This window comes from Xenopus laevis, chromosome 5S, assembly GCF_017654675.1.
Source record: "Xenopus laevis strain J_2021 chromosome 5S, Xenopus_laevis_v10.1, whole genome shotgun sequence".
Lineage (NCBI taxonomy): Eukaryota > Metazoa > Chordata > Amphibia > Anura > Pipidae > Xenopus > Xenopus laevis.
The window spans coordinates 13,473,839-13,618,017 of NC_054380.1; the positions used below are offsets into that span (position 1 = coordinate 13,473,839).

At 39.6% G+C, this 144,179-nt stretch overlaps 1 protein-coding gene and 1 long non-coding RNA gene across 5 annotated transcripts; one reads left to right on the forward strand and one right to left on the reverse strand.

The window, feature by feature from the left end:
* Nucleotides 1-2,086: 2,086 nt before the first annotated feature.
* Nucleotides 2,087-46,454, reverse strand: LOC121394157. Its single transcript, XR_005961521.1, has 3 exons — nt 46,129-46,454; nt 3,191-3,292; nt 2,087-3,072 (listed from the first exon to the last, which is right to left on the reverse strand). It is a non-coding gene; the product is annotated as an uncharacterized LOC121394157 (long non-coding RNA).
* Nucleotides 46,455-46,542: 88 nt separating this feature from the next.
* Nucleotides 46,543-77,813, forward strand: LOC108717702 (dual specificity protein phosphatase 10). Of its 4 annotated transcripts, XM_041564244.1 has the most exons (5): nt 46,543-46,679; nt 46,955-47,030; nt 49,243-50,089; nt 73,807-74,175; nt 76,707-77,813. In XM_041564244.1, the coding sequence occupies exons 3-5, from the start codon at nt 49,291-49,293 to the stop codon at nt 76,970-76,972; spliced, it is 1,434 nt and encodes a 477-aa protein (XP_041420178.1). In that variant the 5' UTR covers nt 46,543-46,679; nt 46,955-47,030; nt 49,243-49,290; the 3' UTR covers nt 76,973-77,813. The 4 variants fall into 4 exon arrangements, with proteins under 4 accessions (XP_041420178.1, XP_018120460.1, XP_041420180.1 ...); XM_018264971.2 differs by lacking the exon at nt 46,955-47,030 and having other exon boundaries at nt 46,548-46,679; XM_041564246.1 differs by lacking the exons at nt 46,543-46,679; nt 46,955-47,030 and adding an exon at nt 47,251-47,316.
* Nucleotides 77,814-144,179: the final 66,366 nt, after the last annotated feature.

A 144,179-nucleotide genomic window follows, 5' to 3' on the forward strand; every position in this document is an offset into this window, starting at 1 on the left:
ATTGAATATAAAAAAAAATCTGTTTGCTCTTTTGAGAAATGGATTTCAGTGCAGAATACTACTGGAGTAGCACTATTAACTGATGCGTTTTGAAAAAAAACATGTTTTCCGATGACAGGATCCCTTTAAGGAAAGGCCATCTTCCATAGACTCCATTATAATCAAATAATTCAAATTTTTAAAAATGATTTCCCTTTTTCTCTGTAATAATAAAACAGTAGCTTGTACTTCATCCAAACCAATACATACTTACTCCTTATTGGAAGCAAAACCAGCTTATTTGATTTATTTAAAGTTTACAGGTTTTTCTAGTAGATTTAAGGTATGGCAATCCAAATTACAGAAAGATCCATTGCCCAGAAAACCCCAGATCCCAAAAGCATTTTGGATAACAGGGTCAGTCTAATAGTTCTTACAATTTCCTATAATGTTCTTATATTTAAGGGTCAAACATTATTCTTGTTAACTGTCTAGTAGAAAAATCCTTACTGACTCCAAAAATGGCAAAAAGCAACAACTCTTGGATCCATGTACTTTAACATGTAATTAATGAAGTTCTGCCTTATAATCTGCTTTTGTTCCATAAATAGACATTCACCTCTTCCTTGGCCATCTGCAGAATCACGCAAACCCACATCAAATGAGTGTGAATTCCCCATCCAGTCGAATAAAATCATAATATAATCATTTTATTGTTGGTAGTGAAATCTCTTCTCTAATGTCATTGAATTCTCTTGTCATTTTATAACACCCTTGGCACAGAAAGCTCAACTGAGAGGCTTTGTATGGAGTCGTCATATGCGCTGTTTGTGTATGGTAATTATACCTCCTCTTTAATGTATTTCCTTACGTAAACAAACACAGTCTAGACAGCTAGTCCTCATACATAAATTAACTCTTCCCTCCTTCATTTCTGTTTTTTCTCCCCTACTTGTCCACCAGCACAAGAAGAATTGCATTCAGCACACCATTTCCACAAGTATATCATAAACATTTCAGCTTTTGCCACTGCAGACTGATATTGAGCTTTTTTCTTTTTTAAGTTCGTGGTGCACATTTTTCACATAGAACATACACAATCTGACCTCTCCTTAATGTTATATCTGAATATATATGTGTGTGTCTTGGGAGATTTATTAGGATGAAAGAGAGAATAGAGAGCAGCAGAAGTAATCATAAAAAAATAGAAATGACCCTTCATTCTAATGAAGGCATATTCAGCCAATATGCTTGGCTCTGATGGGATTCGAGCCGGGACCTTTTGGTTCTGGCTGCATGCCTTGACCACTGGGGCAGGTAAGCAGCTAGGAGCCTTGCTCATTACCTATCACCTGGCCTTTAAATTCTTTTCTAGGAACAAAGCAGGATCACGCACACCCAACAGATAACAGCAATATGCCTGGTGCTCACTGGCAGAGGTTCGGCAGCCCCACAACAGAGTACAGCAAAGGAATTCCAACGGCACACAGGACTGTGAGAAATCTTCAAAAATGTATTTCATTGCGGAGTGCGATGCAACGTTTCGGGGAGTAGAACCCCTTTGTCAAGCATCAGCCGAAACGTTGCATCGCACTCCGCAACGAAATAAATTTTTGAAGATTTCTCACAGTCCTGTGTGCCGTTGGAACTCCTTTGCTTTAAATTCAATTGCCAGCCGCAGCATTATTGGTGAGTTGGGGTCAGCCAATCAGGGCTGACCCTGCCTTTTATAAGCCAAGCCCTCATGACTGGCAGCACTTGAGCATTAACTACTGTTGAAGCACTGTGGCATTGCCTTCTCCCACTCCATCCTACTTTAGCCTATCCTTGTGCCTTCTCCCACTCCTTCCCATTTTAGCCTATCCTTGTGCCTTCTCCCACTCTGTCCCACTTTAGCCTGTCCTTGTGCCTTCTCCCACTCCTTGCAATGTGATGTAGCCCGGTCGCACAACCCTGGCCTTCAGCAGTTCAGCTCGTGGTGCACGGTGTTGGAGGGATCGGCACCCTCCTCAGCAGACTAACCAAGAAAACACTGGCACTCAAAGGCAAGTAACAGCAGGGTTATACCCTGTATATTGCTTGACAAAGGGGTCTGACCCCGAAACATTGCACGTTTGCAGAATAAATACGCAAGGGTATAACCCTGCTGTTACTTGCCTTTGAGTGCCAGTGTTTTCTTGGTTATTCTCCCACTCCTTCCCAATTTAGCCTATCCTTGTGCCTTCTCCCACTCCTTCCCACTTTAGCCTATCCTTTAGCCTATCCTTGTGCCTTCTCCCACTCCGTCCCACTTTAGCCTATCCTTGTGCCTTCTCCCACTCCTTCCCACTTTAGTCTATCCTTGTGCCTTCTCCCACCCTGTCCCACTTCAGCCTGTCCTTGTGCCTTCCCCACTCCTTCCCACTTTAGCCTATCCTTGTGCCTTTTCCCACTCCTTCCCACTTTAGCCTATCCTTTGGGCCTTCTCCCACTCTGTCCCACTTTAGCTTGTCTTTGTGCCTTCTCCCACTCCTTCCCACTTTAGCCTATCCTTGTGCCTTCTCCCACTCCGTCCCGCTTTAGCCTATCCTTGTGCCATATCCCACGCTGTCCTTGTGCATTTGCCCGCTTCATCACAATCCTGTTCCTGTTCTTCAGACTTTTACTTCTGAGTTCCTGTGGGTTGTTGACAGCTATTGCCTTAAGGACTCCCTCCTTTTCATAGTAATCCCTGACAACTCCCATACATAGCATGGCTCTAGGGTTTACAGTTTGTTAGAAAGAAATTCTGTTGGGAAAACTATTAGCGATGTCTTTTCCTTGAACATGGAAACCCTAACCTAGGGGGTTTGTCAGTCTCTGCCTTTAGTCAAAGCCATAGAATATAGTCACTCTTCTCTATTACAATCTAACCTCTTCTTGAATGCAATGTTTTGTAACCTCATGAGCTTTTACTGTAAGTTTTCTGAATTCTTTGATAGCTGTGTTCCTGAATATCTAGTGTAACTGGACGGTTGCAAAAATGAGTGTATTTAAGAAATGGCATGCTGAAAATTCTTTTGTGTGACTGTCATGCGAACATGGAGACTTTAGCTTTTTCACTGGCAGGTTTATCTGCATTGAAAAGAAAAATGTGTTAAAATCCTCTGTTACTGAAAAACAATTGTATATTCTCTATGAACATAATAATCAGGCAGTTTGAAAGGGAGAAAGATCAGTAGATAAATCTAACCTGTATACTCATGGTTTTATTGTTTTGCACGACAGTATGGTTCCTCCTCATCAATAGACAAACTACAGCAGTGGTTCCCAAACTGTGGACCCTTAGGGGCATCTGGAGCAAAAGGGGAGATGATATTGAAAATTACTTCATTGGTAAATGACTGATACTATGTTTGCTTGTATCTGTAACCTTATTATTAATTAAGCTGGTCAGATGGTAGCTTGAACAGAAAGAGTTTGGAAACTAAGTTTTGCTGCTTTCAAAGTAAAACTCCCAAACTTGGCTGCCCTTTTATTAGACACCAGTGGGATCACCTGACTATAGCTGGGAAGGGTGGGAGCTACAACATGGAGCTGGTCACTGCTCCTGTATAACTATAACAAACAAGGGAAAGTTGCGCTCACCACTAGCTAGTAAGTTGCAGGTAAAACTTAGTCCCTTTGTAAAATGTATAATGAAGCAATAGAATTCTTAATGAATCAGATAAAATTGAGCGTAGGACTGGCCAGATATGGGATGACTGTGACGTAGTTGTTCAGCTTAAATATATTGCAATATATGGACAAACAATCCCTGTTTTGTTTAAAGGGTAAGGCATTTTTTAGTAGCAAAAACAAACAATCCCTGTTTTGTTTAAAGGGTAAGGCATTTTTTAGTAGCAGTATGCACAAAATGTCTCTGTCTTAAATATATTGATAATGGGTTGAGTGCAGAGGACTCTTGTATTTGACTATATGTATTTTGTGGTCACAGCCTCATTGCACCCCCGCCTAATGGTTTTAAAAATTAGTGGTGAGCGCAACTTTCCCTTGTTATATATATACAGTATATACAAATACACAAGGTCCTCTGCACTCAACCCATTATCAATATATTAAAGACATTGAGACATTTTATGCCTTAAGCTACTAAAAAATGCCTTACCCTTTAAACAAAGCAGGGATTGTTTGTATACATATTTTTCTACTTCTAACTTTTGGCACCCCCAAGTGACTACTTCTAATTACCTGACACCGCGGGCCGATGCTCCTATCAGCAGAAAACTGCACTAGCCCAGGGTTCTACTAGCAAGCACAAGGGACCAATCCTCTTCCTGCTTCTTTGGTTTTTAAATTTCCAAGGGCAGATGCATCTGTAGTAGAAGAAGTAAAGACCCGAAGAAGCAGGAAGAGGATCACCCTGTGGTGTTCACTAGAAGAACCCCAGGCTGGTGCGGTTTTCTTCTGATAGGAGCGTTGGCCTGTGGTGTCAGGTAAGTAAAGGTAGTCACTTGGGGATTCCTTACTTTTGGCACCTCCAAGTAGAAAATGGTATTCCTTCTCCTTTAAACTGACCAACTACGTCATAATCATCCCTGGTCTGGCCAGTCCTACACTCAACTTGCATCTGATTCTTTAGGAATTCTACTGTTTCATTATACATTTTACACAGAAACTAAGGTTGTACCTGCAACTTACTTGCTTTCAAGGTTAAAACTCAGTTGCCCTTTTATTGGCCACCACTGGGATCATATATATTCATCAATTAAATCAGACATAAATTACTTTTGCATTTATTAATACATAGATCCATATCCCAACAAACCATTCATGATATACAAGTCTCTATTAGCAAAATAAGAGGCTGAGAGCAGCGACGACAAGCGGGTGTTTTTTGTCTTGAGTTACAGGAGGCTGATTACACACTACAGACTCATGTTATTATATAATATTATATCAGCAGTTTATTTTTACCTGTCTTGTCTTTGCTCTTCCTATAATGTTTTGTCTGCCAGCTGCACAATGGGACACCACCTATGTCAATGTTCATGGCAACTTATGTTGGCTCAATTTGCTTTAAAATTTGCAAAGATTTTTTAAAGATGCAGCCTGTTCTTAGGGGCAGATTTACCAAAGGGCGAAGTGGCTAACGCTAGCGTCAATTCGCTAGCGTTACCGCCCACAGGAACATCACCAATTTACTAACAGACACAGGCGCCAATTCACTTGGAGAGAGACAGGTGCTAGCGGTGATTCGCACTCTATCGACAGGTGACGAATGGATGTTACTTCGCAAATTCACTAAAGCGCAGATATTACTGAACTTTACCTCTTTCGCCAGCGTTGCCTTCACTAGTTCAGACCCAGCAAAGTGCATTAAAGTAGCTAGATCAATCTTCAATCCTCAATCTTCTGTCATTTACATTATATTCTGTGAGACGAAAATGCATCAAAGTCCAAAAAACGCAGGCGACTTTCCTTTTTTCAACCTAATTGCCTGCAAAAACCTGACTTAAACTTTTTTTCGGTAACCGGTTTTCCCCATACATTTGCCAACATATGGAACATTAATTTTACAGTGGGCTCTGTTGAAGGGCAATATAATAACTCTCTTGTCTTTATTAAAGTTCCCTGGACATGTGTAATTCGTAAGTACATGCATCAACATTTAACATAAAGACGTCCATACAATTTTAAATTTCCCACCCTATGTAAATTGACCTGAGCGCAAAATCCCTAGCGAAGTTTCGATAGGCAGAAATGAACGCTAACCCATCTTTACTATCAAATGCTCGCATTGGCGAAGTAATGCTAGTGAAAAGTTGCCAGCGTTCGGTGCCCACATCGAAACTCCGCATTTTAGTGAATTAGCGTAGTCTGAGCAAAGTGTTACGCTGGGTACGAAGTGGACGCTGGCGAATTTTCACTGATTAGTAAATCTGCCCCTTAGAGATTGACAAGGGTTGCAGGTGCAAGCAAATAGGCTTTTATAGAAACTGCCTGATGGAATCTCAACAGGCTGCTGTGATTGGTTTAAAGATGACATCATATTTAAATGAGCATTTATCTTCCCAGCATTCATGGCTGTTGAGTTTAAGCCCTCTGCTTTCATAGGCATTTGGTTATATGCCAAATTCTGTGACATTATGTCACGCTGACTTTGTCTGTTGATATGGCGGAATCATTCCTGACAATGAAAACATCTAGATCCGTCACTGCAGCCGTCTCCTGTCAATACAGTCCACAGTTTTCCATGAAACAGGTATATAAGTAATCACAGTAATGAGAATATTTGAACATAAGGCATAGACTGCAGCTGTGTGAGCTCGGAGCAGCCAGAGCAATCCCAGTGGGGAAAACAGATGCTTTGTGCCAGTAAATTTCTTATTTACGTGAAAGTACAGGTTTAGCGAGAATGTTAAATAGAAATAGTCCCTGTGCCTTCATGCTTGCTGAATTCAGATTATTTCCATCTAATGTACCCAGACCTGGCACACTCCAGTGATCTCTTTCAGCAGCTGAAAAGTGTTGGGGGGGGGGGCAGAATGTGATGTTTACAAATCAAGTTGTACTTGTTTCATGCAGTCTTATTTGTAAACAAACCAAAAGCAAGAAGTATTCCTGGATAAAGAGATGTATTTGGCCTGGCACTGTGCCATCTACTGCTATTAATGCTTTGTTTTGCACATAAACACAATAGGGTGAATAACCCAATGTACCTTTCAAACTCATGGTTTTTCTGGGGAAGGGGTGTGTGTGCAGCTGTGTGAAGGTGAATGGACAGGGTGCACAGAAGATTTGGAGAACAAGGAGCCTGAGGGAGGCTGGATTCACAAAACAGCATTTCATTGCAAGTAACCTATATCTGTAATTGATTGAACTGTAACCAGATGGACACATTTGCACCGCTGATCATCAATGAATTCTGCTATCACATTGGTGAAATACGATTTATGTACACTTAAAGTATAAAGATATTATAGGCCACCTTTGCATGCACGTGTTCAAGGTCCTTCTAATAAACAAGTTCCAAGTATAACTCAGACAGCCCTTTAGCCTTGCAACTTTATATGGTCGCAGAACCTCTCAGTGACTTCTAATATCCTTATCATTTACAGAAAGGGGTACATTATCCCTTATAACACATGAGTGATACTCAGAGTTCCCTGTATAACTCAACCTGCAGCCTTGTGTCTTTATATGGTCACAGAACCCCTCAGTGACTTCTAATATCCTTATCATTTACAGTAGGGGGTACATTATCCCTTATGATACATGAGTGATACTCAGAGCTCACTGTATAACTCAGCCTGCAGCCTTGTGCCTTTATATGGTCACAGAACAACCCCTCAGTGAATTCTAATATCCTTATCATTTACAGTAGGGGGTACATTATCCCTTATGATACATGAGTGATACTCAGAGTTCCCTGTATAACTCAACCTGCAGCCTTGTGTCTTTATATGGTCACAGAACCCCTCAGTGACTTCTAATATCCTTATCATTTACAGTAGGGGGTACATTATCCCTTATGATACATGAGTGATACTCAGAGTTCCCTGTATAACTCAGCCTGCAGCCTTGTGCCTTTATATGGTCACAGAACCCCTCAGTGACTTCTAATATCCTTATCATTTACAGTAGGGGGTATATTATCCCTTATAATACATGTGTGATACTCAGAGTTCCCTGTATAACTCAGCCTGCAGCCTTGTGCCTTTATATGGTCGCAGAACCTCTTAGTGACTTCTAATATCCTTATCATTTACAGTAGGGGGTACATTATCCCTTACATAAGTGATACTCAGAGTTCCCTGTATAACTCAGCCTGCAGCCTTGTGCCTTTATATGGTCACAAACCCCCTCAGTGACTTCTAATATCCTTATCATTTACAGTAGGGGGTACATTATCCCTTATAATACATGAGTGATACTCAGAGTTCCCTGTATAACTCATCCTGTAGCCTTGTGCCTTTATATGGTCACAGAACAACCCCTCAGTGACTTCTAATATATGGATAATGATTCCCTTTAGTACCTTTTACTAGTACCTTTTACTTGTACCTTGTACTTGATCCGAACCAAGATATAATTAATCCTTATTGGAAGCAAAACCAGCCTATTGGGTTTATTTAATGTTTACATGATTTTCTAGTAAACATAAGATATGAAGATCCAAAATATGGAAAGATCTGAAAAATTCCAGGTCACTGGATAACAGGTCCCATACCTGTATAAGTAATCCAATTGCGGTCAGTGTTTAAGAGACAACTAGGGGGGGGGGCGAGTCATATTTAAGTCATGATTGAGTAGGGCCATTGCTAATGTTAAAGATGTGCAGATCATAGTTGTTTGTTGCTTGGGGGCTACTGTTCCAAAAAGGGGCTAATTATTGGCATCACCATACATGAAATACACCTCTCTCCAGCATATTTAGGGTACATTAGGGTGGATCTTATGGATTATGTTGGGTGTTTTTCTTTCGTTTTCGACACAACCTTTTATTTTATAGCCCTGCAAAGGTCATGCAGTAGCTCTGTTTATACACATATCACATAAGGTTTTCTAAGGTGTTTGTACATGTGCTACCCTGGGTCTCAGTCTCACCCAAACTGAGGTAAAAGAGTGGGAGATGGAAACAGGAGAGTGTCATTTTGTGGTAACACGTCTCTCATTCTGTAAAGGTTACGTGCATGGTTTGGGGGGTTCCTGTCTAGAAGCTTAAACCTCAGAGAACAGAAATACAGAAAACTGTCAAAAGAAAACTAGCAGAAGACACCAGATCTATAAATACTCTAGTCTGTTACAGAAATGTCAAGCATTTACAGAGCGTGGTCTGCGTTATCTAGGAATATAACAGTAATAATAATATTATATGTGCTTAAAAGTATAACTTTATAACTTGAAAGGTAACTTTGTGACCTTAATAGAGAAGTCTAGTTAGTTAGTGTTACAGGCTGATGTATTGACCTGTATGCAGTGCCGTAACAAGAGTGCGCCGGGTCCCCCATCAAAAAAAATCTTCTGATCCCCATTGTCCCACCCACTTCCCAAACGGACTCCGCCCACTCCCTGCCCAGACTCCATACACTCACATGCCCAGACTAAGACCACTATCTTCCTCGTGTCTGCTCTGCTTCTCTGCTGCAGGTAGGAGAGAGGTTTTGGGTAGGCGGTTCTTGTTGGCTATAGAGGAAGCAGACCAGCTTCCTTTATGGTTATGCCACTGCCTGTATGGAAGTACAGTATGTATGTGTATTTTAATTTACACATTGCTCTACCTGTGTATAAGATTGATAAGCCCTGCAACATTAATATATTATACAAGGGGCAAATTCGCCAGCAATGGCTTCACTCACATCGCCACACTTCACCAGGCTAAAATTCACCAGGACAACGCTAATTCACTAAAATGCGAATTTGCGTCCAGGGCGCCGAATGATGGCGAAGTTTCACTGCGTTAATTCGGCAAGCAAAGCGAAGTTGCACTAGGGTTGGCTAATTTGCATACAGCGGGAAGTTAAATTTCAATGGAAGTATATGTTGCAGCAAATACATTACATTACACAAGCCCGGGGAACCTTAATAAAATAAAATAAAGTTGTTATATTGCCCTACACATGAGCCCAGTGTTTAGTTTATGTGCCATATGTTAGGAAATGTAGGAGGGAAGTCGGGTACCCTAAAATAAATTTACGATCTTTTGCAGCCTATCACCCTGAAAAATGAAAAATTGTCAGCGTTTTTTGGGACTTCGAAAAATTTTCCAATTTTTTTGAGGAACTCCTATCTACTCGATTGCATTTCGCTTGGTCTGAGGTGGCGAAGGCAAGTCTGCCGCAAGAGGTAACGTTCATTAAAATCCGAATCTTAGTGAATCAGCCTAGTTATCTCCATTCGCCAGAGTGAAAATTCGCCTGGCGTTAGAGTGCGAAGTAGCACTACAGTCTATCCCCTTCGCTAGAGAATTTACGCCTGCGCCCTTTAGTAAATCAGCGAAGTCCCGAAATGACGTCACGCTGGTGATTTTTCGCTCATGTTAGCCACTTCGCCTTTAAGTGAATTTTCCTCCTCAGAAGTTTGCCTTACCTTCAAATAGTCCATTTGGTATGTCTACCAAAACTATGATGTGCATAAATGCAAAGCATAGGTGCATCTCCCCAGTAACTGCTTTCCTTGAAAATAACTATTATAATAAGCAAAGGCCATGGTGAAGATTCACTAATGGGCGAATTTTCGCCAGCGTCAGCTTCGCAGCCCATCGCACAGGTGCGATTTCGCCAGGTGCAAATGCGCTACAAATACGGTAATTCACTAACATGCGAAGTTTCGTTCCGGCCTTGGGCTAATATAAAAACCAAAAACATGGAGTAGCCTAGTTCTCTGTTTAGATTTTGTTCTCCTTTAAGGCTCGTGGCACATTTTGTCCACTGACAACACAGAGGCAGAAAAAACATCTCTGTCAGTCTGTCAACCCTCATTATTTGATGGAAAGCTCACAATTTATACGATTATGAACAGCGACAGGCTGCTAGGGGCATTTTAACAACTGATGTTTTGCACCGGACAGCAGCCCCGTGTGCCATAGGCTTTAAGCAAAGGCCTAGGAGAACTTGAAATTGTTTATCAAATCCAAAATGAATATTTTGCGTTTATGTCGGCAGCAAGCACTATAGAAATTTCAGTTTTTATGTCCTTACCCCAACCTGGGATGGTTGGGTTGGTACAGACAGGGCAACTACTGAAGAACATAGTTTATACATTCTATGCAAAAAGATCTGTACCCTATTTGTATGCAAACATTTTGGGATCGTCAGCGAAAGATTCATAAGCATCTGAACCCTGATTTGCATATTCAAATCAGAGCAAAATGTCAAAAAATTATCACCTTTAGTTATCTAGCGCACAACAGCAAGGGGCAAATTGTATTACCTGGTGAGCCTCAAATTTGATATAACAGATGGAGAAAATGTGAGTGACTTCCTATTAATACTTTTTTATTGGTTTTCTAAAAAAAAACGCCTAAAATTTGTCAAGTTATTTATTATTTGCCAAAGAAATCCACAAAAAATAGGAATTGACTGCAGAAACCAAAAGTGAGTTTAGATTACTTGTACTTGTAGAGTTCGGATTTTTTTTTGCTGGGTACTAACAGTTTGATTTAATATGTGCTGGTAATTCTTTGAAATTGGACCTGAATGTATCTCTACAGTCAAGTGATTGATCAAAGTTTTGTTTGAAAAGCATGTTTACAGACAATGTGCTCCTCCATCAAAGGGATTTGCCTCATTGTTGGAGGAATTGTGAATCTTGGTCCAATTTGTGTCTGTGCCCTTATCAGTGTAAGACCAGAGCAACGTCAAACTGGGAAAAAACCTGGTGGGCACCACCGACCCAGACCCGCTCCACAGAGCCGGCGCCCATGACCTCAACCCGCATAAAAATGAAGCAGGTTCGCTCCATAGGGTTGGGAGAAGGGACAGAGGGAACACGGAGACTGGGAAGGGGGCCCTTGGGGGTGGGGGCCCCTTCCGCCACAGGGTCTCCCATCCCCCCTCCGGGCACCTGCCTCTGTCGCATCCCCCCATGACCCCCCACCCAGATGCGATCAGGGGGCAGCACAGGCCGCAGGTGGGTGCAGGTCTGTTTTGGGACAACGTCAAGTGGATCAAGCTACACTCTACTATTAATTAATTTACAACTGACTCTATTAAATGTATTGGATTTGTTATCTGAAACCCATTATCCAGAAAGCTCAGAATTACGGAAAGCCCATCTCCCATAGACTCCATTATAGTCAAATAATCCAAAATGATAATGTAATAATAAAACTGTACCTTGTACTTGATCCCAACTAAGATATAATTAATACTTATTGGCAAAACCAGCCTGTTGGGTTTATTTTATGTTTACATGTTTCAGTAGATTTAAGGTATGAAGCTCCAAATGACAGAATGATCCATTATCCAGGAAACCCCAGGTCCCGAGCATTCTGGATAACAGGTCCCATACCTATACAGTAATGCTGCATTTTTATTTTTGGGGAAATACAGTCAGAGACAGAGATGGTATTGATGCCCCATGACTGATAATGGTACCACAAGAGAGGATAAAGCATTTGATGATGGATTTGACTGGAAAAGGTTGAATGAAATATATACCTTAGAATATAAGCAAAAAGTCCTCATCATGAGATGCAGAGTCGCTGCATTTTCATTTGATTAACCACATTAATGGGGACCATGTTTCTCGTGGTAATTTGTATGCAGGGCGATCCTTTTCGATTGCTGGAAGATTCCCTGCCCTATTTGTTTTGGGTCTCGCTGAGAGAAAGTTGCTGCTTACCCTGATGGCTGGTTTTTCAACAATACCAGTAAATCTTGGTTGTGACATCCTCACTCCTAATTCTCCTGACAAGGACAGGAGGACCAGAGTACGGCACATTATTTTGATTTATAATAAAGAAGTCGCAACCTTGGAGGGAAATGTACCGTATTTGGTAATAGATAAAAATGAAAGTTTTCCTCTTTTGTGTTTTAAATTCCGAACACAGAGAAAACAGCAGAAGATTCAAAATAATATATTGTTTATCATACAAATAAGAGACAACTACATTATGTATTTTTTTTAACAATGTAACAATGATTAACAATTTGCAAACAATAATACTGTTGGATATATCTGTGCAATATAAATTTGCAAAACTGGTCTCTCTATCACCTTGGGTTGTGGGGGGAATCATGAACAGGATTGGTGAGAACCTAGGCATTAATATTAATGCACCGTTTAAGCTAAGTAGGCTCTCACCAATCCTGTTCATGATTCCCCCCACAACCCAAATGAGGCCCTTTCAACCTTGAAAAAGGGCCAAATGAGGCCTGAAACGTTGCGGTAATGCCCTATAAGTGTGCAATAAAGGCATTTTAAATTACAACAAGATATTGTGGTGCTGTTCACATCGAATCTTTGCGTGGCCATTATAAAGAGGCCCTATGATATAAGGGTTGACGATGCACAGGACAAACCCTATATTTATAGTAAATATAAGTTGGACAAAAAAAAGACAGTAATAACCTTTTCTTACAACAAAGGCAGCCTATAGTGGTATTTTGTGTATTTTATACAACACCCATATATTATATATATTATATTCTCTCCCTGAATCAGATAGAATTAGATAGCTATAAGAAGGGGTTGGATGGTGTTTAGCAAGTGAGGGAATACAGGGATATGGGAGATAGCTCATAGTACAAGTTGATCCAGGGACTAGTCCAATTGCCATTTTGGAATCAGGAAGGAATTTTTTCCCCTCTGAGGCAAATTTGAGAGGCCTCAGATGGGGTTTTTGCCTTCGTCTGAATCAATTAGCAGTTAGGCAGGTTATATATAGAGTTAAAAGGTTGAACTTGATGGATGTTTTTTCAACCTAACTTACTATGTTACTATGCTTTCTACAACTTCAGTTTCTATCCAGAAACCCCATGTGGCATTGCCATGGTCTGAGGGTTAACTAAGGAAGGTGTTTAAAATAAATGTGTTAAGCTGGTGGAAGATAACAAATACAAAAAAATATATCCAGACATAAACAGAACAATATAGAATAAATTACAGGAAAACAAAAAGGGAACATGATTATAAATTTCTCTAATGTCTGTATGATAAAATTCTTGTGTCCTCCACAAGTGTCAGGGTTGTCTGAGAATGTGAAAGGATACTGTCTTTGCATTTTAATCATGGTCATTAGCAGCCTGCTTAATCACCGATACGCTCATACATGGCAGGTAGAAGAGGATGAGAATATGCAATTAAGGACAGGAAACCGTAAATTGGAATAATTCAGTACAATGAAAGGACTAACCCATATCTGGGATAAAGTAGTATAGTTAGTAAACATTGCAGTAAGTAATGGTATTGTTAGTCCCTTAACCAGCCCCCTCTATCAACCCAATAACATGTTTAATATATGACTTTAATGAAAATATGTTATAAACAGCTGGTTACTATAATTGAGTAAAGATTAAGAGAAAAAATATTGATAATCATATTTCACATCTGGGCCTCAAAAATTTAAATACTCACTCAGAGGAGTAAGGGATTAAAATTGCCTTTCCAGGCAAAACAGCAAAAAAATATTCAAGAAAACTCCAGAAAACCAAACACTCCACAAACCAACTGTACATGTACATCTGTCAATTCTGGTCAGGTTAAGGTGGGTTCTTATCAGATGCCTGGGTTTGGCACAAACCTATTAACAGTTATACAGAAGAACGCATGTTATTACTGCCCAATCTAAAGATACATCAATGTACTGGCATTTGGATTTTTTTTGGTTCAAGTGCCCCTTGAAGGGCCGATATTTGCTCAACCCCAATCCCCATTAGCTCAAACTAAAGGGAGCATCAGTCACCCATAGTTCAAATAATATTTATGGGTGCAAAAAAACCATCTCCCAAATCTCATACTAACTGACCTTATAGCTGTGGCATAAAGAGTGTGTTGGGTGATTTAAGGAACAAAAATATTAGAGGGTCCCTCTATAATATTAGTGTAAAAGGAGCCTCCCAGGCAGATTGAGAAAAATTAATCTTTAATAAAAATGTCAATTCAAAGGTCCATCATGAAAATCTAATTGTTTGTTGCTGGTCCTTTGCATATCTGGACTACACTATACCCTAGGTACCAAAACAATGGGAGGAGCATCCTGGAGGAGACTTAAAGTGAAATTTGAAGGGGAATGCTCTTTGCATTATTAGATATTGTGCCAGATTCGATTCAGTAAGAAAAAGTTATATCATGGTTTATGAAAACGCATGGATGAGATTCAATTTGAGTAGAAAATTGCTGGCCCCTTGCATATCTGGACTACTCTATACCATAGCTACCAAAACTGTATGGAACCACAAAACAATGGGAGGGGCATCCTGGAGGAGAGTTAAGCTGGCCATAGACGCAAAAATCTGATTATATGAATCGAGGATTCATACGATTTTCGGACCGTGTGTGGAGAGTCCCAACATTTTTCATCTGGCGGAGATCAATCATTTGGTCGGTCGGACAGGTTAAAAGATTTCTGTCGGCTGCTGATAATATCTCTGCATGTATTACCGATCATACGATTTTCAGTGGGAGACTGTCACTAGCTTTTGTCGGACATAACTTTTGTACAATTGCTGTCAAGGGCAGAACATCAGCTGATCTGTTTTTTCTATTTTATTTGATTTGAATGGTTAGTGGCAGGTTGGGAGATGGGGAAGTCCGATCGGATCTTTGCATCTATGGCCAGCTTTATAGTGAAATTTGGACGGAAATGCTTTTTATATTATTAGATATTGAGCAAGATCCAATTCAGTGAGAGAAAGTTACTATATCGTCTACCAAATGAAAACTCATGGATGAGATTTAATTGGAGGAGATTCAGTGTGCAAAGTACAAAAAAGTCATAATTGGCCCTGGGATAGAAAGACCAATGGTAGGTCAATGAATAAAATAAACAACACACTGGCCTACCTGAGATTACTGAAGTTAAAGCCCTTCATTTTATAAAGAGTTGGGTCCTGGTATCCATACAGGGTAATAAAATTTAATTTGGCACCATGTCTAGTAACCTATAGCAACCAAGCAATGGGTATAACTTCTTGGTCTCCTGCTTGAAAAAAGCAATCATCATATTTATCCTTATATGTTACTAGACCTTGTACAGATACATTGGGGATTAATTAACTGTGCTGTAATTCCTCTCTCATGGGTTTTGTTTCTAGCCAAAAATAAGCATAACTGGCATAATATTATATAACTGCACCTCTGGGTCATTGGAACATTCATCTGGTCTCAAACTTTAAAATGTAATATCACCAGCATGATTTTTAATTACATTTGTTAAACTTACCCAAAGTTAGTTTCAAATACAATGTTAATTTCCCCTAAGAGTTGGCTCTTTGCGAAAAAATAGGGCAAACTACTGTGAAACAGTAACAAGTTACAGAGTGAGATTGAGTCTTCATGTATATGGTTTGTGCGGCTATAATCCTTATTTGTTCATTTTTTTAGTTCTAATATTGGTGTGTAGACGCCATCTCAGGTCATTTTGTCTGGTCATGTGCTTTCAGAAAGAGCCAGAACTTTAGGATGGAACTGCTTTCTGGCAGGCTGCTGTTTTTCTACTCAATGTAACTGAATGTGACGCAGTGGGACCTGGATTTTACTATTGAGTGCTGTTCTTAGATCTACCAGGCAGTTGTTACTGTATCTCGTTACCTTCCCACTGTTCTGCTGATGGGCTGATGGGGGGGGGGGGTGATATCACTCCAACTTGCAGTACAGCAGTAAAGAGTGATTGAAGTTTATCAGAGCACAAGTCACATGACTTGAGGCAGCTGGGAAACTGACAATATGTCTAGCCCCATGTCAGATTTTAAAATTAAATATAAAAAAATCTGTTTGCTCTTTTGAGAGCAAGAGAAACTGATGCATTTTGAAAACATTTTTTTCCCATGACAGTATCCCTTTCAATATAATAAGGCTGTCATTCATTTGGCCTTGCTCTTGTTCCTATGACATACACTCAACAGGTGTAATAACCAGTAATGGAACTACGAGGAGCAGGGCCCAGGTGCAGGCTATGCCGGCCCCTCACCTACCTCCAGAATCGGAGATTGCAGCGCATTCGCAAATGTGTGAACCACTGGTGGGCCCCAAGGGGGTGTTGGCCCTGGTGCACTCGCACCCTGTAAACCCCCAGTAGTTCCACCACTTGTAATAACTTCATAACAGCAGGTATTAGTGTTCTAATATGACAAGTAAAAGCTAAGGTTCAGGGGTGTTCATTGGGTACCAAAATGAATGCAGCCCGCCAAGTCCACTCTAACTTGTACTGCCCAATGTTGGCACCAATTTATGTTGCTCACTAGCAATTCAGTCTATGCTCATGAATCCAGTACCGTTATCTTTTTAGATTTCAAGTTAAACGTGTCCTTGGGATGCAGATAATATGCGTGAGATCTTTGCAACGATCTCTGGACTGCATAACCCTGGAACACCCTTGAGAGGACTAAATCAGCTGCATCAAATATAAATGGAGTCATGAGTTCTTTCTAAGAAAAAAATTAATTGTACAGAAAATGTTTCCCTATCGGTAAATATATATATATATATATATATATATATATATATATATATATATATATATATATATATATATATATATATATATATATATATATATATATATGGATTAACCTTGTCTTGTGCCATGGAACAGTTTCTTATAATATCCTTATAATGTAGGGCCATACATTGTCCATACATTATCCTTTATAGAAACTGAAAGATACTCAGCATCGATCCTGTATAACTCAGCCTGCAGCCTTGTGCCTTTATATGGTCACAGAACAACCCCTCAGTGACTTCTAATATCCTTATCATTTACAGTAGGGGGTACATTATCCCTTATAATACATGAGTGATAATTAGAGTTCCCTGTATAACTCAGCCTGCAGCCTTGTGCCTTTATATGGTCACAGAACCCCTCAGTGACTTCTAATATCCTTATCATTTACAGTAGGGGGTACATTATCCCTTATAATACATGAGTGATACTCAGAGTTCCCTGTATAACTCAGCCTGCAGCCTTGTGCCTTTATATGGTCACAGAACAACCCCTCAGTGACTTCTAATATCCTTATCATTTACAGTAGGGGGTACATTATCCCTTATAATACATGAGTGATACTTAGAGTTCCCTGTATAACTCAGCCTGCAGCCTTGTGCCTTTATATGGTCACAGAACCCCTCAGTGACTTCTAATATCCTTATCATTTACAGTAGGGGGTACATTATCCCTTATAATACATGAGTGATAGTCAGAGTTCCCTGTATAACTCAGCCTGCAGCCTTGTGCCTTTTTATGGTCACAGAACCCCTCAGTGACTTCTAATATCCTTATCATTTACAGTAGGGGGTACATTATCCCTTATAATACATGAGTGATACTCAGAGTTCCCTGTATAACTCAGCCTGCATTATTGTGTCTTTATATGTTCAAATAACGCCTCAGTGACTTCTAATATCCTTATCATTTACAGTAGGGGGTACATTATGCCATATACTACATGAGTGATACTCAGAGTTCCCTGTATAACTCAGCCTGCAGCCTTGTGCCTTTATATGGTCACAGAACCCCTCAGTGACTTCTAATATCCTTATCATTTACAGTAGGGGGTACATTATCCCTTACAATACATGAGCGATACTCAGAGTTCACTGTATAACTCAGCCTGCAGCCTTTTGCCTTTATATGGTCACATAAATCCCTAATCCTTATAATTTAACACTAGGGATAAATTAGCTCTTACATTAGAAAGAAAGTAAATTCCCATAACTAAAAACAAAAAAATAACTGACTTCCTTAACAGACTCAGTACTACAGCATTAAACCTTTAGCCATATTCAGTATGTAGAATTCTGGGTGCGATAAGCCAACATCCATTTAGCTGCAGGACTGTCAGAAAAATAAAAAAAAACAAAAGAAAGTCCGACATTATTTTGAAGCAACTTCAAGGGAGATTTTAGATGAACAGGGCACACATTTTATTGTGACTGCTCATGTCGGAATCAGTGTAGCAGTAAGAGCAATACAACCCTATGCAATAAAGAAAGCATCTGTGGGAATTAATTATTTATTGTGACTGTGCCGTCTTCTCTATTATAAGATGCAGCACATGAGAGCTGAGTTGTTTAACCAATGTAGAATGTTTGCTCATGCTGCTTACAAATTCAATTCCATTTTAAAATATTTGAAAGTTTATACTATTACATTCAACTTGAAATGTGCTACTATAAGGAAGTAATGATTAGTGATGGGCGAATTTGTCGGGCGAAAAATTTGCAAAACACGAATTTTGACGCCGGTGTCAATTCGAGGGTGTCAAAATCTATGCCGGCATCGATTTCGGCGCTGGAGACATTTGACGCAAACTAAAGTCATTGGGCCTCCGTTAATTGACTGTCGTCGGTTTCGAAATTGTCGCCGGCGTGAAAAAAAAATACTTTGATGCGCAGAATTTTTGGGGCAAATTTATTCGCCGGCAGCAAAATGCGCAAATTCACCACGAATTTCCGCCTGGTGAATAAATTCGCCCATCTCTAGTAATGAATCTATGAATGAACATATTCTGTGCTGTCAGCAGTTCGGGGCTAATCTGGGTGACAGCCTCAGGGGTCCACAACCACCCCCTAGTCTACCTACCTCATTCACAACCCCCTGCGCATATTGCACCTTATTTTCTCGTCTCAATCTGGTTGGGGGGAGGTCAGGGTGCAGCACCCAGGGTTTCAGGTGGGGTGCAGGGCCCATGAGGTCCTGTGCCCACCGTATTAATTCCTGGTGTCCCACCAGACCAGTCTGACCTTGGCTGTCAGTATCACAGACCATTCAATGTGATTTTATACATTCAGGGGCAGATTTATCAGGGGTCGGATAGTAAATTTGAATTCGAATTTTTGAGTGTCAAAATTCACACATTCAAATTTTAATTATCCTATTCGAATGTAAATTCGAATGTGAGATATATCACTCCTCGACCATGGAAACAGTCCTAATTCGAATATTTGCCACCAAAAACCTGCCAAGTTCATTTTCAAGTCAATGGCAGAGGTCCATTGAGCCATTCGGGGGCCTTCCTGACATTCTAGTTTTTTTTCAGTAGAAAAACTCAATTCATACGAATCGAATACGTATCGAATACGAATTGAATATAATTTAAATTTTCGGGTTGGAACCATTCAATCGAACAGTAGACATAAAAAAAAATTCTTTCATAACCTCCCAGTCGATTTGTGAGTATATTCGAATTAAAAAAAAAGAAGAAATGGACCTTCCCGTGACAACTCCCCACTGGTAGGAAGAGCAATCTAAATCCTTTGCATAATTGGAAACAAATGTGCAAGTACAACTTTAAATAAAGTTAGTGTTTTACAGGTGGAAGTATTCCTAGAAGCATTTCACACGATTGACAAAACGCCTACATGTTTTTACTCTTGAACCAAATGATATAAAAGGCTAATTTGCTAAATTATTTATTTTTGTGATATTGTTGACTGAATTCGAATGATCTAAAATCTACTGAACAAATTTATTTTATGAAAACCCATTCAACCTTTGAAAACTGGAAGCAATAACTGGTTTACTGTGCATGTAGCTTTAGGCAGACAAAAAACACACCACTCTTTTCAGTCTTAGTCAATGGCTCCACTGCATTGTTGCTTGTGTATTTTGTTGGCTTAACCTCAAAGCAAAGTATTCCTTTAAGAATGAACAAGCTCTTGCTTTATGCAATGTATGCAAAATAAGGTGTTACTTTTTTGGAGTGTGAAATATAAAAACATTGAGTAATTTCAGTCTGACATTTAATTCCTACAATGTTTTTCATAAGAAGAAGTAAATCTGCAAAAAACATCCAAAAACTATACTGCACTTACAATATGCATCACTCTTTTTGTAATCCCATTAAATCCAAAGCAGATACTTCACATCCTCGGCACGATGACTGAATGCTCGGAGCCTCTGTCGGAAGCGTGGAAAATGAATGTAAGCAGTGATAACCAGAAGTGCTTTTTTGGAAGCCACAGTGATGTAATGAATGAAATAAAAATATGTCCATTTGCAAGAGAAATTAAGAACTTGGCTCTAGCCAGGGTGGCCACATGCTGTGCCTCAGTATCACTAAGCATACAAAGACTAAAGGGCACCTAAATCTAAACATGTCTGATGTGCTATTTTTACATTGCAGTGTGTTCAATTCACCCAGAATATCAACTATAGACCTTAGGGACCCAAATAAATCAGCATATCGACTAACTACCTACAGTACAGCCCTTCATCAGCTTTTATTTTGAAAGCTCAAGGGTAAGGCCACACTGGGAGATGAGGGGAGAATTAGTTGCCAGACGACTAATCCTGGAGATTAGTAACCCCAAAGAAGAGGCGATTAGTCGCCGGGCGACTAAATCTCCCCGAATCCCCCAGTGTGACCTTACCCTAAAGCAGAAGAGTTGAGCAGCCAGCAAGACTGGAGCTTGACTGGGGACAAATAATCATTCATATTGCTACATATTGTTATCTAATTCATTAGGTCGGAATCCACAACCCTTGCAGCTTCTCTCTCAGATATATACAATCATAGTTAGGATCATTTTTCAACTGGATGAAGGCAGAAGATGGACCTCATAATCCAGGTTCTACAGACCCAAGAGACCAACTCCAATGTAAAGCTCAAGCTAATTCACTCCACTCCGTGATGAGTAACATGTAACTATTGGACTTTTTCTCTCATCCAAAAGTCTACATATACGAAGGATCTAGATTTCAGTAGTTTCAATAAGTCCCCCAACCACACTGGTTTTTACAGGTATGAGACCTGCTATCCAGAATGCTAGGGACCAGGGGTTTTCTGGATAAGAGGTCTTAGAACGCTATACCTAAAGTCTGCTAAAAAATAAACAATAATTAAACCCAGTAGGATTGTTTTTCCTCTAGTAAAGATTAATAATATCTCAGTTGGGGATCAAGTACAAGGTACTGTTTTATTATTACAGATAAAATGGAAATCATTTAAATAAAAATATGAATTATCTGGTTAAAATAGAAAATATGGGAGATGGCCTTCCTGTAATTCAGAGGTTTCCAGATAACAGATTTCTGGATAATGGCTCCCATACCTGTTTTATTTAAGGACTGATAACTGGACAACAGATTATCTGGATTCACAGTCAGGAATATATTACACAACACACAAAGGACTCATAGGGGCAAATTCACTAACCGGTGAAAATTCGCCAGTGACGGCTTTGCAGCGACCGTAACACTTCACCAGGCATGAAATTCGCTATGACAACGCTAATTCATTAAAATGCAAAGTTGCGTCCAGGGCGTCGAACGCTGGTGAATTTTCGGGTTAAAAGCTAAGGTGCGCTAGCGTTGCCTAATTTGCATATATATGTTGCAGCAAATACATTACAGTACATTACACAAGTACATTACACAAGTTGTTATAATGCCCTACACATGAGCCCACTGTATAGTTTATGTTCCATATGTTAGGAAATTTATGGGGGAACCCTGTTACTCAAAAAAAAATTTACGGACTTTTGCAGGTTATCACTCTGAAAAAAGGAAAAGACGTTTTTTGGGACTAAAAATTAAGGAAGTCCTATGCACTCCATTGCACTTCGCCTGATCTGAGCTGGTAAATCTGGTGAAAGAGGTAACGTTCAGTAAAATCCACATCTTATTAAATTTGCGGTGTTATGTCCATTTGCCAGAGCAAAAATTCGACATGGCCATAGAGTGCGTTTGATCAATAGTATCTGTCTCTTTCGCTAGTGAAGTTACGTCTGCGCCCATTAGTAAATCGGCAAAGTGCCTGAATGACGTCACACTGGTGAATTTTCGCCAGGGTTGGTCACTTCACCCTTTAGCAAATCTGCCCCTGAAGGATAGAGGGCTGTCAGGTTCAACGTATGCAAGATGGTTGCTGTGGGGTATAGTAAAGGTGGCCATACACGGGCAGATAAAGCTGCCGATATCGGTCGTTTGGACCAATTTGACAGCTTATCTGCCCGTGTGTGGGGGCTTCCGACGGGTCTTCCCGATTGATATCTGGCCACGATATCGATCGGGAAGGTTTGATTTTTTACCGACCGACCCGTCAGAGCCCCTTGGCGTATTGTAATTCAATCATTCGCCTGTATGGCCGAACGTTCGAATTACCCCCGATATAGCCATGCCGTTAGCGGCATATCGGGGAAAGATCCGCTTGTTCGCCAAACGAGCGGATCTTTCTATGGCCAGCTTAGCTTCTAAACAGATGTATGTAGACCCCCCCCCCCTGTAGCAAGAGTATGGAATTATCATGGAGCTACATATATATTTCTATCAGATGCAGTCAATGAGTGGGCAGTGGTACAGCATGGTCTAACTTTGTGTTAGTTCAAGTCCTTATCATGCCTTCACTTACAGACTAAAAAACAGGAGGACATACACAAAGCGCAGCCTATGCTGTTCCTCCACCTCCACTTGCCCAATTAGAGTAGTCTGTGTGACAGCTGCAGTCTCTGTCCCTGATCAGCAGTTATTTGGGGCACTTGACAATACAGCATTTATTCTCATGACACAACACTTTCTATCTATATATCTATATAGATATATAGATATATATATATATATATATATATATATATATATATATATATATATATATATATATATATATATATATATATATATATAGGTATGGGATCTGTTCTCCGGAAACCCTTTATCCAGAAAGCTCCAAATTAAGGAAAGGCCGTCTCCCATAGACTTGATTTTATCCAAATAATCCAAATTTCCTTTTTCTGATTTCCTTTTACTCTGTAGTAATAAATCAGCAGCTTCAATTTGATCCAAACTTAATATATAATTAATCTTTATTGGAAGCAAAACCAGCCTATTGGGTTTATTTAATGTTTACATGATTTCCTAGTAGACTTATGGTAGGAAGATCCAAATTACGGAAAGATCCCTTTTCCAGAAAACCCCAGGTCCCGAGCATTCTGGATAACAGGTTCCACATCTGTATATGAATGTTAGGAATTGCATTAACTTTTTTTATCATATGTGCCAGACTGGTTAAAGGAAAACTATACCCCCAAAATGAATACTTAAGCAACAGATAGATTATATCAAATTGAATGACATATTAAAGAATCTTACCAAACTGGAATATATATTTACATAAATATTGCCCTTTTACATCTCTTACCTTGAACCACCATTTCGTGACTCTATCTGTGCTGCCTCAGAGATCACCTGACCAGAAATACTACAACACTAACTGTAACAGGAAGAAGTGAGGAAGCAAAAGGCAGAACTCTGTCTGTTAATTGGCTCATGTGACCTTACATGTGGTTTGTATGTGAGTACAGTGAATCTTACGATCTCAGGGGGCGGCCCTTATTTTTTAAAATGGCAATTTTCTATTTATGATTACCCAATGGCACATACTACTAGAAAAGTATATTATTATGATAATGGTTCATTTACATGAAGCAGGGTTTTACACATGAGCTGTTTTACTCAGTTTCTTTTAATAGAGACCTACATTGTTTGGGGGGTATAGTTTTCCTTTAAGGGCTTTTCTAGATTCTAAGTAAACACCTGTGGTTCAAGAAAATGGTGGCAAAGAAAGCATTATGATTTTCCCTTCAAAATGTTGCAGTGATAAAATGAGATCTTTAAAAATTAAAAATCGACATTTTACCTACCACAACTTGTTGAGAGGTAGACCGGTGAAAGGCAAAGCTGTAAATGGTTACCTACACCCTACTATGCTTCTAGAGGTTGATCTTTAACACATACCCACCATTGATTTGTAACACAGACACGGACAAGAGAGGATGTATGGTGAGCAGCAATAAAGTTGTAATTTTAAAGGGGTCGTTCACCTTTAAATTAACTTTTAGTATGATCTATAGAGCGATATTTGCACTTGGTTTTCATTTTTTTATTATTTGTGGCTTTTGAGTTATTTATTCAGCATCTCTTCAGTGTGCAGTCTCAGCAATCTAGTTGCTCGGGTCCAATTTATCCTAGCAACCATACATTGATTTAAATAAGAGACTGGGATATGAATACCCGAAACTACCCGAATAGATAGATAGAAGTTGAGTAATAAAAAGTTGCAATAACAAAAAATTTGTAGCCTTACAGAGCATTTGTTTCTCAGATTTGAAATATGAAAAGTCAGAAGAAGAAGGCAAATATTTAAAACAATATACAAAAGAAATAATGAAGGCCAATTGAAAAGTTGCTTAGAATTAGCCATTCTATAGCATACTAAAAGGTAACTTAAAGGTGAACCACCCCTTTATGTTTAATGATCAGTTTAAGTCAAATAGAAATTGGGTTAGTGATGAGGGTGATTTTGAAAAAAAAGCAGTAGAAAAACAGCCCCATTATAAAGCATAGTAAAATATTTTGAAATTCTGGATGAATTCATTATTATTGAGTATAAAACTAGCCAGACCAGAGATCATTTTGAAGTGGGGCAACTTAAATATATATTACAATATATGGACAAACAAGCTCCATTAATTACTGGGTAAAAGCACACGTTCTCACTCTATACCAATAAGGGTGAGTATAGAAGATATTCATATATACTTATTCATGTCTTTGATATCCTTTCTCTTCAGCTATTTTGGGTGTAAGTAATCTCTATTATATGCACGCCCTTCTAGGAAAAACCAAAATGGAAATGGATTAGGCTTATTAGCAGTAAACCCTTCCACATTAGAAACCATCCATCTCCATTACACACAGATACTAACATTGTTCCTCTGTATCATTTTCGGCGAGGGAGTAAGGATAACATTTTGTGCTGTAGAGGCTGTCGAGGTTTTTTTCCCTATTATGGGTAGGGATGCACCGAATCCACTATTTTGGATCCGGCCGAACCCCCGAATCCTTTGTGAAAGATTCAGCCGAATGCCGAACCGAATCCGATCCCAAATCTGCATATGCAAATTAGGGGTGGGAAGGGGAAAAAATGTTACTTCCTTGTTTTGTGATGAAAAGTCTTGCGATTTCCCTCCCCACCCCTAATTCGCATTCGGATTCGGTTCGACCGGGCAGAAGGATTCGGCCGAATCCTGCTGAAAAAGGCCGAATCCTGGATTTGGTCATCCCTAATTATGGTTCATCGATTTTCGGTTATCCATTGACGGGTTTAACTTGATGGGCAAGTGTACCTCTAAAATGTTTGATATACAGACATACTTGGTGCATTATGTAACCAAGAGCTTAAAGCAACATATGAAAGGCTTTATGTGAATTATGTGACATTTGTTTTTCATTTAGTTTGTATTTTTCTATCATTTTCAACAATGGTATATAATGCTGTTATACAGGTTTAGGCTTCAAATGCATTCTTTAGTACATTATGTCATTGTAGCCGGCTCTATAAAAGTGAAACATTCTCTATTCCCCATAGATGACATTTAAAAATGTGAACTAAACCCTAAAAATTAATATGGCTAAAAATGCCATATTTTTTAAATTGAACGTATTGCACCAACCTAAAGTTTCAGCTTGTCAATAGCAGCAATGATCCAGGACTTCAAACTTGTCACAGGGGGTCACCATCTTGGAAAGTGTCTGTGACACTCACATGCTCAGTGGGCTCTGATTGGCTGTTGAGAAGCTAAGCTTAGGGGTCATCACTAATTATCCAGCAGAAAATGAGCTTCCCCTGTAATATAAGATGATGTTACAGGTTTGCTGATTATTCAATTCTGATGCTAATTGCACTGGTTTCTGTGCTGCCATGTAGTAATTATGTGTATTAATTACTAATCAGCCTTATATTGTGACATTTCTATTCTATGTGTACTGTATATTGTGAGTGGGTCCCTAAGCTCAGTAAGTGACAGCAGCACAGAGCATGTGCCGTGAATCAGCAGAAAAGAAGATGGGGAGCTACTGGGGCATCTTTGGAGACACAGATCTTTACTGCTAAAGGGCTGTGGTTGCCTTGAGCTGGTACAGAAGCCCAAAATATAATGTATAACATGTCTAGACTACTTTTTTAGCTAAGCTTTAATACTAAAAAATGGTACAGTGTTATATTTTTTGTTCACTGTAACCAGGAAGGGTCCAAATCCTTATACTGAAAGTCATGTGGGTTCCATCATAACCATGACACCCTAATCTATATAGCTATAATTTGCATGTAGTTAATATTGTACTATGGTACAGTATTTAGATTACTGTGTATTTAGTCCTTAAAGGGATACTGTCAGGGATACTGACAAAACACATCAGTTAATAGTGCTGGTCCAGCAGAATTCTGCACTGAAATCCATTTCTCAAAAGAGCAAACAAATTTTTTTATATTCAATTTTCAAATCTGACATGGGGCTAGACATTTTGTCAATTTCCCAGCTGCCCCCAGAGAACTATCATACAGGTCTCAATGTCTGCTACCAGGTAATTACTGAAAAAAAATATACAAGGCCTTGGGCCAAGACCTGTTACTGGGTACATTTCCAGCAAAGCCTACATGAAATGTTATGACAAGAATACTGATTGCTGGAGAAATCTCATTGACAACTTTCAGCTGTCAACCAGTAACATTGATTTCAGAAGAAACCTCATTTTTAATTTTCAGCTAGAAAACAATGTGTTCCTCCTTAAAGGAGAATGAAAGCCACGGAGGTATTTTATTGCCAATAGATTAGCTGCAATAGTGCAAGCTAGAATGCTATATTTATTCTGTATAACAGGGGTGCCTAAAAGGTAGATCGGGATCTACTAGTAGACCTTTAGCTGGTAAGCAGTAGATCTCAAGACAAACAGCTTGTCTAAATACCCCTCCTATTTCATGGTTTTTATATATTTATTATGTTAAGGTTACATAAGAAATAGTTGTTTGTTAAATATAGCAATATACATTTTTTCATAACTCAATATTTAAATGATACTTTCCATGGAACATTATGCTAACAATGCTTTTATGGATGCAGATCATAATGGGACAAACACACTAAAAGTAGACCTCACATTAGTAAAGTATGGGCGCTCCTGCTGTAGAATGTTTTACCATACCTGAGTAAAAAGCTCTAGAAGCTCTCTGTTTGTTTAGGATAGCAGTTGCAGTATTAGCTTGGTGTGACATCACTTCCTGCCTGAGTCTCTCCCTGCTCACTTATAGCTCTCGGTTTAGATTACAACAGTGAGGGGAGGGACAGAGGAAGAGAGGGGCAAACTGAGCATGCTCACACCCGGGGCAAGGAGGTTTGATACAGAAGCTCATGTGTACTGAATAGAAGGAAAGAAATGCTGCGTTTCTTTTGAGGACTCAGAGCAGATTAACTTTGAGGGTTTACTAGTATATTTAGGTGGACCTTTCTGATAAGCCTTTCCTTCTCTTTTGATCAGGAAATTGACTTAGCGGGCTTTGTCATTTAGCAAGACTGGAACACCAAGGCAAAGTTGGGATTCACTGCATTTATGTTTCTTTTCAAACATTCCATCATTAAATATCTCAGAAGCAGGCAGGCATCTCTTGGGGTTGGAAGGAAGACTGTATATGACTTCTGACTTAAAAATAAGGAAACCTTGGCAGAAGTCTCTACCTGGTGCACTTCAAAAGCTTTACATGAGTCTTTTCTGGTGGAGGAGGTCAAGACAAGATAGTGTGCCCTTTTCCCCTTATGTTACAGTCATTGTAACCTATTATGGTGGCACCACTAAGCTTCTTGTACAGTTGCGTGGTCACTTAAAGGGGTTGTTCACCTTTGAGTTAAATTTTAGTATGATGTAGAGAGCGATTTTCTGAGACAATTTGCAATTGGTTTTCATTTTTTATTATTTGTGTTTTTTGAGTTATTTAGCTTTTTATTTAGCAACTCGTCAGACTCCATTATAAATAATCTGGTAGCTAGGGTCCGAATTTCCCTAGCAACCATGCAATGATTTGAATAATAAACTGGAATGTGAATAGGAAAGGACCTTACTAGAAAGATGACAAACAAAAATTATCAATAACAATAAATTTGTAGCCTTACGGAGCATTTGTTTTTAGATGGGGTCAGCCACGCCCATTTGAAAGCTGGAAAGAGTGGGAGAAAAAGTCATATAACTATAAAAATATAAAAAAATAAATAATGAAAACCAATGGAAAAGTTCCTTAGAATTGGTCATTCTATTACATACTTAAAGTTGACTCAAAGGTGAACCACCCCTTTAAAGATGTGTAATGGAACTTCTGCATATTTGTCCTGCTTACTACTAAAATCAATCATAATGTTTTTTAAAAACATTTGTAGGGGTGAGCAATGACCTTCAGATTACAATCAATTAACACTTATGTCGCTAAGCTCTGTGCCACTACTATGGGTTCAAACTTCATTGGGTACACAATCTTTTCCTTTACATACAGTAATAAACTCCAAGTGAATTTAGCAACCTCAGCTGCTGATTTAACGAAACAGGAAAGGGAAGAGAGATCTCATCATCTCTATTTTCAGCAATGCGATGACCACACTGCAAAATAAAAAGGCACATCTGTCAGCCAGTTCAGAAATCTGTGGCAAATGTGTCTAATGAAAAAGAAACAGTTCCACAAGGCAGGAATTGCAAAAGAAATGTGTCCAATACTTATATTTAGTGTTGTGTCAACAAAAGAACCTGGGTGGAAAAGCTTACACAAAGCGAATTCATTTAAAACTGAAATTCACCAAATTATGGCTGATTCTGTTAATGCCTTTAAGAATGGCTTGGATGATTTTTTGGACAGACATAATATCAAAGGCTATTGTGATACTAAACTCTATAGTTAGTATAGGTATGGGTATATAGAATTTTAATTAAAAGTAGGGAGGGGTGTGTGGATGGATGCTGGGTTTTCATTTGGAGGGGTTGAACTTGATGGACTTTGTCTTTTTTCAACCCAATTTAACTATGTAACTATGTAACCAAATGACTCATTGACATTTTTCAAACCAAAAATAAGTTATCCCAAAACTCCGTATTATATTAAAAAATAGTCTTTATTCAAAAATCATGTTAAAAAGGTAGGTATACAGACCACATGGTATTCTGCCTTACGCATTTTGTACCCCCTGGTACTTAGTCATAGGCATGATTTTTGAATAAAGACTATTTTTTAATATAATATGGAGTTTTGGGATAACTTGTTTTTGGTTTTAATGATTATATCCTTGTGAACTGGGGACTTTATCCCAAAAATCATGGGCCCTTTTGACAGGCCCTGTATAGACTAGCATCCTACTAAATACATACTTTTCTATGAATTATTTGCAGGGTTAATATTTTGACTATTTTGTTATAAGGTCATTTTGGGACCGGCTCAACCTCAGAGACTGGCTATACTTGCACCAAATATAACTCTTATAAGAGCTCCTAAAATTTGAATTTCAAGAGATTCAATATAAACCCCCCTTGCCAAAAATGTAACTTCACAACTGAGGAACTAGCTAATGAAGGTTTTCTTTTTAATAGATCCAGTTCTAATAATACAGCTATTGATGAATGAGAAAACTGAAAAGAGATTAGACCATGTAAACGTAAAAAAAAAAAAAAAAGTCTAGGATCGGATAGTATTTATCCCTGGGTATTAAAGGATAAGTAAACCTTTAAAATAAGTGAATGTAAAATGGATGAGGCTACTATTCTAAGCATTTTTGTAATATAGATTCATTATTTATTTTGTTTTTATGCCAAGATATTAAGGGATACATGTACTAGTGATGTGCGGGCCGACCCGATACCCGCGGGTTTACCCGTGGGTCGGCGTGGTTTGGGTCGACCACGCAGTGCTCCCCGCGGGTGGAGGGCGGGTGCGGGTGCGGGTTGAGCTCTTCTCCTGCTCTCCCCTCCACCTTCAAATGCCGGCATCCGACTTCCGGGTTCCTGTTTTATATTCTTGCGTCTGCTCGCCCCATCCCTTTTGTGACGTCATTGGCGGGGCGGGTCTATAAAAGGACCCCCAGGAAGCGGGTGCGGGCGGGCGCGGGTTGGTGCAGGGCGGGTTAGGGTCGGTGCGGGTCAGGGAAACCCTGACCCGCACATCACTAACATGTACTGTTAATATGAATGAATTTTGTTCCAATGTCCCACCTGCTGGTCATTTTCCCACCAGTCTGACCACCAAGTAGTCAAGGAAATTGTCAGGAGAAAGAAAGAGGCTGCTCTGATGTTCTTCTGCTTAGGAAAAATGTGAGAAAGGTTTCTATTTTTAGTTCACCCTCGTCAATTTTACATTCACTTATTTTAAAGGTTTTCTTATACTTTAAACAAGTTTAGTTTTGTGACTGCCATACCTTTAACTTAGTTTTTCAGGATTCCTTGGTATGGTCAAAAGACTGGCAAATTGCTACTATGGTGCCATTATTCAAAATGGGAGTCTGAAAACTATAGGCCTGTTAGTTTGACATCAGTGGTAGAAAAGCTTTTGGAAGGGATAAGAGGAAAAGGGATAAGATGCTTGATTATACTGCAAATCAATGATACTATTTATACCCCCTAGAGTGAAGTTAATAGTGAAGTTCCGCCACTAGAGTGAAATTCCGCCACTCCCATTCATCTCTATGGGATTTTTATAGGCGTATTTATCAAAGGGTGAACTTTCACTTCACCCATTGATAAATACGCCTTTCAAAATCCCATAGAAATTAATTGAGAGCTGCGGAATTTCACTCTAGTGGCGGAACTTCACTCTTTGATAAATTTACCCATAGGAGTTTGTGCCAGCATGATTTTATGCAGGAACTTAGATGTTGGGGTGACAGTGGATGTGATCTACTTATAATATTGCTAATGCATTTGATACAGCACCACGCAGAAAGTTATTGGTTAAATTAAAGAATATTGGCCTGGAACATAATATTTGTACTTAGACAAAGAACTGGCTGAAGGATAGATCACAAAGAGTGAAGGTAAAGGGAACATTTTCTAATTGGACCAGTGCTGTTAATGGAGTACCACAGGGGTCTGTCCTTGGCCCATTACTTAAATTGTTTATTAACAGTAACACCAATGAATCAAATAATTAAAATATAATGCACTGTTGTCCTGCAATGGTAAAACTGGTTTGTTTGCTTTAGCAACTCTACTATAGTTTATATAAACAAGCTACTGGGTAGCTGTGGGGGCAGCCATTCAAAGCTGAAAAAGCAGAAAATGCACAGGATACACAGCTGATAACAGATATGTACTGTAGTATACAATGTGATTCTATATAACTTATCTGTTATCTACTATTTGTCTTGTGCTTGAATGGCTGCCCCCATCTTGTTTATATAAACTAAAATAGTCTTTCTGAAGCAAACATCCCAGAGTTGCCAATGCAGGCCAACACTACATTATTTATTCATTACTTAAAAACACTTTAATTTTTTGATGTTACTGTTCCTTTTAATAACCTGGAAGTGGGTATAAATGATACTAAACTGTCTAAAACTATAAGTTCCATGCTGTAGGCTGCCACTTTACAGAACAATTTGACTAAACTAGAAAACTGTGCATTTGTGTGCAATGGATTAATTTAGATTGGAACTTGATGGACTTTGGACTTTTTTCAAAACTTAACTATGTGATTATATAACTAAATTAAAATAACCGAACAATCTGTTATGTTGAGTTGCACAGAGAGAATTCACTTAAGTTAATTCACTGAACAATGAAATGGGCCTTGGTCATAAAATAAAATTTACTCCTAGTTTTTACTATGTCCTGATGTTTAAAGAAAGGTATCTCCCCCAGGCAGCATAATAATAATTGAGACATAATGTAAAGGAGAGTTAATTCAGCTGCTATGCATAAACCAGCGATCTTGTCAGCTGAAAAAATCTTAATTATTGCAGCAAAGAGCTCTCCCCTTGCTAGAGTGCTGTCAGGGGAAAGACACAGACAAAATAATCCAAGGAAGGTGTGCATGCCAAATCTGACGTATGGAATTTAAAGTTTGGAGGTCAGATGTTTAAATTGATTAAAGTAGAAAAGATATGTTATTGGAACTCACTAGAACGCTGTACATCATCAATGCACCTTAAACGTGTACACTGACATGGTTCCTTCAGTCATCAGCCTTGGGTCATTCAAGATTGAAGAAACCATTGTTACTCAACACAGCAAGCTCTTTTTCTTGTATCACACTGAATATTTTAATAAAGTACAAGAACATTAAACTCTGAGCTGTCTTTTTGATGCGAACCACAATTTTCATTATCTGAGATAAATTCCATGCAACTGTGGACATACTCGTTTTAATCATTTTAGTTTGTTCTACACCCATTCCATAACCTCCTACCATGACTAGAAGCTCAAACTTGGAATTGTATGATACAGATTATGGAAACCTTACCTCCAATGTTTTACATTCCTAGAGTGTTTAAGTTGAAACCTCTTGATACTGCAAAGTTTTATATAACAGCAGTTGTGGGGCAATATTAATGATTTTACTACCATGGCTATTGAGAACGATTTTGTGAGGTGCCATTTGCAGAGCCTTCTTAAAGGAAAACTATACCCCCAAAATGAACACTTAAGCAACAGATAGTTCATATCATATTAAGTGGCATATTAAAGAATCTTACCAAACTGGAATATATATTAAAGTAAATATTGCCCTTTTACATCTCTTGCCTTGAGCCACCATTTTGTGATGGTCTCTGTGCTGCCTCAGAGATCACCTGACCAGAAATACTGCAGCTCTAACTGTAACAGGAAGAAGTGTGGAAGCAAAAGACACAACTCTGTCTGTTAATTGGCTCATGTGACCTAGTATGGTTTGTTGGTATGTTTATGAGTACAGTGAATCCTACGATCCCAGGGGGCGGCCCTTATTTTTTAAAATGGCAATTTTCTATTTATGATTACCCAATGGCACATACTACTAGAAAAGTATATTATTATGAAAATGGTTTATTTACATGAATCAGGGTTTTACATATGAGCTGTTTTATGCAATATCTTTTTATAGAGACCTACATTGTTTGGGGGGTATAGTTTTCCTTTAAGCATAAAGACTAGAATTTATCAGGGTTAAGTCTCTTGCAATAGGGTCCAAGTGGGCAAGGGCATGAAAAATTGCACCAGAGCTTTAAGCTGGCCATAGATGCAAAGATCTGAATCTGGGATTTGTACGATTTTTGGACCGTGTGTGGAGAGTCCCGACATTTTTCGCCCGGCGGATATCGGTCGTTTGGTCGATTGAACAATTTTGGTCGATTTCTGTCGGCTGCCGATAATATCTCTGAATGTAGTGCCGATCGTACAATTTTCAGAGGGAGACTGTCACTAGCTTTTGTCGGACATAACTTTCGTTGACTGATCTATTCATCGACTGATCTATTCTTTTGTACTTTATTTGATCGGAATGGTTAGTGGCAGGTGGGAGATGGGAAAGTCCGATCGTACGATGATTCGTACAATCGGATCTTTGCGTCTATGGCCAGCTTTAGTATGGAGCTGCCAACTGCTTTTTTTTGTTGTTTACTCTTATTTTAAGATTAACAATTTTCTAACTGCAGAAGGACCCAAACTGCATGGCTTCATTGTGCTCCATAGAAGGGATCAAATTTCATGGGACAGCTGAAGATTTCTTTACAATTAATGAGAATCCCACTAGGCTTGCTTCCTTATTAATGTATATGCCATTTGGATGGGAACTACTTGTAGCAACAATCAAGTGCTGTGGCCTTAAATACCTCTCCTCAACACTTAACTATATGACTCTAGTCTTATGAACTATAACAGTAAAGCAATCTAATATACTCCTTTCCCTAAAATTAACATGAAATGTTTCAGTCTGGGGAGCTGGTGTATTTAACAAAAGAGGGTAACAGGCCAGCCTTTGATAGCTAATGCCTTTGCTGCATTTTTACAATGAGCACTATATGAATAAAGAAGAACAAATATAAATACAAACAACCTTCTCTTATAAAAGAAAAGCAATCACCTCTCATTGTGTCTAAATTACCTGTTAGACATTAGTTAACTAGTTGTTTGATATAACCATAGCAACCCCCGTTAAAGTCAAATTAATGGTTTAAGTTCTTGTACAGTTTTGCCTGCAGCAGCATATGAAAAAGGACCAAATAGTCTAACAACTGAATCATAAGTCACTATAATACACAAAAGCCATGAATATCCTGTAAATTATATCCTTATAAACGGTGAGTTCTGATGTCATCAGTTATAAACGGTGAGTTCTGATGTCATTTCTGTCACATGACTCACTAAAATTTGTGTATTATAATTAATAAAGTACCCCCAGTTGCAAAATATGAGGATATTATAAGTTGCAAAAAGAAAAAGTTCCAGTTCCTTCGGCCTCGTACTTTTATATGGTCATGAAACTCCTCGGTAACTTATAATATCCTTATATTTTACAAGAGGGGGTACTTTATTCACTATATATACCATGGACAACAAATTCTCAATCTATTTTAAATGGTAACTATAAGTTCTGAAAGAAAATAACCAAAGGGTAATTTATACAGTTATAGAATTTATTAACTAGAATGCTTGGGACCTAGAGTTTTCTGCATAAGGGGTCTTTCCATAATTTGGAGCACCGTTCCTTAAGGCTACTTATAACATTTAAACATTAAAAAATACGAATTTTGTGACCAACATGGATTTATACAGCTTAGTTTCCATCAAGTTTTAAAAAATGAAACCAGGTCAAAAACACAATCTGTTTGCTTAAATAAGACTCCATGAAAAATGTCATTCCTATGGTTTGGATCTGGATTATGGATTTCCAGATGATACATGCCATACTTGTAATCTAATAGATTACATATCAAAGGATTTTATTCCACATAAGGATAATCCAGTGAGCAAATATTATTACAAAATTATATTTCCTAAAGCAATTAATATAATAAAAACTTGTTACATACAGCCTGTTTTATGTGACATATTTTATAGAGACCTGAAATGTTCTGGGGTATATTTTCTTTTTAAATTGTTGCATGTAACATATAATTTCCAAGTGTTTGCAAACCGGTATATAATAAGTGGCTGAAGTTAAACACATATTTTAGAACTGGTTTTCCCTGTTCTTAGATGTATATTCACAAAAACAAGCATTGACTAATCGTTTTATTTCAGGTTAGTAAATTGGCAAAAACATATTCAGCGATAAATTTGTCTGTATTTTGTGCGCATATTTTTACCGCAAATTAGTAAACGGAACCCCCAAATCCCTATGATGCACACCAGAAAATATTCAACCTTGAGAAAGTGAAATCCTTAAAGGAGAACTAAACACCCCCCCAATAACAAAAGCTCCCCTTAACTGCCTGCCAATCCCCCCGACCCCACTGGCAGAAGATCGTGCCAGGGAACTCGGCTGTGCTGCTCTGCATTTTAGGGTGAGGTTTTTTTTTCAGGGGAGTCTTTTTGACTAATGCACAATGCGGGGAGAGAGGGGAGGTTGGTAGGCAGTTTAGGGGGCTTCTGATACTGAGGGGGTTCTTTAGTTCTCTTTTAAAATAAGTGGAAGCTTCCCAGGGTAATATAGTGCAAAAACAACAGAACTCCCATTAGGGAGTTACAACCCAAACAAGGTTTATAAATATAGAAACATTTGTGTTAGTTCCTTCAACAAAACATTTATACAATATGATATACCATGAATAAAAACACATATACTTTAAAAATTTAGCACAAAGGGTAAGTCATTGGCGCAATCATTAGTCAGACAGCAAGCAGGGTCATGTATATCAGCCCCAATTTCATTTCTGTCTGATCAGCAGTGCCTTCCTGCTTTACGGCTGAGATTCTAGTTATCTGTATAACAGAGCATTCAGTCCCAGTGGCTGCACAATCCTATCAGATCCCCATTGTAAGCAACAGTCCTGTCCTGCTTTATGGCTGAGATTCTAGCTATCTGTATAACAGAGCATTCAGTCCCAGTGGCTGCACAATCCTATCAGATCCTCATCGTAAGCAGCAGTCCTACCCTGCTTTATGGCTTATAGCTATTTTTATAACAGGCAGAACCTGTAAATATATATTATCTTTAATACCTTTAGTTCTCGATCTTAGCTATGGACATGACTTACATGTTCATATATGAAATCTAAACTGTGGCAATGGAAATAAAAACAGAATAAAAAGGTTTTTAGAAAATTGTTGGTAGCTGTTCCTGTATATCAACAAGCATAACAATCGTATCTTAGATAGATTCACTGCACAACATTTATAACATTTAGTATGGGCTAATGCACAAAGTGTAATGTTAAAAATAGAAAATTCATTCATAATTAACAGTTAATTTAATTTCTTAGAATAAAATCATAGCTGTGCTGGACTTGTGCCCGCTACCATGTAAAGTAATAACATAAAATACTGATTGTGTATTGCATTACAGCACTGACAGTCAGCACCATAGATCTAATGTTTTACAGAAGGTAAGTGGTTGAATGACAATATATGTGTTTAAATTGACTTTATTATTTGGTATTATTCAGTAAAATCTTATTGGCATTGGGCTTTTTGCTGTACTCGTCTACACATTCTTGTTCATTTAAGTGGGACCTGCCAAACTACTTCTCATCACAGCAAATAGAACAAATGGATTGCCATGTTTTATGATAAAAAAGGAGGAAAGGCTATGGACTGACAAAATATGCTGAGGTCAGTGCAGTACAGTAGAATTGTAGGCCCTTCTGTTGGTGTATAACTGATACCCATAAAAATTGGCACAGTAACTTCTGAGTTGCAACGGGTCAGTTCACTCCTCACCAAGCGTGCCTCTGAAGGTAGCGGTAAAGAGTGACTGCAGTTTATCAACGCACAATTTACATGACTGGGGGCACCTGAGAAACTGACAATATGTCTAGCCCCATGCCAAGTGTCACAATTAAATATGAAAAAATCTGTTTGCTCTTTGAAAATGGATTTCAGTGCAGAATTGCACTGCTGGAGCAGCCCTATTAACTGATGCGTTTAGAAAAAAACATGTTTTCCAGCGACAGTATCCCTCTGAAGGGCCCTTAAATAAGGGCCCACTTACTTTATAACAAGGTTACCAGTATAAAGGAAAACACTGTATGAGCCAATCTGCCATACAGTAGGTCCAATCATATCTATGGCAGCAAATAAGTGTTCACCCTAAGGGCAGAGACACACGTGAAGATTCAGGGAGATTAAGTCACCTCTTCTTCGGGCACCTAATCTCCCCAAAAAGCCTTCACGCCAACTAGAATCTAAATCGCCAGTGGGATGGCACTCGGAGCCCTTCGTTTTCCAGAGCCGCCTGAAGTTTCCTTGTGAGGCAACTTTGGAAAACAAAGCACTCTGAGTGCCATCCTGCAGGCGATTTAGATTCTAGCCGGTGGGAAGGCAGTTTGGGGAGATTAGTTGCCAGAAGAAGATGCATTTTGTCGCCTGGCGACTAAATCTCCCAGAATCTTCGCTTGTGTCTCTGCCCTTAATCCTGCCATAACAACCTTCTAACTGGGCTATCAGGTGTCTCTAGGAAAGCAAATTCACACTCAAATCGCACCATTATTGGCCTGGAGGCTTAGCCCCCCTCCCCCCACCAGCACCACCAATTCACCACCAGGGGGGGTGGCCCCTAATATTTAAAATCACTGCTTTAAAGGGATATCACACTAAAAAACAACAATGTTCTACAGCAATTACGTGATAACTATCATTTACACTACAGTATACAGTACATTGTAAAAAACCTATAGTATTATACATGTTCTATAATTAAACTATCTTATTAATCCACTTGAACAGAAAAATCCCCCCCCCCACAATCTTTTTGAAAGTTGAGGCATTATGGGATTACAAACACATGATGAAAAGGTTTGGTAACATAGAGTTATTTCAAGCACTGCAGCTATTTCACTGTGGCCAGACACCTCCCAGTCTGATTCACTCGTACTGGTTTCAAGCTTTAAGCGGCGACCCAGAGGTTAATTCAGTAATGGAATACACAAATGACTGACTGGGCGATGCTGTGAATGAAATTGGGTTAAGCATGAATGAAGATTTAGCTCATTCTCAGCAGGGATTGCTAAAAAATATGGCAAACACTGCATAGACCAATGATTAATTTACCTTGTTATTCACTATCATCTTGTGTCCATCATTTATAAAACCCCTACTCTCTTTTCAAAGGACCAAATGACTCCTAAGACCCCAGAGTAGGACTTATCATTAACTCATTAGTCACCGGCAACATGTACAACAGCACCAACCTCTAGATTCTGGGAAGGGATTATGGTTTCAAATTAGTGGGTATAAAGAGGTGACATGACAGCAACAACGTGACCCAAGTCTCAGCTCTCACTGACAGCTGAATATGTAGTTCAGGGGCTACAGGTTGAATATTCCATATATATATATATATATATATATATATATATATATATATATATATATATATATATATATATATATATATATATATATATAGTCCTCCATGAAGCCGGCACTCAAAGATCCGCACTCACAGGACTTTTTAGATTTTAGAAAATTTATTGCGAAAATTTATGACTGTCAGGTCATAGTTAATGTGCTCATCGTAGATCTACTCATTGTTGATATATACATTAACGAGTATATCAACAATGAGTAGATCTACGAATTTTTCCCGCCAATCTAGGTATTTAAAGCATCTGGGTTTATGTATTTATTACTTTGAAAAAGGCCTCGGAGGAGGCCGAAACGTTAGACTCTTGCAATAAATTTTCTAAAATCTTCATAAGTGAGTGCGGATCTTTTTTTGTGTGTGTGTATATATATATATATATATATATATATATATATATATATATATATATATATATATATATCTATATATCTATATATATATATATACACTACAGCAAAAAAGGAAAGGTTGTGCTGTGCCCACCAACAAATTTAAACCATTAGGCAGGGTGACAACAAAACTCATACAGGCAAAGACAAGATGGCTGCACTCACCCATAATCAATATGCTAAAAACATTGACATTTATGCATTACACTATCAAAAAAAGCTCTACCTTTCAAAGAAAACAGGGATTGTTTGCCATATATTGCAATATATTTAATATGGACGGTAAGAATGTCTCAGCTAGTATTTCTAACCTACTTCTAGTTAAGATTTTATTCTCCTTTAATATATTTTTCTTTCATGTGCCCAGTTGGCTTTGATGAATGACTTCTCTGTATTCAAGTATCTTTTGTATCAGTTTGCGGATGTTCAATGTATGGCTTTATAAATATGTGACACTAATAATAATAAAGAAGAAGAGTTGAGGACTTCTTAAAGGAAACATTTAGCATGGCAAAAAATCCTCAAGTCCTATAGGCATAAATTAATAATATATAGTGCTGGTTTTTACCTTCGGACAAAAATTTGAATAATCTTTAAAAATTGCCCCTTTATTGGAGGCCCCTATAGATCTGCTATGGTCCCTGACTGCGTTCCTAATGAGGGTTGGGAGTGTCCTAATGGTCCCAGCCAGAAGGTCAGTAGGAAGAGGATAGCCAATCACAGCCCTGCAGTCACACAGGCAAAAGAAAGGCTTCAGTTTCCTATCAGGTTAGCCTAGCTTCTGATTGGTTCTTATTCAACAGTGCAATGTGCTGAATGCCGCTTGTTCCCCTGCATAACTTGGATAAGATGGGCAGGACTAGTATGTTTTTTGCACAAATTTTCAATAAATCAGCCGGAAACACTACTTTTTTAAGCATACTCCTATATTTAAAAAAGTATGATGCACTGGCACATACTTGTTTTTACACAATATGTTTCCTTTATTCGCATAAGGAAAATTATGACACTGCTTGCATTGTCTTTACCGCGCCTACACACGATCACCTATGAAGAATGACTTGTGGAGTTTGTCGGTCGGATGTCACCTATGGAGGGTAGAAGGTATTTTGACCACCACTACAAGCAGCAGTTTCCCTTCAAAAGCTGTAACAGAAAAATCTTTACCATGCCATAAAACCAATTTTATGCTTGTATATTGACGTTAGTCCAAATGTTTCCAAGCTATGGGGCTGACCTCATCCTTCCGTGAAGGCCAATTGAGGTGATATTAAAGCCTTGAGCACATCTATCAAATGCAGTCAGAACATGGGCTTGCAGGGGTACTCTATAAAGTCGTATGCAATCTCTGTGTGATTGGATGCACTTTCCCTCGCCCCATGTATGGCATCATAGTTGCAATAGAATAGGAGCCCTTATATAATATTTTAGATGTTAGAAGTCCTTCAGACTGCATTCACACGCCAATATGAGATATGCATGAGGCCTTGGTGAATGCTTGCTTGTTGCCATAGGTATTCCTGGAAGCTATGGATGCACCGAATCCACTATTTTGGATTCGGCTGAACCCCCGAATCCTTCGCGAAAGATTCGGCCAAATACCGAATCTGAATTTGCATATGCAAATTCGGGGTTGGAAGGGGAAAACATCTTTACTTCCCTGTTCCATTCCAACCCTAATTTGCATATTAGGGCAGAAGGATTCGGCCGAATCCGAATCCTGCTGAAAAAGGCTGAATCCTGGCCGAATCACGAACCGAATCCTGGATTCGGTGCATCTCTACTGGAAGCCCAGCCTAAACACTAATTAGTGCAAAATTTGGGCTAAAGACCCGTTTTCAGTCTAGAGGTGGCCATAGATGTGCAGATTACCTGCAATATCGGACGAACGATCGGTCAGTGCCCTTTCCTGACCTGCCAGTAACCATTCAGATAAAATAGAGCAGCTAAGAAAACAAAACCAGCCGATGTCCTGGCCGTCACAGCAATTGTGCGAAAGTATGGTCCACAAATTCTACTGAGAAGCTCACAGCAATATCATCAGATCGGCAATACATGCAGAGATATTATCGTCAGCTGATACCGACAGAAATCTTTTAATCTGGCCGATCGTCCAAACGACTGATCTCCATGGGACAAAAAATGACGGGACTATCCGCACGCAGTCCGAAGATCGCACAAAACGAGGATTTGTACAATCGCATCTTTGCGTCTATGGCCAGCTTTAGATGTTCCCAGGTCTACAGCAGGGTAACTGACATCACAATGCAGTCGTATATCTATAATTCTGTTCTCTCTTCTGTTTTGCTCTTTGTTCAGCTCTCTTTCCGTTCTTCATGGGTTTAGCCTCAAGGTAAAAATGGACAGCTTGTTATGAGCCCTAGGTGACAGTTTCTCCTTCTTCTCCTATCAGGTTATATTTAGATGCGCTGAAGGCGGCTGGAGATGATACCCTTGTAATCCTATGTATGTATGTATATTTTTATTTGTAAAGCGCTCCTTGAGGGCAAAGCACTGTACAACAAAACAATAAATTAGTAGTAACAAACAAGGGGTCAGAATAAAAAGGAACAATAAGTGCATTATTAGAATACAATTCACATAAATATAAAATATAATTACAATGCAGATTAAGTGCTCAGTGTCAAGGAAACAAAAGGCTAGAGGACCCTACCCCGTAGGGCTTACAGTCTAAATGGGAGGGTAACATACAGACACAATTCAGAGGGGTATTAAGGTGCTGTGGGTTACAGTTTGTTACACTGTTATATAAGTGCCAGTTCAGGTGTTATCCAGGTGCTCCCAGAGGTAGTCTTTGAGTTTTGTTTTAAAAACATTGAAGGAGGATTCTCTCCTGAGAGATTCAGGTATGGCATTCCAAATATAAGGAGTCGCAAGAGAGAAGGGTTTGATATGGGAAACAGCAGTAGAATTGGGGGGTACAACCAGTGGCGTAACTAGATGTTGCTGGGCCCCACAGCAAATTAATTTTAGGGCTCCCAACATATCCAGTGTTTGTTCTGTTTTACCAATATATGTTCAAATTGCTCATCAATGAGAGCCTCATGGCGCCCCCTGTACCTCCTGGGCCCCCCTGCAGCCGCAGGGTCTGCTTCCTCTGTAGTTACGCCCCTGGGTACAACCAAGCGGTTGGGAGGTTTCGGGCAGGAACATATAGAGAGACAAGAGATGAGATGTAGTTAGGTGCAGAGGAATGAAGGGCTTTGAAGGTTATAAGGAGGAGTTCATAAGTTATTCTTTGTTTTATAGGAAGCCATGATAAGGACTTCAGCAGCGGAGGGGCCTGTACCCTTTTGGATGAGAGGAGGATAATTCTGGCAGCAGTGTTTAATACAGACTGTAGAGGGGAGAGATGGGAGTTAGGCAGGCCAGTTAGTAGAAGGTTACAGTAATCTAGTCTGGATAGGATGAGAGCATGCATGAGCGTCTTGGATGTATCAGGTGAAAGGAAGGGACGGATTTTGGCAATATTGCGTAAGAAAAAGTGACAGGTTTTGACAGTGGTGTTAATATGATCAGAGAAGGAGAGAGAGGAGTCAAAGATTACCCCCAGACAGCGAGCTGAGTTGACAGGATTAATGAGCCATCAATAGAGATAGTAAATAGGGGAGTAGGACCAGGTTTAGGTGGAAAGATGATAAGTTCAGTTTTTGTTAGGTTGAGCTTGAGGTGGCGCTGGTTCATCCAATTTGAGATAGCCAGGAGGCAGTTAGAGATCTGAGCCTCTGTTTCAGCTGTTAATGAAGGGGTGGATAAATATATTTGGGTATCATCAGCATACAGATGATAATTAAAGCCAAATGAATGGATGAAATCTCCCAAAGACAGAGTGTACAGGGAGAACAACAGCGGACCAAGTACGGAGCCTTGCGGCACCCCCACATTAAGTAAACACAGTTCTTGTGTGTAAATACCATTGGGAGCTTCACCTGCAAGTGTCCACCTGGCTTTATTCAGCACCCGTCCTCTTGTATTGATAACAATGAATGCAATGCTCAACCCAACCTGTGTGGTTCACGTGGAATCTGACAGAATAACCCAGGTAGCTTTACTTATGTACCAATACTGACTATTATCTCTGCTGCATTTATGTAACACGGAACAATGCTTCGGTGCAGGTGTTTTTGGCTATTAGAAAAAAAAAAAAAAGTATTTTTATATTTTATCCATTTTTCCACTTTCTTTTGTGCTTTTGTCAAATGCAGCGGGGGATCAAAGTTACATTCATACATAAAATAGAAAAAAACTTAATACATAAAAATTTACCAAAATAAAAAAAAAACGTCTGGATATGTTGGGGGCCCTAAAAAAAAAACCTCTGGATATGTTGGGGGCCCTAAAATGAATTTGCTGTGGGGCCCAGTAACATCCAGTTACAACACTGAAGATATAATTTTTGTTTCAGGCTGAGGTACCTCACAAATGTTTGTTTTGTTAAAAGAAAATCGTCGTGTATTACTATTGATGAATGAAACACCTAAACAGCCAAGTTCCTATTTTTTGTGAATAGACACTTCAGTCAATGCCGAACCAACATCTTCCTTCAGTTATTAGAACACTCCCCCCCCAGTAAGTTTCAATAAGATGAAGCTGTGACTAGGGATGTAGCGAACAGTTCGCCTGCGAACTTGTTCGCGCGAACTTCGACCGTTCGCGTCCGCCTAATGTTCGCGAACGTTTGGGAACGTTCGCAATTTGAGTTCGCGACCATTCGACCGCTAAAATCGAACGATTTCCATTCGTTCGAACGATTTCCATTCGTTCGAACGATTAAAATCCCTCGACTGTTCGATTCGAATGAAAATCCTTCGATCGAACGATGAAAATCCTTCAAACGTTCGAATCGAACGAAAAATCCTTCGAACGTTCGAATCGAACGATTTTGCGGGTGTTCGAAGCTCGCGAACGGTTCGCGAACCGTTCGCATTTTTTGCCGGTGTTCGCGAACGGCGTTCGCGAACACCAAAACGGCGGTTCGCTACATCCCTAGCTGTGACGTGGGTTGTGGTATCAGACGTGTGTCAGTCAGTCAGTACAACAACGACACACGAGGAGTACAAGCCCTTTGCACACACTGCCAGCGGGTCCTCACCACATCCCCTCACAACCAGGGCCGGACTGGGAGCAAAAAGCAGCTCGGGCAAAAAAAATCAAAGCAGCCCACTTGTAAACACTCAATGGTCTTGTACTCATCCACTTATATATTAGGGTAAAACTGCAAAAAAGTATGTGCATAAAGAGCTGCCTTTCTCATTTAAAGTGATACTGACATTAAAAATTTTCATTTCAAAATATTGATCTACAATAAAAATTACATATAGGTCAAGTTGATCGTTTTTTGCTGATAGTTCTTCTTTTGTAATTAATTATTACTTGAAGTTCCTAAACCTGACTGTTTTGCCAATCTGACTGTCCCATCTCCCAGCCTGTCAGTTAGACTCTCTAATGCTAACAGACTCCTGCTGCACAAATATAGCAGCCCCCTCATAGAGGAACACGGGGCAAGAAAAGTAATACTAATTTGGCATAGTAGTACTTTTATGCCAAATTATAAATACCATTCAAAAATAATGTTATGATTGATATTAAACAAGGTTATGTAATGTAAAATAAGTTAAAGATTCTGCAGCCTTGTGCCTTTATATGGTCACAGAACCCCTCAGTGACTTCTAATATCCTTATCATTTACAGTAGGGGGTACATTATCCCTTATAATACATGAGTGATACTCAGAGTTCCCTGTATAACTCAGCCTGCAGCCTTGTGTCTTTATATGGTCACAGAACAACCCCTCAGTGACTTCTAATATCCTTATCATTTACAGTAGGGGGTACATTATCCCTTATAATACATGAGTGATACTCAGAGTTCCCTGTATAACTCAGCCTTGTGCCTTTATATGGTCACAGAACAACCCCTCAGTGACTTCGAATATCCTTATCATTTACAGTAGGGGGTACATTATCCCTTATAATACATGAGTGATACTCAGAGTTCCCTGTATAATTCAGCCTGCAGCCTTGTGCCTTTATATGGTCACAGAACAACCCCTCAGTGACTTCTAATATCCTTATCATTTACAGTAGGGGGTACATTATCCCTTATAATACATGAGTGATACTCAGAGTTCCCTGTATAACTCAGCCTGCAGCCTTGTGCCTTTATATGGTCACAGAACCCCTCAGTGACTTCTAATATCCTTATCATTTACAGTAGGGGGTACATTATCCCTTATAATACATGAGTGATACTCAGAGTTCCCTGTATAACTCAGCCTGCAGCCTTGTGCCTTTATATGGTCACAGAACCCCTCAGTGACTTCTAATATCCTTATCATTTACAGTAGGGGGTACATTATCCCTTATAATACATGAGTGATACTCAGAGTTCCCGGTATAACTCGGCCTGCAGCCTTGTGCCTTTATATGGTCACAGAACAACCCCTCACTGACTCCTAATATCCTTATCATTTATTAAAGTAGGGGGTACATTATCCCTTATAATACATGAGTGTACTGGCCTTCATATATTTTTATGCATTTTCCCTATTATTTACATTGACATGAAACAGACTGAAAAGTAAATGGAGGAGGTTAGATGATCTCCTCATCAGCTAAATACTTTGCATGGTCAGTAAAAACAGTCTGACAGGCTTCAGTGCAGCCAGCTCCAACACTGGCTGCACTGGGGGGGTTTAGGGCCCACCAGGGCTGCCACATTAGGCCCCCAAGGGCCCCCTCTGTAATCCCCCCCCCTCCATTGCAGGGCCCCCTCTGTAATCCTCCCCCACCCCTGCTGCTCGCACATACTGTACTTACTTCGCACAATCTTCTTCATGCGATCGTGCAGGGGAGGGGAGGTGAGGAGCGTCTGTTCTGTGCAGTGGGTCTGAGCCGGCACGGCCCACCCATGCTCCTGCACATCCTCTAGATGTCGCTACCAACACCGCTTTCCAGCCGTTACTATGGCTCCCTGTTCATTTCCTCGGCAGCTGGGAATATTGATGTTGCTGCTGAAAGGCAAGCAGAAGGGGCGTGTCGCATGGCTCCGGAAACAGCCGGAGACGCTGCAGCACAGTTTCTTATTAGGATTAGGAGTGAGAGAGCGGGCGGCCACCCACCGCCGAACCCGACCTATCAGGAGGAAGCGAGGAGCCCAACTCGACCACGCCCACCCGTGCTTGAGGTGCGCCGTCAGTCATCGCTTCCCAGCCCCGCCCCTTCGAATCTGTCCCCATACACTGCGCGAAATAGAAAGTAATATTGTTGCAGCTGGAGATGAATGAAGCCAAGTGAATGGGACATTCCATTAGGAATCAATAGCTGCAGGGAGAGCGCTAAATGCTGGAGGTGGAATTCATCTCAGCAAAGTAAGTGGGGATGCCTGGGGGGGGATTGTAAAAGAAAGGGCCAGCACTTGAGCATTACAGTTTACTAAACATCCCCCCAAAGAGTCATGGTATGTCCCTGAGACTTTATTACTACTGTGTAGTGGGTCGGTGCACTTGGTTTATTGTGGATCTCAGCAAAGTCAGTGGGGGGGTGCTAGGGGGATACTGGGATGTGAGGGGGTTGCAAGCACCTGATGATTTCCTTCCACCCCTCCTCAGAAGTCATGGTATTTCCCTGTTACTTTATTGCTTAGGTGCAGAGGGTTTACTATGGGAGTGAGAGGCTGGCCAGGCTGCTGCTGCTGCTAGGTGATTGCTGCATTGCATGAGGTGGGTACCTTCCATCCTCTTACTTTTTAGCTTATTTTGCATTCAAGGAATGGGGTATGGTATGGGGATGGACAGTGCTGGGGATGGACACTGCTGGGAGTGCCATTTATGGTGCACACTTGTCCCACTTATTTTTCTCCCTCCTAATTTAGTGGCAGCCCCCTTCCCAATGCACCATTACCAGTGCAAATATCTGCAGAATATCTACTATATTAGGAGTAACTCACACCCACAAAGTATTCCAGCAGCACATGTACTCCAATCTACTGCTTAATACAAAATATAGGTAAGTTTAAAAGGCAAAATGATCTCTTTTAATTTGATGTGCAGCCCATAGATTTCCCATAACCCCCCCCCCCCCAAATGGGACCCTGACCCACAGGTTCTGATAAAGCCGTCCCTGCCTTTATATTTTTGCCCATCCAACAGCTGCCTGGACATATCCCCCGTAATGGAGCTGCTGCTGTTGCTGCAGGGTTGCGGATACTATTAGACTCTCTTATGACAGGGATCAATATGAAATAGGCATTTGTAGCTGTTAGCCAGACACTGCACAGACATTTATTCCTTGGATGCCGGAGCATTTCGTACTGGGGAGAAACGTCTATTTAACTTGCTGCGTGTACGAGCGAATGCCTGTCTGTTCCACTCTACCTGCCGAGCAGATAATCGCATTCAGCACATGGTTGGATGCATTTCAGAAAACCTGTGTAAGCTTTGATTTCCAGAATGCATAACTTATTGACCTCCAGTTCGAACTACATTTCCCAGCATCCTAAGCCAGCCTGCAGAGCATATCTATATTATAATCAGTGTTACATTTTCAGTTGTACATACAGATGTTCATTGTGAGCACTGCTGCACTGTTTGTATGATTTCTCTCTTAGTTTGCTGCAGCACTGCAGAAATGTTGTTGGTGTGATGATAATAATAATATACAGTAGTAGCCTGCATAATCATCTGATTGCATTCCTTCCATGTCTACTGCCAGGACATCTCTAGTGTCATTTGTCCAGCCTGCAGCCCTTTGGCTGTTGTATCACTACAAGTGCCAGCATTGGCTATTGGGGGTAATGGGATGTGTAGTTTAACCAATAACTATTTATATAAACCAGAGGATACGGTGCCCAATCGGCATGGCATATCACTTCTCAATATTGGGGCTTTAGTTTACCTGGAGCTGTGTATATGTGGGTTTCTATTATTTGTTAAGTGTGCAAGATGTGTGCTCAGCATTAGCAGATATTTCCTGGATTTTGTTTGGCATTTTGGATGACAGGCGTTTAATACAGGCAATACCTTTCCCTCCACTGGGCTAAAGCAGGGCTGAAGGATTCCGTGTGCTGCTGTAAAACACCCTAGCATGGGTTGATGGGCTAATATGGACTATATTTTACTGAAACAAATGAAGGCTAATGTTTTATAAGCTGGCATAGCTATGCCACATGTCCTCTCTCGATATTTTTAGCTTCTGTCGATCCCAGCCACAAAAAAAGCCATCCCATTAGTTATCTCGCTCTCTCTTTTGTATTTAGAAAGGGAGCGGAATGCGTGTTAGGCAGACAATGCTACATGAGTGAGACAATGCTGAGAGTGGAATCACATGTATGATCATGTTTTATTGCATGTTTGTGACGGGTTCACACATAACCATTGTGCTAAACTGGGTGCCAGAAAGCTTTTAAGGAATATATATATATATATATATATATATATATATATATATATATATATATATATATATATATGCATAAATAGTTTATATTTAGTTTTGCTAAGATTTGTAAGATGTTTGTTGAGTCGGTGAATAAACTATATGCTGCCTTCTAGCCAGTGTTGAACTAACAGGACCTATAACTCCTTTACACCATATTTGGCATGACCCCATCCCTCTCTCATTGGCTGCCTGTAGTTAAACAGAATGCAAAGTGCTCCATTGGTTCTAAACTATTCTTTTGTTGGCTTTATCACCTCCCTTTGACTTTGAGCAGACACTTTGTGTATTCAAACCTGTGATAGTCCACATAAAGTTACATCAGTATGGATTCTACCACAGTGAAAAGTTGGACGTGACTTGATTATACTCGATAGCAGAGAAATCACCGCTTAAGGCATTTAAATGGGTGTCAACAATTGTCATAATTTTGATACAATTATGTGGGTTGTTCATGTCATCATCCTCGTTCATTTTGTATATTCCTTTCTTTCCTAGACGGCGATTCTGAGTTCTACTTGACTTGGCAGCTCCGCCAGCTTCCTAATGCCTCCTTCCCCTTTAGACGACAGGGTTATAGTGGCACTCTCCAGGCCAGTTCGACCTCAGGTTCTTAACCTTTGTATAGACTCTTCCTATTTTGAAAGCGCTTCCATCATCAACGACAGCCATAAGTCTCTTCTCAGCACGAGTGTAGTGTGTCTCAACGCTGCTAACCTGACGTATATGCCCTCGTCCACCAGCTCGGCACGCTCTCTTGGTTGTGGATGTAGCAGTGCCAGCTGTTGTACTGTAGCTTCATATGAAAAAGATAGCCAAAGCCAGGCAGTGAGCAGTACGACCATCACAAGTGGCGTCTCTGGACCATCAGCTTCTAGCTCTGCCAACCAAATGGTCAACAATAATGAGAACAGTGGTACTTTAAGTTCAACTGGAAGCCCCGTGTCTGGTGCAACCAAGCAGTTTGCCAACATAAAAATTATTTACCCCAATGATCTGGCCAAGAAGATCACCAAATGTACAAAGACGCACCTTCCAAATCAAGGGCCTGTTATCATTGACTGCAGGCCTTTCATGGAATACAATAAAAGCCACATACAAGGAGCCGTGCATATTAATTGTTCAGATAAAATCAGCCGGAGGCGGCTTCAGCAGGGAAAGATAACGGTACTGGATTTGATATCCTGCAGGGAAGGCAAGGACTCTTTCAAGAGGATCTTCTCTAAAGAAATTATAGTTTATGATGATAACACCAATGAACCAAGCAGGGTAATGCCAACCCAGCCGCTCCACACAGTGCTGGAGTCTCTGAAAAGAGAAGGCAAGGAACCCCTTGTTTTAAAAGGTAATTTTGCTATCTTGTATGAAGGGTGTTCAAATAAAGTAGGCACCCATGGTCCAGCAAATGCTGGGTGGTTAGCAGAATAGTAGTTGAAGGATCCTTGCGATAGCAGGAATAGTAAGATAATGTAGCTACAATAAGTCAAGATGGGGACAGTGGAGCAAGATGGCTTTGTTAGGGAGGTAGGACAAGATGGAAATATTATGGAGAGGTGGAAAGAGTAGGACTATATTGCATCACTAGGCCATGACTGAAGCATTAGGGCTAGCTGAAAAGTGACAGTGGCACCAATAGGGCAAAAATTGAAACAATAGGGCAAAATGGAAACAGAAGCAAAAGATGGAGAACAGTAGGGTAAGATGGTGTCAGTAGGACTAGCATTAAAAAGTAGGTTATGATGGCATCAGCAGGGCAAAATGGAAACAGTAGAAAAAGACAGAGAACAGTTGGGCAAGATGGTGTCAGCAGGGCTAGCATGAAACAGTAGGTTAAGATGGCATCAGCAGGACAACATGGTGACAGTTGCACAAATTTTCAATAAATCAGCCTGAAACACTACATTTTTAAGGACAATCCTTCTATATTTAAAAAAGTATGATACACTGGCACATACTGTACACAATGTTTCCTTTATTCGCATAAGGAAAATTATGACACTCCTTGTATTGTCTGTACCGTGCCTACACACGATCACCTGTGAAGAATGACTTGTGGCGTGGTCTTCTGCTGTAGTTATTGAAATAAAACTCCAACCATTAATTGTACTTCTAGAACAGCTGGAGGGACATAGGTTGGACAGGCCTTATTAATACAAGCAGCAGATGACCTGCCACTAATAGATTTAAAGAGCACATATGTACAGTACATAGGTGGGCATGTATAATGCAGTGTGTGCATGTTTCATTAATAGACAATAACATAACAGCACAAACAGGACAATCTTTTGGAAAAATTTTAAACCTTGAGGTTTGAAATTTTTAAAGTTGGACAATCAACGTGGTACAAATAATAATGATTGAGATTGTCCTAATAAACATGTACTGATACTACTGTGGCAATGGTTCATACAATCTATCTTACATGTGGCTGTACACTGTTAAGCATGGACTAACAATTGCATTACATTGGGTTTGGGGCCTGTGTAGCGTGGATGGGAGAAAACTGTATCTATGGCCAATGCAGGCCCCTAGATCTCTCAAGCCCTCACGGTTCATCAGGCAGGGAGGCTGTAATTATTGCCCCATACATACTGGGTGTCCCAGCTAGCAGGCAATACCAGCACATGTGGCAACTAGGGTTGCCAACTGGCCGGTATTTTACCGGCCTGGCCGGTAAAAATTATGGTTTAGCCCAATGTTATTAATAGGGAAAAAAGTTAAATATATAGGAAGGCTGGTATTTTTTTCCAGAAAAGGTGGCAACCCTAGTGGCAACCTTAAAGGGGACCAATCACCCCAAAAAATGTTCAAATTCCTATTTTATCACATTAGTCAAGCAAAATGAACTTAAATTACACTATATAAATTAGTTGAATCTTGTTTCCTTCAGTCTGGGAATTTAAAATAGCAAGCAGGCTATTTTGTGAACACTGTTATTAAAGGGATCCTGTCATAAGAAAACATGTTTTCAGTTAATAGTGCTACTCCAGCAGACTTCTGCACTGAAATCCATTTCTCAAAAGAGCAAACAGAGTTTTTTATATTCAATTTTGAAATCTGACATGGGGCTAGACATTTTGTCAATTTCCCAGCTGCCCCATATCATGTGACTTATGCCTGCAATTTAGGAGAGAAATGCTTTCTGGCAGGCTGCTGTTTTTCCTTCTCAATGTAACTGAATGTGTCTCAGTGGGACATGGGTTTTTACTATTGAGTGTTGTTCTTAGATCTACCAGGCAGCTGTTATCTTGTGTTAGGGAGCTGTTATCTGGTTACCTTCCCATTGTTCTTTTGTTTGGCTGCTGGGGGGGAGGGAGGGGGGTGATATCACTCCAACTTCAGTACAGCAGTAAAGAGTGATTGAAGTTTATCAGAGCACAAGTCACATGACTTGGGGCAGCTGGGAAATTGACAATATGTCTAGCCCCATGTCAGATTTCAAAATTGAATATAAAAAAACTCTTTTTTGCTCTTTTTCCCCATGACAGTATCTATTTAAGGCGCCTTGCATTATCTCAGAATCTTGTTTGTGCACCAGAATGGGAGACCTGATATCCATCCCCATGCCCTGGCTACACAATTAAACGATGAAGAGAACAGGGGGAATGTGGGGAGAGCAGTGATATCTAGGAAGTGCTAAATGGAAAGTGAAAGTAATTATCTGCCCCGCCTCTAGGCCTAAGACATAAAGGAGGGGCAGACAATATTTGATTGACAGCTGAGATTTTTAAATGCGCTTACAACAGCTATGAATGCTTTAATAAAAAATAGAAATTCACTTATATCTGGGAATTAAGGTATTATGTACTTTGGACAAGCTGCCTGTTTCATAAGTTGTCACTGACAGTTTGAAGTATTGTAATGTTTTTGCATCAAAAATAGAATTGCAAAAAAAAATAGAAATTGGATTTCATGTTTAATTTGAAAACGACTTATTATTCAGATTTTTGTGTCTGGGTGACGAGTCCACTTTAAAGCCTTCTTTAACCCGCTTTGTCATAAAGTAAAGCAGTAGCAAGTGCAGTCCTGCCCAAAATGGAATTTCGAGTTAATTTCCTATCCTGACATCACAGATGGGGAATACTGGGCACTTAATGCTGGCTGTCCCTTCATTGGTTCATTGGCAAAGTGAATTATAACAAATCTCCCTTTCCGCTCACTGTTGGGATATCTTTAAAACATTGAGTGTTTGGGTTGCTTGGCCTGGCGCTGGCTTGGAAAGTACCCAGCTTCTTCTCTTGCAGTGCCCAGAAGGATGATCCTGTTACTTATTTTAAGTCTACTGACCTCATATTGAGTGGCGCTGGCTGCTCTGTGGGGGGGGGGGGCTACCTAATATAATAACCCCATATGATCTTATTCAGGGAATAAGAAATCAGCATTTTCTGGCAAAGGTTTCCCTTAATGAATCTGTGTTCAACAACACGTGACTGATTTCTCTTTGGTATGGTCTTATCACCTTTATTGACATAATTGTGCTTGGCTATGGATACCCTTTAGGAAAATATACCTTTTACAGAGGGTTTATTGTGTTCCCATAACTTTTCATTTATATTTTACATGTTTGCAGGAGCTGCCATATGCCATATATTTATTTGTATATTATAACCTATTGTGTGCATGGAACATATCTTCTTGTATAATTGCTTTTATTCTCAGAATGCCAGTTAGGCTAATATTTGAGGGGGGGCAGTGGATATTTACTGCCCTGGCTAACCCTGTAGCAGGGTGACTGTTACCCCAATGTTTCTATATATCTGTAACCTTGTTATGAGCTAAGGGGGCCCAGCCTGAAGGCCGGTTAGGGTGAGTTTTGGGGTGAGAGCTTATTTGTGCCCTGGCTACCCATGGAATTATAGCAGGGTGACTGTTACCCCTTTGTTTCTATTTATCTGTAACCCTGTTATAAGCTAAGGGGACCCAGTCTGAAGGCCAGTTAGGGTGAGTTTTGGGGTGAGTCCTAATTTGTGCCCTGGGTACCCCTGGAACTATAGCAGGCCCAATGTTTCTATATATCTGTAACCTTGTTATGAGCTAAGGGGCCCATCCTGAAGGCCAATTAGGGGGAGATTTGGGACGAGAGCTTATTTGTGCCCTGGGTATCCCTGGAATTATAGCAGGGTGACTGTTACTCCATTGTTTCTTTATATCTGTAACCCTGTTATAAGCTAAGTGGACCCAGTCTGAAGGCCAGTTAGGGTGAGTTTTGGGGTGAGTGTTTATTTGTGTCCTGTGTACCCCTGGAACTATAGCAGGGTGGCTGTTACCCCAATGTTTCTATATATCTGTAATCCTGTTATGAGCTAAGGGGCCCAGCCTGACGGCCAGTTAGGGTGAGTTTTGGGGTGAGTACTTATTTGTGCCCTGGGTACCCCTGGAACTATAGCAGGGTGACTGTTACCCCAATGTTCCTATATATATATATGTAACCTTGTTATGAGCTAAGGGGGAACAGCCTGAAGGCCAGTTAGGGGGAGATTTGGGGTGAGTACTTATTTGTGCCCTGGGTACCCCTGGAACTATAGCAGGGTGACTGTTACGCGAATGTTTCTATATATCTGTAACCTTGTTATGAGCTAAGGGGGCCCAGTCTGAAGGCCAGTTAGGGTGAGTTTTGAGGTGAGTCATTATTTGTGGCCTGGGTACCCCTGGAACTATAACAGAGTTTATTAAAAAGTGGTTTTTAACTGAAACTGCACAGTTGTTTTTTTGTCATAAAATCCCTGTTTGCACTGGCAGATTGAGGACTGATTGAAGGATTCATTATAAAACAAGATGTCTCATAGCTGTAGACGGTCCCTTTTTTATTAGGTCACAGCATGAATGCTAAAATATTGTTTTTCCCACGCGCATTATTTTGGGTGTGTGCAGTTCACACCTTTTACCCTTGCCTTGTTCACACCCATTTCTCATGGGTAGATCTGCTTGTTTGCACATCATGCTGTTATATCATCTTTCCAACTGCTGTTTTTGTTTGATGAATTGAAAAGCAAAAATGCATTAATTCAAATTCAGTAGAGATTATAAAGTATTTAGTACAATCCACTTATTTTTCATTGCAATTAATACCTGTACATTACACCAAACAGTTTAATCATCGCCTCACAATAAGGACACCTAAATAATTTAATGGCCATGATCAGAGGCAGCAGACACCTTTTCCAAATTCACTTGGAGTGCACATAGCCCATAATCCTTCCAAATGTTATACTAAATCCAAAATACAAATAAAAAGTTTTAAGCCTTTATGTTGACATTGATGTTGGGGTGTATGTTCTTGTTTACTATGGACTAGGGGTATTGGCATTTTCGTGCTTTTGTTTAGTGAGTACTAAGTAGGAAAAAGACCAATTTTTTCTTGTTATGCAAGATTTGGGGTGTTATGTTTTTTGTGACATGATTAACTAGAGTAAGTCCTTTATTTAGTAAGTAATGTTTTGGGAAATATGTTATTATGTCGTAGTCTTGTTAAGGCAAGATAAGGTATAAGATATCTATTGTTCTTTGTTGTGGCTATGGGCACACAGGCTGTTGGCTCTGGGCCAACTGCAAACAAGTGAGTCTATGCCCAGTTTGACCAGACACACCTAAGGGCAAAAAACTGGATCGTACTTTGGGCCTATAGGGGCCTTTTAGAAGAGGACAAAATCAACAAGGCAGGGCTGATGAGATTATTTTACCTTTGCCTGATAGATACCTGCCAATATTCAAGTACATATCTTTTGGAAGGCCCTTTAAAAAGTCGCTAATACATGGGCTGAGCTTAGCTGGAGTGTATGATATCTTCTGTCCTTTATATAGTAGGGAACAGGTTGGAAGATATCTTCTGTCCTGTGTGTAGTGAAGACTGATAGATAGATATCTTGTATGCCTTGGGATGAAATGTCTCCCCTTCTTAGTTCAGTAAGGATCATGGAGAAAAATGTTCTCCTCCCCCCATGTTTAGACTTGAGACAAGGTCCTGTCTTACGAGAATTTTTAGGTGATTGTTCATTGATAATCTACCAGAATAGTCGATCTTGAAAAGTTTGTTTGTGTAATTGTTTTTCGTTTTTTGTGCTGTTTATAGAATGCCAATTGATAATTGTAGTCCGAAAAAATCACCAGCAGCACACTGTTAAATTTGCAAAGTTACAGAGCCATGGACTGTAACCCCCTTGTAACCCATAACAATGTTTACTTTCAAAAAGTTGACCATTACATGGGACAAGGAGGAGGTTTATTATGGATTAGGCTATGGACAAGAATTCTAAACTCTTTTTGATTTTGATATTGGATATTTGGATGGTTGAGCAGTCCTTCTTTAGTGAGCACCCTCTTAAAATTGTTAGATGCACACCTTGACAAATTAATGTAAAAATGTAAAATTGCTGTTCTGAGCACATTTGACATTTTCAATAATTATTATTATTTCATGAAATTATAAGATTCACACTTCTAATATCATGGATTTTTATAAGGATCGCCCCCTCCAACAAAATGACTGAAACCTAAGTTACTGATCCAGGAGGTGTCTCCTGCTGCTTTGCCACTCTCAGTTCTGTTACTCATGATAGAATTGGAGGAGACACCTCCTGCATCAGTAAATTAAGCCTCCGGTGCTGAACAGAACAGCAGGGCATTTTCCTGATAAAACATTCATGATGTTAGCAGTATAAAACTATTCATATAACGACGAAAAAAATTGGAAATTGTAGAAGTGCTTACAAGAGCAGTTCTAAACTAAGTTCGAGTATCATTAAGTTCGAGTGAAGGAATAGAAGAAAAAAAACTTCGAATTTCTTTTTGGCTACTTCGACCATCGAATTGGCTACTTCGACCTTCGACTTCGAATCGAAGGATTCAAACTAAAAATCGTTCGACTATTCGACCATTCGATAGTCGAAGTACTGTCTCTTTAAGAAAAAACCGCGACCCCCTAGTTCGCCACCTAAAAGCTACCGAGCTCAATGTTAGCCTATGGGGAAGGTCCCCATTGGCTTGCCTAACTTTTTTTGGTCGAAGGATAATCCTTCGATCGTTGGATTAAAATCCTTTCGAATCGTTCGATTCGAAGGATTTAATCGTTCGATCATTCAATCGCAGTATTTGCGCAAAATCCTTCGACTTCGATATTCAGGATTTTCGAAGGATTTTCATTCCCCAGTCGAATATCGAGGGTTAATTAACCCTCGATATTTGACCCTTGATGAATTTGCCCCCCAAGTGATGTAATGTCAGCTCTTTTTGACCTTTTGCTGGATTGCAGGTCTCTCTGTTAAAGGGACAGCATCTTCCTTGTCATTTAGTCCACAAAATAGAATTCTGTGTCTGATGCCATAATTTGAAAAAGAAGTCTTCGCATCTGCAGTGATGGCATTCCTCATTTTTGCCTCTGAACGTCACTTGCCCATTTATCTCTATCCAAATGGCTCATCAGATATTCCCCTTATCTGTGCTGCAGCGTAAGATAATAGAGGTCTTATATCTGTATCAAATCTGCCCCTTTTCTGCATTGATTTAAATAACAGACACACATGCTGTAGAGTTGTCCTTGAAATGTCCTTGATTTTATTTCCTTTTTGGAAGGGGTGGCTCTTTATGACCCAGACATTATTTTCATAGAGCACTCAAATATACATAATCAAAGGCCAAGACGTGGGCTGACAGATCACAAATTCATTGGCCTCTTTCTCACTTTCATTTTTTGTTCCTTGGGGATTAAAATACACATTTCGTTGATATATGACATGCTGTAATTTTCAGGTCTGTGCCGCTCTCGTTAAGCCAATCCAAGCTTGTCACTTCCGTGTCATAGAGGACATTGCCATGCCAAATAGTATCACTGTTGGCTCTTAGATTGAGCTGGAACTCGTTGAAGGCCACTGTGGGTGTCATCAGCTGTAGGATCTAAAAGCTTCTGAAAAGTTTCCCAAGCTGTCAGCAGACTGAGCTATAAACATAGAGATGGCACGGTCTGGGAGTTTAAATAATAAATACCAGCGGCTTTGTATCAATCTGAAAAATGAAAAGAAATTAACCATGTTTATTCTCAAACACTATGGGGCAGATTTATCAAGGGTCGAAGTGAATTCGAGGGAATTTTCGAGGTAAAAAAATTCTAAATTTGAAGTAATTTTTTGGATACTACGACTTCGACTTTGAATTCGATTCGAAGTAAAATCGTTCGAATATTTGACCATTCGATAATCGAAGTACTGTCTCTTTAAAAAAACTTAGATTTCAATACTTCGCCAAATGAAACCTGCCGAAGTGCTATGTTAGCCTATGGGGACCTAATCTAGAGCATTTTTCTAGGTTTTTGGAAGTCGAAGTAAAAGCAATCGATGAAATCCTTCAAATCATTCGATGAAATACTGAAATACTTCGACCCCAGGATACCCAAATTCGATGAAAAAAAATTCATATACTAAGGGTCGCATATCGAGGGTTAATTAACCCTCGATATTCGACCATCGAAGTAAAATCGTTCGACTTCGAATATCAAAGTCGAAGGATTTATCGTAAATACTTTGATTGAACGATTGAATGAAAAATCGAGCAATTCAAAGGATTTTAATCCATCTATCGAAGGATTTTCCTTCGATTAGAAAAAGCTTAGCAAACTTATGAGGAAGGTCCCCATAGGCTAACATTGAAGCTCGGTAGGTTTAAAGTGGCGAAGTAGGTAGTTAAAGTTTTTTTTAAAGAGACAGTACTTCGGGCTAAAAGGAGCCAAAAATACCCAATACACGCAACATAAGGCCTTCTGAAAACAGAAGGTATTTACTTGCCTTGTGCCATATACTTAGAACAATGTGGTACTTATTTTACTATCTGTAAAGTTATAAACCTTAGAAAAATATATAGTATACTTTCCCTTTAAGAAACAAGTCTTTTGATTAGTATACTTGAATGTTTTCATTTACTTTTAATATGATGTAGACAGTAGGGTTCTAAGACACAAGTGGTTTTAATTGGAAATATTAAATTTGCTCAAGTGTAGAAGTTCTCCTGTCTGGTTGCTAGGGCTTAAAGGGGGGCTCGCCACCCCAAAAAATTATTCAAAATCCTACTTTATTACATCAGTCAAGCAAAATTAACTTTAATTACACTACATAATTTATTTGAATCTTGTTTCCTTCAGTCTGGGAATTCATAATTATAACAAGCAGGCAGGAGCCATTTTGTGGACACTGTTATTAAGACAAGTCTTGTATCATCTCAGAATCTTGTTTGTGCACCAGAATGGGGGACCTGATGTCCATCCCCATGCCCTGGCTACACAATTAAACAGTGAAGACAACGGGGGAATGTGGGGAGAGCAGTGACATCTGGGAAGTGCTGAATGGAAAGTGAAAGTAATTGTCTGCGCTGCCTATGCCTAAGGCATAGAGGAGGGGCAGACAATATTTGATTGATAGCTGAGATTTTCAAATGAGTTTACAACAGCTATGAATGCTTTAAGGAAAATAGAATTTGGATTTCATGTTTAATTTGATAAGGACTTTTATTATACAGATTTTTGTGTTTGGGTGACAGGTCCACTTTAATTCCCCCTAGCAACCAGGCAGCTACTTGGAAGTCAGAATTAGCGATGGGCGAATTTGCGCCGTTTCCCGACAAATTTGCGAAACGGCAAAAATTCGCAAAACGTTGCCGGCGTCCGTTTTTTTCACGGGCGGTTTGCAAATTTATTCGCTGGCGGCGAATTGCGCAAATTCGCCGCAAATTCGCGCCTGGAGAATAAATTCGCCCATCACTAGTCAGAATAGAAGAGCAATACTGAGTGATTCAAATAAAAAATTACAATCATTTTTTTTTTATCTGATTCTTTGTTGCTGGGGTCACTGACCCCCTTGCAACAAGATAACAGTTTTAGCTGGGAGTAGGCAGAACTAATATAGATCCATCTACAACACAATAAAGGCAGACATCCCCTTAATTATTCACACCTGGGGCAGCACATATGTCAGGCATATATTTAGGTTTTTCTCCAATTGCATTCAATGTTTAAATTGATACAGTTGTTAGAACCAGTAGGGCAGATAATATAAAGAGCAGATACTGCCTTCATTAGAAATGACTTTAAACATCACTATTGCCTTTTTTTAATGTATATTGGAAAGTTGCTTAGAATAATATTTTCTTTCATTATGGCAAGTCTTATAAACAAAACAAAAAAGCCGCCGGTCTCCTCTATCATGTCGTGCTTGAACAGAATGGTAGTGCCAGCCGCTGTATTTTTGGACGTGTATTTTTTGCACAGTGTAATTCAGTCCTAATTTATTGCTGAGACAACTGATCCCTTGTTTTTATGTTTGTAAACACTGGTTGCTAACGTGCCAGTCCAAGATTAAACATCCCTAACCCGTGGGGTAGCGCACAAGCCTTCTTTGGTGGTGCTCGGCAGGCCAGCAGCTCCCTTGCTGTCTCAGTAAGTGCATAATCATGCTGGGGATAAATTGATCTGAGAATCTCGGGAGTATTGAGATTAAATTACTAGCGCAATTTATAGATCCACTTGCCGGCAATCCCGACACAGCACTAAAACATTATGAAACATTTCTTTTTCGGAGCTATTAACATAAATATACGGTATGTTTTACTGTTATGAGAGTAAATCCCGTCACGTAAACTAATAAGCCTTCTGGGTTTATGGTCAAGCATTCCTTTGGACTATACCAGAGGGGTATTTTGATATTAGTAACGGTGCTCTTCTAGTAGTGTCTGTACTATATACCCAAATGTTTCTGGGCACCTGCCTGTCCAACATCTCATTCCCAAAGCAAGGGAATTCAGTTGAAGTTGTTCCTCCCTTTGCTGTTCCCACTAGATGTTGGAACATTGTTGCTTCCATTCAGCCATAAGAGCATTAGTGAGGTTGGGCACTGATGTTGGGGATCAGGTCTAACTCAAGGCTAAATTTCATGCCACAGGGGTTCAGTTGGGTTGAAGTCAGGGCTCTGTGCAGTTATGATCTCAGAAAACCTTTTCTGTAGGAACCTGGCTTTGTACACAGAGGCATTATTATGCTTAACCAGGAAAGGGCCTGGTTCCGAGTAGGAAGCACAAGTCAAGAGTGTCATTATATAATGTCGCTTAAAGTGATACTGACAATAAAAAAATATTATTCAAAATATTAATGTGCATCAAAAGTCACATATAGCTCATATTCATAGTTTTTACAGATAGGGCTGCTTTTGTAAGAAATTGTTACTTGAAGTTCCTAAGCCTGACTGTTTTGCCAACCGGACTGTCCCTTCTAAACCTGTCAGATAGAGTTTCTAATGCTAACAGACCACCGAAGCTCAAATATGGCAGCCCCCTCCTAGACAAACAGGGGGGATCAGATGGGTAACGTAAAAGCATCTGCAAATACTTTTATGGCAAAATTATAGATAGCATGCAAAGACAATTTTATGATAGATGTAAAAAAAAGTTTAATTTCTGGTGTCAGTTTCTCTTTATAGGTAGTGATCCCCAATCAGTGGCTAGAAAGCAATAATGTTGCTCACCAACCCCTTATATGTTGCTCAAAGTGGCCTCAAAGCAGATGCTTATTTTTGAATTCCGGCCTTGGATGCAATTTTTTTGGTCAAACTCTACTGTTGGATTAATTTATTCAGGCAGGTAGTTCTCAGGCCGGCATCCAGCACCTGAAAATGAACTGTTCTTGGTTTTATAGTTTTATAGAGAACCATGAATGGCGTTTCTTTATCTTCCAGTGTTAGAAGTCCAAAGTATTCTACCGTGCCATGTGTCCCATTGCCCTATTTCAGCTTGAATGGCTGCACAACAGGCAGCTCATAGCAAGGCACAGCCCTACAGTCTGGGAATCATAGCATTAAAGTTATGGATGATGATGATAATACAGAAAGTTGTATTAAATGGCCTCTGCATATCGTACAGCCCATGAAGCTCACAAGCCTCTAAACTACAGCTCTCAAATCTTAGGACAACATAAATCTACAGCACCATATGAATGAGTGCCCACAATAGTGGAGCAGTTGGTTCAGGATGACCTACCCATGACCCACTCAGCTACAATTACCAACTGTCTCTGACAAATTTCAGACTGTTATAAACTGGAAAACCTAGGCTTTATAGCCCATACCCCTACAGTTGTGCAGGATAGTAGTTACTGTATTTAGATTTTCTCTGCTCGCTGCACAGTTACTCCCATTGCATGTTGGTTCATTCAGTGCCGTATGCAGAGTCAATGACGGCTGCTCAGTATGGTGCCGTTTATTCATTAGTTGGGCACTGTCCCAGCAGAATACAGCAGTGGGGCTGTGCACTGAATGAGAATTATTTCTTGTAGTATTTATTATGCATGCAGTCATCACCGGAGTATAAAAGAATAAGTGTTGTTGCAGAATTTCCAGGGAAAATTGTCAACAGTCAGCAGATTCTCTGCTTACACTCAGGTCTAGTAACCCATAGCAACAAACTCCAAATACCAGGTCAGTCAATGGCTGATCCACGGGCTGATCTTTTGGTGTAATTTGTACTTCTGCATGCCCATCCCAATTGCACTGAAATCCTAATAACCTTCTCCTTCATCATTAGCCCACTAAATTAGAAGTTGATGCAAAGCTGTGCATTTACTAGTTATCACCTTGAAGGCAGTCTGTACGTGTCACCATTAAATTGTTGACTGCACTCTGTGTATAGATGATTAATGCCTTTAAAGCCCTATTTAGCCTGAGCACTAATGAATCCATTAGAGTGCACAAGTAGGCAAAGTGTAGCCAGAGAAAGCAATTAAAGGACAAGAAAAGGTCTTGTAACTTGGGGGTGCCAAAAGTGGCACCCCTAAGTGATCGCATGTACCTACCTGAAACCCCGGGGCGGTGCTCCTATTAGAAGAAAACTGCACCGACCCAGAATTCTTCCAGCGAGCACCACATACGCAGTAGCGTGAAAAGCAGAACTTGAATGAAAAAGCCACTATTTCATTCTACTGCGCATGCGTCTGCCCTGGGAAATTTGAAGAAAGAAGAAGCGGGAAGACAATCAATCCGTGGTGCTCATTGGAAGAGTCCTGGGCAGGTGCAGTTTTCTCCTGTTAGGAGCACCTGCATCAGGTAAGTAAATGCAAACTTTTGTCACCCCCAAGTTAAAAGACCTTTCCTTCTCCTTTATAAGGGGGGTGAGTTTGTTGCTGCTTCCTACAAGCAAAGCAGAGTGCTCAGTGCAGCCTACTAAGGGTTACAGGGCAGCAACATTCATGTTATATTTTCTGTTGAATGATTTCAAGTCTATTTTCGGCACCCTTACCCTCCCTGGTGCTGCTGATATTGTTGGCATGTCTGGTTTATCTTTGAGGATATTTTTTGTGCAAGGCTTCAAAACCCCCAAGGCAGAGATGACTGTGTTGTATGAGGACTGGACGTGGATGCTCTGCACTTTAATCCAGTGTTTGTTGCTGTTTGTCACAGTTTGGAGGCTGAAGGGAAAAGGAAAAAATCCAAACCGTGTTCTGGCTTTATCACAGATTAATTTCTGTGTAGTAAAAGTGCAGAAATTATATTATTTGTAGAAATTATTTACAGATACAGATATACCTATTCCAGAAATTGAAAGTAAACTGTGATAGTCTGTCTGTGTGCTCACTATGACCAGTTCCCTATCCCCCCCCCCTCTTTAGGCTCACCATGTCCCTTTATTGTGAAGTGATGAATTATGGGACCTAAAATCCCTCTGCTTTCCAGAGAATCTGTGCACCACCCTCTCTGGAAAGCAGATGGGCTTCATGTACCAGAATGCATCACTAAATGATGGAGCAACTTAGGGAATAAAGGGATCCGGTACACTCAATGTAGAAGACTCACCACAAAGCACAATGGGTTCAGGTGAACAACTTTCAGCTCGAGGAGAATCATAAGACCATATGGCATAGAATAGATCATAGAGTGTATGATTAAGTACCCCGTGTAGACACAAAATGCGTAAGGCTGTTATCTTTATGCACAATATAAGAGACGCTGGAGACTTTTCTGAACATTGGGCTCACTAAACAATGGAACAATGTGAGGGAGAGGTTGCATGACACTGTGAGCCTAAAGGGGCCGATGATCTCTAACTCAAGTCTCCCATGAAAAGGAAAACAATTCCATTCCAGAGTCTATTTACATTCACTCACCAAGTTGGATACAGACCGGCCAAATATAATGAATAATTTACAAATTATGCTGCTGAACATTTGAATAACGGTTATTAAGCTTGAATGCTAATACACCCACCTACAGCACTGCACCCCAGCTGGGATAAACTTCTGGGGTGTGGACTCAGGATTCATCTAAATTCAACTCCTGTGAAAAATCCTGGGATTGGACCAAATGCCAAAAACCCAGCCTGAGATTTGATGCATCTGCATACTGCAAGATCCCCAAATATAACTGCTTAATAACTTCATTTCCACTGAATGAAGGGAAGCTATAAGTGCCTGTAGAAATAAGAGAATTAGTAAAAAAAATTAATAATCTATTTGACAAACAGATTGCCCTATTTGGCAGGGCCATAATGGGCTGAATGGATAATTTGGCCCCAATAATCCACTAAATGGACCCTAATGTTGGCCTATGCAGATTAATAGTAGCTGCTGTACACGAGGAAACTCCCAGCAGCCCAGTGACAGCTGCCATATACTTTGTAGGAATATTACTGCAGGTTTTTTTTCTTCTCATACCAATGTTGACATTTAACACTGTCTCGGACAAAAGGCAAAAGACGGTGCCAACTTCAGTGGTGAACTCTATTCTTCCATCTGCTGCTATACAGAATATTTCTTTGTTGTGCAAACAAGTCCGCGTCCTCGTGCTACAGGATCTGGCTGTTGAGCAAACATCGCACTTGTTCAGATTCCTTCATAAATCATTTGTGGAATCTGCAGCTTTGTAATGCTCCAGCTGAACTACTACTCCCACCATCCTCCATTCCCCCTAAGCACTGTGCAAGCTGCAGCGAGCAAACAAGTTATTACTGTGGCAGATCAATGGCAATCGAGTTGTAACTGATCCAACGTGAAAATCAATGAACTACCATCTGTCATAGGCTCCGTGTTTGATAACAGCAGTTTTCTGCCAGACTTTCTGTTTCCATGTAAATAAATGATCTAACTCCATCAGGAGAAGTGGGTTCTGTGCATAGGGAATGTGCTGAGATGGTTTCCTCCGAATGCAGAGAATGGATCTGCCGGCGCTTCTTTTCCTCTGTTTAAAGGGGTTATTCACTTTACAGTTCGGTTGTTTTCAGATCACCGGAAATAAAATACTTTTTTCAATTACTTTCTATTTGTGACCATTTTTAAAATATTGAAGTTTAAAGTTTCAAAGTATTTCTAAAGCAGCTCTCAGGGTGGGGGTCGCCGACTCTGTAACTAAATTGATACACTTAGTTGATACATTTGTTATCTTTGTCCCTGCTGAGCAGAATCCCTGAGTTTCATTACAGGCAGTTGTTAGGGCAGAGACACACGGGGAGATTCAGAGAGATTAGTCGCCTAGCCACAAATCGCCTCTTCTTCGAGCGACTAATCTCCCTGCAATGCCTTCCCGCCGTATGACTCTAAATTACCGGCAGGATGGCACTCAGAGCACTTTGTTTTCCGAAGTTGCCTCCCGAGGAAACTTCGGGCGACTTTGGAAAACTAAGTGATCTGAGTGCCATCCTGTTGGCGATTTAGATTCTAGCCGTCGGAAAGGTAGTTCGGGGAGATTAGTCGCCGAGCTGATTTGTCGCCGAGCTATCCCCGGATCTCCACATGTGTTTCTGCCCTTAGAGTTGATACAATAGTTGCTGATATTCCACAGATACTGCGCATCCAATTCTGCCACGCCGGCGTTAGTTGCAGGCTAGGCTAGGCGCCCAGTGCTGGACTGTCCGCGGTCCGGTGGTTGGGGACCCCTGATTTAAATTTTACAATTGTTTGAGCACCAATTATTTTTGTTTAGGCCACCCTACACCAGTTTTTTAATGACAAAAAACCCTGTTATACAGAAAGCTTAGAATTACCAGAAGGATATCGCCCAGCCTTCTGGTCATTTTACTTCGCAATTTACTAAAATGCAAAGTTGCATCCAGGGCGCCGAACACTGGCAAATTTTTGCTAGCGTTATGTCGGCAATCAAAGCGAAGATGCGCTAGTGTTCAATTACAGTATGCCTAGCAAAACTTCGTTATAGGTCTTCACTCAGGCTAATTTGCATACGGCAGGAAATTATAAAGTTGTATGGACGTGTATGTTGCAGCAAATACATTACAATACACAAGTCCAGGGAACCTTAATAAACTAAATATAGTTGTTATAATGTCCTACAGGAGTTTATGTTCCATATGTTAGAAAATGTATGGGGGAACCCAGTTACCCAAAAAGAATTTTAAGGACTTTTGCAGGCTATGACTCGATGAAAAGACGCCAGCGTTTTTTGGGACTTTTTCCATTAAAAATATGATGTAAGTGACAGAAGATTGAGGAAGATCTATGCACTCCAATGCACTTCGCCTGGTCTGAGCTGGCGAAGGCAAGTCTGGCGAAAGAGGTAACGTTCAATAAAATCCGCATCTTATTGAATTTGCGGAGTAATGTCCATTCGCCAGAGCGAAAATTCGCCTGGCTATAGAGAGCAAATGAGCGCTAGCGTTCGTCAATTATTTACTCCACCATTATTCCATCATTCCCTGGACAAACTTTAAGACATTGATTACATTTCACTCTTCCCCCCAGGATGTTCTATCTGTTTCTGTTCCAAGCTCCACTCACAATGCAGATTTGTTCTAATGAAGTCTATTAATCAATCCAAACCTATCCGACTTTGCCTCACACTTGACATAGGGCAGTTGCATGGGCCAGATTTGCAGAAAGCACTATAGTTGTCAGGTTCTGGGTTTTTTTCCCCTTTCAGTTGGGTAAACAAAATCCCGAGCCACCTGTTAGTATTAGCTCATTCCTTCCCAGGAACATAGCCGCACGAGAACCATTAAACAAAGTCGTCCTTTATTTTTTTGTATTGTTTGCTGTGAGCTGATGTCATGCCAACTGATGTCATTGTGTGCTTTTGTGTGGTCGCCCTAGTAACTAGCAGGTGGAAAGCCTAAAGTTGATGTCATGTAAAGCAAGAAATAAGAAATGTAAGCAAATGTAAAGCTGGTTGGTTATACTGACTTGAGTTAGTTATACTTGAGTCACTTATGCCAAGCCACTGCTTTGGAAAGTCGTTGCCTCCTGGTTAATATTAAGTATGTATTGTAAACTCTCTTAGCTTCCTAACAACATTTCTCAGCCTTTACAAAAACCCCTATTCCTATGGAAAAGTTTAAGTGGGTTATTTATCAAAGTCCGACTCCACATTTTCTGCTATAAACTCTGATCAAATCCGCTTAGGTTTTTAACGCTCATTTTCCGGAAAATTTGTTTTACAGGAAAAAAAATCTGGATTTGGATTTTTCACCTGAAAACTCAGATTTCTTATGCTTTTTTGCCCAAAAACTTTGGGGTATTGCACGAAACCCAGCATATCAATAAATTATTGGGACGTCTCCCGTTGACTTATATGCAACCTCGGCAGGTCTGAGATGTCGGATTTTCTGATTCTGACTTTTTCATCCTTTTTAAAACTCTGATTTTATAAAAAAATATTACGAATTTTTCGGGATTTTTGCATTTAGAATTTAGTGAATAACCCCCTTACAGTGAAAGCTTAAAAGTTGCGGCGTTCCCTCCCAGAAGCAACTGTACTGGCAGATACATTGGGTACATTCATCAGGAAGTTGTTTTTCCCTGATAAACAATTTGGGGATTATACAAACTGGAAAGTGTATAGAGCCTGTAATCCAGAAAGCTCCAAATTACACAAAGGCCATGTCCCATAGACTCAATTTTAATCAAATAATTCCACTGTTTAAAAATAAGATCCCTTATCTAGAAAACCTCAGGTGCCAACATTTGGGATAACAGGTCCCCTACATTTTGGTATATAACATTAAAATGAATTAATGTTACATTAATAATGTATATGTGGACCTGGACCATATATACAGTATTACACATACTTAGATCTCTTTTTTTTCTCCCATAACATATGGCATATATCTGCTTCTTATTTATTTCTCTTATTTATTGCACCCGGCAATAAATGCAGTTTATTAGTTGCTTCTGACTGACCTTCCTCATAGTTTACAACCAACGCCCTTATTGTAGACATTCAGGAAAGTTCACTCTTTAATCTTTGGGCGTTCCCTTGTTTGGCAGCACACTGGAAATCCCAAATGTCTTTTTAACATAAAAATAAAACATAATAGCTTCCCTTTCAACTTTTGAGCTGAGATACTTTATATCCTTCAGGCTTTGTCTGTCAACACGTTTGACAACAGCATCTGTAGGGATCAAGTCATCTCTTAATAATGAAAGATTTGCTTGTAATTGACTCAGGAAAATCCTACAAATCTTTCAGTACAAACTGAGTGTGAGGGATAATGGTATTTGCCACAAGGAGCCCAGTGCTTTAGGAAAGTGTTTGGAAACAGTCTAGTTTTGAAGTGCATTTCTCTCCCGGGGCTGCTTTATGATGTATGATGTACAGATTTGCGCAGGAAATGAAGCACTTATTTACTAACGAAGGTGCTAAATTGCAAGGGTGCAGATACCAATGGCATCAGATTAGCATTAGTAGTGATCAGTCTACTAGAAACAAAAGCAAATATTTGATTATTTGCTATAGGTGCCTTTCCCAATAAAAATAGTCAACAACTTATCTTCCATGGCTACAAAAGAGTCAAGAAGATCTTCCACCTTAAAGGAGAATTCAACCCTAAACGTAAAAAACCCTAACCTACATAGATCCCCCTACCATGGGCGCCATCTTCAGCCGCTTCCGTAATCTTCAGAATGAGACAGAAAATTGCTCCAATTGTGCATGCGCTGACACGCCATTACGAAGATTTCCGAAGAGAAGAAGATGGCTCCCGTGAGTTCAGATTCGTAAATCTAGGTAGGGTTTTTTAACATTAGGGTTCAATTCTCCTTTAAAGAGACCATACAGTAACTTCTTGTGTCCAGAGTATACATAGACACTTCTTGACTTTAGAAGAAGGCAGGGGCGTAACTACAGAGGAAGCAGACCCTGCAAGTTGGAGTGATATCACCCCCTCCCTTTCCCCCCAGCAGCCAAACAAAAGAACAATGGGAAGGTAACCAGATAGCAGCTCCCTAACACAAGATAACAGCTGCCTGGTAGGGGGCCCAGGAGGTATAGGGGGCCCAGGAGGTATAGAGGGCCTATGAGGCCCTAATTAATGAGAAATGTCAATATATATTGGTAAAACAGGACAACCTCTGGAAATGTTGGGGGCCCTAAAATTAATTTGCTGTGGGGCCCAGTAGCATCTAGTTACTCCACTGGAAGAAGGAAAGCTTTATCTTTAGGTCCAGAAAGGGCTTTACAGTGAGAGTTATTGAATTCTTTTCAGAATTTTTCTTTTCAGGTTCTGGCAGATACAGTAGACAGCTTCAAGAAAGGGTTGAACGCGAGTGAGAAAATACAAGGCTACTGATGTTTATACTGTTATTACAATGTTTACCCATGGACTGGTCTGATTGCCTTTTTGGTATTTGACAATGGGATACTGTCATGGGAAAACATGTTTTTTTTCAAAATGCATCAGTTAGTAGTGCTGTTCCAGCAGAATTCTTCGGTTTCCCAGCTGCCCCCAGTCATGTGACTATTGCTCTGATAAACTTCAGACACTCTTTACTGCTGTAATGCAAGTTGGAGTGATATCACCCCCTCCCTTTCCCCCCAGCAGCCTAACAAAAGAACAATGGGAAGGTAACCAGATAGCAGCTCCCTAACACAAGATAACAGCTGCCTGGTAGATCTAAGAACAACACTCAATAGTAAAAGCCAAGTCCCACTGAGACACATTCAGTTCCATTGAGTAGGAGAAACAACAGCCTGCCAGAAAGCAGTTCCATCCTAAAGTGCTGGCTCTTTCTGAAATCACATGACCAGGGAAATGACCTGAGATGGCTGCCTACACACCAATATTACCACTTAAAAAAAAATACACTTGCTGGCTCAGGAATGAAATTTTAGATTGTAAAGTGAATTATTTGCAGTGTAAACAGTGTCATTTAGAAATAAAAACGACACCATAGAAATCATGACAGAATCCATTTAACCTTGATGGATATTTGACTTTTAAAAGAAGGGTTTTACATGTACATTTTCCAGTATAAGACATTGGCCTAGGTTATTCTGCCCAGTGAGCCTTCTTTAGCTTCATACAGTATATGTGTCTGTATTTATTCATTTGCATGGGGGCAGCTTTGATTGCTCTGATGAGGAGGGTTCATCTGCTGACTCCAGTCAAACAGTGCCCTAAAATTTCAAGAAATCCTATACAAATCACGTACTGTTTGTTATTGTTAGTATGTCGCCCCTCATCTCTACAGCAGCACAAAATTCCCAGTTTGACTCTGTAACGCACTTAGGGGCAAATTCACTATGCGCCGAAGCGCCTAACGCTAGCGTCAATTTGCTAGCGTTGGGCATTTTCGTTACTTCGAAAATTCACTAACGAACGCTGGCGTAAATTCGCTAGTGTTACTTTGCAACCTTACGCCTGGCGAATTTGCGCAACGGACGTAACTACGCAAATTCACTAATGCGCGCATTGTTCTGAACGCTACCTTTTACGCTAGACTTCCTTCGCCACCTCAGACCAGGCGAAGCGCAATAGAGTAGATAGGGATTTCTTCAAAAAAAGTTAAGTCCAAGTCCCAAAAAACACTGGCGTTTTTTCTATATTATGGGTGATAGGCCATAATGATAATTTTTTTGGGGCTCCCCTCCTTCCCCCCTACATTTCCTAACTCATGGCAACTTAACTATACAGTGGGCACATGTGTAGGGCAAAAAGTAAATTTTATTTGATGTTTTGAAGGTTTCCCAGGCATTTGTAGTGCTGCTACATTTTCCTCCATTGAATTTGGCGCCGTATGCAAATTAACCATCGCTAGCGTAACTTAGCTTCGCTTAGCGAATCAACGCTAGCGCAACTTCACAGCCTTACGCTACCCCTGAGCGCAACTTCGGATTTTAGTGAATTTGCGAAGCGCTGGCGAAACTACGCCTGGCAAAGTGCGGCGAAGTTACCCCTGGCGCAACTATGAATCTTAGTGAATGTCCCACTTAAGGTTGGGAGGATTCTGCATGCTTCTGTAGGAAAATGCAGGCAGCAATAATTTGGGTGACTGTTCCACCCAATGCGGTGCGGTAAACCAATGATTTTTATATCCCTTTAATTGTATCACATCTGTGCCCTTAGTTGTAAAGCTAAGTACAAATTCTTTTTTCTGGCTTTTACATTGAAATCAGAATATTTAGCATCATTTGGCCAAACAAAGGAGGGGGCGGATACATAGAATTAAAGACCAGATAGTTAAAGGGATGCAACTGGATTGCTGCAAAGTTGTGGTTCCCGATAAAATGCGTGCGTCAGTATTGCAGCATCCTTTTACTCTGACGTATGCCACGTAGTGGCAAATTACGCTTTTATTTGCTTGCTCTCCTTAAACATTTAGCAGAACGGCTGACAGTTACGCAGTTAAAAAAGAACAAACACTGTTTCTTTGGCCATAGGAACAAAAATAAGGGAAAAATCGGTGTTTGCAGAGCAGGTAGCATTCCAGTCTTCCAGAAGCTTTCACCATCCTCACTGCTCTGGTTGAGTAATCAGATCATCTCTCTCTGTATAACTTGCCTTCTATTCTCTGCAGAGCATCCGTTTTGTTAATGGGGGATCGGTTAACTGATAGACCTCAGGGTGTGACAACAGAAATCTCAAGGAAAGAAATTTAGTCTGTGTTGCCAAGGCTGCGTTTGGCTTTATTTGCCCCCGAATAATAACAGTGGCAAGTGATTGAGTAGAATGGGAGAAGCTGTCGTGTTTGAAATATCACCCTCCCTGCTGTAACTGCCCATAGTTCTGGGTTTATTTAACCTCTCCATCTGCTGTTGTTTTAAAAATGATCTACTGCTTTATCATTATGGGGGTAATTAATATTAGATTTGGAAATGTACTAATACACAAATACAAAAAAATTTAATTTTGAACCTGTCACTCTCTAAAGCAGGGCTATCTAACTGGAGGCCCATGGGCCAGATGTCTCCTTCAAATGGATTTTTATGGCACCCAGTCAATTTCAACATAATTGCGACTGGAAGCGAAAAGTTGGGATGCCATCATTTATGGTACTGCACATACGAATGCAGCCTACTCGGAGAACCCTGGCGCTACTGCCACCTTTGAGGATTCCCTTGAGTCAATAGGTGCACCTGCAATGGAGGAGGCAAGATAGATGCACCAGCACCAAGTGCGACTATGCAAAACTGCAAGGAGTGTCTTTTAAGGAGAAGGAAAGCTACCAAGTCAGTTTATTGCCAATACATTAGCCACAATAGTGCAAGCTATATTTATTCTGTACAATGCTTTATCATACCTGAGTAAACAGCTCTAGAAGTTCTGTTTGTTTAGGATAGCAGCTGCCATATTAGCTTGGTGTGACATCACTTCCTGCCTGAGTCTCTCCCTGCTCACTTATAGCTCTGGGATCAGATTACAGCAGTGAGGGGATGAGGGAGAAGGAAGGGAGAGAGGGGCAAAGCCCTAGCCCCGGAGGTTTACTCTGAAAGAAGGAAGTCTGATACAGAAGCCCATGAGTACACAATAGAAGGAAAGAAATGCTGTGTTTCTTTTGACAGAGGACTCAGAGCAGCATTACTTTGAGGGTTTACTGGTGTATTTATATAGACCTTTCTGATAAAGCTGACTTAGTTTTAACCTTTCCTTCTCCTTTAAACACAAGTACCTTTAATGAATGCCATCAGTTTGCACACTCACTGATTTGCACAATTGCAGTTGCCTTCAGAAATGACCCCTCTACAGAAGAACTGACTTCTGGTTAAGGGTTTCAAGAAGCAAAGAACAGAAGGGACAGATAAACACATATTCCCCTGCCGATGCCACAGTAGTGGCGAAACACATCATAGCTGACAGAGATGCACAAGGCTGAAGCGTTGAGGCCTAATGGTTCCAACAGAGAAATATTTACATTTTGACTTTTACTGCAACGATCCAATAGGGCACACAGTTCGCCTTTCTTTTGTTTGGGTTTTTAGGGGCATGGTCCCCCAACCAGACGTTTGAAATGGTTACAGTCTTTAAAGGACACTGGGGGTGCCCATTTTTAAGGCACCACTTGAAATTTTCTTACCCAAAATTCTTGGTATTCCTAGACTGTCATCTTCTCCCTTCTTCCAAGGCATGCCATGCCGTACCTCAGGTTAGGCTTGGCACATGTAGCTTGACTAAGAATGCCTGGGAAGAATAGAGACAGTGGTGTCTTTGTGTCCTAAGAAATAAAAAATTTGTACCCTAGCAACCAGATGGCTGAAAGACTGGAGAGCTGCTGAATAAAAAGCTAAATAACTTAAAAACCACAAATAATAAAAAATTTAAACCAGTTGCAAATTTTCACAGAATATCAGTCTCTACATTATACTAAAAGTAGGGATGCACCGAATCCAGTTTTTTGGATTCGGCCAAACCTCCGAATCCTTTGCGAAAGATTCGGCCGAATACCGAACCGAATCCGAACCCTAATTTGCATATGTAAATTAGGGATGGGAAGGGGAAAACATTTTTTACTTCCTTGTTTTGTGACAAAAAGTCACGTGATTTCCCTCCTCGCCCCTAAATTACATATGTAAATTAGGATTCGGATTAGGTTCGGCCAGGCAGAAGGATTCGGCCGAATCCAATTCCTGCTTAAAAAGGCTAAATCCTGGATTCGGTGCATCCCTAACTAAAAGTTAACTCAAAGGTGAACAACCCATTTATTTTCATCAATGAGTGCAGTTGGAAAATACTGCAATCTAGTTTTCATGTTAGATATCCTTTCTTCATTTGTGTTGTTTATATTATATGTTAGATCATTGGGAATTACTGACCCACAAAGACTTGCAGTCTTTTATAGTCTTGTACAGTTCCTAACAGGACTGTGATTATATTTTTCAGGTGGGCTCAGCAGTTTTAAGCAGAACCACGAAAGCCTTTGTGACAATTCCCTCCAACTTCAAGATTGTTCTGATGGGGGAGGAGCATCTGCTGTGCCAATCACTCTACCTCAGTCCATCCCTACCACTCCCGATATTGAGAACGCAGAGCTGACCCCGATCTTACCCTTCCTTTTCCTTGGAAACGAGCACGATGCCCAGGACTTGGAAAAAATGCAAAGACTGGACATAAGTTATATTGTCAACGTCACCACTCACCTCCCATTGTACCACTACGAGACAGGGATCTTTAATTACAAGCGTCTTCCCGCCACCGACAGCAACAAGCAAAATCTCAGGCAGTACTTTGAAGAGGCGTTTGAGTTTATTGGTAGGTATAATGGGGGTATCACAAAACAGACAGCAGAACCAGAGGGGCAGCAGTATATATATATAACACAATTGGGGTGCTGACTAATCAGATATTTCATTAAATGCTTACAATACACACCGTCTTCCCAATGTTTGTTGGTGGATAGAGCCTTAAAAATGTTGCAGATAGGCCAATTACTTGCCAGTGCTAAGAATTATTCTTTTTATAATCATTCTTTCCCCCGACTGTAAATTATAACTGAGCGGTTCCATGACCTTTCACCTCATGGCTCTATAAAGGGGTCATGGTATATATATTAAGCAAGTCCTTTGGGTTATGTACCAAAATACTCACTGGGTGCTGACTGTATAGTGGGGAAAAATCTTAATGCCTACAAAACATAGTTTATATGTACATGTATTATAAATAATAATTATAAATAAAATATAATGGAAAATATCTTTCCTAATCATTTCCCGTGACTTTCATTGAGCGGTAGATGGTTCTGGTGAGCCACATTCAAATGCAAAAAAAGTTGAAGAGCAACACAAGCATTACAAAAGTTCCTAGTGATACAAAATAAGAGATCTGATTAATTATTTGATAGCCCCTATGTGGACTGATAACCTGCAGGAGGCTCTGTTTGGCAGTACAACTGGTTTTTATGCAACTAAAACTTGTCTCAAAACAAGGAATTGAAAAATAAGCTCCTGCTTCGAGGCCACTGAGAGCAACATCAAGGGGTTGGTGAGCAACATGTTGCTTGTGAGCCACTAGTTGTGGATCAGTGGCATAATAATGGGAACTGAAGTCTTTTCTGAACAAAAAAGGCTACGATCTCCACCACTGGACGCAGATATGGTGGAGGAACAGGGCGCATCAGGGTTTTCAAAAGGACATCTAGCTGCAGATACAATAATGGGTTTGATGACCGATAATGAAAGATTGCCTTGCATCCTGCCTAGCAGAATTAAGGAATCACTTCATTTTGACAAGAATCAAAAGAAAACTAGAATTAAAGGGATACTGTCATGGGAAAAATGTTTTTTTCAAAATGAATCAATTAATAGTGCTGATCCAGCAGAATTCTGCACTGAAATCCATTTCTCAAAAGAGCAAACAGATTTTTTAATATTCAATTTTGAAATCTGACATGGGGCTAGACATATTGTCGATTTCCCAGCTGCCCCAAGTCATGTGACTTGTGCTCTGATAAACTTCAATCACTCTTTACTGCTGTACTGCAAGTTGGAGTGATATCACCCCCTCCCTTTTCCCCCCAGCAGCCAAACAAAAGAACAATGGGAAGGTAACCAGATAACCGCTCCCTACCACAAGATAACAGCTGCCTGGTAGATCTAAGAACAACACTCAATAGTAAAAACCCATGTCCCACTGAGACACATTCAGTTACATTGAGAAGGAAAAACAGCAGCCTGCCAGAAAGCATTTCTCTCCTAAAGTGAAGGCACAAGTCACATGACCAGGGGCAGCTGGGAAATTGACAAAATGTCTAGCCCCATGTCAGATTTCAAAATCGAATATTAAAAAATCTGTTTGCTCTTTTGAGAAATGGATTTCAGTGCAGAATTCTGCTGGAGCAGCACTATTAATTGATTCATTTTGAAAAAAAATTTTTTTCCCATGACAGTATCCATTTAAAGTAAAATATGTAGGCCGATCATGGCTGATATCTCACAGGATATCACAAGACCCCCAACTATAATGCAGTAATCTCAATTACTCACGTGTTTGATGTATTTGCTTATTCTACAATGGTTATGTAATGCTGTGTGATATATAGTCCTCCTTCCTTACACACTCTGATCATGTTACTATAAGATCAGTGGTTTAAACAAATCAAGAACACGGCCATTGCATTTTTGCATCAAAATTTTATATTCTATATATTTTTCTTCAAGTTCTACAACCAAACTAGTCCAACTGCACCACCCAAAACAAATTGATGGGCAATCTTGCTAAAATCCATAGTTTATTTCAGGGTAAACGAATGACCTTCATCAAAACGTTATTTCACATTTTGTATTTATTTTTTAATACTACATATGTATGGAAGTATCATATTACAGATGGAAACAGCTGGGCCTGGGCTACGGATGTCCATAAAACATAATATAATAATTTCTGTCATGCAGCTGCTCATTGTTGACTAAGTCAGCAAGTGTGACTAGCTCAGCTGTGCACTGCTCTAGGCACCTGGGATTCCAAATTCCCACTCCCTTGAACATAGTACATTTAAGCTGAAATCTGAGTATTGACATAAGACAACAAAGGTTAATCCACTTTTAATTATAAAAAAAATCTATATATATTTATCTGTGGGACTATGAGGTACGGCTATGGGACCAAAAGAGATCTCAGGCATGCTGCTTGCTTTGTTTTTTCCTACTCTCAAAATGCAGCATCAAAACACCCAAGAATAAGATGAATTAAATATTTACACCAGCCTAGATCATGTTGTTAAGTGGAATTGGTTGATAAGAGAGTTTTCATCTCATATATTGCACTTTGTACTTTGTATTTTTCAGAGGAGGCCCACCGGTGTGGAAAAGCTCTTCTCATCCATTGCCAAGCAGGTGTTTCCCGTTCGGCCACTATCGTGATCGCTTACCTGATGAAGCACACACGAATGACAATGACTGATGCCTACAAGTTTGTCAAAGGAAAGCGACCAATAATTTCTCCAAATCTAAACTTCATGGGGCAATTACTGGAATTTGAGGAAGACCTGAATAATGGAATTACACCTCGAATCCTAACACCAAAGCTTGTTGGGGTGGAGACTGTGGTTTAGGTGAAAAGAATATATATATGCAGTCTATATTTCAAAGTTTTTTTTTAAAGAGAAGCAGTTTATATAGAATCGGTTTAATATGTTAAGGGAATGAAGGTGGATGAAGAAGAGCCGGTTCTAAAAACAGCTGTTTGAGGAACATCAAGAAGAAGAACTTTTTATTCTTGGATTGCTTTCTTTTCTCAGAAGGGAAGGTTGGCGCTAGCAACTGCCCTTGAGGTTTAACAGATCAAATAATTCTGTGGAAAGCAAAGCCAATGTTATATTAAGAAGTCTGTGCAGGTTCATAGACTGTGGAAAGCTATGCTACTAAAGACTTGGTGGCAAGAGTACAAGCACGAGCCTGTAACACAACAAAGTACCAGTGCAATGAAAAAAAAGCATTCATGTCTGACCTTACCAGAAATATATTCAAATAATATTAATATGGAAACTGTTTTATCTCGGGTGTGCTCTGTTATACTTTTTTCGGGAGGGGGGAAGGGGGTTGATAAGTAATTCATCAGCAAGGAAGTTGACCATTACTTGCCCTCAGTGGCTTATTGTGCAATACTTTTATTTCTGCGTGTGAGATTTGTTAGCGCGGTTTGAATGATTACGTGGGAAATAATGTGCATAGCACCAAGAATATAAGGTACAAACAAAAGCAATTATTATTTCTTTGTTTTGTTTTGAAATTGAAACTGGTTATGGTGCCATAAACCTTGTTAAATATGTATATCAGAATGTACAAAAAAGTTTTATTTTAACTATTTTTTGCACAAGAACATAGGTGTGTTCCTGTTATCTGTGTAAAATGTCTTTTTGACTATAAAACTGGTTTTAAAAAAAAGTTATTTTGTTAATGTCTGTGATGTGTCCTTTTGTTTGCTTATGGATTCTTTAGGATTATGTAAGCAGAGAACCTAGCCTGGTTAGGGTGAGATGGCCTAAAAGGAGTCAAAAAGCCCTTCATGTGCAAGTCATGTAACATAGAGCCTTCTGAATGAATGTATTTCCTTGCCTCGTGCCATATACACAGCAATGCCTTAATACCCAAAATGTACGTTTAACGCTCACTAAGGCATTATGGGTGGAGGTATCCAGAACCACTGGTTTAATAGCACAGATACAGTTTAGGATTATCTTCAGACCCAGAAAAGCCAATTAAACTTTCAATGAGTTGACCAGAAAAAATCTTAAGTGCTGTTGATTTCATATGGGTGGCAATGCTAGGGTACATTATCTCTGTTTTATGTATAACTTGGCCTATATACTGTATATATATATATATATATTATTATATTATTCTCCTGAATCTAAACCCTGAGACAGAGCCACTTTACAGTACCTCTGGGCCCAGGTAGAAGATTTCATTGGTGGGACCCTGACAGCCAACCCAAGATATTTGTGATAATACTACCCTAATACAGGTGAACTTGATTATAGTAAAGTTGGCCAAACACTTAAATCAAACCTTCCCAATCAACATCTGCCAGATTTTTGGCCAGATATCTGTTGGGGGTGCCCAGTGGAGGGCCACATCCACTGGCAAATAAATTGCCTAATCGGTCTAAAGGACCTGAATCTGCAACTTAAATATGTCTGTGTATTGCTTCCTTAAGGCAGGTAATAACAAATGGGTTGTGTTAAGTGATGGGCGAATTTGGGGCTTTTCGCTTGGCTGAAAAATTTGCGAATTTCCCGTAAAATTTGCGAAACGGCAAAAAATTTGCAAAACATTTGCCGGTGTCCATTTTTTTTGATGCCGGCGAATTTTTGAGGCGGTTTTCACAAATTTATTCGCTGGCGGCGAATAGCGGGAATTTGCCGCGGATTCACGTCTGGAGAACAAATTCGTCCATCACTAGTGTTAACTTAAGTAGATGTGAGCCAACAGCCATGGCTATAGTTTATATAAGCAAGCTTCTATGTAACCATGGGGTATTTAGGCTACAGCTAGAGCAACATATGTCAATGACAAAATGTCACACAGTCTAATATCACTGTACAGTGCACGGACCATGCTTAGACTGTTTAATGGAAGGCTGTATCTACTGTATATGCAGACACAAACTATAAATGTACAGTGAGATATCTATACAATGTTCCCCATGGGGAAAAATCTGGTTTGAACTCTTGCACTGGATCTCTAAGCCCTTGAGAGGAGAGGAAGTCATTGATCACCTTGAATCTGGTCACTATGAAGTGAGATGAGAGCTATATTGTTCCCTAACACGGCAAGACATGCCCCATTCTAACACAGAGATCAGCTCTTGACACAGTTGCTCTACTTATACCAAATGGAGGAAGATAATAATGTACCTGCCATAATAAAGCCACTTTGTCTTCATTTCATCAGTCAACTCAATACAAGGACTGTAGGTTTAGACCATTAAAAGCACAAAAGCTACAAGGAAAGAACCAAGTGTGAAATGACTCCCTTCATTTTTCATGATTTATCAAAATATCCTGGATGTCACTTTTATCAAAGCACATTTGAGAAGGTCAAACTTCAAACAGCCCCCCCCCCACTAATGTTAACCCCTCCCTTATGATGGTTGATGCTCCCCTTAAATGAGTAGAAGAGGACTTTAGGATTAGCTGGGTGCATGTTACAAGGTACAAGCACAGGGATCTCGTCTTCCTTCCTGTTACTTTATTTATTCCGTCAATTATTCCTCTTTCTAAAAACCTCTCACTTATTGTATCCATCGTTTTTATTTTCATTCAACTCATTGAGTGCATATAATATTACACCAATGGACTTAAGACCTCCGTCCCACAATTTATAAAGCAGTTTGGTCATGACCCCCTGCCTTCAACTCTAATTTGATGAAAATCATTGTGAGCGGTTAAATAGAAGAAAACTTATTGTGGATAGTTAAGTAGCAATTGTCAGGGAAGGCAGAGTTTGTTGTTTCTTGCTCATTTGTATTGGGGGAATTTCTCCAAAATTACAAGAAAACAATGGGAGGCAGAGATAATGGGGGAAATTCACTAAAGAATATGCCTCGGAACGCTAATTTACTAAATACGAAGTTGCTTCTCAGCAGCCAAACACTGGCGTCAGTGCAAGCACTTCATAGTGAGCTTTCACTAACGTTCATTTTTGCCTATAGAAACTTGCGATTAGGTCAATTTGAATAGGGCGGGTACATATAGGTCATATATATGTCTTTATTAGTGATGTTGCAAATGCTTGAAGTGGCCACTTATTATTAAAAATGGACAAAATAAAGACAAAAGAGATCCTCTAATGCCTTAGACATGAGCCCACCCTAAAACAAATGTGGCATGCCGCTCATATACAACTTTTAAACACAATCCCACTTTAAAATATGAAAAAAGCTAGCATTTTTTTCTTTTTGTTATAACTTTTCGGCATACAGGATATGATGTCACTGGCATAAGATTGAGGAGGATCCCAATAGAAGATTTACACACATTAGCCTTACTTTTTGGTATTCAGTTGTAATGGTTCCCTGGAGGCTCCGTCCCTGGCCTCCTCCTTGTATTAACAATATATATCCAGAGTTTGGGAATCACACACTGTAGGCAGAATAACTGCAGGATACATTTTTATTATTTGTCCACACTACATGTTTCGGGCACCAAGGTCCTTTTTCAAGTGTAAGTTTGAGGAGGATGTAGCTTTATCTTATCAGAAGGAAACTCTGGCGAAAGGGGTAACTCGCACATAATTGAATTTATGGAGTAACGATTGTTTGCCTGAGCAAAAATTCGACTGGTGAAAGGGGCAAAACTTCATTAGCGTTTCGGATTGCATTTCTGGCGAATTTTCGTTAGCTATGGCCATTACGCCCTTTAGTATATTTGCCCCAAAGTCTTCTTTAAGATGGCAAAACTGGTAGCCATACACTGGCGAAAGCTTGGGGCTGTAGACTGGCAACGGTGGAGTACAGCACATGGCACATAGAATTACATAAGTGAGGTCCCTAATAGACAGGAAACAGACATAAGTAGATCAACTGATGGACATTGGCTCTGTGAATGTCCCATCATAAGTATCATCTAACAAATATATATCACACTGTATCTAGAACATTTCCTCAAAGCTTTCGATGTACACATAGTTCTCCCCAGTGTAGGCACAGTTGTGCAACTCTATATCTGCTTTTCTGGGTAGAATGGAATGTGCAGTGCACTTGCACCACTATAATTGCTTTGGAATGCATTGTGCAGCTGCGACTGTGTGCTACTGTCTTATGATATGCAAGACCAAGACTGTGCACATGGGCTGCTTAGGGATTGTCATAAATGATCAAAACAGCACAAGTCAAATAATATCTGCCAAAAGCTGATACAGCAAGACTGATTAATAATCAGAATAATCTAATGTGGATTTTATAGTTTTTGTATTGTTTAATACAAACTTTCTCCAACTCTGCAGAACCAGTGGCTGTTGCAAAATAATCCTCCAAATAGAATCCCAGTTTATCTGTTTAAATCTGGCTCCATGATCTTTGTCCCTGCAGCTGGAGTTACATAGTTACATAGTTAAATTGGGTTGAAAAAAGACAAAGTCCATCAAGTTCAACCCCTCCAAATGAACACCCAGCATCCATACACACACTCCTCCCTACTTTTAAATTCTATATACCCATATCTATACTACCTATAGAGTTTAGTATCACAATAGCCTTTGATATTATGTCTGTCCAAAAAATCATTCAAGCCATTCTTATAGTCATTAACTGAATCAGCATCACAACATCACCCGGCAGTGCATTCCACAACCTCACTGTCGTTGCTTCAAATGAAAGTTGTTTTCTTCTAGTATAAAGAGGTTGTTTCTGGTACGGTGATCCACTTTATGGGTAAAAAGGTCCCCTGCTATTTGTCTATAATGTCCTCTAATGTACTTGTAAAGTGTTATCATGTCCCCTCGCAAGCGCCTTTTTTCCAGAGAAAACAACCCCAACCTTGACAGTCTACCCTCATAATTTAAGTCTTCTGTCCCTCTAACCAATTTAGTTGCACTTAGTCTCTGCACTCTCTCCAGCTTATTTATATCCCTCTTAAGGACTGGAGTCCCAAACTGCCCCCATACTCCAGATGAGGCCTTACCAGGGACCTATAAAGAGGCATAATTATGTTTTCATCCCTTGAGTTAATGCCCTTTTTTATACAAGACAGAACTTTATTTGCTTTAGTAGCCACAGAATGACACTGCCCAGAATTAAACAACTTGTTATCTACAAAAACCCCAAGATCCTTCTCATTTAAGGAAACTCCCAACACACTGCCATTTAGTGTATAACTTGCATTTATATTATTTTTACCAAAGTGCATAACCTGCATTTATCAACATGGAACCTCATTTTCCAGTTTGCTGCCCAGTTTTCCAGTTTAGACAAATCACTCTGCAAAGTGGCAGCATCCTGCATGGAACCTATAGTTCTGCACAATTTAGTATCATCTGCAAAAATAGAAACAGTACTTTCAATGTCCACCTCCAGGTCATTAATAAACAAGTTGAAAAGCAAGGGACCTAGTACAGAGCCCTGCGGTACTCCACTAACAACACTGGGCCAATTAGAAAATGTTCCATTTACCTCCACTCTTTGTAGTCTATCTTTTAGCCAGTTCTCTATCCAGGTACAAATACTATGTTCCAGGCCAACATTCCTTCATTTAACCAGTAACAAGCAGTCAATCATTCTCTGCCTCCTTTTCCAGCTGCAACAAAGTCCATTTTTGCGATGCCTTGATGATTTCTTCCTTTAGTTAATAGTTTGTATTTTATACATAAAGACAAAGCTCTGCACATTCTTAGAAGAGTAAAATTCTATCTAAACTCAGCAAATCAATTCAGCCTCCATGCGAAAGACTAAAAATAGATATATTTCCTGAATAATTAAAGTCGTTCTACTCATCATTGCAGCTTAAGTCAGTCGTAGAGACTGTACAATGAAAGTACGGACACAAGCTGAATTGTCAGAATCATTGAATTGGTTTTTCTTAAAGAATAATGATTGACATGTTTTCTATCTTTACCCCCTTAATCTTTTGTGAACGTACAAATGCACCTGAATACAAAAACCCAAATACTACTATTATTCTAAATATTGCACAAGCAATAGATGAAAATTCTTCAGGAGATTTTCACTGGAGGCATTTTTAACTTCATCCATCAGCAGTAGATGACAGGAGATAATAACCATTTCATTCTCCTCTTGGAAGCAAATAGAAAATTATTCATTCAGTCTATTAAGTTCATAGAGTGTTACACTGATGGACTGAAAGTCCTCCACTCCCCCCATTTTAGAACGTAGCCTGGTCATTAACCCATCCAGCAACTGGAAAAGATTATGGTCCTCAGCAGGGAATGATAAGGACTGAACTGACCCCTGCCTTTCTACTATCAGCTCTGATTTGATGAAAATCATTGTGGACAGGTAAATAAAAGACACAGGTTGTGGATAGTTAAATAGCAATTCCATTGGGGACAGAAGATATTTGTAGTCCAAGTCCATTATAATTTCCCCCAAAGCAGCTAATGTATGAGAAGAATTGGAGGCAGAGAGTACGTCTCCTTAAAGAAGGCAAAACTAGCAGCCATAGTAAGACTGGTGGAGCAATGAAAGCTTGGGGCTGTAGTAGGGTTGCCACCTTTCTATACCGCGGAGACTGGCCATGCTGTGACATAGATGGGAGTGGTTGTGATGTCAGGGGGCGGGCTATGACATAGAGATCGGCAATTGGCCGATCGCAGTGTGAATCAAGGGAATCCTGCCCGGTTTTCCTTATTTGGAAAATCTGGCAGGAACTGGACAGGTAGCAACCCTAGGCTGTAGGCTAGTACGAGTAGAGAATAGGGGCATTGAGTATAAGCCTCTAGTAGGGTTGCCACCCGGCCGTTTTTTTTCCCCTCTTCTAGCGTGGCCCGCCCCTTTTTGATGTCACGCCCCACCCCCTTTGAGGTCACACCCTGCCCATTTGAGGCCCCGCCCCCAGCAGCCGGTAAAACAATTTATAAAAGGTGGCAACCCTAGCCTCTAGTCAGAGGCATAACTACAGAAGAAGCAGATCCTGTGGCTGCAGGGGAACCTAGGAGGTATAGGGCCCCATCAGGGCCTAATTCATATACTTTTTTAACCTCTAGACATTTTGGGGGCCTGAAAAATAATTTGCTCCATTGCCTCTAGTGGAGAGGAAACAGAACAGAAATAGATCTGCAGAATGGGCAGTGGCCTCTGAGAATGTCCTTTTTCATAAACATGATATATAGCCATGAATCTCACAAGTCCTCATAGTTTTAGTTGTAAACATAGTTCTCCTTTTTTAAGCAAATTTGCTGTGGCTTTGTTTACGTCTGCTGTGCTATTCCCTATAACAAACATTCCTCTAAAAGTCACAAATAGTGTATGCGCTGAGCTGATGCAAGAAGTATGGCAGCCCCATTTGTGTGTAAGAAACCTGCAGAACAGTGCAATGCTCTGTGCATATTAAAATGTCCAGAGCAAAGGGTAAACCCCTTATTATTCATTACATATATTTTCCAGTTTTCATATACTCCAAGTAAAATGCTCAAATAAATAATTTTTATGCCCCAAAAAGGCTTGTGCAGTAAAGCGTATGGGGGAAGATAATTATAGCCATGCTTTCCTTGGCCGTAGCTTTGTTTAGAGGAGCTCACATGCCTGGACCTTTTTTTCCATTGTATATATATATATATGTCAGGTTACAATGAGCAGACATGTTCCGTGAGACTGTAGTGGAAAATAAACCGATGGATCTCCAAATCTCATTAATATAAAAAGTCAAAGCACATGGACAGACAAAAGGTAAATAACTTTTGGATTTTACACAAATATGTAATTTCCTTTTTTCATATCTTCAGGGTAAAGACAAACAATCAATAGCATTTTATATGTCTCTATGAACACTGTGCTCCATCCATAAAACTGACACTGCTGTTTTATTACCCAGAGTGCTGGCATCATTTATTACACACAGTGGGGCCCATTTACTTAGCTCGAGTGAAGGATTAGAATAAAAAATACTTCGAATTTAGATTTTTTTTTTGGCTACTTCGACCATAGAATTGGCAACTTCAACCTTCGACTACGACTTAGACTTTGAATCGAACGATTCAAACTAAAAATCGTTCGACTATTCGACCATTCGATAGTCGAAGTACTGTCTCTTTAAAAAAAACTTCGACTACCTACTTCGCCACCTAAAACCTACCGAGCATCAATGTTAGCCTATGGGGAAGGTCCCCATAGGCTTTCTAGCCAATTTCTGATCGAAGGAAAATCGTTCCATCGATTGATTAAAATCCGTTGAATCATTCGATTCAAAGGATTTAATTGTTCGATCGAACGATTATTCCTTCGATCGTTCGATCAAACGAATTGCGCTAAATCCTTCGACTTCGATATTCGAAGTCGAAGGATTTAACTTCGAGGGTCGAATATCGAGGGTTAATTAACCCTCGATATTCGAACAATAGTAAGGGGCAGATTTACTAAGGGTCGAATATCGAGGGTTAATTAACCCTCGATATTCGACTAGGAACTAAAATCGTTCGACTTCGAATATCGAAGTCGAACGATTTAGCGCTAATACTTAGATCGAACGATCGAAGGATTATTCGTTCGATCGAACAATTAAATCCTTCGAATCGAACGATTCGAAGGATTTTAATACAACGATCGAACGAATATCCTTCGATCAAAAAAACATAGGCAAGCCTATGGGGACCTTCCCCATAGGCTAACATTGAGTTCGGTAGCTTTTAGCTGCCGAACTAGGGGGTCGAAGTTTTTCTTAAAGAGACAGTACTTCGATTATCGAACGATCGAATAGTCGAACGATTTTTAGTTCGAATCGTTCGATTCATAGTCGAAGTCGTAGTCGAAGGTCGAACTAGCCCATTCGATGGTCGAAGTAGCCAAAAAAACACTTCGAAATTCGAAGTTTTTTTTATTCGAATCCTTCACTCGAGCTTTGTAAATGTGCCCCTAAATGTGCCCCAGTGTGTTCGGACCAGTAGTGCAAAGTGGGACATATGTTTATACTAATCAAACATACTTTTCAATGGACTCTTCCTTCAAATCTAATGATTACCTTGTAATGTGGTATATTCTGATTTTTTAAAAATATTTATTTATTTCCAGCACAAAATTACAACAGTGGAATTTTACTCGATTGTAGCATATACGTTCGCATTCACACTGCACCGGACGTTTTACAGTTTTAAACCCCTGGGGAAAACAATTAGAGGAGGAGTGAGGTTTGATAGGGATGAAATTAATGCAGAACAATTTGCTGTTATACCTCGACAACCAAGTACTCCAGAAATATAGTTCCTTTTCTGAATGTTAGCCTCTCTCAGTTCCTGTGCGGAACTCTGCTCGTGTATTTGGAAAACCTATTTTAATCCAGTTCGTTAAGCCAATCAAGTAAGGGTTGGGGTGAATTTTGCTTCCTATTGGTGTATGATTCATTATGTAGTATCCACAGAGTCCCGATGGTGGTGAATTTAGAGGGACTGCCTCTTGCTGTATAAATTTGTTCCAATGTTGTTAGTGTTTGCTCCACCATGCTTATTGGTATTTATTCTGATTGGCACATTTATATAAAACTTAAACTTTTTCATACATACATAGGTCCTAGTTTGAATGATCACAGATGTGGATTAGTGGTCACTAGACCTGTAGACCAGTTTACTATTATGTAGAGTGCTATAACTCTGATTTATATGAACAGATAGCTGGGTTTCTGGTTCAATGCTTTGTTATCCTTGAGTTTTCAGGTAGACTGCTCAGATTAATCTAACCACATGTGCTTTGAATTTACCATCAGCCTCCCTATATAACCTCTAGCTGTGAGCTCTTTCACTGCCCATTGTAGGTCTGCTTGAACCAGGGTGCAATGTTCCTTAAATATTGACTGCTGTATTTTGATTCCTAAATCATGATCCCTGCCCTCGTCATGCCCCTAGTATTTATCTACTGGGTTTGCCCCCAGTCTCTTCCTCCTCAGTTTCCTTTTCTCAACTTTTTCATGATTTTTTTCCTGGTTTTTGACCTTGTCTGTCTGACTATGCTTTTCTCTGTCCTTTATTGGCTCCTTCCATGAATTATACATTTGGCTACCATGCTCACCCTTGAGGGAGTCTCTGTATTCTAGTGCAGTAAGAGCTGGCAGAACCCCCTGTTGGGCCAGGCCCAAGGTCAAAGGTGGATGTTATTGGCAGTAGAACAGCCTGAAACAATATCCAGTTACTCCCCATGAGTTTGAGATTGCCTAGTTTGGTGCACCATTGCTGGAAAAGGAACTAGAAGTATTTTTGAAAATATATTTTATGTGAAATATGTTTTAACATCAATACAAATCAGCAACAATGAGGACCTGCAAGACATCCTTTTTTGAAAGATACATAGATTCAAGGGAGGTGGATGAATTGCTTCTCCTTTATAAAGCACTGGGGAGAACCCATCGAATGTATGTAGTGCAGTGTCAGTCTTCAGCACATAAAAAGGACATAATGAAACTAAATGAAGTATCTCTATTGTGAAGACCCTTCCTTACACTGCAGAAGAAGTAACAGGTCATCCTAGTGCACCATTGATATAAGTCTTACGTTATTAAACAAACATGTGGCATCTTCATTTATTATAAATAATAGTTAATGACTTCTTGTCATGTTCCTTTCTTGCAGAAGAAACCAATTGCAAAGTGTTGCAGTTGCACGTGACTGTGATGGTTACAGGTAAGTTTTAATCTTCTAAGAATTTGTTCTCAGATTTTCACATTCAGATTGGTATTTGACCAAATTCGTTTGCTGATGATTCATTATATGCCCATAAATCACAATGATAATTTTTGCCTGTGCCTGTTACTTCTTTTCATAGCCTATTGCATTGTTGATATATAGAGGGCTTAAATAGTGTTGAGAGTTTTTCGATTTTGTGTTTTTTATAAAATATATTAAGATACTGTAGCTTTGTTAACAGCTGTTTTTTTTTCAGGTATTTCCCTAGCTCTTGGACTGGTCTGTAGAGGTATGGCTTGGAGGATGCCTGCCTTGGGGCAGGTGGCAATTCCCTACTGATGAGGTGGTCTTCCCAAGTCTATAAAAGGTGAGGAGTGGCCTTGTTTAGGTCTCTTTGAAGTCCATTCTATGAAGGATGGTGCCAGGGGCCTGAAGCACGAGGAGGCCCCGGTAAAGGAAGAGAGAACTCAGAGGTTGTATTAGTTTAAATGCTAGCGTGTATTCCTGCTTATTTTTGAAATCGGGCTTAGGTTAGCAAGTAGAGAAGTCAGAGGCTCCATCAACAAAAACAGAAGTGTTAGTACCCCTGACATTGCCTTCAAGTGTATGGATTCAGTCTAATAGGGTAGAGAATATTGTCTCTTAGACCATTAATGGCATTGTGCATTGGCACAAGACATTTATGTATTTACTTCTGTTGAATGTACTGTGTACCACCTGTGAAAAGAAACCTAGCTATAACAAGTTCCAACAATAAAGCAGTTCACCCTTGCTTTTAAGAGCCAGTGGTGTACAAGGTGAGAATTCAGCATGGCAACCCACCTGAGGGGCCCACCTAAAAGAGAGCCTGATGTTACATGTTCAGTAGTGTTACTCCATCACCAGAAAAGATTGCTTACATTCAGTTATGTATGTATCAGTTATGAGATTCAATCCCAACGTGATAATCTAACATAGGGATTAAATAAATGCCCTTTTCTCAATTTACAGAAGTCCTCCGTTGGTGAAAGATATACGAGACACAGGTGGATCTTCAACTGCCTGATCCCTAGTTCATAGGTTGTCTTAAAATATTGCATGTTAATTGTTACCAGCAGTGTTGGGATGCCGTTTTATTGGTTTTCTCTAACTGGCAAACTATCTAGTAAAAGAGCCAAATGGAGTTTTAGTCACCTCCTGCGTAAGTTCTATTTTAGGGACCATGTACGTACATCTGTCATCAAAAGATCTGTCTTCAGCATCTTGCTTTACTAGGCGACTTTGACACATTGTCAGCTCTACATTTTAGTTGAACGTCTAAGGCTGGAGTGAAGGTCATGGCTTTTGTAATATGTTTACAAGCCCTCTCTTGTTCCATTTTGGTGTTACACTCACTTACATGAAATCACTCTTTAGTTTTTCTATTTACACGGAGGTTATAAAATAAGAAAATCATATGTTATTATTTAAAGGTGTAATATACCTTAGTAAGCAATTTATCTGGAATTTTACCACAACCTTCAGCACAAACTTTTTTTCATTTTCATTAGTAGAGAGATTGTCATATGACTGAACAATGTTGTTCCTACTTTTACATTCCCAAGCTTTGGTGATTCCCAGGCATCTCGCTAGTGATTATAACCCAGTGCCCAAGGACACAAAGGATGAGTTTTTTTTTAATCTTCTTAAGGCAGTGGATATGGAATTTACTTAGTTCAAGACATTTGTCCAGAGCCACCCTTATTTTATTATAGGGTAACAGATATACTTAAAAATTGTAGTATGTACCTTCAGCCATATTTCCAAAAATACCTAGGACATGATAGAAGTGTTCAACCAAAATCTACTTGACCTCCAAGATGGGCTTCCAAGGGTATCTTGGAGACCAAATATGCATTTTTCCAAAATCTGTCCTTCAGGCTTCCCTTCCCCTCCTGGCTCCAAACCTGCCTACAAGGGCCAGTCCTACAGTTTGGGAACCACTACCTTAATAATACCCGATTCTTCATTAGTACTCTTCATGAGTGCCTGCTCCAGATTTATCCTTTCAGTTGTCCGCTCCCTATGCCGAGGGCTCAGGGCAGTGCACCTGGGCCACTTCCCTAATGTGGTGAGTAATCATTTTACTGTGTGGAGACCCTCTTTATGTTTTACTACTATTATTTCATGCTGTATTCTATGTGGCATCCACACATTTATTGAGCTACAGGAAAAACAGCCTTATACACTTGGTGCCCCAATAAACTATAAGTGACCTTCTCCTGGAGGCTAAGGGGCAAATTCACTAAGCGCCGAAGCGCCTAACGCTAGCGTCAATTCGCTAGCGTTGGTAATTTTCGTTACTTCGCCAATTCACTAACGAACGCTGGCGTAACTTCGCTAGTGTTACTTCGCACCCTTACGCCTGGCGAATTTGCGCAACAGACGTAACTACGCAAATTCAATAACACGCGCATTGTACTGAACGCTACCTTTTACGCTAGACTTCCTTCGCCAACTCAGACCAGGCGAAGCACAATAGAGTAGATAGGGATTGCTTCAAAAAAAGTTCAAATTTTTTCAAAGTCCCAAGAAACGCTGGCATTTTTTCTATATTATGCGTGATAGGCTGAAAAAGATCGAAATTGTTTTTGGGGCTCCCCTCCTTCCCCCCTACATTTCCTAACTCATGGCACCTTAACTATACAGTGGGCACATGTGTAGGGCAAAATAAAATTTTTATTTGATGTTTTGAAGGTTTCCCAGGCATTTGTAGTGCTGCTACATATTCCTCCATTGAAATTTGAATTTGGCGCCGTATGCAAATTAACCATCGCTAGCGTAACTTCGCTTAGCGAATCAACGCTAGTGCAACCTCGCAACCTTACGCTACCCCTGAGCGCAACTTCGGATTTTAGTGAATTTGCGGAGCGCTGGTGAAACTACGCCTGGCGAAGTGTGGCGAAGTGCGGCGAAGTTACGCCTGGCGCAACTACGAATCTTAGTGAATTTGCCCCTAAGGCAATCATTGTACCACCATGGCTATTTTAACAGCCCTGTGGTGGCCACTTTATTGTTGGACCAGAGTATCAGGAAAGTTTTCTTTCTTAATTAATTATATACACGATTAGCCTGCACTTGTTAGAGCTTTATGTATGCTTCAGAAGCTGGAATATACACAACTAGCAGAAAAAAAGATGAAGAAATATGTGGCCAAAATAAACATAAGAAGAAAACTGAGGCATTGTGATTTTTTTTAATTTTGAAGGCCCATAAAACAAATAAACAACAACAACAAACAAACAATAAAATGGCTTCATTTTCAAAACTGATACAGATTGTATTTCATTCAGTAACTCTTATATAATATAAAAATATATATAATATAGAAACCAGCTCCACAGAAACAGCTACAACAGATTCAGTGCAGCTGTAGGGCAAATAACACATAAGCTATTTACATTAGAATAGGGTTAGTGAGCAGATATCAACGATTATTCATATAAAGGAAAACCTTTTCTTTCTATTGGTCCTTTCATTATTCACAGGGGTTGATGGATGCATTTAGAGGGAAAATGCAATAAAACCTGTGAAAGGAAAACCATAAGGAATGACAACTATTTTTGCTTTGCACATATTTTTATTACATTCCCAAAATCAACGCTTTTGGGTGTTTATAATAATCAATGAAATATAGTATTTAGTGGATTGGGTAACCCTATGGCATCTTAGAGCTCAATAGAAACGATGTAAAGTTTATTCCACATGGATGATTCTAGTAGTTCTGGCATCAAAATGGAAAGAAAACTCTTGCTGTCTGATAGATGTGATATTGATGTTCAAAAAAGCTATTCAATTAATCCTGGGGATTTATTGAGCAAGACGTGTGACATCTAAAGGGAGCAGCTCATTGAAAGGACATACAAGAGACTGTCCCCCAAGGTAGATCATTGACTACAGAAATATGACCTTGGCAACAAAATCTCTATGGCTAAATGATGGGGGGTGAAAAGATTTCTTGAATATTAATTCAGTGAAGCAGTGTTGCTCTGCAGGGTTAGGCACCATGTCTCCCCGAAATGCCTTCCCCTGCCTTCCTGCCAGCTAGAATGTGAATTGCCGGTGGGATGGCACTTGGAGCGCTTCGTTTTCCCAAGTCGCCCAAAGTTGCCTCACGAGGAAACTTTGGGCAACTTCGGAAAACGAATTGCTCTGAGTGCCATCCTGACGGCGATTTACATTCTAGCTGGCAGGAAGGCAGGGAAAGCCAGTTCGGGGAGATTAGTCGCCCGAAGAAGAGGAGGTTTGTCTCTGGGTGGCTAATCTCCCCGAATCTGAACGTGTGTCTCTGCCCTAAGGATAATTGCAGAAAATACTCTCTAGGGAGAATTCTATTGGAAAAGTACAGGTATTGGACCTGTTATCCAAAACGCACTAGTACCAGGGCTTTCAGAATAATGGGTCTTTCTGCTATTTGGATCTCCATACCTTTAGTCTACTAAAAAAATCATTTAAACATGAATTAAAACAAATAAGATTGTATTGGCTCCAATAAGGATTAATTTTATCTTAGTTGGGATAAAGTACAAGTTACTGTTTTATTATTACAGAGAAAAAGGAAATCATTTTCAAAAGTAGAAATTATTTGATCAGAGTCTAGGGATGTAGCGAACTTCGGAAAAAATGTTCGCGAACATGTTCGCGAACGTCCGGACAAAAATGCGAACGGTTCGCGAACTTTGCGAACCCCATAGACTTCAATAGGAAGGCAAATTTTAAAAGCTAGAAAAGACATTTCTGGCCAGAAAAATGATTTTAAAGTTGTTTAAAGGGTGCAACGACCTGGACAGTGGCATGCCAGAGGGGGATCAAGGGCAAATATGTTTCTAAAAAATCCATTGTTGACACAGCGCTGCGTTTTGTGCTGTAAAGGGCAGAAATCACACTACGTCACTCAGGTGGTGTTTCTGGAGACGGTATTATTATTGATATTTAGACAGAATGTGAAAAAGCTCACACAGCTAGGTGGCAGTGGTTTGAAGAACACACTGGGCAAATAATGCCTGCAAGGTCAACGTATACACTACAGCAGTGGATACGGAATATATTATTGCTGCTTGGAAAACGTCAATCAGGTGGTGTTTCTGGAGACGGTATTATTATTGATATTTAGACAGAATGTGAAAAAGCTCACACAGCTAGATGGCAGTGGTTTGAAGAACAGATGCAGATGAGAGATCAGCAGCAGGACAGACAGCTGCCCACAGCAGTTACATACAGAGCACTGCAGTAGAAGGTAGATTACTAGCCAGCAAAGCTACCTAACCTAAAATGTCCCTCAAATCCCTGTAGAGTTCTGTCCCTACAATACAGAGCAGTATCAAGTAGATTACTAGCCAGCAAAGTTACTATCAACTGTCCCTCAAATCACTAACAGCTCTCTCCCTACACTAGCTCTTCCAAGCACACACAGGCAGAATGAAAAAACGCTGCAGGGCTTCAGTTTATATATGGAAGGGGAGTGGTCCAGGGGGTGTGGGGGTGGTCCAGGAGGGAGAGCTTCCTGATTGGCTGCCATGTATCTGCTGGTCTGGGGGAGAAATGGCAAAAAAAAGCGCCAGCTAAGGCGAACCCAAATTGGCGAACGTTGCGTTACGTTCGCGAACATTCGGCGGACGCGAACGGTCGATGTTCGCGCGAACAAGTTCGCCGGCGAACAGTCCGCGACATCCCTATCAGAGTCTACGAGAGATAACTGTCATGTAATTCAGAGCTTTATAATAGGTTTCCAGATAACAGATCCCATACCTGTAGTATAAATTAGGCTTAGCAACAAGAATTGATTGCAGTGTTTTGCAGGTTAAGAGGGTTTAATAGTAGGGGCATAAAATCCAAAGTTTTATATGTCCAACACACCACACCTGATGCATTTTATGCCTCCTATTCATAGGTTTCATAAGGTTTAATGAGCCCTATTGTCTTGACTATAGAGATATCACAAGCAAAATTCTGACAAAAAACCCCCAAAATTAATTTCCCCTTTTTATGTGCACTATTCAATAGGAACATTCAAGCTGTTGAAATTACTATTTTCCTAGTGTCCAAATAGATTGTGGTATTTCATTTTAAAGGAAAGCTAAACCCCCCAATAATAAAAACCCCATACCCATTACTCTACTAAGTGCCCCTAATTCATAACTCACATATAGGTGCAGAGTAAGTGCAGTGGAGCTCATGGGCGCCATCTTCCTTCCCTTCGGCTATTTCCGGCACTTTTGACACAGTGAAATTGAACGCCGCATTGGTGCATGCGCAGTTGGAGCAGTCTTCTGGCTCATATCAACTGTGTGTGCACCAATACGGCGTTTACTTCTCGAAGATTACAGAAAAGCCAGAAGATGGAGCACATGAGCTCAGCTGCTTTTTTTATATTCAATTTTGAAATCTGACACGGGGCTAGACATACTGTCAATTTTCCAGCAGCCCCAAGTCATGTGACTTGTGCTCTGATAAACTTCAATCACTCTTTACTGCTGTACTGCAAATTGGAGTGATATCACCCCCTCCCTTTCCCCCCCCCCAGCAGCCTAACAACAGAACAATGGGAAGGTAACCAGATAGCAGCTCCCTAAATCTAAGAACAACACTCAATAGTAAAAACCCATGTCCCACTGAGACGCATTCAGTTACATTGAGAAGGAAAAACAGCAGCCTGCCAGAAAGCATTTCTCTCCTAAAGTGCAGGCACAAGTCACATGACCAGGGGCAGCTGGGAAATTGACAATATGTCTAACCCCATGTCAGATTTCAAAATTGAATATAAAAAAATGTTTTTGCTCTTTTGAGAAATGGATTTCAGTGCAGAATTCTGCTGGAGCAGCACTATTAACTGATGCGTTTTGAAAAAAACATGCTTTCCCATGACAGGATCCCTTTAAGAAGTCCATACACTCACCGTTTCAGGCTTTTTTCCTTAATGGGTAGACCAGGGGCTTAGATATGAGACCTTTTTTAAATATTTGATTGCATTCATAGAGATATTGAATGTGGTAGGCAAAACACCAAGCTTATCTTATCTGGAGGTCCAAATGGTTATAGGATATGGGCCAAATCTAACAAACCTCTGCTGCTTCAGGTGATCTGACCACGTGCAGAGCTTTTCTTTTTATAGAGGGGCAGCTTTTGTGTCCCTATAGTAGGGTAATGTCCCATGAAAATTTGGCAAAGCCCTGTTTAGTCTGTTTTGGTAGACTATAAATGTATTATAGTTCTTCAGCATGCTGACAGCTGGCGTGTGCCGTTGTGTTGTAACACACATGTAACATGAAGCTCCTCTACTGACAGGTATAATGGGATGCTTATTGATCATTATGGTACTGGTGATGAGCTTCCCTTTGCAATGAAGTCCTGGTTTTTGGGGCATAACAGTATGAAACAGAAGAAGAGATTTAAGATTTCCCGTAGCTGAACATTATGGGCCAATGAAAACAAGTGTCATCAAACCAAAATAACTCTGTGGTACATTTGCTTAAAGGAGAACTAAACCCTAAACATGAATGTGGCTAAAAATGCCATCTTTTATATACTGATCTTATTGCACGAGGCTAAAGTTTCAGCTTGTCAATAGCAGCAATGATCCAGGACTTCAAACTTGTCACAGGGGGTCACCATCTATGAAAGTGTCTGTGACACACATGCTCAGTGGGCTCTGATTGGCTGTTGAGAAGCTAAGCTTAGGGCTCGTCACTAATTATCCAGCAGAAAATGAGGTTGGTCTGTAATATAAGCTGATGCTACAGGTTTGCTGATTATTAAATTCTGATGCTAATTGCACTGGTTTCTGTGCTGCCATGTAGTAATTATCTGTATTAATTACTAATGAGCCTTATATTGTGACATTTCTATTCTATGTGTACTGTATATTGTGAGTGGGTCCCTAAGCTCAGTAAGTGACAGCAGCACAGAGCATGTGCAGTGAATCAGCAGAAAAGAAGATGGGGAGCTACTGGGAGATAGATCTTTACTGCTAAAGGGCTGTGGTTGCCTTGGGCTGGTACAGACGCCCAAATCATAATATACAACATTTCTAGCTACTTCTTTAGTTAGGCTTTAGTTCTCCTTTAAAGGGCCCATGTATTCTGACAGAGTAGCATTGCAGAGAGCATTTATTTTCCTGTAAATTACACAGTGCTGATGTTTCTGGATTCTAAAACCTTTACCAGGAATTATTATTGTTTAATATTATTATGTGCACACAAGGTTCTCAAGCCCCTCTGTGATGTATCTCAATACTGATATTTACTTGCTCCAAGGGACAGAGTTCATGTTGGATAATTGCTTGAGAATTCTTCATATTTTTGTTTTCCCGAATGAGCAGTTGCCGTTCGCGATTCTATTAAAAGAGCCGCAATTAATCCCTTACATTTGCAATAATGATATTCTTGGAAGAGTCTTTATTAGCGAACGTGGTTTTTTTTATGTCAGCCTTGCAGTCACTGCTGGGAATGCTATTTCGGACACTATCACCAAAATATATCATAAACATGATACGACCCATTTAACTTCTACTGAGCTAGTACGGTAATGGGATAATGGGGGTATTAGTTAGATTTACAGCCTATTTCCGACAAGGGATTACATCAACTTTATATTCTTCTACATCAAGTAGAACATGTTGATGTAGACTATTCCACATAGGGGCCCTTATTTTAGGATTATATGTAGGAAGGCTTAACTTGCCCTTCTATTTCATCCCTCTGGATCAAACCCTGCTTTTAGGTCCAACAAATGTATGTGCTCCTGTTAGTTTATAACAAGGTTACAGATTTATGAAACATTCTGTGCCCCCAAAGCTTAGCTGAGCTCCAAAAGAACTAGGGCAATATTTACCCAACACCTTCCCAAAACTGGCTTACAGGCTGGGCTTCCAGTATTATTTAGGAAACAAAATAGACATTCTTCCTAAATCTCATCGTAATTGGACTTCAGGGACAGTACACATAGAATAGAAATGTCACAATATAAGGCTGATTAGTAATTAATACAGATAACTACTACATGGCAGCACAGACACCAGTGCAATTAGCATCAGAATTTAATAATCAGCCCTGTAGCATCAGCTTATATTACAGAGCAACCGCATTTTCTGCTTGATAATTTGCGACGACCCCTAAGTAGTGATGGGCCTATTTGCAGCGAATTTCCGAGTTTTGCCACCGGCGAATAAATTTGGGAATTTGTCGCTAAAATTGGATGGCGACTGAATTGACGCCATCGTTTTGCAAATTTTCCGCCCGTTTTGCGAATTTTGCAAAATTCGTGGCGAATCGAAATGGGACAATTTCGCCCACCGTTATATGCTGGTTTTTCTACGAAAAAAGTTGCGTTTTTTCCCCATACGATTTTTTCAAGTTTCTTTTATTGATAAATCATGGATTCTAGTTTGGTTGGACTTTTTTTATTTAAAAAATCTGAAAAATTTGGATTTTGATAAATATCCCCCTAAATGCTAGCTGTGCAAAATGAAATAGCAATAAAAAAATAAAGAGACAATAGCTAAAATCCTTAACATTATATTAAAAGGTTTTTTTAGGATCATCCCCTTTATATTCTAAACTGGGGAGCTGGAGAACAAAACAAATTTAAAACAAATTGAAAATCAATTCTGTATTATCCTATCTACCACCATCCTTGTGTTAAAGTGAAAATCCCCGTTAATGTATTGCACATATTTATAGCTCCAGCCATGTGTCATTGGAGATATTAATAAAACACTTTCACACATACCAGATGAAATGCGACCCTTTTATATCTTATAGGATTTCCTCTATCACTTTTTAGAATCAACAGGTGCAGTACGGGCAAGCAAGCAAGGAACATAAAATCAGAATATTGGCAAATACATAAATATCACGGCATATCAGGAATTGTGTATCACTGTTGCTATGAAGGATTTTTAATAAGGCTTTGTTATTGTTAGGCTGTATGGCCACAGCCCTCGTAGCCTTCCCTTATTGGGAGCAGCATAACTTCTTATAGGATGTGCTCAATCAAAAACAGAGGAAAATACAACTATTCAGGCACAGGAATAACATATACATTTGTTTTAAGGCTGCACACACACTTCCCTAAGCACAATTCAGCAGGAACAGCCTACTAATCATAGCCTGTAAAAAAATATCATAAAACTATGCCTGGAAAGACATTCCCCAGAACTCAATAATATTCAGCAAGCACCGTACCCATAGACTGTATAGAGATATGCCAGAAAACTATGGCCAGGCCCGGATTTCTGGAAAGACCACCATGGCCCAGGTCTAGGGCAGCAGAATTTTAGGGGGCGGCATGCTGGTCAACCACACCCACATTGGTTCAAAAACACTGGGATGCTCATGCGCCAATCCCCATTGCTCCAGTCCCAATGATGAAAATTTGCACGAATAAAGGGTCTAGGGGCGCCCGATATGTAACTCCGGCCCTGACTATGGCAGCATAGGAATGGCCCCATACTAATCAAAATTCAGCAGGAACAGCCCCAAGACATACCATAAAACTATACTAGCATAGGTATTCCCTTGTGCTAAGGACAATTCAGCAGGAACAGCCCCTACGTTTGCTCATAGTTTGTACAGAGAGATCCCATAAAACTATGGCAGCATAGGTATCCCCTGTACTAAGCACAATTCAGCAGGAACAGCCCCTAAGTTTGCTCATAGTCCGTACAGAGAGATACCATAAAACTATGGCAGCATAGGTATTCCCCTGTACTAAGGACAATTCAGCAGGAACAGCCCCAAAGTTTGCTCATAGCCAGTAAAGAGAGATCCCATAAAACTATGGCAGCATAGGTATTCCTCTGTACTGAGCACAATTCAGCAGCCCCCTACGTTTGCTCATAGCCTGTAGAGAGATATAATAAAACTGTACCAGCATTGGTATTCTCCTATACTAAGTATATATTTCTAAATTCTTAGCACAATTTAACAGGAATAGCCCACTTGATTTGCTCTAAACGGCAATAAACCAATTCCTACCAATTCTAAACGGCAAAACCAATTTAATTGGTTTATTGCTCTAAACGGCAATAAACCAATTATTTTGAATAAACCAAATTCAGAAATTCACCTGAATTAAGCTTTACCTGCAATTGTAGATCTGATGGGGATTATCTAAAATGGGTGTGGTTTCAGACAAAGATTGAGAGTGAAAATAAGGGTCTATGTTAAATGCCATAATCACTTGGAAATGATTCCCTTTCAATGAGAAATTTGCTCTTATAAGAGGCAGATTGTGATGGATTAGTGGCCCCTGCACTTGGAAACCTACAACCACTTCAGTCTGTGCAATTTGCTCTTAGAATGAAATGAATTATGGGAAAGGACTTCATTTAGATTAACTGAGGCTGGTGTCTAACAATGCTTGTGTTTCCAATCAGCACTTGCACTAACAAATGAGAGTGGCATCATCAATGGATAAAGGGTGCCGCCTAGTGTTTTAAGGAGATTTTTCATGCAGGGTACCAATGTACTTCTACTGATACCCTTTTACTTTTGTGCTATGGAAACATATAGATTAAGGGGCCGATTCACTAACTTCGAGTGAAGGATTCGAAGGTAAAAAACTTCGAATTTCGAAGTTTTTTTTGGGCTACTTCGACCATCGAATGGGCTACTTCGACCTTCGACTACGACTTCGAATTGAAGGATTCGTAGTAAAAATCTTTCGACTATTCGACCATTCGATAGTCGAAGTACTGTCTCTTTAAAAAAAACTTCGACCCCCTAGTTCGCCATCTAAAAGCTACCGAAGTCAATGTTAGCCTATGGGGAAGGTCCCCATAGGCTTGCCTAACATTTTTTGATCGAAGGATAATTCCTTCGATCGTTGGATTAAAATCCTTTGAATCGTTCGATTCGAAGGATTTTATCATTCGATCGAAGGAATTATCCTTCGATCGTTTGATCGAACTATCCTTCGACTTCGAAGTCGAAGGATTTTAATTCCTAGTCGAATATCGAGGGTTAATTAACCCTCGATATTCGACCCTTAGTGAATCGGCCCCTAACTGTTGTTGAATTCTGCAGCCGGGGAAGTTTGATGAAACAGAGATCTGGCCATTGCCCTTCTCTTCTTCTTACTCCATGTTAGTTCTAGGGCAAATACATAATGTTCCCTCTTAAGGGCAGAGACAAACGGGCAGATTCGGGGAGATTAGTCACCTGGCGACAAATCTAATCTTCCCGAAGTTGCCTCGCTAGGAAACTTCGGGCGACTTCGAAAAACAAAGCTTTCCGAGTGCCATCCCGCCGGCGATTTTCATTCTAGCCAGTGGAAGGGCAGGGAAGGCATTTCGGGGAGATTAGTCACCCCAAAGAAGAGGAGATTTGTCGCCGGGCGACTAATCTCCCCAAATATACCCCGTGTGTCTCTGCTGTAACAGTTGCAAAATGTCCCCTTTTCCCTTGTCAAATCCCTCAAGTTTAGCTTTACTCTGACCTGCCTGGTGTCCTGTAAATTCAGTTACCAGAGACCACTTGAAGAGAAAGACAACGTTTATTTGACACGAGCTCTGTAGGTTCTGAACTCACAAAGAGTCAGAATCCTGAACAAAGGAATAGATGGGAACATATGACTAAAAGGAACAGTAAAACCAAAAAAGTAAAGTGTTTTAAAGTAATGAAAATATAATGCACTGTTGCCCTGCATTGTTAAAACTGGTGTTTTCAGAAACACTACTATAGTTCATATAAACAAGTTACTGAGTAACAATGACAGAAATTGAAAAAGTCTATATGGCACAGGTTAAATAGTGGATAACAGATAACACCATTATGTTCTACAGAGCTTATTTGTTATCTGCTATGTAGCCTTTTCTCCTTTGAATGGCTGCTCTCCATTGCTACACAGCAGCTTATTTTTATAAACAATAGTAGTGTTTCTGAAGCAAACACACCAGTTTTACCAGTGCCGGGCAACACTGCATTATATTTGTATTACTTTAAAACACTTTCATTTTTTGATGTTACTGTTCCTTTAAGAACGTTGCAAACAAAACAATGGCACTTTCTACCTCTCCTGCTATCTTTGTATGTCCAAATACCTATCTGCATAGTAAGCTTTTCAGTTCAAGAACCTCACTTTACTGTACATAAATCTTTGGCACACTAAAAAAAGGTTGAACATGATGCACGAGCGTCTTTATCCAACCTTACTTACTTGTTACTATGTATTGTAATATGTACTAACAGGGCTAATACTAGTGTGGACAAATAGCAGCCAATTAGATATTTGTTTTCAGTATTTTATCTGCAGCAGATGAGTAAAAGCTAACCTCTGATTAGTTGCTATGGGGTTCTGAAACCAGTTGAAACTTTGCTCCATTATTACATGATGCCAATGTTAATGTATTTTTTTGGCAATATTAGGGGGTTATTTATCAAAGTCCAATTTTATCTCAACGTTTTCTGCTGCAAACTTCGATCAAATCTGCTCAGGTTTTTCTGCTTATTTATTATTACATTTTCCCGAAAATTTGCTTTGCAGGAAAAAAACAGATTTTCCCGATTTTTTGTTTTCGATTTTTCACCGGAAAACTCGGATTTTTTCATATCTTTCACCCGAAAACTCAGATTTCTTATGTTTTTTGCTCGAAAACTTTAGGGTATTGGACAAAACCCAGCACACATTAAAAAAATCATTGGGACTTCTCCCCTTGACTTATATGCAACCCCAACAGGTCTGAGATGCCGGATTTTCTGATTCGGTCTTTTCCATCCTCGGGGTTTAATAAATTTGGAAAAAAATTTGATTTTTCGTGATTTTTGCATTTAGTGTTTAGGGAGACTAATTAAAGCCATGAGGGAGGCTTATTAAACAATCCCAGAACACATAGCAATTTCATATAACATACATTCAAAACACACCTTGCAGGACAATTGTAGCCCCTGTTTCATGTAGAATACCCCAGGATACCAGGAATACCCCACAATTTTAAGCAAATGTTTAATTAATTTTTAAAGGTGAAATCTGTGATTTCCTATTTTCAATAATAATAAAACAGTAGCTTGTACTTGATGTTAACTAATGTTTAAATAGTGATCCAGTTTACAGAAAGATCCCTTATCTGTGAAAGACCAGGTCCCAAGCATTCCAGATAACAGATGCTATAAATGTACTTCTGCAAAATGGATTCAATGGCTGATGCATCAGTAAACACTTGTGAATGTGTCTTAACAATATGACATGGCTCCATTAAATAGAATGGATGTCACTCAACCTTCTTACTGGATTACAGCATTGGCCCGGGTCTGGGCATGACAAAAGGTAAGTACATTACAAATTTAGAGGCCTTGTAAGTGAGTGAACAATTTGTTACAGTGAACCCGTTTTTTTCAAATGCAACCCATTTCTGCAGTAATTAAATTGACTCTGTATACAGGCTGGGCAACGGGCCAGAGGCTCTCCTGTAAGTGCTAAATAAATTGGAATAAAACGTCTTACTAGAAAACATGATTGTGTTACTGGGAAGCCTGGCTCAATTGCCTAGGGATTGTAAACAGGAATAAAAAAATTTACCAAAAACAGGTAAAAGTACAAATATACATTTTTTAAGACTTATGAGCAAACTGAGTTTCTGCAGAATTTGCTATCTTAACTTTTAATTTGTTTTCATTATTACACAAGTGATGCTCAGAGTTCCCTGTATAACTCAGTCTGCTGCCTTGTGCCTTTGTATAGTTACAAAACCCATACATTTTCTCTAATATCCTTATAATTTACTGTAGGGGGTACAGTATCCCTTATAATATATGAGTGATACTCAGAGTTCCCTGTATAACTCAGTCTGCAGCCTCGTGCCTTTATATGGTCACAGAACCCCTCAGTGACTTCTAATATCCTTATCATTTACAGTAGGGGGTACATTATCCCTTATAATACATGAGTGATACTCAGAGTTCCCTGTATAACTCAGCCTGCAGCCTTGTGTCTTTATATGGTCACAGAACAACCCCTCAGTGACTTCTAATATCCTTATCATTTACAGTAGGGGGGTACATTATCCCTTATAATTGATGATGGATACTCAGAGTTCCCTGTATAACTCAGCCTGCAACCTTGTGCCTTTATATGGTCACAGAACCCCTCAGTGACTTCTAATATCCTTATCATTTACAGTAGGGGGTACATTATCCCTTATAATACATGAGTGATACTCAGAGTTCCCTGTATAACTCAGCCTGCAGCCTTGTGCCTTTATATGGTCACAGAACCCCTCAGTGACTTCTAATATCCTTATCATTTACAGTAGGGGGTACATTATCCCTTATAATACATGAGTGATACTCAGAGTTCCCTGTATAACTCAGCCTGCAGCCTTGTGCCTTTATATAGTCACAGAACCCCTCAGTGACTTCTAATATCCTTATCATTTACAGTAGGGGTACATTATCCCTTATAATACATGAGTGATACTCAGAGTTCCCTGTATAACTCATCCTGCAGCCTTGTGCCTTTATATGGTCACAGAACTCCTCAGTGACTCCTAATATAATTTATCTTTGGAAAATAATAAACTTTTCCATAATGAAAAGAAAAGACAGATCAATTGATATACATTTATTCATTTAAGGTTATTTGCAAATTGCAAATTTGCTTAAAAGCATAAAAAATTTGTTTTGAATATATATTAGCAAGGTGGTTATAATGACATGTTTTATTTCATTAGCAAAACGGTGTTTCTGGGTTCACGTCCCCTTCATGAGAATGTGCCTTTTAAAGTTTTTCAGTCAAAACAATCTAGAACTTGCTCTGAATCATCACTTGGTTATTGTGTTTGCTCCTATAACATCCCACCTCTCAGTAATGTTCCTGCCACCTGTATCATTATCCTGTGCCGGCCGCTAGAAAAATCCAATACCCTGAGAAAGAGAAAACAGGAGAGAAAAAAGCTGCTGGGCTAATTTATTCCTCGGGGATGTGTTCCTGCGAGTGAGGAAAAAAAGGACTCAGATGTAATAAGTCCAGTGGGCTCAGAAATCCGTTAGCAATTTAGAGACTGGACAGAATCACTACATATTTACATGGCTGTGGGGAGTTTTATCCAGAGCACGAATATTGTTGTAAATCATCAATTATCGACTTCTTGGTTTTGTTGTTGTGAGTAATGAAGCATTTCAGGAGGAATCTGCAATAGGAACTTTTATTTAAGAAATGTCAGATGGGCTTAAATGAAAGGGCCGAGTCCATTCATCCGTACAAACATCTATACACGGTTATGCGCCAAAGCTGGAAAGTGTTCTGGTGGGAGAAAAAGGAATATTTAACAAAAAGTGCTAAAAATAATACCTGGAAAAAAATGGGACTGGAGCAATGGTGGCAATTACTGGAGTTCTGTCGATGAGGCTTGACTCCATATAGACACTATAGCTGACATTGCAGCATAGCAACCGAGATCAGTGAGGTAATTAGAAGATAGTGGGGATCAGCGTCGGACTGGCCCACCGGGATACCGGGAAAACTCCTGGTGGGCCCAGGTGTCAGTGGGTCTCTTGCTTCTAACCATTTGGCCTATTTTATGGTCATTCCCTATTTCTTTATGGGAACAAAGAGGCTTAATAATGGAAGAACAGACTATAGTATGTAGAGAAAATAAACTAGGAGATTAAAGAGGTTGAGAGAGGAAAAGAGGAATAATAGTTTGGAAACATCCCTGTCCGACACTGGTGGGGGTCATTTAAGAAGTGCAGGATAGGGTACAAATTTTCCATATCCAGCCCTTTACCTCTTTTATATGATAGTTGTTTTTGTATGCAATCTTGTGTGTATATATATATTTACCCATTTATTGTACAGCGCTGCAGAATATGTTGGTGCTACATGCCCTACATTGTTAGTGAACCGCCTATCCAGGGGCGATACTTGGCCCTTTGCTGGCTGAGGTGCCGCCTCTGCACTCCCTTTTTTTTGCCGCTGGAGTGGGTCTGGGGGGGGTCCAGGGAGTTAGCGCGTGATAGCTCACTCAAGGGGTACAGGAGTACCAGAACTAAAAGTAGGCAGGCAGAAGAGTTATGTGCCTAGCACTCACCTAGCTTTTTATCCTAAAAACATGCCTCTTCTGTCTACCCCTAGTTCCTGCCCTGAGACCATAACCATGGTTGGAAAATTCTCAGACACTCTGGGTATGCAGTGAAAATATGGAATTGCCCAGTTCCTGCCCACATGGAGAACCATGGGCAAAATGTGGCCATTTTTTTTTTGGATGACACCATCAGTTTATTATAATCTGACCCAGTATCAGACTGGGGGGCCCAGGGCCCACCGAGCCTGCAGCCTGAGGGCCCCTACACCATTCCCCAGGTCCTCCAGCTGCAGAGCATGATTCCACAACATAATAAGGCCCTAATGTAGCACAGTTTAAAAAAAAATACTACTGTAGACTTGATGTTCTTGCAAATCTAAGGTAATAACCATGTCTCACCTATTCAATAAATTTCCTCTTCAATAAATTACATCTCATATTACATTACATTATACACTTTTTATATATAGTTTCTACTTAAAAAACCACAAGCAGGACACAACAGAGTTACCACCATGGATCATGGAGTGATTGTATGTATTGACACTATTCATTAAAGGTGCTTGTGTCTCCTTCCTCTTAGGTGAGATCAATGATGGTGTGTCCAATGTCCATACCGCCTCCTGTTTCAAATCACACAAGTGCTCCTATTGGACTAAGGGGCTGCATTATAACGCATGGCTGACTTGCTCCTAAAGATTCATGTGCAGGAGTAATTTTGAGGAAATGGTACCATCCCGAATCATGTGTCTGAATTGCATCTTTGGATGCATTATGACACACGGGGCACAATTATGACACTAATGTCCCTCAAGACCATAATGACGTGGAATTGTGTCCCAAGAGACATAAGTAGACTGGTGGCAGAACCTGTTGCATTTATGATATGTCCATTTGGGCTTAAAGTTCAGGTAAAGGCAAAATAAGATCCCATTTTTACTTTCTTTAATGAAAAAGAAACCTGTCTCCAATAAACTTTAATTAAAAAATGTGCACCATTTTTATAAGAAACCTGACTGTATGCAGTGAAATTCTCCCTTCATTTACTGCTGTGGATAGGAATTGTCAGATGGTCCCTAACTGCTGAGCAGGGAAACAATCATACTTATGAACAGCAGGGGGAGCCCCCGCTTACTTCCCAGCCATGCAGAACTCAAGCAGCTTTGTTTGTTTCCCTGTAGAGCAGTCAGCGACTGTGTAGAGATTTGTATTGGATTTTATTTTTGCCTTTACATCCCCTTTACTGTTTCCAACTCCAGCTGCAGGGACAATGACCAGATTTAAACAGATAAACTGGGATTCTATTTGGAGGATTATTTTGCTGCAGCCACTGGTTCTGCAGAGTTGGAGAAAGTTTGTATTAAACAATACAAAAACTATAAAATCCACATTAGATTACATGACAACACAGGACCCAGTGCAGTCTGTATATTCTGATTATTAATCAGTCTTGCTGTATCGGCTTCTGGCAGATATTATTTGACTTGTGCTGTTTTGATAATTTATGAGAATCCCTAAGCAGCCCAGACCACACTGAGCATGTGCACAGTCTTGGTCTTGCAAAGATGTTTAGCAAAGTTACAAGATGGTGACCCCGTGGCCAACTTTGAAAGCATAAATCATTTGTTTCATTAGGCTTCTGGTCCAGTACGTTCATGTTTAGGTTTAGTATACAAAATACAGCATTTCTAGCCTTATTCTATCTTAGACTTTACTTCCCCTTTAACCAGATATCCAAGTGAGCCTGGCATCACATTTTGAGCCACCCTACTCAACAGTTCAATAGTTTAACATAAAGAAAAAAGTTTTCCTTTAAAAATAATTACAAAAAATGAGGTGTTAGTACCACACTTTGGCCAAAACATGTAAGATCACATGCCACGTCAAGGCCCCTCATTGTACGTGAGTGCTACACTATCCATTAGCATTCTAAGTACTGTATGTAGTGCATTCAAAATCAAGTCCCCCAGCAACCAGTGTGACTGAGTAGTAAGACCGTTCTGCACTTACCCTTAGCTCAGGAGCTCTAGTGAGAAAGCAAAGAGCTTTTTAGACCCAGCTAAAAAACATACACCTGTGAATAATTCCCTTCCTACACTATCTATGAGCATTTTAAGTTTGAAGTGCATTTAAAATCATGTCCCCCAGTAGACAATGTAACTGAGAAATAAGACCATGGTGCACTTCCCCTTAACTCAGGAGCTATAGTGGGACATTCACTAAGATTCGTAGTTTCGCCAGCGCTCCGCAAATTCACTAAAATCCGAAGTTGCGCTCAGGGGTAGCGTAAGGTTGCGAAGTTGCGCTAGCGTTGATTCGCTAAGCGAAGCAAAGTTACGCTAGCGATGGTTAATTTGCATACAGCGCCAAATTCAAATTTCAATGGAGGAATACGTATCAGCACTACAAATGCCCGGGAAACTTTCAAAACATCAAATAAAATTTTTATTTTGCCCTACACATGTGCCCACTGTATAGGTAAGTTGCCATGAGTTAGGAAATGTAGGGGGGAAGGAGGGGAGCCCCAAAAATTTTTTCGATCTTTTTCAGCCTATCACCCATAATATAGAAAAAAAAGCCAGCGTTTTTTGGGACTTAGAAAAAATTTGAACTTTTTTTGAAGCAATCCCTATCTACTCTATTGCGCTTCGCCAGGTCTGAGGTGGCAAAGGAAGTCTAGCGTAAAAGGTAGCGTTCAGTACACTGCGTGCGTTAGTGAATATGCGTAGTTACGTCAGTTGCGCAAATTCGCCAGGCGTAAGGGTGCGAAGTAACACTAGTGAATTTACGCCAGCGTTCGTTAGTGAATTTGCAAAGTAACGAAAATGCCAAACGCTAGCGAATTGATAGCGTTAGGCACTTCGGCGCATAGTGAATTTGCCCAATTGTGAGAAAGCAGGGAGCTTTTGAGTCCCAGCCAATTAACACACATCTATAATTAATTCCCTGTTTTAAAGGATGAATGGCAGCTATAGGCAATATTTGTCTACAATTTGTGCACGAAACTCAGAAAAAAAATTCAACAAATAAATAAAAGAGTTTAATATTTCAATCCCACTTTACTTTACATGCTATAAACTCAGGCTATGGCAATGTCTTTGCAAATAAAATCTTTGTATATTTAGATGGCGGTTTTAATGCTTCATTACTTTAATAGACGGTGCAGAAATGTGTCAATGAATTAAACCGCAATTGGATAGGAAGTTCCATCACAGCGCAGGTTTCCTGGCATCAGTAATGTACTTGGCATTATGGATTGATGTAAATAAAAGGTTTGCTGCCATATCATTAGAAGCAGCTTGTGGGGATTATAGAAGTTACAGGAGGTGGAACAATTCCCTTTGGGGAAGAATACAAGGAACAAGCACTGCTGCCCCATAGCCAGGGATACAAACCGCCATTATCAGTGTTCTCTAAAACTTTTACACAATTTTATTCAAACCTATTTTAGATAATGATGCTTCTCCCGACCCCTCATCCTTGGTACAAACCCATAGGCAATGCAGAGAACAAACAAGGCCTTATTGGGAATGTTCAGCTCCAAAGACGAGTTAACTTCCACGGCTAAATATTATTTGACTCTGCGGGGCTCCTGCCTGTAATGACGGCCGTGCTGTGTGCAGCTGCTCAGCTGAGAATGCCATTCAGTACGGTTATGCCGTTTCCTTGGGAGCAGGTCTTGCAAAAAAACATCATATATCATATTTTATGGGTAAACGCCATATGAATTCTTTCATTTTATGTGTCACCCCCAGTGGTTGCAAATACAATCAAAGCCATTTGAACACATTTGTTATCACTTGGGACCAGAGTGTATGAATACTGAGTTAGAGAATGAACAGCGTGATGTACGGCTTAAATAAACCATCTTTTATTCTTTTAATGGACCATTGACCACTCATAGTATTAAAGCAACTTATGGATCTCCTTTCTGGGGCCCATCTCGCGTTTATTGTTTCTATTAAATTAGAAAAACTCATTAAACCTATTTACTAATCCTTGTTTCTCCCACTCTCCTTTTAAGTTCTGCATCTGAATTCATTAATGTAATGTCACACTCAGCTGTCATACAGAGCTGCACTGCTGTATCCATTTGTAGGGATGTAGCGAACTGCCGATTTGGTGTTCGCAAACGCCGTTCGCGAACACCGGCAAAAAATGCGAACGTTCGCGGACAGTTCGCGAACTTCGAACACCCGCTGAAATTGTTCGAATCGAACGATCGAAGGATTTAATCGTTCGATCGAAGGATTTTCATTCGAATCGAACGATCGAAGTCATTCGATCGAAGGATTTTCATTCGATCGAATGCTTACAATCGTTCGAACGAATGGAAATCGTTCGATTTTTAGCGGTCGAAGGAATTCGAATGGTCGAATGGTCGAACGATTTGTATTCGAATCGAACGCGAACTCAAAATGCGAACGTTCCCAAGCGTTCGAGAACATCCGGCGGACGCGAACGGTCGAAGTTCGCGCGAACTAGTTCGCGGGCGAACAGTTCGCTACATCCCTATCCATTTGTATTGCAATTCTTTTATGCAGAAATTTAGGGCACAAAGTACAAAAAAAAGGGTTGATTATCAGAAAACATGTTTTTTTTCAAAACACATCAGTTAATAGTGCTACTCCAGCAGACTTCTGCACTGAAATCCATTTCTCAAAAGAGCAAACAGATTTTTTTATATTCAATTTTGAAATCTGATATGGGGCTAGACATTTTGTCAATTTCCCAGCCGCCCCTGGTCATGTGACTTGCGCCTGCACTTTAGGAGAGAAATGCTTTCTGGCAGGCTGCTGTTTTTCCTTCTCAATGTAACTGAATGTGTCTCAGTGGGACATGGGTTTTTACTATTGAGTGTTGTTCTTAGATCTACCAGGCAGCTGTTATCTTGTGTTAGGGAGCTGCTATCTGGTTACCTTCCCATTGTTCTTTTGTTTGGCTGCTGGGGGGGGAAAGGGAGGGGGTGATATCACTCTAACTTGCAGTACAGCAGTAAAGAGTGATTGAAGTTTATCAGAGCACAAGTCACATGACTGGGGGCAGCTGGGAAATTGACAATATGTCTAGCCCCATGTCAGATTTCAAAATTGAATATAAAAAAATCTGTTTGCTATTTTGAGAAATGGATTTCAGTGCAGAATTCCGCTGGAGCAGCACTATTAACTGATTCATTTTTAAAAAAAATTATTTTCCCATGACAGTATCCCTTTAAGAAGAGCTTAAACTGCCAGATGAGCCAGTAATATTTTTATACAAAAATGGGGAAATAAAGAAATAAAAAATAAATACATGGCATTCATATTTACTTCCATTCATTGGCAAAATGAGCATTGTGGGGAGTCTAGTGAGGCCTCTGAAGATTTTTTTGCAGGGGGAGCTTGGTGCCGGTTAGGCTGTTGGTCTTCAATGAAAAGATATGACAAAACATTGTCTTTTACTATGGCTGGCCAGTCGTAAGCCTGTGGGGCCAGCATGGTCAAGGTATTCATAGGAAATAATCTTACTTTATTATTAGTGATGGGTCGAATTTGCGTTGTTTCGCTGAAAAATTCGCGAATTTCGCGCGAAATTCGCGAAACGGTGACAAATTCGCGAAACGGCGCCGGCGTCTCGTTTTTGACGCCGGCGCCCCTTTTGACACCGGCGTCTGTTTTTTGAAAAAACAATTTTTGACGCCGGCGAATTTTTGCCGCGAATTTTCGCGGGCGTTTTGCAAACTTATTCGCTGGTGGCAAAACGCGCAAATTCGCCGCAAATTCGCGTCTGCCGAATAAATTCGCCCATCACTATTTATTATATGTCTCATCAATAAATGTGGGTACTTGGATAATTGGTTGGCTTAAGATGTACATATTAGTATTCTTTTCCAGCTCATCTGTAATATTATTGGTGAATGGCTGTACTCAAACAAGGCTTTTTGGTGGTAAAAATGGACTCCTCAACACTCATAGTGGCCATTAAGGAGTAACTGTAAAACTGCACACTTACTCACTCACCAAACCACTAATGCTGGGACATCAGTGCCTCTTTATACAGTCGTGTTTTGTTTCACTAACCCTTACAAATGGCCTTGCCTACAACTAAGTGAAATAACAACAATCCCTGAACTCTGTTCAAGTCCTGCAGCGGGTCGGGTATTTTGTAAGTTTTCGGGTAGGATTTGTGGATGTGAGTAGGGGAGCAGGAGCAGCAAGACAACAGGTCTTGGGTCTCCAGTAAGGCTGAGAATTTGCAGTCTAATCTTCTGTTACTTTCTTACCCAATTCAGATAATACTTCCACATCATGATGAGGTCACATCAAATTTTAGGGTTGCCAGAAGGTAGCAGGTTGGGTGGAAGACCAAGCAGTTACATGTGAGATTGGGGAGCAGGTCAGAGTAGGGAAAAGGACAGGTCTGTGGCCTGGAAATGGAACTTCCAATTTGACAAACACAATGGTTAACTTGGGTTTCTTTAATGGTCATGTTTTAGTTATAATTTGCTGATCTGATTTGGTACCCCGGTTAGTCAGTGGCCAGTGGGTAGTTATATTGGAACTCTGGAGCAAAAGGCCTGCATTGTGGGTAAAAGTCATGGATATTTGCATGTGTTTTTCTGCTTATCACACTTTATTTGTGTTTGTAATTATTCCTATCTGTCTTGTGCTGTTAAAGCTCCTACACTGCCTGTAACCCTGCCCAATATGATGACTGTATATGCTAGATAATGCCCAGAGTTTAACAGGAAAACAAACACTCAAAACTCCTCAAGGCAGAAAGATTCAGTAAATGCAGAATTAATGCAGTGAGCGGTCCCACATCTGGGATGAGAGCATGAGGCGGCGCCAGCTAATCATATCTTGACGATGCAGCAGCCAAGGAAAGTCTAATTGCTTCTTAGATAAAGGAAGAATCTTCTTCAAAGGCTATTGATAAGTCTATTCATCAGCATCGTTTGACTGTCAGCATTTTATATATCATTCATGTCAGAACTGCTCCTCGTCCATCCGTAACATTCCTGATCCGCTCCACAAACCCAATAATTCCAGAGAAGAAAAACATCAGCACAAGGGTGTCCAGCCTTGGGACAACATGTTGCTCACCAACCCCTTGGATGTTGCTCCCAGTGGTCTCAAAGCAGGTGTTTATTGTTTCATGCTTGACATGGAAGCAAGTTTTGGTTGCATAAAACCAAAACTGCCAAACAGAACTTCCTGTAGCCTGCCAGTCCATACAGGGCCTACCAAATAGCCAATCACAGCCCTTTTTGACACCTCCCTGGAACTATTTTCATGCTTGTGTTGCTCCCCAACTCTTTTTACATTTAAATGTGGCTCGTGAGTAAAAAAGTTTAGGAACCCCTCCTCTAGTCTATACTCTAGTCCATCTATTTAGCTCCTATACAGAAATAGGGAATGACTATGAAATAGGCCAAATGGTTGGAATTTTCCTGGTATAACACTGATCCATTCCATCACTGGTCAATGGTCAAATCCAGACAAGGAAGTCAAAAAGGTGGAAGCATCTGTACAGTCCGTGAATAATAAGGTAATTTTAGATAAAGGGAGCAGAGTGGAAAAAAGCAAGCGTTTCTGACCAACACAAATGCTGTGTTGACCCGGTGTTGAATAGAGGTTCTCTTCAAGTAATTTAGATGTACATGGACTCATACATCATAGCCCACATGTGCTGCATTGCTAATGCCACCTTTCCATTAGACAGGGAAGAGCCTTATGCTTAATCTTCTTGGTAAATGCAACCTGGTGATCGGCTGCTATAGGCTACTATTATTATTAACATGTGTTTATATAGCGCCAGCATATTTTGCAGGGCTACTAGAAATTTTGTGAATTTTTAAAGAATTCCCTAGATGTTTTGCTTACCTTGGTTTTCTGCGGAGGACGGTGGTGTGGAGTTCTAGCTGTTTTGTAGATATACAGTATAAATGCAATGGAAACTGTGATCCTTTTCAGTTGCAGTCCAGTCCTTGATGTTATGAGTTTCTTGCACAGGATTCCCAATGGCTTTGTATGAGTGACAATATTAGATATTTTGCAAAACACCTTTTTTCACATCATCGAGCCTGGTAACAGTATAACTTGGGGTTTTGTTCTTCCGGTAATTGGTTTCACTGGGAGTCCTCATGCCAACAAGCTGTCCACTCAATCTATTATTTAAGGAGATTGGTACAGTACAGTTTGCTTTGTTAGCCTGATGCTTTTGTCTTGCTGTGATATCTGAACTGGTCTTATGCTTTTATTACTTGTGCAGGTGCATACAGATGCTTATGGTTACTCCGGATAATATATGGCAGGGTGGGACTTCAGAAAGTCTTTTCCATATGGCGAGAAGAGTCATTGACCAAGTTCTGCTGATGAAAGGATCTAGCCTTGGCTTGCCAGTGGAGATGAAGATCCTATAGATATCCCAGTGCTAAGTAGGAAGTGGCATTAGTTCATCTGCAAATAAAGGTGCTCAGTCTACATGGCTGATTTTCATAGTCATCAGCAGTTTGTAAGTCGGCAGTAGGCATTAAGTGTAGTCATGACTTTTAGCAGCTTATCTGGTAGCTTATTAGCAGCTTATCTGGTTGCTTTACGTATACACAAAACCCATTAATTACTTAGAATGGTAGGAATGAGCTCACCATTGGCTACTATTCAATTCAATATAAACTGATGTGTTTTGAAAAAAAAAAAAAATTTTTCCCATGACAGTATCCCTTTAACCCAATACACATAGTGTGCCTTGTTGTCACGGATAATCATGTAAATAAAGGAGTTGTTTACCTTTAAGTTACCTTTTAGCATGTTATAGAATGGCTAGTTCTGAGCAACTTTTTAACTGGCCATCTTTTTTTAGAATTATTTGCCTTCATCTTCAGACTCTTTCCAGCTTTCAATAGGGGGTCACTGACCCCATCTAAAAACAAATGCTCTGTAAGGCTACAAATGTATTGTTATTGCTACTTTTTATTACTGCTCTTTCTATTCAGGCCTCTCTCGTTTAAATCAATCCATGGTTATTAGGGTGATTTGGACCAGACTGCTGAAAGTGCAAACTGCAGAGCTGCTGAATAAAAAGCTAATTAACTGAGAAACCACAAATAATAAAAAAATGAAAACCAATTGCAAATTGCCTCAGAATATCACTCTCTACATCATACTAAAAATTAAGTTTAAGTTGAACAACCCCTTTACAGGAATAGGTGACATCATGACCTTGACTGTGATCTGATTCTCCACTGATCGTTCTAAAATGTAACACTTGATTTGCTTTCCCTCTGTAATGATAAGATACAAAGACCCGAAGTCACGAAAACAGCCAAAGCCGAAGTCCCGAAGCGGCGAAAAGACCTGAAGTCACGAAAGGAGACGAAGTTGAAGTTCTGAAGCCTTGAGTTCAATTCTACTGAACACCAGTTTGTGTATTTTTTTTTATCCCCTGGCCACCAATGTATTATTTTAATAATCTATAGGCTCCTGCCACCAATGTTTTTTTAAAAAAACAAATAACATTTTGTTATTTTTTTTGACTTGTAACTGTCACCAATGTTTTTTTTTTTTTAATTAAAAATTTTTTTTTTTACATTTTTTTGGGCCTCAATTTTTTTAAATTTATTAGGGGGCCCTGACCATCAATAGCTTTTTATAACTTGTGTGTGTGGGGGGTTACTTTTTTAGGCGATGATGTCTGGACTGTGTGGTCTTTTAACTGTGATGTAGAGTGGGTGGGATATTGGGTGGGGCTTGGTCGTGAGGGTGGGGGGGGTGGGCTTGGCCCAGGGGAGCCCCAAAAATGTTGTTGTACGGGGCCCCGTGATTTCTAATGGCGGCCCTGGGCCCAGGTGTCAGTGGGCCCCTCTTGCTGCTAATCATTTGGCCTATTTCATGGCCATTCCCTATTTCTATGAGAACAAAGTGGCTAAACAGGTGGAATAATAGATTATAGTATGTAAAGGAAAGAGACTAGAATAATAGAGGTTGAGTGAGGAGAGGTAGAAAATAGTACTGAGGGTGGGCCCCTGGTCTAAAAAAAATTGGTGGGCCCCTGGTCTAAGGTTTTTTGGTGGGCCCCTGGAGTCCGACACTGCCAGAATTCCAGCATCATTGTGGGCACGTCTTCATTTTCTTGGTGTCTCTTTTGCTGTGCAGCATCCAATCCTCTTCCCACAAGTCATTTGTGATTATTGACGCAACCCAGGATTTACCCAGGCTGCTGCTGTTGTTAAGATCGAAATGTTGCTTGTTTTGTGGAACAAATAAACCACTCAGTGTTCTGTAGTATTATTTCCTTAATTTTTGGTTGGTCTCTTTCTGGCTTTAAAAAGCAGTGCCATCCTATACAACATCGCCACCTTGTGGACATAAAACTTAAAAGGTTCATTTAGTGCAACATTTGCCTTTGCTTTGCTGGTGGAATTATACAGTTTCATATTGTTTCAGATGTTTGCTGGGATCAGTAGTAAAAAGACCTCTCCATGTCTAGACTGTACTATATTGATCAGAATTCCAACAGCCTGCTTTTAATGGGAATGTTAAACCAGGAACTATATTTTGGCTAACATTGTACGTATACATTCATTCCACATTTTCAAAGGTTTTAAATTTTAAGTATGTGTAAATGGAATGGCTATTGAGAGCAGTGCGTGTTTATCCCTTTCTATCCAAATGTTGCAATAGCCGGTTCTCCTCCAACAAAGTCATGTCTGTTAAAGGGGTGGTTCACCTTTAAGTTAACTTCCAGTTTGTTATAGAGTGGCTAATTCGAAGCAAATTTTCAATTTTCTTTAATTTTTTTCTTTTTTATAATTTTTGTATTATTTGCCTTCTTCTTCTGACTCTTTCCAGCTTTCAAATGGGGGTCACTGACCCTCCTATTCATATTCCAGTCTATTGTATTAATTAATGAATGGTCTGTAGGGTCATTTGGGCTGCAAAGTTTACACCAGTCCTAGAAACCAAACTGACTGGTTCTATAAAGGACGAAAGAATGAACAATGCAAAAGATCAATTTATATAAATTTGCTTTGAGAGTTTACATTTCCCATAACTGAGAATTATATAACAACTGCCCACAATTTGTTATTTGGAGCAAAAGACAAGGCATGATTTTTAAGCCTGGTCACCAGTGGCAGAACTATAGAGGAAGCAGACCCTGCAGCTGCAGGAGGGGCCTGGGGAACAGGGGGAGGGGCAAGGAAGGGGACACATGTCGGGGCGGACGTGGGTGGAGTAGCGGTGGGCGAGGGCAGAGTCAGGACGGGACATTGAAGGGCAGAGACTGGCAGGAAGTGGGTGGGAGGATGGGGATCAGAGTGCACCATCTAAAAGTTCTTTATTCAGGGGGGCGCATTCTAGTTACTGCTGGTCACTGTCCAGACCCCCTTGCATATCTTTGTACAATGCTTTGCATCCACTGACTTGTATCAGCTAATGCTATTATTAAAGGGGTGGTTCACCTTTAAGGTAAGTTTTATTATGTTATAGAACAGCCAATTCTAAGCAACTTTTCAGTTGGTTTTCAAATGGGCGTCGCTGACCCCCTTCTAAAAAACAAACGCTCTGTAAGGCTACAAATGTATTGTTATTGTTACTTTTTATTACTGATCCTTCTATCAGGCCTCTCCTATTCATATTCCAGTCTCTTATTCAAATCAATAGGGTCATTTAGACCCTAGTTACCAGATTTCTTAAAATGCAAACCGGAGAGCTGCTGAATAAAAAGCTAAATGACTCAAAAACCTTCGATACTAAAAAATTTAAATGGCAAATTGTTTTAGAATATCACTCTCTATATCATACTAAAAGTTATCTCAAAGGTGAACAAGCCCTTTAAAACCGCCTGCCAAAAGTAAACGCAAATACAGAAAATTGCCTCCATCACCTTGTATTATTATTGCTCAGATATCAATAAGAGCTCCTCTTAGTCTCTTTTTTTTTTTACCTTTCTGTGTAAGTTGGTCTTTGACTGCCTCTTACTATGCATTGTGGAGTAGTAGAACAGTATACTAATAACAGGAGGATGTTCCACTTGGGCCTGGAGGGGTATTGCTATTGTTACACATACATCTAGAATAATAATGCAATGCAGTGTTGGACTGGGATGCCAGGGGCCCACCAGAGACCTTAGGCTGAGGGCCCACTTTCCAAATTCCATTATACCTCCTCTCCTCACTCAACCTCTTCATTCTCCTAGTCTCTACATAATATACTCTATTCTTCCATTGTTAAGCCTCTTTTTCTCATAAATAAATTGGGAATGACCATGAAATAGGTCAAATGTTTAGCAGCAAGAGGCCCATTGACACCTGGGCCCACTGGGAGTTTTCTTGGTATACCGGTAGGCCGGTCCGACACTGATGCAGTGAATACAATACACTAAAGCCAGACTTTATTTTAAAAAATGCAGAATTAATTTTCTTAAAAAACAAGTAAAATCCACTAGGTGGCACCACCTTCCTTACATTTTGCAGAAGCAACCCTAATACACAACAGGCACCTAACCGGCAGCTAACTTATAAAAATTCAATAGACTAGAAAAAACAAACTTAAATAAAAAGGGAGAATTGGAGCAAACTGGAACACTCAGCCTTTTAAATGTGAGAGAGTTTACTATAAAAGAGGCAAATGTAAATATGCTGGTGGTTATTTTATAGCATTCGTCCTCCCTGCAAATGGTTTGGTTCATGTTTGCAGCGAGGGGAACATTTAGCAGACACACACACTGCACTTTATATACACTAGAAGGTCAAATTCTTTCATCTGGTTACAACAATGTTATTTTAAAGTTTTATAAAGGCATTTTTGTTTTGCCCTCTGCAAGGGAATCTGTTAAACGAGACATTTCAGGTCACCGCGTTCAGCGTTTGTTTAAAGATAAAGTAATTTCCACATTTTCTTGTTTCATTTGCAGGAGACAGAAGCACCCCCCGCCCCCATTACTGAATGTCCTTGAGATCTCAGGGAAGGTCACACAATTACCTTTTGCCGGCTGGTATAAATATATTAACAGGAATGGCAAGTGGTAGAGAGTAGGAAATCTAAATATACCAAACAAAAACTTTGGCTTCTGTTTTCTTTATTTTCATCCCTGTTGGCAATTATTGAAATGAACATATTTAAAGGGGTTGTTCACCTTTAAGTTAAATTTTAGTATGATGTAGAGAGGGATATGCTGAGACAATTTGCAATTGGTTTTCATTTTTTATTACTTGTGGTTTTTGAGTTATTTAGCTTTTTATTTAGCAACTCGTCAGACTCCATTATAAATAATCTGGTAGCTAGGGTCCAAATTTCCCTAGCAACCATGCAATGATTTGAAAAATAAACTGGAATGTGAGTAGGAGAGGACCTTACTAGAAAGAAGAGAAACAAAAATTAGCAATAACAATAAATTTGTAGCCTTATGGAGCATCTGTTTTTAGATGGGGTTAGTGAGTGGGAGTAAAAGTCATATAACTATAAAACTATAAAAAAATTAATAATGAAAACCAATGGAAAAGTTCCTTAGAATTGTTCATTCTATTACATACTAAAAGTTGACTTAAAGGTGAACCACCCCTTTAATTAAAAAAAATGTGGTAAAAATTTCAAATTCAAATTTGAGCTATTTCGATTTTTTTCTCCAAATGTATTTGTATCAAATTTTGTAATAAATAAGAAAGCATCCTAATTTTTTTTTTAATTACAGCTTAGAAGAAGAATACGCCTCAAACATTACAGAAACTGGCTGTAAGCATAACAAAATTTGTATTTTTTTTTATAATTTAGCCACTTAAATTTAGCCCATATTATCTGAAACATTCTTGCACTTTCTTTAATCCCATTCATTGCTGCATGTGGTTTTACACTGCTCATCACTAGAATATCTGCGACTAAATCACTAGAATATCTGCGACTAAATCACTAGAATATCTGCGACTAAATCACTAGAATATCTGCGACTAAATCACTAGAATATCTGCGACTAAATCACTAGAATATCTGCGACTAAATCACTAGAATATCTGCGACTAAATCACTAGAATATCTGCGTCTTATCACTAGAATATCTGCGACTAAATCACTAGAATATCTGCGACTACATCAGTAGAATAACTGCGACTAAATCACTAGAATATCTGCGACTAAATCACTAGAATATCTGCGACTAAATCACTAGAATATCTGCGACTAAATCACTAGAATATCTGCGACTAAATCACTAGAATATCTGCGACTAAATCACTAGAATATCTGCGACTAAATCACTAGAATATCTGCGGCTTATCACTAGAATATCTGCGGTTTATCACTAGAATATCTGCGACGAAATCACTAGAATATCTGCGGCTTATCACTAGAATATCTGCGACTAAATCACTAGAATATCTGCGACTAAATCACTAGAATATCTGCGGTTTATCACTAGAATATCTGCGACTAAATCACTAGAATATCTGCGACTAAATCACTAGAATATCTGCGACTAAATCACTAGAATATCTGCGACTAAATCACTAGAATATCTGCGACTAAATCACTAGAATATCTGCGACTAAATCACTAGAATATCTGCGACTAAATCACTAGAATATCTGCGTCTTATCACTAGAATATCTGCGACTACATCAGTAGAATAACTGCGACTAAATCACTAGAATATCTGCGACTAAATCACTAGAATATCTGCGACTAAATCACTAGAATATCTGCGTCTTATCACTAGAATATCTGCGACTAAATCACTAGAATATCTGCGACTACATCAGTAGAATAACTGCGACTAAATCACTAGAATATCTGCGACTAAATCACTAGAATATCTGCGACTAAATCACTAGAATATCTGCGACTAAATCACTAGAATATCTGCGACTAAATCACTAGAATATCTGCGACTAAATCACTAGAATATCTGCGACTAAATCACTAGAATATCTGCGGCTTATCACTAGAATATCTGCGGCTTATCACTAGAATATCTGCGACGAAATCACTAGAATATCTGCGGCTTATCACTAGAATATCTGCGACTAAATCACTAGAATATCTGCGACTAAATCACTAGAATATCTGCGGTTTATCACTAGAATATCTGCGACTAAATCATGGGATAAATAGTTGGATACATGATCTCGCCACTGTTCATACCCGACAAAGCACCATTCAGACTTGGAAAGAGTTATAGCTAAAAGGTTTGATTGGTTTTGAAAAACCAGAAATTCTCATTCTATGGATAATAATCCCAGATTTACCTTTTGGCTTTTTAATATATTGAAGCAATCTCAATACGCTGCTTTGTACGGGGGTAACACGCTAACGATATTACATTTTAAGCTGCAGCTCGAGGTTTTATGATACAGTGTTCTTTTGTCCTTGCCAACGCCAAGCGTATTACTGGCGCTAAATAAACATGAGCTATGTAACAGGAAAAGTCACAATAATCTTTTCTTTTTTTTGCTTCGAAGTTGCGAATGGAAAAACTATTAGGGGCAGATTTATCAAGGGTCGAATTTCAAAGGGATAAATACTTCGAAATTCGACCCGCGAATTTCGAAGTCAAAGTATTTTTCACCGAATTTGGCCATCGAACAATCAAAGTAAACGATTTTAGTGTACGATCTAACAATTTTACTTCGATGTGTGAAGACTTGTGAAAAATGCTGTAGAAGGTCCCCATAGGCTAACATAGCACTTCGGCAGGTTTAATTTGGCGAAGTATTGAAGTCGAAGTTTTCTTTAAAGAGACAGTATTTCGATTATCGAATATTCTAATATTCAAACTATTTTACTTCGAATCGAACTCAAAGTAAATTCAAAGTCAAAGTATCCTATTCGATGGTCGAAGTATCCAAAAAATTACTTTGAATTTAGAATTTTTTTACTTTGAAAATTCCCTTGAATTCACTTTGACCCTTGATAAATCTGCCCCTTAATGTGTAAGATTTCCCTCAACCCAGCACGTGGAAATAATCACGCTGCCTATGAGCTGCAAATAAAACCTCTTGAAGTTTTACTAGCGCATTATTCATTTAGATCAACCTATATTTTACTCATTGATCAGCTGTTAAAATATGTATTGTCGGCGTGATGAATAGTGATGGGCGAATCTGTGGAGTCTTGCCAAAACATTTGTGAGTTTACTAAAAAATTTTGAACATGCGGAAAAATTAGTAAAAAAACACATTAAAGTCAATTGGCGTCAAAATTATTTTGATGCACAATAATTTTGACGTGAGCGCCAATTTTTATACGCGCGACTATTTTGTCCAAATGCATCAAAGTCAATGGGCGTCAGAATAATTTTGACGCACGTCAATTTTTGTGCGTGCGACTATTCTGACACGCAACAATTTTTTTTTGTTGTGGTGGATTTTTCACCGGCGAATTCTTGCCACAGTTTTGCGAATTTACTCGCTGGCAGCAAATCGTGGAATTCGGCCATCACTAGTGAAAAACACTGCGGGGAGTGGGTCAGGAAAAAATTCGAGCCGTTGCCAAGGCGGATAAGCGGTTCCGGGTCAGGCTTGGGGAAAGCAAGTACGGGTAAATGTGGTTTTAAAAAAACAGACCTGTGCAGGTCTCTAACTGGTGGCTCGTACTGTTAAGAACGGCAGATGTTTCTTAGTCTGCAGATTATATCAATAAAAGGCAAAGATGAAACAGGACAATATTCTGCATGTATATACTGTATGTTCACAAAAAACTCTACAGGCACCCATGTTTACCTTTGCAACCTTTTTTAAGTGGAATTGTGAAGAATTTGGCCCTTGGGAGATCCTGGGAACATCACCAACATAGTAACTGACCAACAGTCTACTTCAATCTACTTCAATCTAAATCTACTTCTAAATATATCGCCGTCCCTAAAGGAGTCAGTGAATTTGAGATTCCTTGCTGCTAATATTCCCCTCATATATCACTATCACTAATGGAAGCAGTGAATTTGAGACCCCGGTCGCTAATATTCCACAAATAACTCAACTGAATAATGGAAATGAACAAGTAGGTCATCTAGAAAATGGTGAAAGAAAACCAGACAAAACACATAAAAACCTTCCCAAAACAGGAGTTTAAAGGATCCTATAAACAGATTTGTGCACTTGGTGCAAAACTGGCCCCTGTTGCAGTCCAGCAAGATGGGTGAAATATTCCTCCATATTGTCTTTAATGAATGTTCACTTGAAATATTTGAGGTCAACGCATTGACAATATCTATATAAATAAAGATGGCAACGCCAATGGAAGATGCTGGCACCTTCTATTACCCTTTAATTAGCTAAAAGCATAAATGGATTTGAACATCAGCCACAAGTCAAACAATTATCCCTCATGAGAATAATGGGCCAAGTAGCACTGAGAAGTTTTCTTCACATTCACTCAACACATTCAACATTGAATTCTTGCTACTGTCACCAACATATGTTTCTGACCTTGGTAAACACATTTGTCAGAGCAAAATAAATACAAATAAGAATTCCAGGGGAAATCGAAATCCACTGGTTAAAATGAAAATGCCATGTTGAATAAATGCGATGACACTGCCTAGAAAGAAGCGGCAGTTCCAAGAAATAACCTGGCTTTCCATAATGACAGGAGTTCCCAACATGTGTATTGCCAGCAGAAAGCTATAGCCTTAAAGGGCTTGTAAAGTCTAAAATAGAATAAGGCTAGAAATGCTGTATTTTGTATACTAAACATAAACATGAACTTACTGCACCACAAGCCTAATCAAACAAATGATTTAGGCTTTCAAAGTTGGCTACATGGGGTCACCTTCTTGTAACTTTGTTATACATCTTTGCAAGACTAAGACTGTGCACATGCTCAGTGTGGTCTGGGCTGCTTAGGGATCGTCATAAACAAAGCTGCTTGAGTTCTGCATGGCTGGGAAGTAAGACGGGGGCTCCCCCTGCTGTTCATAAGTATGATTGTTTCCCTGCTCAGCAGTTAGGGACCGTCTGACAATTCCTATCCACAGCAGTAAATGAAGGGAGAATTTCACTGCATACAGTCAGGTTTCTTATAAAAACGGTACACATTTTTTAATTAAAGTATATTGGAGATAGGTTTCTTTTTCATTAAAGAAAGTAAAAATGGGATTTTATTTTTTTGCCTTTACATGCCCTTTAAGCTGCTAAAAGGTTTTAAGAGCACAGATGGTGAATAGGGTTTTATGGAGAGGTGGCTGGATGGATGGAAATGTTGCACTGTGCTATATTGTGCTGTAATAGAATTATTCATGTGTTAAGGTGGCTCCATGGTGTTTCTACATAAGTATCTGGCCTGGGTAGAGCGGAATTGGGTATAGCTAGACTTCTTTAACAAAAGTGCTACTGATCACATAGTCAATTACTAATCATTTTCTGGCCCAAAGTATAATCAGTCATGACATGGGGGGAGATTAACTAACCAACAAAAAGTTGCCAGTGACCGTTTCGCACCCATCGATACACTTCGCCAGGCGAAAAATTCGCTCAGACAGCGCTAATTCACTAAAATGCGGAGTTTCATCGTGGGCCCCGAATGCTGTCGGCTTTTCGCTATCGTTACTTCACCAGTGCGAGCAATTTAAAGCAAAGATGTGCTAGCGTTCATTTCTGCCTAGCGCAAATTCGCTAGAGGTCTTGCACTCAGGTTAATTCTGCAAAATTTAAAGTTGAATGGACGTCTTTATGTTATATTTTGCAGCAAGTACATTACATTTCCACTGTTAATTATACAAGTCCAGGGAACCTTAATAAAGACATTACAGTTTATAGTGCCCTACACATGAGCCCCCTGTATTGTTAATGTTCCATATGTTAGAAAATGTATGGGGGAAACCGGTTATCCAAAAAAAAATTTTAAGGACTTTTGCAGCCTATCACTCTGAAAATAGGAAAAGACGCCAGTGTTTTTTGAACTTGATGATGTGAGTGACAGAAGATTGAGGAAGATCTATGTATTCCAGTGCACTTTGCCTGGTCTAAGCTGGTGAAGGCAAGTCTGGCGAAAGAGGTAACGTTCAGTAAAATCCACATTTTATTGAATTTGGGCCGTAACGTCTATTCGATAGAGTGCGAATAACCTCTAGCGTCTATCTCTTTCGCTAGCAAATTAGCACCATTAGTAAATCGGCGATGTCCCTGCGGTGAGTAACGCTGGCGAATTGTCACCAGCGTTTGCCACTTTGTCCTTTAGTAAATCTGCCCGGTAGAGTTTCTACTGTATGTTCTCCTATGCCCAGGTTTTCTCCCGCAATCCAAAAACTCGCTTAAATGTCTTCTAAGTCAATGCACCATATTGTATGCTTGGGACTGTAAGATCCACACTCAGCAATCATTCTGCAAAGTGCATTATATTAGGGCTCCTTTAAATGAATTAATATAAAGACAATATTCTCAAATAACAAGGAACCATGGTAATGTCCAGGCCAACTCGACATGGTGGGCATATTTGTGATATAACAGACAATGTTTTTTCGGGTCTATTTTCACCTACTTCTGCAAGAATTTTGATGCCCCAGTAGCTTCTCATTGTTTATTTCTGCTGATTCATAGCACATGCTCTGGGCTGCTGTCACTTGCCCACTTCTAATGTACAGTATATGTACAATGCAAAAGTCCCCGTACAAGGCTCATTAATATGTAATTCAGATTCACCTTACATGGCAGCATAGAAACCAGTGCATTTTGCCTCTAAATCAATTAATAACCAGCCCTGTAGCACCAGCTTCTGCTACAGACAAACCTATTTTTCTGTTTGATGATAGGATTACCAGGTGGCTAAACCCAAACAAAGGGGGTAGGACTGATGACATCATGGGTGGGGCAGTGATGTAGGAGGTGGGCATGATGATGTCAGGGGCATGCACAATGATGTTGGGTGGGGTTATGACATCATGGTTATTGCATCACTGGCTGGATTTCTGCCCAGCTGTATATCAACATTTTAAACTGAGCAGAAAGTTTTGAAACTGACAGTCCTTTGAAAATCTTGGCTGTACAGTTCACAACTGGACAGGAGGCAACCCTAGCTCTGTCTATATTCTGGCTGATGAGCAAGCGCAATGCTTTAATTAAAAGTATGGGATCTATTATACAGAAACCAGTTATCCAAAAAGCTCTGAAATTCAGCAATGCCAATTCTTGATTTTTTACAGCTTTTTCTTCCTATAATAATAATAATAATAATAATAATAATAATAATAATAATAATAATAATAATAATAATAATAATAATAATAATACAACTGTGCTCAATGATAACTAATCACCGTGAGTATCATAATATTAAAATGTTATTAATTTATAGGCCAAATTATTCAGGTTTCACAAGGCTGAACACCGAACAGACAGTTGAGACCAGAATATGCCTAAGAAAAACTGCCAGAACCAGGTCAAAACTGAACAGGTGACAACTATACTTAAAGGGATACTGTCATGGGAAAACATGTTTTTTTCAAAACGCATCAGTTAATAGTGCTACTCCAGCAGAATTCTGCACTGAAATCCATTTCTCAAAAGAGCAAACAGATTTTTTTATATTCAATTTTGAAATCTGACATGGGGCTAGACATTTGTCAATTTCCCAGCTGCCCCCAGTCATGTGACTTGTGCCTGCACTTTAGGAGAGAAATGCTTTCTGGCAGGCTGCTGTTTTTCCTTTTCAATGTAACTGAATGTGTCTAAGCAAATTTGAAGGCCTAGATCATTAGTGTTATAGGGCTGCTGTATTTCTGGTCTTGGGCATTTAGTTAATTATATGAACTATAGGATTTCTACCAATATTAATGTTAAGGCTTTAGTTCCCCTTTAAAGGATAGCGGTTATGAGCCTTATCATCAATAAACAGTGCGGTTTTACACCCAACACCATTAAAACAATTTGTTTTTATTAGCTGCAGACGTAAGGTTTTAATTCCCCTTTAATAAGTTATTACATGACAAATAAATAACCTGAAACAACCTTTATGGTATAAATTGCCGGTGAGTTGGCTTGCCGAGGTCTAGGATTCCAGGGGCTGATTTTGCACTTAATATAAAACCACTAGACTCGTTGAGTACCCTGTGCTAATGGTTTTCCCATCCGAGGAAAATAAAAAAAGATATGTTTCAATCGTTGTTATTTCCAGGATATATTCCCTCTTTCTGGCATGTAAGTGGAGCCCCAGCAAAGGACAATTCTTACTGTTTTCCTTCCACATTAATGATGAGGCGCATGAGATGTCAACATGGCCGTACTCAGAGAAGAGAGCAAATGGATTAACATTTGCATCCACCATTCAGCAACAAAGAGAGTTCTCTTCTTTTTGTAACTTTATCTTTCCATCCTTTAAGCCCCCCAAAGCAACTGTTAATAGCTCGGGCCCCCGGGAAAACCGATACTGTCCTTTTAGCCTTTGTGTGGGGCTGGTCTCCAGGCAACGCAGTGCAGTTTATCAACCAGTTGGCAGGGCGATCATATTTGCACAGCTAAATGAATTAAGTAATCATATAATACTGCAGATTATATTTGTAAGGCATTTCCATATTACAATATCTGATACTCCCAACTTGCTTTTGGTTACTGCAAATATAAGTTTTAGCTGAGCAAATTGTAATTGGATCTGAGGTCGAGGTTCTTATTAAGCAGTTGCGCTGAAACCGGCCCCAGTTTTATGTTGCATTAACCAGGTCACTCGCTTTATTATCACTCATTAGTCCGAGGGATAACTCAGTGTTGGAGATTCATTAACCGGAGACTGACCTTTGTAGGTATGGAAATGAAGCAGTTACGAGACTGAAAGCTGGAACAGACCACACACGCAACAGAAAGCTTCTTGTTGGCCTCCATGCAGACTATTTCTAGGAGGGTCAAGAGGAACATTTCACTCTCATCCAACACCCTATTATGGAGCATTATTTTATATCTGTCCTGGACCACTGAGTATATAATGTTTCCATTTGGCTTGTTATTTACAGCTAGTATTCAGATATAGGTCATAGTGGGGAACCATGAACTTGCCCTTGCTCTTCATACCCAGCTGTGATTGTTGGTGCCTGAGGTCCAGACAGGAGGCTCATTTGCCAATGCTTTAGAAAAAGCCACTTGTCAACTCTAAAAGCTACTATCATGGATTTAAAGCGACCATGACCTGTAATTTATCACTGTTGAGCCTGCGTCGCCCTAAATATCATAGTCAAGTCATATCTTGGATTACACTCTTGTGCTGTGTTTTCGGCCCATAAAGTTTCATGTTTTCATTAATTTCATTATTTAGCGTCCCTAATGAAAACAATGAGAATAAATCTCTTCTAGGTACAGTATATGAGTACCACCGGTCTTCCTTTTAAAATATTTAGGGGGACATTTATTAAAGGGTTAAAATTAAGTAGCGATGCACTGAATCCAGGATTCGGCCTTTTTCAGCAGGATTTGGATTCAGCTGAATCCTTTTGCCCGGCCGAACCGAATCCGAATCCTAATTTGTATATACAAATTAAGACGCGATGAGGGAAATCGCGCGACTTTTTGTCACAAAAGAAGTAAAAAATGTTTTCCCCATCCCACCCCTAATTTGCATATGCGATTTAGGATTTGGATTCGGTTTGGTATTCGGCCAAATCTTATATGAAGGATTCGGGGTTCGGCTGAATCCAAAATAGTGGATTTGGTGCATCCCTAAAATGAAGTTCATACAATTTTGTAAAAGGGGAACTTTAGTGTTCTCTGTTAACCTGTATAGGAGATTTAGAGGCATATTGTCAAAAGGTGATAAGGGACTTTACATTTTGGTAAAAATGCCCCTACCACGTTCCAGTGCAACTAAATCGAGAGCTGTAGAGTTCACCTCTCAATGTAGAAACATTTTCAGACAAATGTAATACCTACTGTAGGTCTGCAGTAACATTTCCTATATGCAACTCAATCTTCAAAAGCTCACCTTACAGCTCTGAACTATTTGATTATGTTGGGATTGAGTGAAGGAACCAAAACTTGAAGGTGAGTTGGGGGAACAGTAATGCCTGGGTCACCTATAATGCCATTTTTATACTTCAACTGTAAATATGTCTGTGGTGTTTCTCTTTGTTTGTAGCCATTTTCCAAAGTATCAGTCCCAATATAGTTTACAGTATCTATGCTGCCCTGATAGAGACTGAATTTATCTCAACATATTGATCTTTTTCCTATTCATATTTACACCAGTATAAAACACTTTATATAGAGACAAACAAGCACCGGAATTGTGTTTACTGTAGAACTTGTTCATTCATCCTAAATAACTGGTGGAACCATTGATTTAAATACGTTCCAGATATAAACACGTAAACAACAGGAGAGGTGGTAGAATAATTTAACATTGTATTCCCAATCTGCTTGTGGTATAGTTCCACTTCCAAAGCCCCTACTCACAAGAATCCCTCTTCCAAGAAACGCACTTCATATGATCCTTTCTCTTAATTCACTTACCACAGGCGCCCATAAATCCTCTAAAGAGAGAGAGAGAGAGAGACTGAAGAGAGGGTGGACAGGCAGAAGTGTAAGCTTTTAGAAACACAGTTTTTCCAATGCTAAAATATCCTGCACTAGCAGACTAGGCTTTGTCTAGCAAGTAGAGCGTTATAAGTATCTATCTATCTATCTATCTATCTATCTATCTATCTATCTATCTATCTATCTATCTGTCTGTCTGTCTGTCTGTCTGTCTGTCTGTCTGTCTGTCTATCTATTTATGTGTCTCTCTCTATCTCTCAAATCTATCATCTATCTATCATCAATCATTCATCTATCTAATCTACCATCAATCTATCATCTATCGATTTCTTTCTTTCTTTCTTTCTTTCTTTCTTTCTTTCTTTCTTTCTTTCTTTCTTTCTTTCTTTCTTTCTTTCTTTCTTTCTTTCTTTCTTTCTTTCTTTCTTTCTCTCTCTCTTTATCTCGCTAATCTCTAATCAATCTATCATCTATCTATCAATCGATTTCTCTCTTTCTTTCTTTCTCTCTCTCTTTATCTCGCTAATCGCTAATCAATCTATCATCCATCTATCTATCTATCTATCTATCTATCTATCTATCTATCTATCTATCTATCTATCTATCTATTATCTATCTGTCTGTCTAGCTCATCTTTCTTTCTTTCTTTCTTTCTTTCTTTCATGTATCTATCTGTATGTCCATCTATCTATCCATCGATCTATCACAAATGTATCTTTCTGTCTGTCTATCTATCTATCTATCTATCTATCTATCTATCTATCTATCTATCTACTCTATCTATCTATCTATCTATCTATCTATCTATCTATCTATCTATCTATCTATCTATCTATCTATCTATCATCTATTTCTATCTATCTATCTATCTATCTATCCATCTATCTATCTATCTATCTATCTATCTATCTATCTATCTATCTATCTATCTATCTATCTATCTATCTATCTATCTATCTATCTATCTATCTATCATCTATTTCTATCTATCTATCTATCTATCTATCTATCTATCTATTATCTATCTATCTGTCTGTCTGTCTGTCTGTCTGTCTGTCTGTCTGTCTATCTATCTATCTATCTATCTATCCATCTATCTATTATCTCTCTCTCTCTCTCTCTTTATCTAATCTAGCATCTATATATCATCAATCTATAATCTATCTATCTATCTATCTATCTATCTATCTATCTATCTATCTATTATCTATCTGTCTGTCTGTCTGTCTGTCTGTCTGTCTGTCTGTCTATCTATCTATCTATCTATCTATCTATCTATCTATCATCTATCTATCTATCTATCTATCTATCTATCTATCTATCTATCATCTATCTATCTATCTATCTATCTATCTATCTATCTATCTATCTAAAACCATTATTTCCCAGAATTCCAGAGTAACTGTGTTCCATGCTGATAAATTGTATGCAGGTTGTGCTCACATTTTTCTGGCATCAGCTAAGATGTCAACCTTCTGGGAATTCAAACAGCATGTTTTGTCCAGACCCATGCCCTGTTCTGACAAGGTCAAGCCCTTGCTCCATCCCCAGCCAAGAGAATATAAATATGACTGACCCTTTGCACTGTATGTTGTACTGGTACATGAGCCCTATAATGGGATATCCCTTACAACAGGGATCCCCAACCTCCTTTAACCTCGAGAAGTTAAAGGAGTTGGGGAGCAACGCTAGCATACAATACATGTTCTTGGGGTGCCAAATAAGTGCTGGGATTGGCCTTTTGGTAGCCCCTTTGTGGATGGTCAACATACATTAAGACTCTGTTTGGCAGTACACCTGTTTTATATGCAACCAAAACTTGCCTTCAAAAATAAGCCCCTGCTTTGAGGCCACTGGGAGCAACATCCAAGGGGTTGGAGAGCAACATGTTACTCACGAGCTACTGGTTAGGGATCAATGCCTTACAATGACAAATTCACTGAAAATCATTAACACCCACACATTTTTTTGGCCCAACACCTGGATTTATTATTAGTTGGCATGGATGGGCATACAACTCAATTAACTATCCTTGGTTAATACAAGGAGATATTTACCTGCCACTGTTTAATCACAGTCCATATAAAAATGTCTAGACAACAGCAGGACAGAATACTGAACAAAGCCCCTCCTAGCATGCATTGCCGGCACTGTTGTATGGTAACATGTGTGTATGTTTATGAAGAACAAGAGAATAAATATAGCAACTGAAATACAAAGCGCTTGTGCATCTCTCATTTGTAACAGGCAGTACAGTCTACAGGAGATTAGTAAACTGTTTGTATGCTTCTGTGGTCAGGCAACCTGTCAAAATAAAATCCTTTTAAAATATCTTTTTGAATCCTATTAGGTAGTATTTCCAACTTCCCCAGGAATTTAAATAGCGATCATATGAGGGGCACCAATGGCTGCTAATTCCACACTATTTATATATTGTCTAAGGCAAGAACTCAACACTCAACATCTAGGGGTGGCATGTGGTTCTGCAATAGACCCAGCTTGCATGAAAGTTCCATTAAGTTCTTTTGTAGGACATTAGTGTTTCAGTCGGATCTGGTATGCAAAGAAGTGACTTGTACTATTCTTGTGCTCAGAATATCTAGCCATATGGTTGCCTTGCTGTCCTTTACTAGGCATAAAGATTGCCTTTCTTGCTCATTCCAGACCCTTTCTTAAGGATCTGGCTTATGAAAATCATTGTTGTGTTCCGAGAATCAGAATAAACTTCATGTAAATCATATGGATTAAATTCAAAATTTTATGACGTACAGAGACATCTATAAAAAATGCTATGATTGGCATTAAAGGAGAAGGAAAGCTCCAAGACAGTTTATTGTCAATAGATTAGCCACAATAGTGCAAGCTAGAACACTATATTTATTCTGAAGAATGCTTTACCATACCTGAGTAAACAGCTCTAGACACTGTCTCTGTTTGTGTAGGATAGAAGCTGCCATATAAGCTTGGTGTGACATCACTTCCTGCCTGAGTCTCTCCCTGCTCACTAACAGCTCTGAGCTCAGATTACAGCAGGGATGGGAGGAGGGAGGGGGAGAGGAGCAAACTGAGCATGCTCAAGCCCTAGTCCTGGAGGTTTAAGCTGAAAACAGGAAGTCTGATACAGAAGCCCATGAGTACACAATAAAAGCAAAGAAATGTGGTGTTTCTTTTGACAGAGGACTCAGAACAGCATTACTTTGAGGGTTTACTGGTGTATTTATATAGACCTTTCTGATAAAGCTAACTTAATTTTAGCTTTTCCTTCTACTTTAACCAATAGACCTCAACTACTGTTCACGACCAACACTAGTGGTTACCAGTAAAAAAATGCTCAAAATAGGCTTAAAAGTAGTTAATTTAAGCAGAGCGAGAGTTAATCCTGCTTACTTATTAGAAAAAAAGAAGGAAGGCATGACAACTGAACAATAGCTGAAAAATGAATTAGGTGCACAGGGCTGGACCTACAGGAAGGGAAAGGAAAAAATCCAAAAAATTAAAAAAGCAAATGGGCACCAAAGATGCTTGAATACTGTGCTCATTGGATTTCATTCTTTGCAGAGCATGGTTTATTTTTCTAATTTCAATTCAGCGCAGAACAGGGGCTCTTTAATAATTAGGCAAAATATTTGCCTAGGGCCCATAAAATCAATGGGCCCATCATCAGTCCCTGTGTTAACTTTTGAATAAAGCAATAAAGTAGAGCTTTACAGAATACAGACGGTCAAAACTTTTTTTTTCTAGGAATACGGCTCATACGTCTCATCATGTGCCACAATATGGCCTTCATGTCCCACTCAGCCCATTGGCCCCTACCAGACATGGTTATGTTCCCATAAGATTTTTTTAAATTGCACCTGTTTTGATTAATGTCACAGGGCCAACAACAATGTATATACACATGGTGATCAGAATAATCAATCCATGTGCAGCGTTTTCCAGAAATACACCTAAATTCTAGAGAATCTTTAAGCTAAAAGTACTTTAATGCATTAACATTTTCTTCTCTCAACAACTTACAACAGATGGTTAAGGACATGATAAGTTCTAGACCAAATGTGAATACGATAGCGTCTACCAAATTTGGAGCTTCTCAAATTGAGTTGAAGCCTTATTTGTAGCCAAATGTTTAATCAGACCCCCTTACCTTATTACAATGCTACAGCTATATGAAAACATTGTTTTACACATGATTCAGGTAAGGAATATGGGTGTATGTTAAAGACATATAGTGAAGAAATCCCTTGCACTACACTCACTAGGTCACTAGGAGTGACCACCTGCCACTGTACATCGACAGCTCTAATGTGGAGATCGTCAATAGCACCAAATTCCTTGGTGTCCACCTGGCTGAGAACCTCACCTGGTTCCACAACACCAGCTACTTAGCCAAGAAAGCCCAAAAGCGCCTCTAGTTCCTGCACAAGCTGAGGAAATCACATCTCCCACCATCCATACTCAAAACCTTCTACAGAGGGACTATTAAGAGCATCCTGAGCAGCTGTATCACTGTCTGGGCTGGGAACTGCACTGTCATAGAGCACAAGACCCTACAGAGGATCATAGGTGTCTCTCTTCCTTCCATCACGGACATTTACTCCACTCGCTGCATCCGTAAAGCCACCAGATTTGTGGCTGATCCAACACACCCCTCACACTCACTGTTCACTCTCCTGCCATCTGGAAAAAGGTGCCGAAGCATTAGGGCCCTCACTACCGGACTGTGTAACAATTTCTTCCCCCAAGCCATAAGGCTCCTGAATACTCAGGGACTGGACAGATCACTCTCACACACACTCCATCTGACCTTACTATATACCACAACGTTACACACCACTGTACACCATTGTATAAATAAATAGCCATTGGATACAGTTGTTCTCTATGAGCACATCTGCACTTTATCATGTTCTTTATCATGTTCTTACTACTGTCATATCACACAAATTGTGAATTTATTCGCCGGCGGCAAAACGTGGAAATTTGCCGCAAATTTGCACCTGGAGGATAAATTTGCCCATCACTACAGCACAACACTCTTTAATTGCGTTGTAATATCACCTTCCCATCGACACAAATGCAAATATTTCTGTGCTTCGCATATTTTAAGGTCAGAGAGTTTCGCTCATCACTAGTGATGGGCGTATTTCTCCCATTTCGCTTCGCAGAACCGCAAATGTTGATGCCCGTATCAATTTTGACGCCCATGTCAATGCGTGGCAATATTGATGCTTGCGTCAATTTTGACACCGACGTTAAAGTCAATGGACATCCGAATAGTGTTGACCCTCAACGGTTGTGGCGCAAGCCTCTTTTCCGACATGCGTCCAAAATCTTTTGACGTCTGCGAGTTTTCACGTTTTTTTTTCGCCGGCGCCGAAATGGGGAAATTTGATACAAATTTGTGCCTGCCAAATTTATTCACCCAACACTACTCATTAGGGATGGGCGAATTTGAGCCGCTTCGCCAAAAATTAGCCGTCAGCGAATTGTCGTCGACCCCCATTAAAGTCCAAGGGCGTCAAAAAAAATTGTCGCGCAGCGAATTTTTTCTTGACGTGTGGCTTTTTTTTTTGGACTCCATACAAGTCTATGGGCATCATTTCCACGGCGAAACAAGGTGAAAAAATTCGCCCATCCCTACTACTCATCCCTTGTAATAACTCTAATAAGAAATATGATAGGATGCTAAATGTAGAAATATATATGAGTCTACACCAATATTCTTTAGTCAGAGCTATCACTTTTAATTTTTTTTCTGTGTCCCTTTTAAGCTAAGAGCTTTTAATGGCTTTTGAAAATTGTTAGCAAGCTACTTTGTTCTGATTTCTAAATAATTTACAGAACTCCTAACCCCGGGCTTTCCTGGAGCTGATATAGATGTCTTGGATGTCCAGAGATTTAAATGAGGGAATAATTCTAGTTACAGCTGTTTTGCGTCTCCTGTCGAATAGAATCCACGCAAACAATGGAGCAAAAGGTCTTGAGATTGTCTGCCTGGTAGTTCTACCCACTGACCAACAGATGTCTCTCGCTACACAACTAATAATCCCGAGTGTCTCCCTTGCTTTAAATCCATTCATACGCAGTGATTTGTTCCAGGGAGAAATAAGCCTTAATTTAAACTCATTACTCATTTCTGGTTTTGATCCCACAAGAAACTGAATTCTTCAGTTGTATCATTAAATCAAAATATGTCCGTAAAGGGGCTCGCCAACTGTTTAGCACATTGCCTCTAATGGCGGGACCTCCCAAAATCCTAATGTTTTGATTGGGTTCATGTTTGGGGTAAACTGTTTATGAAATCCATGAGCTAGACGTTTTCTGGAGAAGAGTTTTGGAAAATAGAACTTATTGTTATGAATTGCTGTTGGATTCTTCTCTATTGCTCCTCTGGGAAATACGGTTGGTTTTAGTTTCCATACTCTTCTGCATTCGAGTTATGTCGCTTCCACAAAATACAAAAACATACTTTATTGTACACGGGAAGTGACCTGGATTCTTATTTGGATTATTTTCTTTTGATTTTGTAGAATCTCAGTTTTCACCTTTTTTCTGTTTTTTTATATATTGTGTGAGCAAATCATGTTTAAATATATATATTCATTTACTTTAGATTATATACGGGTATGGGACCTGTTATCCAGAATGCTCATCTTTACGTGATTTGGATCTTCATACCTTAAGTCTACTAGAAACCTAATAAGTTAGTTTTTCTTCCAATAAGGATAATTATATATTGGTTGGGACTAGTGATGGGCGAATTTGCTCTGGAAAATTAGCGAATTTTTGTTTTTGACGCCGGCGCCCGATTTTTTTACGCAGGCGACCATTTTTGACGCCGGCGTCAGTTTTTTTTCGACGCCAGCGAAAATTTATTTTTTTTGGACTATGGCGAAGTGTTGCGCTGCCTGCGAAGCCGTCACTGGCGAATTTTCGCAGCTTTTGTGTAATTTGGAGCTTTATGGATAACAGGTTTCCGGATAAGGGATCCTATACCTGTAGGATGTACATTTTCTGCTAAGTATTTATTCTGAAGGTTTCCTTTAAGTCATTAGCTTGAAATAAATAAATATTGCTTTGCACACAGTATTTACCAACAAACTAGAGCTACATAATCACATGGAGTTTTGTGCATTTAGCTAAAACTTTTCATCAATTAATAAAATGTATTAAAAATGGCATTACAGGCTAGGAAAAATGCTGATTAAAAAACCTATAAAAACACTAAATATTAAGATATTAGTGGGGTTTGGTCATCAGTAGTGATGATCGAAATATATCTCCAGGTTTCCCCACAATAAAAAACGCCCATAGACTCCAATGGGTGAAAAAATGAGTTGCGTGTCAAAAAGTTGTCACGCAATTAGTGGCGCATCAAAAAAAAAAATTGTCGCCCATTGACTTCAATGCATTTGTAGAATTTTTCGAAACTCAACTGGTCAGATTTGCCCTCCACTAGTTATCAGCTTAGACGCTAAGGGGCAGATTTATCAAGGATAGAAGTAAAATCTTTCGAATTCGAATATCAAATTCGAAGGATTTTGCGCAAATGCTTCGATCAAACGATCTAATAAAAATCGATCGAACGATTTTAAGTGATCTTAAAGATTTTTATTCGATCAAAAAAAGCTTAGAAAAGTGCTGGGGAAGGTCCCCATAGGCCAACATTGCAGCTCGGTAGGTTTAAAGTGGCGAAGTATGAAGTCGAAGTATTTTTTAAAGAGACAGTACTTCGACTATCAAATGGTCGAATAGTCGAACGATTTTTACTTCGAACCTTTGACCCATTCGATAATCAAAGTACCCAAAAAAATACTTTGTAATTTGAATTTTTTTTCATTCTAATTCTTCACTCGAGCTTAGTAAATCTGCCCCTTAGATTTTTATTAAATATTTATATTAAATAATTTACCCTTTTCAATATTACTCAGACTTGTCAACAAGATGCCCTGTTTGATAGACGCTTATGTTTTATAGTAATAGACGATTCATCCACCAGGGAAATTACCTGATTAGTCTCAGATATTTGAAGCCTATGTAGCATATCTGAGAAAGAGAAAAATTGCCAGCGCACGGTTTGCCTTTAAAAATAATTATTACAAAAAATGAGGTGTTTGTACCAGACTTTGACCAAAATATATAAGCTCACGTGCCACGGCAAGGCCCCTCATTGTACATGAGTCCTACACTATTTGTGAGCATTATAAGTTTGTAGTGCTTTTTAAATCAAGTCCCCCAGCAACCAGTGTAACTGAGTAGTACACTTACCCTTAGCTCAGGAACTCTAGTGGAAAAGCAGGGCGCTTTTAAAGGGCATGTAAAGTCTAAAATAGAATAAGGCTAGACATGCTGTATTTTGTATACTAAATATAAACATGAACTTACTGCACCACAAACCTAATCAAAAAAATGATTTATGCTTTCAAAGTTGGCCACAGGGGGTCACCATCTTGTAACTTTGTTAAACATCTTTGCAAGACTAAGACTGTGCACATGCTCAATGTGGTCTGGGCTGCTTAGGGATCGTCATAAACAAAGCTGCTTGAGTTCTGCATGGCTGGGAAGTAAGTCGGGGGCTCCCCCTGCTGTTCATAAGTATGATTGTTTCCCTGCTCAGCAGTTAGGGACCTTCTGACAATTCCTATCCACAGCAGTAAATGAAGGGGGAATTTCACTGCATAAAGTCAGGTTTCTTATAAAAACGGTACAAATTTTTTAATTAAAGTATATTGGAGATAGATTTCTTTTTCATTAAAGAAAGTAAAAATGGGATTTTATTTTTTTGCCTTTATATGCCCTTTAAGCCCCAGCCAACAAACATACACCTGTGAGTAATTCCCTTCTTACACGATTTTTTTAATAGGCTTATATTATGGAGATCCAAATTACAGAACCCTGCCCAAGATTTTCAGATATATAATCCCATACCTGTATCAAAAATCATCTCATGTCTCCTAATATCTTTATGAATTCCTGGAGGATCTACGTTATCCACTCTATAATTTACAAGATTTTGCACATATTTCCATACAGGGTAAAACATTGCTAAGTAATTGGTCCCAGCCCCACCAGAGCTTACAATCCAATTTCCCTTCCAAATAAATATGTATGCTAAGGCCAGTTTAATCAGAAGGTGCAATTCAGTCATGGGATGCACCGAATCCACTATTTTGGATTTGGCCGAACCCCGGAATCCTTCGTAAAAGATTTCGCAGAATACTGAACTGAATCTGAATCCTAATTTGCATATGCAAATTAGGGGGAGGGGAATTTTTTAATATGCAAATTAGGGGGGAAGGGGAATTTTTTTTACTTCCTTGTTTTGTGACAAAAAGTCATGCGATTTCCCTCCCCGCCCCTAATTTGCATATGCAAATTAGGGTTTGCTTCGGCTGGGCAGAAGGATTTGACGAAATGCGAATCCCAAACCGAATCCAGGATTTGGTGCATCCCCAATATTTATACAAACTCTGCTCAAGTTGACAATGAAACCCTTGTGTACACATATTTCTCTATCTTTTATCCTAATAAAAGCCCAAACTCCATTGCAGTCAAAGCTGCTTCCAGTTAAACATTCTCGTGCTTCCAGCTGAACCGTCATAGCAATAACAAATATTTGCAGAGATAAAGACAGAGCTCTCTCTTTCTTTGTATATTTTCGGATGTGATAGAATTTCTAAACATTCCGGTAAGCACCATATTGATCAGGAATTATAGCAGAGACATGCGGATTGAATAAACATTGTTTAAACAGTTTATTTCCTCTTACACTTAGATAAATCTAACAAACATTAAATGAACCCAATTTCTCTCTCTCACGTGATTCATCAATGTCATTGACACTATTAAACTCTTAAAAACCCCTTTCCGAGTAAAACGCTTCCAACGATGTATTGCAAAATGGACAATGCAGAAAGGTCCTTATGCAGATTCTATGATGCTTATTTTTTAAATGGACTGGAACAAACCATTACTTCACGTCCAGAGAATTATAGATGTATTTTGCAACACAAAATGATTGGAAGACTCTGTTATTTTTCTTGGCTCATTGAGTGGGTGCAGAATATTGGGAGCCACGGACATTGGAAAGGGAGGGACCTGAAAAGTTTCACTGCGAGTGACAAGAAAAGTGGAATGTTACATGATTGCTGGGATAGGTATCTGGCTAAACAGGCATAAACAATAAAACCTAAATCTGAAATCTTGTTTCATCAGCTGGTAAAGTAATTAATTATCATTAAGGATGTAGCGAATCCAGGAATTGCTGTGGGATTTGGCTGAATCCTGCCAGTTTTGCAGGATTTTGGTTTAGCAGAATCTTAAAGGGATACTGTCATGGGGAAAAAAATTTTTTTCAAAATGAATCAGTTAATAGTGCTGCTCCAGCAGAATTCTGCACTGAAATCCATTTCTCAAAAGAGCAAACAGATTTTTTTATATTCAATTTTGAAATTTGACATGGGGCTAGACATATTGTCAATTTCCCAGCTGCTCCAAGTCATGTGACTTGTGTTCTGATAAACTTCAATCACTCTTTACTGCTGTACTGCAAGTTGGAGTGATATCACCCCCTCCCTTTTCCCCCCAGCAGTCAAACAAAAGAACAATGGGAAGGTGACCAGATAGCAGCTCCCTAACACAAGATAACAGCTGCCTGGTAGATCTAAGAACAACACTCAATAGTAAAAACCCATGTCTCACTGAGACACATTCAGTTACATTGAGAAGGAAAAATAGCAGCCTGCCAGAAAGCATTTCTCTCCTAAAGTGCAGGCACAAGTCACATGACCAGGGGCAGTTGGGAAATTGACAAAATGTCTAGCCCCATGTCAGATTTCAAAATTGAATATAAAAAAATCTGTTTGCTCTTTTGAGAAATGGATTTCAGTGCAGAATTCTGCTGGAGCAGCACTATTAACTGATTCATTTTGAGAAAATGTTTTTTTCCCATGACAGTTTCCCTTTAAAGGAGAAGGAAAGGCTTAACCCTAGGCTTTCAGGTAAGTCAATAAAATCATTTGGAGGTAACATTTGGCACCCCCAAGTGCACCAAGCCTTTCCTTCTCCTTTAAGGGACACGTTTATTTAAAGTTGAGACTATATTAGTTCCAAAAAGAATGCACAATTCGCCGCCAGCGAATATATTCGCGAAACGCCTGCGAAAATTTGCTGGCAAAAATTTGCGGCATCAAAAAAAAATTTCACTTCGATATTCGAAGTCGAAGGATTTTAATTCCCAGTCGAATATCGAGGGTTAATTAACTCTCGATATTCAACCCTTAGTGAATCAGCCCCGTAGTGTATAACTGACATTTAGGGGCCGATTCACTAAGGGTCAAATATTGAGGGTTAATTAACCCTCGATATTCGACTGGGAATTAAAATCCTTCGACTTCGAATAACGAAGTCGAAGGATTTAGCGCAGATAGTACGATCGAACGATCGAAGGATAATTCCTTCGATCGAACGATTAAATCCTTCGAATCGAACGATTCGAAGGATTTTAATCCAACGATCGAAGGAATATCCTTCGATCAAAAAAACTTAGGAAAGCCTATGGGGACGTTCCCCATAGGCTAACATTGAGTTCGGTAGCTTTTAGATGGCGAACTAGGGGGTCGAAGTTTTTTTTAAAGAGACAGTACTTCGATTATCGAATGGTCGAATAGTCGAACGATTTTTAGTTCGAATCCTTCGATTCGAAGTCGTAGTCTAAGGTCGAAGTAGCCCATTTGATGGTCGAAGTAGCCCAAAAAACACTTCGAAATTCGAAGTTTTTTTACTTCGAATCCTTCACTCGAAGTTAGTGAATCGGCCCCTTATATTATTTATACCACAGTGCATAACCTGACTATATGATACATTAATTCAGAATGATAACACTCCAAGAACAAATAAAATTAAGGTCCCATGAGGTTCTTTAATTGTTACACTGTTGAATAAATGAAAGGCTCAGAAAAGTACAGCTTTTCCTTTATTCTAATCACATTTACAGCAATATCAACTTTGATGTCTGTTTTTTTCATCGCACCAGTCACTAGCCGGCCTGATTCATGTTGACTCAGTAGGGTTCTCCAGAAGGCACTAATGTTGGGTTCCTGTGAGGATCTGAGAAAGGAAACCCAAGATCTATTGATACATCCTCTGCAGAGCTTTGAGAGGGACTGTGACGTGGGTCTTCTGAAGATGTTTTCTAGTGAAGACATTCAGCTTATTATTGATTTGACACGAACTTGGCCTAAGGCCCCGGGGGAACGCTCTGCATCCATAATTTACTCTTCCTGCCATTGTCTTTTCAACTTGGCACTGCAAAATCATTTTTTCCTGTAAGCAGAGACTGAGACGTCATAACAGCATTGGATAGATGAATTAATGAGCCCTAATAAGGTTAATAATAAAAGCTAATGACATGATACCTTTCCCCGCTGTTTCCTGTCCACGTCCCCACAAGCTTTACATACATAGGTATATAGGACTCTTAAAGGGTTTCTTCACTCCTTCATTTGACGTAAACAGAGTGACCAAGACAAATACTAAGCGAGAAACCATCTGCTGTGCAGAATCCTTGACATTTTATTTCATTTCCCGACAAAATAACATAAAGGAAGTAAATATAAAAACAAGGGCTGATTATATTCCTCTGGCATGTTGACCCATCAAAATATTTCTCTCTTTGTGTACAGTAAGCCTTGTTAATTGTTTAAATATGATACACACCCATGTTTTTTTCTACCTTCATGCCTGATAACAAAATGTTTTTGTTTGATGTGATTACTTATCACGTGTGACTTGCCACATCCCTTGGGATATATTTATTTAGGTCATAATGGATATTTAAATGTTTTGTTTTTAAAGATTATATGGCCTATATGCATTTGTTAATGTTTTAAACTTCTTTTTCTGCAAGTTTAGCTTTTCTGCCTCCACCCACCTCCACTAGAGACAGAGACAGAGACAGCCAAACAAATCACATTAGTGCTCCTGCAGAGTCAGCCAGTAAGGGTCATACAGTATATGGTTAGTCATGGTGTATCATGTATAGGGAGCAGGCCCAATTTTATTAGGCATAGTCTGTGTGGGAACTCTGGAATTTTAATGATAAGTTAATAAACTGGAGTTGCCACCCATACATCACTTAAGTGTAGACTGAGGACTCACAAGCAGCTTACACATGCTCTTCTGGATTGAGAGAGGACAATCAAGTTACACTCCTACTTTTTAACTTTAGACTTAATAAAACAACTTTTGTTGGATTTGTGTAACTGAACACATCCTCTAGAATATTATTTAGCTCATACAGTATTGAGGGCTTTATACTGTATATGATTTATGCTGGTTTTCATGTAGAGGGCTGATGAGGTTGGAGTTTATGGTATGAGTTCCCTTTTTATGGAAACCCATTATCTAGAATTCTCCAGAGTTCTCCAGGAATTACAGGAAAGCCCACACCCATACACTCTGTTTTAATCATAGCGTTCTAAATTTTTTAAAAAAATGATTTCCCTTTTCTCTTTAATACTATAACAGTACTTTGTACTTGATGGTATCTAAGCTGCATGATTCCACAATGGGGAAAAACAGTGATGGGCGAATAAATTAGACAGGCACAAATTCGCAGTGAATTTCCACATTTCGCCGCCAGCGAAACTGCAATAATTAAACTGGCAAAAAATCCGCCAAAAAAATGTGGGCGCTCGTCAGAATAGCTGTTCACATAAAAATTGCTGTGCGTCAAAATGATTCGGTTGCCCATTGACTTTAATACATTTGAACAAAATAGGCGCGCGTATATAAATTGTTGCGGGCGTCAAAATTGACCTGCGTCAAAATAATTTTGACGCCCATTGACTTCAATGTATTTCGCAAAATTTTTCACTGTTTCGTGAATTTCGCTGTCAATTCACAAAATTTTCGAGAAAGCGAAACGGAACAAATTTGCCCATCACTAGTGAAAAATTATCTCTATTGTGTTCATTTAACATTTAAATGCTTTTTACCAGGCTTAAGGCATGATTATTCAAATTACAGAAAGATTCCTTATCCAAAACACCCCAAGTCCCAAGACTTATGGATAGTAGTTCCCATATCTGCAATCAGGGGATAGATGATATCAGGGGATCCCCAACCAATGGCTTGCGAGCAACATGGTGCTTCTCAACCTTGGCTTTTGCTCAAAGTGGCCTCGTTTTTGAATTCCTGGCGGATGTGATTTAAAAGTTTTGGTCGCTTAAACAGAGTCTCCTGTAGGCTGACAGTTCACATAGAGGCTACCAAATAGCCATCCACAGCCATTAAGTGGCACCCCCTGGTACTTGTTTCATGCTTGTGTTGGTCCCCGACTTTTTTACGTTTGTAAGGGGCTCATGGGTTAAAAAAAGGTTGGGGATCCCTGCCCTAGGGGCAAATTCACTAAGATTCGTAGTTGCGCCAGGCGCAACTTCGCCGCGCTTCGCCGCACTTCGCCAGGCGTAGTTTCACCAGCGCTCCGCAAATTCACTAAAATCCGAAGTTGCGCACAGGGGTAGCGTAAGGTTGCGAAGTTGCGCTAGCGTTGATTCGCTAAGTGAAGTGAAGTTACGCTAGCGAAGGTTAATTTGCATACGGCGCCAAATTCAAATTTCAATGGAGGAATACGTATCAGCACTACAAATGCCTAGAAAACCTTCAAAACATCAAATAAAAATTTTATTTTGCCCTACACATGTGCCCACTGTATAAGTAAGTTGCCATGAGTCAGGAAATGTAGGGGGAAGGAGGGGAGCCCTAAAAAATTTTTCGATCTTTTTCAGCCTATCACCCATCATGTAGAAAACACGCCAGCGTTTTTTGGGACTTAGAAAAAATTTTGACTTTTTTTGAAGCAATCCCTATCTACTCTATTGCGCTGGTCTGAGGTGGCGAAGGAAGTCTAGCGTAAATGGTAGCGTTCAGTACACTGCGCGCGTTAGTGAATTTGCATAGTTACATCCGTAGCGAAAATTAGTGAATTTGCGAAGTAACGAAAATGCCCAATGCTAGCGAATTGAAGCTAGCATTCGGCGCTTCGGCGCTTAGTGAATTTGAGAGCTGCATTCAGCCCATGGACTTAGAGCTGAACAGGCCCAAATAACTGTTATAATAATAGTTGCCCTTTAATACTAAGACTATATTAAAGAAAGCTCCTCATTTACCCCTCTTTCATACAGAAGACTCTGTTATTGATATATTTGGACAGGTTTACTCCTAAGCATCTCTCCCACCCTTACCAATGCTATAGAAATTAAACCATAACAATATTCACAAATGTAATAAACTTCTCTTTAATTGTACAATGAAGAGCAGAGAAGCGGAGAAAACCTTGTGAGTTTTATTGTGTGAATGTGTGTTGCAATACTTTGAATAACTCACTTCTTTTCATGGGCAGATCTGTTCCATAAGGATGGAAGGCTATAAAATCATGTGCATAAAGATGGCTTGATACTTTCCATTTGGTCGTCTTCAGCTGTTTTCCATCTGCGAAACCTTTCATCATCAGCTTCTACCGTTCGCACTTTAAGCGATGGCGAGCCCTTAGTCTCCGATTGGTACCTGGGAATTCTAATATTTTATGGTTGCGTGGTGTGTTCTTTGTTTTGTTAATGTTCTTCAGAACCTATTCAGATCTCTATTAAAATCAAGACATCTTGGAACATACTGTAATTGACCTCATGTGTTTCCATCAAAAACCTGTTTCTTAAATACTAGCGATAATATATAAAAATGCTCGAATATAGAAGCAATAAAAAGATCCGTGAAATTATCCTTTGACAGAGAATTACAGTCTAGAAAATGATATCATGATGTGTAACAAAAGAACATTTATTATTAACATCCCGGCATGCCAAGTACTGAGCAGGCCAAATTGACAGATATTTTGGCTACTGTACTTAGAAAAGAGACAGCAGTGAGAGACATGAGTTGTGGCAACAAATACTGATCAGCTTGCGGATGTTTTAGGAGTTGCAATGGCTACAATGTTGGCATGGGAAAATTTAGAGAAAAG

Coding starts and splice junctions, on each gene's coding strand:
- LOC108717702 (XM_041564244.1), top strand. CDS start 49,291: ATGCCTCCTTCCCCTTTAGACGACAGGGTTATAGTGGCACTCTCCAGG. Junction 50,090..73,806: donor GGAACCCCTTGTTTTAAAAG/GTAATTTTGCTA, acceptor TATATTTTTCAG/GTGGGCTCAGCAGTTTTAAG. Junction 74,176..76,706: donor AGAGGCGTTTGAGTTTATTG/GTAGGTATAATG, acceptor TGTATTTTTCAG/AGGAGGCCCACCGGTGTGGA.